Source organism: Centropristis striata, chromosome 16 (assembly GCF_030273125.1).
Source record: "Centropristis striata isolate RG_2023a ecotype Rhode Island chromosome 16, C.striata_1.0, whole genome shotgun sequence".
NCBI classification, from domain to species: Eukaryota; Metazoa; Chordata; class Actinopteri; order Perciformes; family Serranidae; genus Centropristis; species Centropristis striata.
The window spans coordinates 22,501,361-22,645,539 of NC_081532.1; the positions used below are offsets into that span (position 1 = coordinate 22,501,361).

A 144,179-nucleotide genomic window follows, 5' to 3' on the forward strand; every position below is an offset into this window, starting at 1 on the left:
AACCAGTAACTCTGCCGCTGAGACCATGTGAACCAGTAACTTTGTCGCTGAGACCATGTGAACCAGTAACTCTCCCGCTAACAACATGCGAACCGGCGACTGCCACTGAGACCATGCGAACCGGCGACTGCCACTGAGACCATGTAAACCGGCGACTGCCACCGAGACCATGCGAACCGGCGACTGTGTCGCTGAGAGACCATGTGAACCGGTGACTCTGTCGCTGAGACCATGTGAACCAGTAACTCTGCCGCTGAGACCATGTGAACCAGTAACTTTGTCGCTGAGACCATGTGAACCAGTAACTCTCCCGCTAACAACATGCGAACCGGCGACTGCCACTGAGACCATGCGAACCGGCGACTGCCACTGAGACCATGTAAACCGGCGACTGCCACCGAGACCATGCGAACCGGCGACTGTGTCGCTGAGAGACCATGTGAACCGGTGACTCTGTCGCTGAGACCATGTGAACCAGTAACTCTGCCGCTGAGACCATGTGAACCAGTAACTTTGTCGCTGAGACCATGTGAACCAGTAACTCTCCCGCTAACAACATGCGAACCGGCGACTGCCACTGAGACCATGCGAACCGGCGACTGCCACTGAGACCATGTAAACCGGCGACTGCCACCGAGACCATGCGAACCGGCGACTGTGTCGCTGAGAGACCATGTGAACCGGTGACTCTGTCGCTGAGACCATGTGAACCAGTAACTCTGCCGCTGAGACCATGTGAACCAGTAACTTTGTCGCTGAGACCATGTGAACCAGTAACTCTGCCTCTGAGACCATGCAAACCAGTAACTCTCCCGCTAAGAACATGCGAACCAACGACTGCCACTGAGACCATGCGAACCTGCGACTGCTACTGAGACCATGTGAACCGGCGACTGCCACCGAGACCATGCGAACCGGCGACTGTGTCGCTGAGAGACCATGTGAACCGGTGACTCTCTCGCTGAGACCATGTGAACCAGTAACTCTGCCGCTGAGACCATGTGAACCAGTAACTTTGTCGCTGAGACCATGTGAACCAGTAACTCTCCCGCTAACAACATGCGAACCGGCGACTGCCACTGAGACCATGCGAACCGGCGACTGCCACTGAGACCATGTAAACCGGCGACTGCCACCGAGACCATGCGAACCGGCGACTGTGTCGCTGAGAGACCATGTGAACCGGTGACTCTGTCGCTGAGACCATGTGAACCAGTAACTCTGCCGCTGAGACCATGTGAACCAGTAACTTTGTCGCTGAGACCATGTGAACCAGTAACTCTGCCTCTGAGACCATGCAAACCAGTAACTCTCCCGCTAAGAACATGCGAACCAACGACTGCCACTGAGACCATGCGAACCTGCGACTGCTACTGAGACCATGTGAACCGGCGACTGCCACCGAGACCATGCGAACCGGCGACTGTGTCGCTGAGAGACCATGTGAACCGGTGACTCTGTCGCTGAGACCATGTGAACCAGTAACCCTGCCGCTGAGACCATGTGAACCAGTAACTTTGTCGCTGAGACCATGTGAACCAGTAACTCTCCCGCTAACAACATGCGAACCGGCGACTGCCACTGAGACCATGCGAACCGGCGACTGCCACTGAGACCATGTAAACCGGCGACTGCCACCGAGACCATGCGAACCGGCGACTGTGTCGCTGAGAGACCATGTGAACCGGTGACTCTGTCGCTGAGACCATGTGAACCAGTAACTCTGCCGCTGAGACCATGTGAACCAGTAACTTTGTCGCTGAGACCATGTGAACCAGTAACTCTGCCTCTGAGACCATGCAAACCAGTAACTCTCCCGCTAAGAACATGCGAACCAACGACTGCCACTGAGACCATGCGAACCTGCGACTGCTACTGAGACCATGTGAACCGGCGACTGCCACCGAGACCATGCGAACCGGCGACTGTGTCGCTGAGAGACCATGTGAACCGGTGACTCTGTCGCTGAGACCATGTGAACCAGTAACTCTGCCGCTGAGACCATGTAAACCAGTAACTTTGTCGCTGAGACCATGTGAACCAGTAACTCTCCCGCTAACAACATGCGAACCGGCGACTGCCACTGAGACCATGCGAACCGGCGACTGCCACTGAGACCATGTAAACCGGCGACTGCCACCGAGACCATGCGAACCGGCGACTGTGTCGCTGAGAGACCATGTGAACCGGTGACTCTGTCGCTGAGACCATGTGAACCAGTAACTCTGCCGCTGAGACCATGTGAACCAGTAACTTTGTCGCTGAGACCATGTGAACCAGTAACTCTGCCTCTGAGACCATGCAAACCAGTAACTCTCCCGCTAAGAACATGCGAACCAACGACTGCCACTGAGACCGTGCGAACCTGCGACTGCTACTGAGACCATGTGAACCGGCGACTGCCACCGAGACCATGCGAACCGGCGACTGTGTCGCTGAGAGACCATGTGAACCGGTGACTCTGTCGCTGAGACCATGTGAACCAGTAACTCTGCCGCTGAGACCATGTGAACCAGTAACTTTGTCGCTGAGACCATGTGAACCAGTAACTCTCCCGCTAACAACATGCGAACCGGCGACTGCCACTGAGACCATGCGAACCGGCGACTGCCACTGAGACCATGTAAACCGGCGACTGCCACCGAGACCATGCGAACCGGCGACTGTGTCGCTGAGAGACCATGTGAACCGGTGACTCTGTCGCTGAGACCATGTGAACCAGTAACTCTGCCGCTGAGACCATGTGAACCAGTAACTTTGTCGCTGAGACCATGTGAACCAGTAACTCTGCCTCTGAGACCATGCAAACCAGTAACTCTCCCGCTAAGAACATGCGAACCAACGACTGCCACTGAGACCATGCGAACCTGCGACTGCTACTGAGACCATGTGAACCGGCGACTGCCACCGAGACCATGCGAACCGGCGACTGTGTCGCTGAGAGACCATGTGAACCGGTGACTCTGTCGCTGAGACCATGTGAACCAGTAACTCTGCCGCTGAGACCATGTGAACCAGTAACTCTCCCGCTAACAACATGCGAACCGGCGACTGCCACTGAGACCATGCGAACCGGCGACTGCCACTGAGACCATGTAAACCGGCGACTGCCACCGAGACCATGCGAACCGGCGACTGTGTCGCTGAGAGACCATGTGAACCGGTGACTCTGTCGCTGAGACCATGTGAACCAGTAACTCTGCCGCTGAGACCATGTGAACCAGTAACTTTGTCGCTGAGACCATGTGAACCAGTAACTCTGCCTCTGAGACCATGCAAACCAGTAACTCTCCCGCTAAGAACATGCGAACCAACGACTGCCACTGAGACCATGCGAACCTGCGACTGCTACTGAGACCATGTGAACCGGCGACTGCCACCGAGACCATGCGAACCGGCGACTGTGTCGCTGAGAGACCATGTGAACCGGTGACTCTGTCGCTGAGACCATGTGAACCAGTAACTCTGCCGCTGAGACCATGTGAACCAGTAACTTTGTCGCTGAGACCATGTGAACCAGTAACTCTCCCGCTAACAACATGCGAACCGGCGACTGCCACTGAGACCATGCGAACCGGCGACTGCCACTGAGACCATGTAAACCGGCGACTGCCACCGAGACCATGCGAACCGGCGACTGTGTCGCTGAGAGACCATGTGAACCGGTGACTCTGTCGCTGAGACCATGTGAACCAGTAACTCTGCCGCTGAGACCATGTGAACCAGTAACTTTGTCGCTGAGACCATGTGAACCAGTAACTCTCCCGCTAACAACATGCGAACCGGCGACTGCCACTGAGACCATGCGAACCGGCGACTGCCACTGAGACCATGTAAACCGGCGACTGCCACCGAGACCATGCGAACCGGCGACTGTGTCGCTGAGAGACCATGTGAACCGGTGACTCTGTCGCTGAGACCATGTGAACCAGTAACTCTGCCGCTGAGACCATGTGAACCAGTAACTTTGTCGCTGAGACCATGTGAACCAGTAACTCTGCCTCTGAGACCATGCAAACCAGTAACTCTCCCGCTAAGAACATGCGAACCAACGACTGCCACTGAGACCATGCGAACCTGCGACTGCTACTGAGACCATGTGAACCGGCGACTGCCACCGAGACCATGCGAACCGGCGACTGTGTCGCTGAGAGACCATGTGAACCGGTGACTCTGTCGCTGAGACCATGTGAACCAGTAACTCTGCCGCTGAGACCATGTGAACCAGTAACTTTGTCGCTGAGACCATGTGAACCAGTAACTCTCCCGCTAACAACATGCGAACCGGCGACTGCCACTGAGACCATGCGAACCGGCGACTGCCACTGAGACCATGTAAACCGGCGACTGCCACCGAGACCATGCGAACCGGCGACTGTGTCGCTGAGAGACCATGTGAACCGGTGACTCTGTCGCTGAGACCATGTGAACCAGTAACTCTGCCGCTGAGACCATGTGAACCAGTAACTTTGTCGCTGAGACCATGTGAACCAGTAACTCTCCCGCTAACAACATGCGAACCGGCGACTGCCACTGAGACCATGCGAACCGGCGACTGCCACTGAGACCATGTAAACCGGCGACTGCCACCGAGACCATGCGAACCGGCGACTGTGTCGCTGAGAGACCATGTGAACCAGTAACTTTGTCGCTGAGACCATGTGAACCAGTAACTCTGCCGCTGAGACCATGTGAACCAGTAACTTTGTCGCTGAGACCATGTGAACCAGTAACTCTGCCTCTGAGACCATGCAAACCAGTAACTCTCCCGCTAAGAACATGCGAACCAACGACTGCCACTGAGACCATGCGAACCTGCGACTGCTACTGAGACCATGTAAACCGGCGACTGCCACCGAGACCATGCGAACCGGCGACTGTGTCGCTGAGAGACCATGTGAACCGGTGACTCTGTCGCTGAGACCATGTGAACCAGTAACTCTGCCGCTGAGACCATGTGAACCAGTAACTTTGTCGCTGAGACCATGTGAACCAGTAACTCTCCCGCTAACAACATGCGAACCGGCGACTGCCACTGAGACCATGCGAACCGGCGACTGCCACTGAGACCATGTAAACCGGCGACTGCCACCGAGACCATGCGAACCGGCGACTGTGTCGCTGAGAGACCATGTGAACCGGTGACTCTGTCGCTGAGACCATGTGAACCAGTAACTCTGCCGCTGAGACCATGTGAACCAGTAACTTTGTCGCTGAGACCATGTGAACCAGTAACTCTGCCTCTGAGACCATGCAAACCAGTAACTCTCCCGCTAAGAACATGCGAACCAACGACTGCCACTGAGACCATGCGAACCTGCGACTGCTACTGAGACCATGTGAACCAGCGACTGCCACCGAGACCATGCGAACCGGCGACTGTGTCGCTGAGAGACCATGTGAACCGGTGACTCTGTCGCTGAGACCATGTGAACCAGTAACTCTGCCGCTGAGACCATGTGAACCAGTAACTTTGTCGCTGAGACCATGTGAACCAGTAACTCTCCCGCTAACAACATGCGAACCGGCGACTGCCACTGAGACCATGCGAACCGGCGACTGCCACTGAGACCATGTAAACCGGCGACTGCCACCGAGACCATGCGAACCGGCGACTGTGTCGCTGAGAGACCATGTGAACCGGTGACTCTGTCGCTGAGACCATGTGAACCAGTAACTCTGCCGCTGAGACCATGTGAACCAGTAACTTTGTCGCTGAGACCATGTGAACCAGTAACTCTGCCTCTGAGACCATGCAAACCAGTAACTCTCCCGCTAAGAACATGCGAACCAACGACTGCCACTGAGACCATGCGAACCTGCGACTGCTACTGAGACCATGTGAACCGGCGACTGCCACCGAGACCATGCGAACCGGCGACTGTGTCGCTGAGAGACCATGTGAACCGGTGACTCTGTCGCTGAGACCATGTGAACCAGTAACTCTGCCGCTGAGACCATGTGAACCAGTAACTTTGTCGCTGAGACCATGTGAACCAGTAACTCTCCCGCTAACAACATGCGAACCGGCGACTGCCACTGAGACCATGCGAACCGGCGACTGCCACTGAGACCATGTAAACCGGCGACTGCCACCGAGACCATGCGAACCGGCGACTGTGTCGCTGAGAGACCATGTGAACCGGTGACTCTGTCGCTGAGACCATGTGAACCAGTAACTCTGCCGCTGAGACCATGTGAACCAGTAACTTTGTCGCTGAGACCATGTGAACCAGTAACTCTCCCGCTAACAACATGCGAACCGGCGACTGCCACTGAGACCATGCGAACCGGCGACTGCCACTGAGACCATGTAAACCGGCGACTGCCACCGAGACCATGCGAACCGGCGACTGTGTCGCTGAGAGACCATGTGAACCGGTGACTCTGTCGCTGAGACCATGTGAACCAGTAACTCTGCCGCTGAGACCATGTGAACCAGTAACTTTGTCGCTGAGACCATGTGAACCAGTAACTCTGCCTCTGAGACCATGCAAACCAGTAACTCTCCCGCTAACAACATGCGAACCGGCGACTGCCACTGAGACCATGCGAACCGGCGACTGCCACTGAGACCATGCAAGACGAGGAAGACCACTTTTTAGTTTTAGACTTTTCTTTTCTCTTTGTTTTTACATAATTTCATATGAAAAATACTATGTATCAATTTCTTTCAATGAGATTTGAATTCAAAGTAAAAAATAAATATTTCACCTGAAATTAATATATTATTAATGTAGGCTTATTAAGGATGTTTAACCCATCATTTCAGGACTGTCAATCATTTTTTATTTTATCCAATGAGACTTGAAGCTTATTATTGTGTTTGTGGTAATCTACATTTGAATGTCATTATAGTTATGTTTTAGAAGATAAAACTAATGTTAATTGCAAAATGAATGTCATTGAAAATAATGTTAATGTCATTGAAAGGCCTTGAAAATCTACCATTGCTTTTTTTGTTTGTTTGATGTGCTTCTCTCTGGGTCAGGAATTGCAAAAACTATCGTAAAATTTTGAAGCAACCAAGTAGATTGATACTTGTGTATACAGATAGCTTTCCCCTCAGACACCGGTGTTGGTCTCTTGCATGCAATGTTTAGACTTACCCTCTCCGCCCCCTCCCCAGAAACAACAATTACAAATCTCACAAAAGTTTTGTTAATCTAAAAAGTTACCATCAAGATATAACCTCTCCTTGGATGGAAGTGTGTGCAATGGTTGGTTTAAAAAAAAGAAGATGATGTTTAGTATGATTGATTTGCATCAAGTTATGTATTTAAATATACATTTCATGTTTGTTGAAATGGAAGACATACAATGTTTTGTGTATCACTTTGTGCAGAATTAACAATTGAAGAATTTTTTAAAAAGCCTATCTTTTCAACTGGTGAACGGGGGCAAGTGGGTCCAGAGGTCATCCAGCTGTTCTTGGACTGGGGGGGTGTCTGTATTTTCAGAACCTGATGACACACAATATCAAATTTATTCATACATTATAAATACTCAATTGTGAATTAATATTTTATTATTCAAAGGAAGTAGTTAAGACAGCAGATTGTATTATCAGGCCATGTCTGTGTCCACTGTGATGGGGAAAAAAACAAACCCATACCTTGTAGACTGGAGAAGGAGTTGTGGGTGCGTTATCCATCATCCACAGCCGGCTGGTTGACGGAGGTCTTTGAGGTACCCCATGGTCGGAAGTGGTTGGGCTAAGTGGGGCAGGATCTGCAAGGTCGAGACTTGTCCAACGCACTTTCTGAGCGTGGCATCTTGGAAGCAGTGGTCTTCCTCGTCTCACTTGGTCCTGCAATATACAATAGCCTGTACAACAATAACTCACAAAATAACACAATTGTAACAATAATATGCAACTGCAAGTGATCTGAACTAAATTAATTTGCCAACTTAACTGTCCCTAGACCAGCATAAAAAGCTAAACTATACAAACTAAATACTCTACTATAAACCTAACCTACTCCTAACCTAACCTAAATATAAATGTGCAAAAAATATGAAAAGTTAGCTTAGTCTGTCTTGAAGATGCTGGACACAGGAAACCTGGAAAAGTCAGAAAATACAGTGATTTCTATACTATATATTGAGGACCACATGCTGAAAAATCTGCATCATGTGAAATACTTATTCTGATGTGAAACAACAACAACATGGTGATGGCTTCTCAGGTTTTAGCCTACAAAATAAATAAATACATTAATACATTAATGAGACAGCAATACTTAATTAGATGAGAGTTTGACCAAGCGTCAATTAATGAATGAACATTGTTACCAATTTTTTTTTTTACTAGTTACTAGTTTTTGTACTAATAATCTATTTTCCCCCATTCTCTGATTTAAAAATGAATAAATACATGAATAATACTAATAATATTGATTATCCCAAATACACCTTTCCTTCAGATATATTTGTATATCACTATACATGACATCACAGAACAGTGGTTGAAAGTTCTTTATGAGTAATAATTTCAGTGTTTCTCAACATTACAAAAGCATTTTTTTTTTAAATTGCTTACCTGAAAAGGTGAAGACAAACAACTGAATGCTGAAGGTCAACGAAGAACTGGATACTCAAGTCTCTTAGGTGAAGTAGTGTTTATCTAGAACAGGATGACAACCGTGAGCATTGCAGCAATGTAATAATAATGTGTAATTCATGTTTTAAATAACTGAATTAATGTATCACTTATTCATAAAAATCAGTATGAAGCTGAATATAATCATTAGAATTAAATACACACATAGCACCTCTAGAAACACAGCAAAATTTTCAGCATATGTGCCCCTCTGCATCCTTTATAGATAATATAAATTTTAACTTTCTTCATACATTTTTACGTGTTTTATAAATTTTTATAGCACCCATGGTCCTCAGGGGTCAAAAAGGACCTCATGACATTAGACTGGTTTTAGGAAATGTAGAAAAAAATTTTTACCAACTTTTTTTTCACCTTTTAAGGTAACTCATGACCAAAAAAATTTATATTTCATTTTCATATTTTTTTCATTATTATTGGTCAATTTTATTCAAATATACATATATCAAAACATAAGTTTCACTAAAAGTTGACATGACCTACTCTGTGCATTCCCATCAAGAATTATTTTTTTCCATTACTATTGAAAAAAGTATTCAGGGTTTTTTTTTTTAATTTTTCTCTCTTGAAATGAGGCCTAATTTAAGCCATTAATGGCTATGACTCTGGTATTACAAATACACCTTATTACATAATAACCTCTATTATCAAAATAGTACTGCAGTATTAATATCAGAAGAAAACAGGATTAAAGCCTACAATGAAAATGCTTCACAGCACCACTTGAGGACACACACACACACACACACACACACACACACACAAATTAATCCAAAGCTGTTTAAGCCTACATTTTCAACTTCCAATCAATCTCTCTCTCTCTCTCTCTCTCTCTCTCTCTCTCTCTCTCTCTCTCTCTCTCTCTCTCTCTCTCTCACACACACACACACACACTCACACACACACACAGAGTACATTAATATTAGTCACAGGAGCACATACTTCAGGTACCAGTTGACATGACAAATTGGAAAAAAGAAATGGTAATAGTTTGGGTAATAGTCTGCTAACAGTAGTGAGTAACATTGACATTGACACAATGTAAATCTTAAATAGTGAAGTAAACTACCAGTTCATCATTACAGTACATTTTTACAGCCCTGACTCCATGGTTAAATGTATATCCCCATGATTATCTTTTCTTTTTAACCTCTCATTACCAAGTGACACGAGTTTCAATTTAATATTATCCAAATACACCGAATGTTCAAATTTAGCCATTGATGAGTATGACATTGGTATTACTATTGCACCTTATTACATTAGAATACCAAAACATCCTCACAAAAAACAGGACTATTATCAAGAACCTACCATCAAAATCCACATACAACTAGCTACATATCACAGGTTTTTTTTTAAATTAGTCAGGCCAACATTGTACACAAACGCTACATTAAAAATGGCATTTAGACAACATTAATCAAGGAAGATAGCATAAGCTGGCAATTTTTTAGCATTATTATATTATTATTAGCATAACGACCCCTTCCCAGATAGACACAAGACAAAACACAGCAATTATAAACTGTTGTGGCCTAGATTATCAACTCACAATGCATTATAGGCTGTCTGTCAGTAGCATCAAATCAGTCAAACCATGCAATGCACTCTTAAAATCAATAGTGTTTGCTAACACCAGACACATCTACTGTTATAACAACTGTTAGCATCATGGTAACTGTAACATGGAGTAACTGTAAAGATATTCTGCCTCGACGGACCATTTATAAATTGCTTCGACATGATGCTAAAGCTAGCTCGCTAGAGAGCGCTAGCTCAGACCTAAAACCAGTAGCCGCGAATAAATTAGCAAAATAAAATGACAAACATCGTCCAAATGAAACTCAAATAACTTGCAACTACATTTCACAAAATTTTCCACAGTAGTTTAAAAGTTCAAATATGAAAATGATAACATTATAAGGCACAATTGTAACGGTAGTATGCTAGTAGTATGTCTTCTTACCTCAGACGAAAAGCCAGAGAGGCCGAGTCCCGCCAGCTTTGATGTAAATCCTGTCGGATTTACATCAAAGCCAAAACACAAGGAGCCAATCAGATTCGCCCCATAACTGTGCTCCAATCCTGTGATTCCCAACAGCTGTTCCGCGGCACACAAGTGTGCCGTAAGAAATCATCAGGTGTGCCGTGGAAGATTATCCAATCTCTAACTGAGCGGCGTGAAGTGAGAGGCAGAAGAATTAAATGCTCTTCCAACAGAGTGAATCAGTGTATCAGTGAATCTCGCGAATTCACGCGTAATCAAGTGATATAACCGGAAGAGAATCAACATCTCATTAATGACTGGAGACAAATCCAGGGACTCTGCTCTATGAAATCTTCCTCCAGAAAATGCTAACTACAGACGCTGGAGTGTTTTTAATTTAACCGCCGTTATAACCGGAGCTCTACTGAGAGCACAACACTCACTACAGTACAGCGGCATCAATCCACCGCAGTGACAGACAGGCAGTGAGACAGGTCAAGTGAAGTCAGCAGGTATTAAGTCATCAACTATGTCCATACTCCAAAACAAACCGTATACACAAACACAATAATTGAAACGCAGCTGTCCGACTCTGTCCCTCTGTGAGCCTCTTATTAAACACACCTTTCACCTCAAACAGCAGCCCTCATAAATACCCTCACCACTCTGAGCCTAAACATGAACATATCTGCAGCTCAGGATTGGTCTGAAATGACTGTCAAAAATGAAAAAGTAACCACAATTATATTAAAAAAACACCTGTCTTAAAACCCAAATAATTCCATATTTCCAATTCAATAATTACCGTGACTCCACGTTCTCCACGTCAGTCAGTCGGGTTATCCTAAATTCCGCGACCTCCCTCACCACATCTTGCAGGCTATATTCTTGTGATGTGTGCAGTTTAGCATGCGCTATTCCTTTACTTGGCCTAACTGCTTCAAATGCGTCTCCATGTGTAGTGGCAGATTTTTAAAATAAAAAAAAGCAGCTTCTGCTCAACAGAAGTATTGACAGTAGCTAGCTAAAAAAAAAATCATGTTGTCACCCAGACTTCTCAGACATGTTTTGCATCACACTCTTTCGTCCACAAGAAAACGTGTTCTTTCAACCTCGCCGGCCATTTGATGTCATTGTTAGCTAACGCTAACGTTAGCTAGTAATTAGCTATTACCGTTAGCATGGAGCGACATAAACTAAAACGTTTTCGTCTGATAACTATTGAAAATGGAAACATTGTTCGCATCTTCTCCATCATATTCCTGTCTCACGTTTAGCGTTTATTTATTATATTTTACGTTAAACCACCGGCGATTACTGACGTAAGTTAGCTTGACCTAGTTACCTGCTGTTGACAGGACGCTCCGGTGTCTCCGCTCGGACATCCTTCAGGGACAGCACGTCCTCTTCCCGGCACAGTACTCCAAATGTGCGAACATTTGTTACACATGCTTCACCACGCATGGTATGGTCCAGGTCAGCCTCCTGACAGCAGATAGACTCAGGACACACGACACCAGGTGCTGCCGAGCTCCGCCCCCCAGACGAGCTCCGGCTCCACATCCTCTTCCAATGTTTGTGGGCTGTCTGAGAAGACTGACATAAATTAAGACGACCGCCATCCTCTGCTTCAGAGAGACAGCCTGCACCGCTGGACTGCAGGTCTCTGCTCGGTGTCACGGCAAACCCATGGATCTAACACTTTAACTACTGTATGATCATTTAGAAACAAGAAACAGCATTTTTTTTAACCTTTTCATTATCAGTGATGAAGCGTAGAGTTGTGGTCGTGAACGTCATGAAACAACCGTTGTTGTTGTTTAATTGATGCCGCCGCTACCAGCTGTCAGCAGTAAACTGAAAAGGCACCCACGTGGAGGGCTGGAAAATGACCAATCATAAGAGGCCTGGGGTCAGCCTTGGCCCCGCCCCCAATGTGTAAAGAGTCCTCGCTCTGCGGGAGCAGAGCTTCACCGCTAGCGAGCACGGGGAGAATCTGCTTCACTCGGTTGCTGAATATGTGCGCGAAGATCAAACAATGACTCAAATATGACGCTATTGTCCACCTCTACCTGCTCACTGTGGCGGAACTGTCTCCACCAGCAGTTAAGTTCAGTTGATTGCTCTGCTCTGATTGGTCAACTCCACCTGGCCGCCTGGTTGCTTAGCTACCAAAGCCTCCCCCCTACCCCCCCTCTCTCCTCCAAGACAGACATTGGACATGGCGTTTTTTCATAAAGCATGAGACCTTATAACTTGACCATACATTGACCAATCTGCCTCAAACTTGTCATGCATGATGATGGTTCATCACTTACCAGTTCTACATAACAATATTTAATAAATTCCCGCCCTTTTTGATTAGCCACGCCCCCTTTCATAACTAATAAACTGTTTGTCCTAGAAACTTGTAGGCCTATAAAGTGTCAGATTACTCGGCATAGAGTTCCTGTTTAATTGGTGGTTGGTTACCCCGCCCCTTTTGATTAGCCACGCCCCCTTTTACTAACTAATGAACCGTTTGTCCTAGAAAATTGTATGAGGCATCTGTGAACTCAGGACAGAGTCCCTGTTTAACTGCTGATTTAATCAACGAGAATCAAGGGCCAGAGGCAAGCACACAATAAAAATTTCTTTAGAAATTTTCTAGTTGAAACTAATCGCCCCTTTAAAATGGATTATGTGCAAAACAAAAGTGGTACAAAAGTGTACTTCACATATTCTGATCATATTTAGGCTGAACATAATTTGTCTGTTATTGGTACAGCCAAAATAACACACAAATACAAACGCCCTTATTTGATAAGATTGATTGAATCTTTATTTCGAACATGTACTTAAAATAATATAAATAAATAGACTAATAAACAAACCAACAAAAAATTATGCATAATTACCATTTCCAATTACATGTTCATGGAAGAAGTGTCTTTTATCCATTTAGCTTAAGATAACTATTTTAAGATTATTTAATCATAATTTACAAATAAATAAATGTGGAAAAAATACAGTTAAAACAAACAAATATACATAATCCATAACCAAATATGTCAAATATGTCCTGCAAAATATAATTTAATTTCTCAACCATTTATCTTATAAATTATAACTTTTGCTTTCTTTTGTTTTCTATAAACATGTATTACTCCCAAAAATGAATTATATCTGTTATAATAATTTAAGTATGTATTCTCCAGCACCTACATACCCCTTACCATACATGTCTTTATATTAATAATATATTTAACTTTTAAATGTTTGCATTCTTAGATGTACCCCCCCCCCCCCCCCCCCCCCCCAAATGATAACCCCCCTCTATCAAAGAATATTTTCCGAATATTTTCAAGAAGTAGATTGTTTTTGCCCTGTACAGTATTTGTGCTGTTTGAGAAGATGACCCAGGTGTTGTTCTGTGTTCCCCAAGATCAGTAAAGTTACATTTTTTTTACTTTAAGAATAATGAGTTATCCAGCATTATGAACTAACCGTATGGCTCTTTTCTGGAGTACAGAGAGTGATTGAAGTGATTTTTTTATATGTGTTGCCCCAAACCTCCACACAATAACTTAAATAAGTTTGGGGTTTTTTAGAGGAAAAAAAGGGGGGAAAGTGGAATGTAGAGAATATGAGAGATTTGTGCTTCAAAACATGCTTGGCTGTTGTGGCACATTATGGCACCTACTCTTCACTGCCACTGATTTTAATGACTCTACCAACTCAGTCTCTCTATCTATATCAATACATATTGTTAAAAAAAAGAAAGAAATCGAACTCCAGATAACAAGGACAGAGACCAGAATTGTATTTGTTCAGCTTTTCAATAAAAGTAAATTTTCACTTGTGTCTTCAACCACTAGGTGGAAGCATTACCTTAAGCAAACTATTCTGCATAAAGGTGAGTGAGGCTGATGACATGCACATGATCTGTGGTGTATATAGCCTGTATAATGGCAGTACCATTCATGTGTGTTTGCATTGCTCTAAATAAGCACAGCACAGAAGATACTCTCACAAGGGCTTATCTTTATTACAATAGAACAGACACATATATATACAAGAGACAACGACATACAAATGCGTGGATGAAAGGAGGTTGGTTATGTGTTTAGAAGCATTTCCTGTGGACAATAGAGGGGCCGGCCTCATCGTATTCCTGCTTGCTGATCCACATCTGCTGGAAGGTGGACAGGGAAGCCAGGATGGAGCCACCGATCCAGACGGAGTACTTCCTCTCAGGTGGAGCAATGATCTAAGCAAGGAGTTAACACCATTTAAGTTTTAATTGAATGTGAAATTACTTCATAGATGAAATTGATTACTTGATCACAGTTCTCTCACCTTAATCTTCATGGTGCTTGGGGCCAGAGCTGTGATCTCCTTCTGCATACGGTCAGCAATACCAGGGTACATGGTGGTACCACCAGACAGCACATTGTTGGCGTACAGGTCTTTACGGATGTCAATGTCGCATTTCATGATACTGTTGTAGGCGGTCTCATGGATACCAGCAGACTCCATACCTGGAAGAGGAAAAGCAGGAAAGATGAGTTTTGTCTGAGGCAACATATTGCATTTCTTAGATCTTTAAAAACAACAAAAAAGTAACCAATTGCTCACCAATGAAAGAGGGCTGGAAGAGGGTCTCTGGGCAACGGAAACGCTCATTACCAATGGTGATGACCTGACCGTCGGGGAGCTCGTAGCTCTTCTCCAAGGAAGAGGAGGAGGCAGCAGTGGCCATCTCATTCTCAAAGTCCAGAGCCACGTAGCACAGCTTCTCCTTGATGTCACGCACAATCTCACGCTCAGCTAAGGAGCAGAAAGTTCACATGTTAGGAAACCATTGCACTCCTCTCATGAAAGAAATTAATCATGATGTAGGTATAGACCTACCAGTTGTGACGAAAGAATAACCACGCTCAGTCAGGATCTTCATCAGGTAGTCTGTCAGGTCACGACCAGCCAGATCCAGACGCATGATGGCGTGTGGCAGAGCATAACCCTCATAGATGGGGACATTGTGGGTCACACCATCACCAGAGTCCAGCACGATACCTTTAGCAAGCAGAAAAACATCAAAGTGAGTCAGCGATGCACATCTGTGAAGGACTGCCCTCTCTAAGTATGTCTCACAAATGGATGGATTACTGAACGGGCAGAAGCCCAAAGTGTCACCAAAGTGTCCCCCTCGGTCACTCACACAGACACGTGCCAACCAGGAGAATACTTGTAATGACCACAAAAAAACATAAAAGAGGCTGCAAAGAACTACAAAGTGACCGAAAAAAAATACTAAGAGATGCACAAAAGCTGCAAAGAGACAAAGAGACTAACAATTCCTATGTAAAAGGGGAAAAACATAAAGAAACAACTACAAAATCAAACAAAAAGACTACAAAGAGACAGAAAACAACTATAAAGCAACTAAATTGAGACTAAACTGACTACAAAGAGTCTCAACATTACTGCAAAGAGACACAAAACAACTACAAAGACAAAAAAAGACTATGAAGAAACAGAGACAACTACAAAGAGAGACAAAGCAACTCAATTGAAACTAAATGACTCGAGTCGAGTCTCGAAATGACTGCGAAGAGAGAAAAAAGAGGCTAAACAATTATTGAAATATCTGTGTCCTGCTTCTATGTGGGAGAGGTAGTGGGGTCTTTTCTGTGTCCAGAGGCCCATTGCCTCATAATCCGCCCATCTTCTCTGCTGCTGACATCACAGAGCACACACCCTGCTGGAGAGGGATTAACACCCCCCCTTGACACTGACAAAGGAATCTATCCAGATGATAGACACCCTCAGAGACTAAAAGTTCAGCTAAAGTTCTCTCTTGCAGCACATTTCCTCTAAATTGGAAATGACCAAAATTGGTGAAAAAGCTGCAGGGTACTGACCGGTGGTACGGCCAGAGGCGTACAGGGACAGGACAGCCTGGATGGCCACATACATGGCGGGAACGTTGAAGGTCTCAAACATGATCTGCAAGAAAAAAGAAGTCAAAATGTGAGAGGTTTATCTTAACAAATGCACAAATGTGTAAAAAAAAAAAAAAAAAAAGCGGCGAGTGGTGACTTTAAAGTACCTGGGTCATCTTCTCCCTGTTGGCTTTGGGGTTCAGGGGGGCCTCAGTGAGCAGGGTGGGGTGCTCCTCAGGGGCCACACGCAGCTCATTGTAAAAGGTGTGGTGCCAGATCTGACAGTGGGAGAGACAACAGCTGATGTAACTGAATAAACAACAATCAGGTCCTCTAAGAATAAGCAGCTGTTATGTCGGCAGCCAGGCTGTGAATTCTCGAGGATGCGGAAGGTCAGCTGCCATGAATGTTGTAAATTAATCTCACTGTCAACACACACCTTCTCCATATCATCCCAGTTGGTGATGATGCCATGCTCAATGGGGTACTTCAGGGTCAGGATACCCCTCTTGCTCTGTGCCTCATCACCTACGTAGCTGTCCTTCTGACCCATACCCACCATCACACCCTGAAGGAAGAAGAAGCATAGAAGGAACATAAGACATCGGAAGACTCTTACTCAGTGATTTTCTTTTAAAAAAGGAGAGTTTTCTTTTAGCGTACCTGGTGGCGGGGCCTTCCAACGATGGAAGGGAAGACAGCACGGGGAGCGTCATCTCCGGCAAACCCAGCCTTGACCAAGCCAGAGCCGTTGTCACACACAAGGGCGGTAGTCTCGTCGTCGTCGCACATGATTAAGCTTTACTGGGGTGGTCTGAAATTTGAGGCGTGGGGTAGAAACACAAGACCGGGTGTCAGGAACAGCTGTGTAAACTGCCCTGCATTGAATTCACAGCACCAAGGCCTGTTATAATTAAACAATCACACACACTTTATCGCTGGAGTGGCTGGTGATGTGATGAAGTGGCTAGACCATGGACTGGATATGATTAAAATATGTATTAGCTGTGATCCAGAGCACCTTTGAAGACCTGCCAACCATCTCTCATAAAGTTATCACTTTCAATACATGCTCACCTCAATGGGTGCTATTTATAGAGGGCTAATTAGACGTGCCTTTGGGTGCTATTTCAGTCCCAACTGTGTTGTACAACTACTGATACCATATCACCACAGTCCTGATTGTTCCTGGGACATCTCAGAGCTGCTGAGGCAGCACCAAAAAGGGGCATAACAGAGAGACCTGGGGATCTATTTTAAGCTCAGCACCCACACTGTGCTTAACAGGGTGAAACAAGTGACACATGGATCTCCTGCTATTTCAGGTCTGAGGGAGCTTGTCTCAGATCCAGGAAAGCACCCGTCCGTCTGCACACCGTGACACTTTTGTTTTACTACATGGCCGTGCCCCAGCTGGCTGTTAACTTCATTCATTGGAGCATGTGTGAGTGTGGCCAACCTCTCTCTAGCTTTAGTGCACTGAGTCAAGTAAATCTTACATAGGATATGTCTGAAATACTAAAGTTCTGTCTATGTTGCGCTTAGAATAGCATGGACTTTCTTAGTCACAGCAAATCACATCATCTAATTGTTCATTTCAATCTGGCATTAACAGTACCTCCAATAGTACTTAACATTAGTCATTACAATATGTAAGAAAACAAAACATTAGTTAGCTGAAGTCAGAGCATCCATTCATTCATTTAAATCTCTTCATTTCAACAAACCAACTTTGTATAATAATAATAATAATAATCATCACACAAATGACACAGATATCCACAGCAAGAGCAGAGCAACAAGCTGGAAGACGTACTCACCAAGGTGCACTGGTAGGCGGATGCTTCCACTGGGACAAAGGCTGAGGGTGAGAAGAGCCCCTTAAATAAGACCCAGACCGGGTCTAGGGACCAGGGGCGGGGCTGGGGGGGGGTTCACACAAGTCCAAATAAGAGCTGCCAGCAAAAATCAACAAGGCACAGGAAAGTGTGTTTAACATACATGGATGGGACTTCTCTGCTATGAAGTAACTCAGATGACACAGATTTAAAGAAATGTCGGAAGAGAATAAAAAAGTTCATTTGATAGTAGATGTATGATTATAACAAAAGAGGAGGTATGGAAGGGTCTCTGCTTCCATTCTGTTGTATAAATGTAATGTTTAATACAAAAGAACAATTATAACAATGCAGTTTACTTTCTGAAAGCAACTTTTTACAGTAATCTACATTTCTAGGATGAAAATGTAGGTGATGAACTTTATAAAATATGTCACTTCATGCATGTATTTTGCACTATATGTTCTGTATAGCCCTGCAAACATAAATCAAAATGAAGAAACTGAAAATATCGTGCAATAGAAGTTTTATAATACTGTATGCACAATGTGCCACTCTGCACATATCTCTTCAGAGGTTTTAATATACTCAGAAGGCCCACTTTGGTGACCCAGTCAGGCCAGCGTCACTGCTGTCTTGTTAAGGAGATGAAAACATTGCATATGTCTGTGAACCACGCTGCTGGTATGTGCACTGAGCCTCCTCAACGTGTGGAACAGCTGATGGCAACGCCAGCCGGGCTCTGTGTGGGATCTGGTCGTCTGAGTGGCCTGTGGGTGTCAGCGCTCCGAGCTGATTGGCCCAGCTGTCTCCTTATAGGGTTATGGGGAGCAATGGAGTCATTAAGCAGCCACTCGAGCCGTGAGTCTGCAAAGAGGAGGTCCATATTTGTGCCACCCACTTTTCCATATATTTTCCTTGATGTACAGTGTACCTTATGTGGTAAAACTCTCATGTATGCGGGAATTGTACACACATTTGAAAGATTATTTGTTGATATCCCCAGAGAAAATATCATATATGGTCAGATCTCAGGGAATACTGATATTTGTAATGGTAATAATTTACTGATTCAGGTCTTCAGGTGAGGAAGAATGACTCAGATGTAGGAGAGCAGTGTATAATATGTGAGGTCATATCAAAGCTGGAGGTATGTGAGAGCATTCCTCTGCTCCAGGCTGCCACACCAGCTACAGAGCCTCCTATATATAGTCGTGTTTCCTCTCTATCTCCACAGATAGGAGCTGGATGCAGCTGCAGCATCTTGTAGTTATTTGCATGCCAAAGAAGACTTTCATAGATTGGATTAATGCTGTTTTGATACACTAATTAAAGGGATATGATTCATGATCAGGCTTTTCTACTAAGCAACTGGAAGCTTTGTAAATCAAAACTGAATAGACAGGGAGTATTATTGCAAATGCTTCATGCATTATCATAGTCCGATTCCATTAAGGTTGGTTTACTAGCTTATTCATGAGAGGGCCTGTATTACAAACTGGAGGTGCTGGGTGCACCAAGACAGAACCAGATATGTAGAGAGCAGTGTTGGAAGTATAGCATCCAGTGACAGGTACTAAAGGTCAGGATATGTTTGACTATTTCTTGACATATGACTATTTCTTCTCCTCCTGTCCCCCAGCTTTAAGGAAGCATACTTAATCACAAACCCTCAGTTATAAATCAATTTTTGGAGCATAATTGCTACAAATCTTTTTCTAAATCTGCTATTATAATATTATTATCATCCGAACTCGGGTCAGGGGGGCCTGGAGCTGATCCCTCCCTGCACTGTGAAACCCAACTTATTGTTTCAACTTAAATATTTGAGTGTCAATGCTGCGAAATAATTGTATGTCAAGACAACAAGGGAAAATAAGTTACCTCAAATGATTCTTGCTATTTGACTCAATATTTTAGGTTAAAATGACTTTTTGCACAAATCTTGTTGTATTGAAAAGGAAAATTTTGTTATAATAACAAACAAGCAACAGGAAACGAGGACCTGGAGAAAGCCAATGCTGCCACGGGGAGAACATGCAAACTCCACACAGAAGAGCCAGAAACCAGATTCAAACCTGCGACCCTCTTGTTGTGAGGCTAAAGTGCTAACACCACCGTGTTGATCTACCTGTATAAAATGAGCTGCTGTGACCTTTAGGATAATCACAGCCTCATGAAACTTTACAACCACAAACTAGAGACCTAGAGCATTCAAAGGATGACAATTAGGGGATTTCTCAGCAGTTTAGAGAACAGAAGAGCTTGTCATCCAATCGCTGAAAATATAAAAATTACCAAAGTTTTTCATATCAAATCACAGCATGGATTTTTCTATGTTGTGCCAAAGATCTTGGTGTATTGACGTAATATTCTGGAAGGGGGTTTGACCATTTTTGAATCCATTCTTATAAGAAAAGATATGGCCTAATTCAGCACAAAGTGTGTGCCACAAATGGTACCAACCCAAAAATTGCTGCAGCAACTTATGGGACATAGTCGAGTTGGAAATGGACTTCAGGAGCTAAACATTGATGTTCTGAACCATTACACACCTTAATAGGTTTAATTAATTGATTATTTAATTCATCAAGTAATTTTCATGAGAAGAGATTTGAGACCAGAACAACTTGACACACAGTGCTGAGCTGCATCTCAAATTAATCTTCAGATCCCCAGCTCCCAGATGGTGTCAAACAAATATACTAAATATTAGCAATAGCAAAAAAAAAAAAGACATTAGAAAAAATATACGTAAGACAGGGGGGTTTAACCTATTGCAATATCAATGTATCTGTTGAGTTGTATTTTTCTTTTATTATTTCCAATCTGCAACATAACTAGTTACTAAAGCTGTCAAATACATACAGTGCTTAAGAAATTTATCAGACCACCTGTCATAAAAATGAGAAAACATAAATATTTTAGAAATCTTTCCAAAGCTTGTTTTAAACTAAAATGTTATTGTTATTTATTTGGCAAATAACAAACTGAATTGACTTTTTTATAGCCATATTTGAGCTGGCTCACTGGCCTTCTCTGAGAAGTCAGAAATTAATCAAACAGAACATTCAACCACTAAACTCATTATTATGTTCAGGAATGCAAGTAAATTGTAGTAACTATAACTTGGCATCTTAACCAATAAATAATAATATGCTTTACTATTTATTTATTTTTACAGTGTTTTTGTGTTAGTGTTTTTTTAAATAAAACAGTAAATGTGAAAATTCATGGATAAAAATAATAATTCGATTTTAGCAAAAAAATTAAAGTATTAACCATTACTAATAATAATTACTGATGGTGTTGATTTAGGTCACCGGGGTATGAACCGGGTAAGTAAAGTACAAGTTCATAAAAACTGATTTAAGTGCAGCAGGAGAAGAATATTGTAAAATGGGAAGAATGACTGTACACTGCGTCCCAGCATCAGCTCAGGACAATTACTGCCCCCTACAGGCCATTTGGGAAAAGACAACGTGATGACGTTTCACCTGCGACGCAGCTCTCAAACAGCCATGCGCCACTTGGCAGCGTTGTTGTGGTCGCCTGTAGCCTGTGAGATAAGTTAGCTGCTGCTGAGGAGTTTTTAATGATAGTGAGGTGTTTTTGTTGCTAAAGTTTGGAGCTAACGAAGTGGCTGAGGAGCGGAGGGTGGCAGTGAGAGCAGCTGAGCGGAGCCGCTTCCTCCTTCTGTCTGACGGCTGTGAGTGTGAAGTGGACAGGGGGACTGGCTGCCATGTAGCCGAGGCAGAAGAATGAGCAGTCAGCACACTCCAGCAGAGGGGACAGACGACTACGCGGTCCAGCAGGAAAATGAGCTAGAAGCTCTTGCATCTATCTTCGGGGATGATTTCCAGGATCTGCGGTGCAAGGATCCGTGGAAGGTAGCGAGATGTGCACTGCTAAAGAGCCCGTGATGGATCAGAAAAGTTGACACACTGTGACGTGTCGTATAACCTGTAGTGCACGGAGGTGGTCATCCCCCGCCCTGGCTAACTTTGGCTGTGTTTTCAGGTGAAAAGGCCTCCAGAGGTGCACCTCTGCCTGCGGCCCAACGGGCTGAGCCATGGAGAGGAATGCTACGTGACTGTGGACTTGCAGGTCAATTGCCCGCCCACATACCCAGATGCGTGAGTACCTAGCCCTGGGCCTGACCCCTGACCTTTGCATGAATTCACTATGGTAATTATTCTCATTGCACTGTAAGGTGTCAATATATAAAGCAGCTGCTAAAAACAGGTAGAGCTGGAACAATTAATCGATTAATCGAACAACAATCGATTATTACATTAATCGTCAAATATTTTGATAATCAAATTATTTCAGCCGTTTTTTGAAGACAATAAGTCCAAATTCTTTGTTCCTTTATGACAATAAACTGAATATCTCTTTGGTTTGTGGACAAAACAAGAGATTTGAGGACATCATCTTGTGGTTTAGGAAACACTGATTGATATTTTTTTAACATTTTATTGACCAAACAACTAATAGATTAATTGTTTAAATAATCAAAAGATTAATCGATAATGAAAATAATCGTTAGTTGCAGCCCTAAAAACAGTGAAGTAAGTCTCTTTAAACCATGCTACTACTACTATAAGTACTACTACTACTCCTGTAATAAAACTGTCTCCAAATCTTGTCTAAATATTCTGTAAAGTACTCTGGGAGAAAAAAAAAATCCAGAAAAATAACGTTATAAATAGAAAGGCAACTTTGTTTTCTTACAGTAACACTTTAAATTTTATGTAAAAAGAAATGCTTAAAAAAATGGAGTAAAAAGTCTGGCCAAAAACTTAACAGTTTCTTAAAAAAAATCTTGTAATTTACACTGATCACTTTATTTAAGGAATATTTATCTGTACAATAACTTAAGTTAAAAAAAACCCCATCAATATGATGATAAGTATTTGTCAACTTTTGCTGCGATACTTTTTACTGTTTTTATTTAAAAAATGTTTTTTTAAACATTTTTTTTTACATTAATTTTTTAGTGTTCCTGTCAATTTTACATCCAGCAATATGAATTGAATTGTTTGTATTCAAGACCATTAAGCATTTGAATAATACTGCAAAAAATCTATAATGCCCTATTATATTAATTTACAGGTAAAGAAAAATAAATAAATAAAATAATAGAAGCCATTTAATTTCCTAATTTAGGAAAGAAGGAAAGAAAGAAAGAAAGAAAGAAAGAAAAATCCTGTAAAATAATACAGTACTTTATGGAAAATTATCTGCTTTTGTTCTTGCGATAAGATAAGATAAGAGCAGGTTTCAAGCAAGTAAAAAGCAACATTGGCAAGTAGATTTATTTCAGAGTCTCATTTAGAGTGTCCTGTATTTTTAGATACTAAGAGAGTCTTGTTTTAAAACATGTGAACTAAAGTAGCATTCAGCCTTGGAAACATTTTTTTTCTTTGTGTGTGCAAAACAAACTTTTTTCTGATCTCTAAATCCAACATAATGTAACAGCCAGTAAACCCATTCAAACCATAAAAAAAGTCACCCAAGGAAAGACGAAAACATTACCAGAAAGTTATTAATACTACTAATAATACTTATTTTAAAGAATAATAACAGCAACAATAATAATAATAATAATAATAATACTATATTTATAATAATAGCAACAATATTAAATATTTAAAATATATTATTATTATTTTAAATATGTAATGATGTAACAAATTATTATTATTATTATCATCACCATTAATACTACTACTACTACTATTACTACTACTACTAATAATAATGATAATAATAACAATAATAATATTCCAGTCAAGTGCCCTGGGTATTGTACCTGAATATTTTTTTGATCTTGGACAAAATTTATCGTTCATTGTCAAATAACAAAAGCTGCCAACGAATGTCTTGTCAGATTCATAATCTTGTTAACTGTCTCTGTAATAAGAAAGTTCCAGATTTAAATCAGCATTTTTTGCCGGTTTTAGCCTGTTTTCTTTCAGGCAGAGCAGCCTGCTCGGCTCAACATCTGGGCTGGAATAACAGGCAGCTGCCCCCCTCCTCCATCCCCATCTTCATACAAGTTAGAAATTAACTTATATAAAACGCTTTAACATGCACGAACACATCATAAACGACAGTACAAGACCATAGACTGTATAAAATGTACAAGACCCAAAAGCACCATCAAAGCTAAAGGAATACTGAAATTTATTACTAAGTAAAACAGTTTTATCCACATGAGCCCACATGATTGGAAACAAATGAGAACATTTGCTGCTTAATTCTCTACAGGCCAAACTGTGTCTTTTTTTTTGTCTTTCCAGGAAAACTGCCCCATGTGCCCCATCAGAACAAAGATCCACTGTGGAGCTTTACATATTATCTAAGTGTTTGGTACACTTAAAAAAAACAACAAAAAAATTGTACTTTTTCAGAAATTATTTTACAGGGTGTTTTTTGTTTAATTTTGACATTAAGTACCAATGCAATAAGAACTTTTAAGAGATTTTTATTTAAAGAAACATTACTTTTATTACAAATTATTTTACAAAATGGATGTTGTAATCTGTGTCTTAATAACACTAATAACAATAATAATGGGATCTTTTTTAATTATTATATTTTTTACATTATTATTCAATTGCCTAATGGTCTTGAATGTCAAATTACAGTGGATTTTATGTTAAAAAAAAATACACATCACATAATGTAAAATTAAGGCATCTTTCTGTTTTTTTACAGTAAAATTTTAAATTTAAAATAAAAATAAATTGTAAGTAAAAAAAAGAGTCAATCTACATATATATATATATATATATATATATATATATATATATATATATATATATAAATTTTTTTTTTTATATACATTTTAAATTATCTGTTAAATAACTTAGGGTTGTTCACTGCTATTTGTGTTTTTTGCTGCCAGTCTTTTTACTCTTATTGTTTTTACAGAGTAGTGATCATTCTCTCATGGTAACTTCTGTCTTGCGGCACCTACAGGCCGCCGGAGCTGGAGCTGAGTAATGCCAAAGGTCTGTCGAACGAAAACCTCCAGAACCTTCAGAGTGAGGTCACCAAGCTGGCAGCAGCGCGATGTGGGGAGGTGAGGACTCGCACACAAACACACAAGATACAAGTTCACACACACACACACACACACACACACACGGACTACTTTTAACCCACCTGCTTGTCCTTTCAGGTGATGATTTACGAGCTGGCAGACTTCATCCAGGGCTTCCTGAGCGATCACAACAAGCCCCCGCCGAGCTCCTTCCACGAGGAGATGCTGAAGAACCAGCGGAGACAGCAGGAGAAACGAGACCAGGAGGAGCAGCAGAAGATGGACCAGCGACGCAAGCAGGAGGAGGATATGGTGAGGATGAGAGGGATTTGTCTATGGTTTTACTACTGAATGTCCTCTTGAGGGAGGCCTAATGTAAAGCTCATCTTTACTGTCTAATTAAGACTAAATCTCTCCACTAATACCGTGATTAAGAAGCAGAACACCCACCAGATAATCAATACATACATAATAAACTCTACACTTGTAGTGTAACTGATCCAAGAACACATAAAACACATATATTTCTACTTCACACTTTATTAGATTTGTTTTGATGAAAGTGTTTGGAAATTATAGAATTATATAGAGATTTTTATTGCCTGACATGCAAGTACTAAAAATATGACAAACTATTCACCTTAATGTGTCTAATGGTATTCTATCTGTGGTTTTACAATTATTTCAAATTAATTCAATTTTTCTCAAATTTCCTCTAGTGGGAGCCCTAATGTAAAGCTTATCTTTTCTATATAATTGAGACTAAATCTCTCTGCTAATACTGTGAATAAGAAGCAGAAAACCCACTAGATATTAATAAATGACAGAGTTATACAGAACCAAGTCACCATAAATTCTACACTTGTAGTGTCCCTGATCCAGTTATACATAAGATGTAGAAAAATATACTTCACACTTTATTTGATTGGTTTTGCTGGAAGTCCTCTTCCTTTTTTGGAAATTATAGGAGATTTTTGTTACTCGTCCGACCCTCAGCTACCAAATATATGACAAGCTATGCACCATATTTAACTGAATCTGCATTCAAAAATTGACATAAGTTTTATGGTGTTTTTTTCCTTTGTATAGGAAAAAGAGATCATGGCTGAAATCCAAAGAAGAGAGGAGGAGAAACGGGAGGAGAAGAGAAGAAAGGAGATAGCAAAACAGGTGCACTATTTCCACTGATCTTCAAAAAATAAAAATAAAGTTTATATTTTATCGCCTGCAGAAAAACTTTGTTGTTATTGAGCTTTTGTTTGGTGTTTCTTTTCTCAGGAGCGGCTTGAGAGTATGGAGCAGCCAGTCCTCGGTAGCGCCTCCCTGTTAGGAAAGAGCCCTCCCAGCCCCAGCGGTGCTTCCCCCGAACTGATAGAAGCCAAGAAAGCAGCCGGGAACCGTCGTCGGACTACCTCGAACACACGCCACAGACGTGACACGGTTAATGAAGACAGCCCTCGGTCACAAGAGCTGCTTCATTTCAACAGCAGTACTTTTGGAGAACTTGTTGTCCACAGAGGGAAGAACTTAGGTGAGAAAGGAGATGGAGCTGTGTCTGATGCAAAACCAGCTCAGTCCAGCCTGCAGCAGTAACCTGTTTGTGCTTCTGACAGGTGCGAGCGAGAGATTCCGCCGTAACGTTTATTATGGATTCGAGGCAAACTCAGGCGACTTTGCTGTGATCTACGAGTGGTCGCTGCTCTGGAACAAGAAGAGGAGCAAGTTCTTCACTAGCCAGGAGAAAGGAAGGATTGAGAACTGCAAAAAACAGGCAAGTAGAGAGATTATTATCATGAAGAATTTGGTGGCTATTTGACTGTTTTTAACCCTTTCAACATCAGCAGTTTCAGGGCATTTATTGCTCATGCCATGTTTTACTCAATTTGGCCTTATATTTCACCGTCATATAAAATATTTAAGTCCTGCACCTCTATGGAATCGGCAAAATCATGGCCTGAAGTAGGGACACTTCAAAAAAGTAATTAAATAACACAGTTATAATGACAAATAATCAATGTTGAATTCCTTGAATAATACATTTTACAGTAGTTGGAAAAAAATGTAATCTATATATACAACATTTTTCCAAGTGCTCACAAATGTGACCAATATTGGAAAAATATGGTTTCTTCACATTCTAAACATAATTGAATTTCCAGTTATATAACCTCTACTTTTTCTAATGGAAGAAAGACAAAAGTCAGATGATAATGCCTGTTTTTTTTTTTTTCCTATGATAAATGGTGTAATTTTTATTATTATTATTATTATTATTATTATTATTATTATTATTATTATCTATTCCATATTTTTAAATGTTTATTAATATACTTTTGTTTCATAAATAGAGTAATATAAGAGCCAATAAGGAGCCTACTGATAAATGATAATGATTTAATTAATTTTTTTTTCAACAGCTTGAATGATCATTTCATTGTAATTCATAGGGTTTAAAATGGTCTAAACCGCATTATTTAGTAATGTATAAATGATAAATCACTTCTATGCTCTGAATTCTATGTCATGACATCACTCAGATGTTTTAGCTGTGTTTGGATGTAGATATTGATGGAAGCGGCACAGTTTTCTGACTCTGCATTGGATGTGCAGTTTTATTTTAAATTTTTCACTCAGAAATTAATCTGAAATCAGAATCAGAAATACTTTATTGATCTGTGGGAGGGGGGGGATTGCTTTGTTACAGTTGCTGCTGTATAAGAATAGAAATATAGTAAGTCTGTAAATACAATAAAGATAAAAAAAAGTGTGCTATACTAAATATACAACAATATAAAATACAAATGCAACAAGTCCTAAGTGGAGATATGTACAAATTGAAAACTCTCCTGTCTTGTCAATTATGTTGCAAATACTGTTAGTTGAATCAGTAAAGTTTCAAAAGAGTTTTGGAGGTCGGAGGGTTAGAGCAGGAAACTACTTGTGAAATATCAAATCATATCTCTGAATTCCTGTGTAGATCCATGCGGCAGAAAATGAGTTCAACTCTCTCCTGCGACTGGATCACCCAAACCTTGTGCATTACATGGCGTTGAGCTCCACTGAGAAGGAGGACTCCCTCACGGTAAACCTGCTGGTGGAGCATGTGGCAGGCACCAGCCTGAACCAAAGCCTCCTCACCCACAGCCCAGTCCCGCTGGATAAACTGTGCCACTACACGGGCCAGCTGCTGGCTGCTCTCGACTACCTTCACTTCAACTCCGTGGTTCACAAGCAGCTGGGGGCCTCTAGCGCGCTGGTGGACTCGGAGGGCAACGTTCGACTGACTGACTACAGCTTATCCAAGAGGTTCTCTGACATCTGCAAAGAAGACATTTTTGAGCAGGGCCACGTGCGTTTCTCAGATGCCACGGCGATGCCGACAAAGACGGGCAAGAAAGGGGACGTGTGGAACCTGGGGCTGATGCTGCTGGCTCTGAGTCAGGGCAGAGAGGTGAAGGAGTACCCAGTTACAGTGCCGGCCAGCCTGTCTGCTGACTTCCAGGATTTCCTCAACAAGTGAGTGTGGATGGATACATCACCAGCTTCCCAGAGCTGTTTCAAACTTTTTACTATTAATCATGTGCTGTATATATTTATTCAGTGCTGGCCGTCTTCCAGAGCTTACTGCAGTGATTTAGATTCTGTTTTGTTTGTTTTTCTGGCAACTATAGCCCGAGCGATATGGGAGTTTCAGACTGTAAACAGAGGAAATATTAACTGGTTCACCATTTTTTAAAACTTGAATGAAAGTAGACATTTATATGTGGATTTGGCACCATTTTTCCACCAATATGACTGCAATTCTACTCAGAAGTCTGCTCTCCAAATCTTTCTGTCAGTATATTAGGCATTATTATACATGAACACCTTACTGCCTGTTTGCTGTTTTTCAGCAATTTATAGGTAATCAAGGAGAGAACTTTTTCTTCTGTCCAGTGCTCTGCGAGACAAACTAAGCCATGATGACATCATTATATTTTCTGGGAAAAAAAGTTCCATATTGGTGCATGTGGACACCAAAAAAAACACCAAAACCATTGTTTTTGTTGCAAATGCAAATGTATAAGCAGATTGATTTGGAAAAGTCGCAACATAATTAAAATAACAAAAGCAGATACAATGTTCATTGAAATAGAGCTGTAACTTACTTTTTTCATTATCAATGAAGCTTCCAGTTGTTTTCACAATTAACTGGCTGTTGTTTGATCTATAAGATAAGATAAGATACATTTTTATTAGTCCCAGCAGTTACAGCTGCAAATGGATAGCAAAAAGATGGACCAGTACAAACAAGGGTAGTGTAAAAATAGCATAAATATAAATGAAGCAAGGAGGAGAATTGATTTTGTCGGATATAAACAAGATGTAGTGAAGATTATTGCACAAGGTTGAAATGTACATTTTGCAAAATAGTATGAGATAATAATGAGTAATGAGTGTAGAAATATTAAACAAGAAAATTGCATATTGGTTACATTAATATCGCCGTCAGTCTGTTTCGTAAAACAGAAAAATATTTGGATAATTTGTTTTCGTCATTAGTCTGAAACCCCAAATAATGTTAATTTTTTCAATTAACTGACTACTCATTGCAGCTCTTCACTAAAATACATAATGCCAAAAATAGTTTAATGTCTCTGAGTTAATTTTACTGGAAGTCAATGACTGTCTGGAAGAAGGAAAAACATTGAGATGTTCAAAGCTGAGGGCCCTGCTATGGAAATGGTTGGCAGTTATGTGAATCATATGTGATTTGTTGTAAATAGGCGTTTGTTTCTTTTGGTCATGGTGTTTTATATTCCGTCTGTGTTTTTGCTGGCTGGTTTCCACATTAAGTTGTTCCTTTATCCAGAGCTTTTATTTGTTTTTGATAGGTCATCTTTGTGTAGTCAGCAGAGTAGCAGCACCATGAGGATTAGTACAGTAGACGAGAGAGTTCCTGCTCTATTATTCTCTGTGTGTCTTTGTCATAGGTGTGTGTGCCTGAATGACGCTGAACGCTGGACAACTCAGCAGCTGTTGGAGCACTCCTTCCTCAAGCCTCCGTCACCTAAAAACCTGCTGCAGCAGCGGGATTCCAGCCCAGAAGGTGATGTACACAACCATGTACAGTATGTAAATGGAGTGGACAAAAAAATGGCTCAAAGTGGGAACAACTCAGAAATGTATTTTGTGCAGAATAACACAAAAATCATAAATCATAAAAAAAGAAATAAAAGAAACAAGTTGAATTTCTCTGATAAATTATTTTTTTAATTGGAATAAAATGCAATTTATATATACAACACTTCAAGTGCCCAATACTGTCTCCACATGCTATACATTTGAACCATTTCCATTTTTTCGGCCTCTCCTGTCCTCTCCTCTCAGCTCTGTGTAAACTGATTTTCAGTGAATATTTGTCATGTGACCGTTCGTCTCAGCAGAATCAATCTCCTCGCTAAGGAGCAGAATTGAATGTTTTTAACAGGATGTAGTTATTCTTAATGCTTTATTTTCGGCGATATGTAGAATATAGTGATTTTGACAGAAATATCAACATTTTTAAGCTTCGTTTTGGTTACTTTTTTTCTAATGGAAACTTTTGTAATTGATGATCCATTCAAGAATAATGTGAATCACAATAAACATGATGACATTTTTTTTGTAATCTCAGATCCTGGTGTGGACTTTGCATCATCAGTCATCCCCCGGAGCCACATCCTCAACGCTCCGTTCAGCTCCGGGGTGCAGAGGCAGTTTTCTCGCTACTTCAATGAGTTTGAGGAACTCCAGCTTCTTGGAAAGGGAGCCTTCGGTGCTGTAATTAAGGTCGGCTCTTTAGCTTTAGTAGGACATGACGTTACACTAGTCACAGAGCTGGCCATGATTTCTTTTTTGTGATCAACTTTTTTTTAAATTAATTGCACATAAGATTTGTAGACATACAAGCAACCTTACAGAGATGAACATAAGCAACAAGGCAAAACATTATATGTACAGAGTGGTCCAAGGACAGTCCAAAGGGAAAGTGAAGAAAAATGTGTATATATACACATAAGGTTGCTGAAATAAGGAGATGGAGATGAGTGCAAATGCTGGAACTACATTGTCCAAACATACGTAATACATACCTTGAAACAAAATATAAATACTGAAAATAATAAAATAAGTAAGAACATATAGAAACTCACAAACACATCTGCATTTAACAACAATAAATTAATATAATATATTGGTGCTGGCATAAGTTGGATTGCCTCAATCTTTAAACAAAATCAGGCAGTACTATAGAGCTGAATGATGTCAACAAAATACAAAAACTCACATTGTCAAGCCCCAATTGGAAACCGAGAATCAGTAAAAATAAAAAGAGGAACGCAGTTGGATTAAGGAGTAAATTCTGGTTGTGATTTCTTTGTGTCTCCTCCTGCTTCTCCAGGTTCAGAACAACCTTGACGGTTGCTACTATGCTGTGAAGCGCATCCAGGTCAATCCAGCGAGTAAACAGTTCAGACGGATCAAAGGTGAGGTGACGCTGCTGTCACGTCTGAACCATGAAAACATCGTTCGCTACTACAACGCATGGATCGAGCGTCACGAGACGCCCTCGACAGGAGTGCTGAGCAACACGGACAGCTCTGAGCCTTGCAGCACTGTGGACAAGCCTCCTCTGCATAAAGAGCCTCTGCAGCGCATCAACGAACTCGGCCTCGCTGATAACGTGGAGGACGTCGCCCCGCCTCCGGCCCTGTCCAGCTCAGTGGAGTGGTCCACTTCTATCGAAAGATCTTCCAGTGCCAAATGTGGCGGACGCCAGTCGAGTGATGAAGAGGACGACGATGAGGATGAAGATGTGTTTGGTGCTTCTTTTTTGTAAGTATTCTTTTTTGTTTTGCAGCGAGACAATCTTCTGCACAAGCTCTTCATGCATGACTTTTTTATTTTGCTTTCAGGCCGTCAGACAGTGACTCAAGCAGTGACATTATCTTTGACAACGGTGATGAAAGCACAGATGAGATGTCACAGGTTTGAATATTTCCACTTATTTATTCATTAACTTGTTAGTGTCTGACACAGAGCAACAAACAAACTGGGAAACGGTGTTTCCTCTCACAGGTTGAGCCGAGCAAAAGGCCGGTAATGGACACCACAGAGAGCACAGACTCGGAGCGCCCCCTTCTTATAGCACATTACCTGTACATACAAGTAAGTTCACCTCCGTACTTTACCACTAGAGGTCTCTGCCGCACATCTAATGCATGTTTTCTGTCCCTGACAGATGGAATACTGTGAAAAGAGCACTTTAAGGGACACGATTGATCACGGCCTGCACCAGGACCAGAACCGGTTATGGAGACTCTTCAGGGAAATACTGGACGGCCTTGCTTACATCCATGAGCAGGTGTTTAATCTGTGTGTGTTTATGTGTTTACATTTTCCACTCTTGCTCACTCTCTGAACCCCACCATCCCACTGGTGGGATTGAAATGTATATTTTCTTTTGAAGATTGCCAATATAGAATAACTTGTCTTAGAAAGAAACAGTAAAAACAGGCCTTATCAGCAAAATTAAAATTTTCCGACAGTCCTAAAAATTGTGATATTTCTGTCAAAATCACTTTATTCTACATGTCCCATTTAAAATGTGTCCAAAAATAAACTGTTTGGAATAACTTTATTCTGTGAAGCCATGATTGATTCTGCTGAGACTAACAGTCACTGAATAGTCACTGAAAATCTGTTTACACAGATCAGAGAGGAGAGGACAAGAGAGGTTGGAAAAACACAAATAGTTTAATATGTCTAGCATGTGGAGACCAAACTTTTTTTTCCAATATTCATAACACATGTTGGCACTTGGAAAAGTATATATTATAGTACATATAAATTCCTTTATATTCCAGTCAACAACAAAAAAAGAATTAGTCAGAGAATTTCAACTTGGGTTTTTCTTTTTTAATTATTTATGTTCTTATAACCATGTTATACATTTTTGAGTTGTTCCCACTTCTGGCTACAGTTGTGCGGATTCTATAGAGCTGCTGGACTTATATATTTTATATATTGCAGTGAAATACAAGGCCACAGTGAGTAAAATGTAAAAAGAGCAAAAAACGCCCTGAAACAGCTTGTTGGGGTTCAGAGGGTTAAAGCTAATACATCTATTTGCCACAGAAGTGTCCAATAATTGCAATGATCACACTTAGAAATCCAAGCCATGTGTTTTTTATACTTCAATATCTGTCCCTTTGTATATGGTAATGGAAATAAGGAAGCCATGTGTTTTGATGACCCATAACTGAGCAGATCTCTCCACTCTTTCAGGGCATGATTCACAGGGACTTGAAGCCTGTCAACATCTTCCTTGACTCTCAGGACCATGTGAAGATCGGAGACTTTGGCCTGGCGACGGACCACCCTGCTAATGTGGTATGCATTACACTATAGCGGCTTCATTCTGCTGACATGCGACTCTGTGGAGTTAATACAAAGCGCTAATGCTGCATTCATGTGCTCCTCAGATGCTCCCATTTCTAGATTTGTGAAGCCGTTTTTGTGCCTTTCGTGTGTTACTGACCTTAAAGTCGAAATGTGGCAACAACATGAACACTACAAAGAAAATGTGTTGCATTTTATTACATTTAAACAACACATTCATTCACTAAAACCACTAAAACAGGTATCATTCTAATAAATATTTCAAAAGTTAACCAAATTGTTGCTTGAAAAAAAGGCATATGATGAAGTGAAAAATGTTAAACTGCAGAGATGAAGATGTTATGAACTTATAGTCATGCTGTTTATCTCTCTCAGGCTGCAGGAAAATTTGAAGTGGAGGAGAGCAGCTCAGCAGCGATGCCCAAACCAGATCCAACAGGTGCACAGAGTTTAAAGCATTCACATGGTTTAACTCTGTTTTGTTTGTTGGGCATGTTATCTCTGACATGTTGTTCTGTTTTGCATCAATATTCTGCAGGTAACATGACAGGCATGGTTGGAACTGCACTGTACGTCAGTCCAGAGGTCCAAGGAAACACCAAAGCTACCTACAACCAAGTAAAATTTCAAATTTCTATAAAAAAATTATATATATATATATATATGTCATGGCTAGTGTGTGAGCAACTCAAAATGTCTTTTGTTCAGAATAACACAGTTATAATTACATAAGTCATAAAAAAAAAGAAAAAATGCATGTTTAATTTCTCTGATTAATTATTTTTCTAAACTGTTTTCCAAGTGCCCATTAGTATCATGAACATTGGGGAAAACATCTGTGTCTCCAATTGCTATGCATATTGAACCATTGAACTATATCCTTTCTGCTCTGTGTAAACAGATTTTCAATGAATATTTGTGACGTGACCGTTCATCTCAGCAGAATCAATCATGGATTCACAGTGTCGCTGAGGAGCAGAATTTAATATTTTATCAGGTTCTTGTTATTCTAAACAGTTTATTTTTGGCGACATTTTAAATGAGACATGTAGAATAAAGTGTTTTGTTTTTTTAACTTATTGAACATTTTAGCAAACATTTTGCATACATCTGGTATACATAAATCGAACCCCTCCAATAATGCATCTTCAGATTACACTTGACATCTTTCCTCAATATTTCATCTTGGATCAGATATAAAATAACTAAAGCAAAAAATAGTGAGGATTAAATTAAATTGTGCAACTGAAATAGTAGTCATCCATTGTCGTCCAAAAATTATGACCAATTAAACAGCAATTTATTCCAGTGTAGCAAAATAGAGAAATAATAATTTTTAAAAAATCATGAAAGAAAAAAAATGACCAAAAAACAAAAAATTAAATTAGAAATAATCAACTTCTGTTGCTACGAACCAGGGTACTTTTCCTTCTAATGATGGACATCTCAGATAAAGTCAGACCTAATTGGTTTTATGTGCTCTACCCAATTTTTCCATATTCTTTTAAATTTGTCCTCCTCCAGTCTCACAGAGAAAGTTAACTTTTCCATTACACCTCAACCCAGTCCTCAATCCTTCTTCATCCACTTTCTGGTAATTGCTTTTTTGCTGGCAATCAACATTATTTTATACATGTGTTTGTCTCCTAATCTCGTAAAATCTATTTCTGATTTCCCCAAATATAAAACCTCAAAAGTAGGTAGAAGGTCTACCCTCAGTATTTTATCCATACATATCTTAATACATGTCCACATACATATCTGAATGGAGGGACAACTCCAGAACACATGAAAATTATCAGCTTTAACAGCTCCACATAATTTCCACACTTTATGTCATGATATTTTGTCTGCGCTGGTGTTCTAAAGAATCTTATGATGTTTTTCTACCCGTGTTCTCTCCACGATAAGGAGCATGTTGTTCTCCACTGCTGTTCATTTATCTCTTCCCATTCATCCACAGATATAACAATATTTACATACATTCACAAACATACATACAGACAAACATTAGGAACATGAGGACGGGAGAGGACAAAAACATAGAAACAATATATGCACATACCTATTGGTTCATATGCATATACATGCAATTACACGTAGCATGTGGTACAATTGCTTGAGTGGAATATTTGCAACTTTCGTTAATGGGCTAAAAAAAAGGTCAATTTTTCCCAATGTCTTTCCCCCAGTCTTTTGTAGCCTCAGGTTATAAGTAGTCTGTTCCATATGGTGTAACTGATTTACAATGTTTATAAAACTGTCCACTGATGGGCAATCCTTCTGAAGCCAGCATTTTGTGATGGCTTTTTTGGTGGCCGCCATGAAGATCCTTAGGAGGTACGAGTCACTTTTATTCAAGTCATTTGGGGGGAGTCTGAGGTAAAGAGTGGAAAAGGACATACTGACAGGAAAGCCCAGTGTTTTTGAGATAACGCCGGACACATCCACCCAAAATGGCTTAATGTGAGGGCAAGTCCAGAAAATATGTGCGTGGTCCACCACATCTCTAGCATGGTAGTGGGTTTCCCATGGATTTTTGTTTCGGGGTTAAAAAAAAGCGAATAATGTTATTCCAGCAAAAATCCCTCCAGGTTAAAGAGTTTGTGGAAGAAAGTTGTGTTTTCCATACCTTGGTCCATATTTCTTCAGTTATATTTATTTGCATTTCTTCCTCCCATTTTTGCTTTATGTACAATGTTGAGTGTTTGTTAAGAGATGAGATGCCAGAGTATATCTTGCTTACAATGCCTTTATTACTACCTGAATCATAAGCATTTTCAAATACTCTTATAAGTGCTGATGGTTCAGTTGGATTGATTCTTTTGATCTCTTTTGAGAAGTAACTGCGAATTTGAAGGTATCTATAAAAATCTACTCTTATCTAACTCATACTTCTGGCACAGAAGAAAACTGACCATCTCCCACTTATCAATCTAATCTCCCTCTGAATATGAAATCTCTTAACCACCTCCCTCCATATTGTAAGTGAGAAATTAATCCATGGATTTGAGTTCAATACCAGCTCATCCTCCCTTCTAGGGCAGCCAAGAAGAGACTGTATTGGTATATCAGTATGAGATATCTCAATACTTTTCCACTTAGCCACGTAGGTGGGGTTACACCAGTTTAGCAATGGTCTCAACTGGGCAGACAGGTGATAGTCCTTTAAACATGGAAGAGCGAAACCCCCCTTCTCTCTGTCTAATTGAAGTGTTGATAATCTAACCCTAGGTTTTTTGTTGCACCAGATCCCATCTCTCTTTTATATATACAGTATCATTTTCTTTAAGGTCTTCTATTTCTTTGTATGATTTTGAAATACATTTTCCCTCGGTTTTGATTCATATGCTGAAGTAAACATCTCAATGACTGCAAACCCCTTCCCCTCTATTGATCCCCTTAGTGTTTGCTCTAGATAATGCCTTAGTTGCAAATACCTGTATTGATCTTGATTTGTCAGATTAAATTGATCTTTTATCTCTTGAAACTTTTAATCTTCTTCTTTCTTAAAAGCTCCCAGAATATCGTAGGCCCCCTTTCCCACTTATAAAATCTCTTATCTGTTCTATTAGGCACGGATTCGGAATCATACCCAATCCATTTTAACAATCTACTTTGTGTTCTCAAATTATTTCTCATGATAAATTCAAACCAAAGCTTCAATGAAATCTCCAACCATGGGTTTATCCCTTCTTTAAAGGAACACTCCACCGTTTTTTCATATTAAAACATGTTATTCGGTCAAGTAAGACGAGTTGATACAGACCTCTTGCGTCTCAATGCGTGCACTCAATCACCCTGGCGCGCGGCGCCACTTGGCTAGCACTTAGCTTAGCCCAGTTCATTCATTAGGATCCAAACAGATGGACAGTTAGAAGCGACCAAACTCCTCCACGTTTTCCCTATTTAAATACAGCTACACGAGTAGTTAAACGACCAAGTATGGCGACACAAAATAAAACGTGGCGCTTTTCGAAGCGGATAAAAAGGAGAACTATAATGTATGGCGGAATAGCACTTGGGAGCACTTCGACTCGGCGCAGTAATATCATCACTCCTGAAAAATCTTCTCCCCTCGGGAGTGATGATATTACTGCGCCGAGTCGAAGTGCTCCCAAGTCGCTTGGTCGCTTCTAACTGTCCATCTGTTTGGATCCTAATGAATGAACTGGGCTAAGCTAAGTGCTAGCCAAGTGGCGCCGCGCGCCAGGGCGATTGAGTGCACGCATTGAGACGCAAGAGGTCTGTATCAACTCGTCTTACTTGACCGAATAACATGTTTTAATATGAAAAAAACGGTGGAGTGTTCCTTTAATGTGTTTTTTCAAGTTATTGTCCCCTATTATAGCCTTTATAGGAACCCCATCTGTCGCGCTGGCCTCAATTTCTTTTTATCTCGCTGAGTAAGAGGGATTGAATACATTTAGCAATATTTTTATTCGTGCAGCTTGGTAATAGCTCTTCAGGCATGGAAGTGCTAACCCTCCTTTGTTTTTAGGTAGAATAAAGTGATTTTGACAGAAATATCACAATTTTAAGCTTCATGTTGGTTACTTTTGATCCATTCAAGGATTTTTGGAAGTTCACACTCCCACGATAATGCTTGTTTTTACAGCTACTTTCTATGATAAACAGTGTATTTTTGGCGATCTTCTAAAGAAAACATAGGCGATGAATGGAGGGTTCAGAGGGTTGTGCAGTTGCTTCCATGTAACTTTTGTTTGTCCTTGTTCTACCACTCAGTTTGTGAGTCTTTCTGTCCTCAGAAAGTCGACCTTTTTAGTCTGGGCATCATCCTGTTTGAGATGGCCTACCGGCCCATGACCACAGGGGCTGAGCGGATCTCTGTCCTGAGCCAGCTACGCCTGGTATTTCCATGTTCAAATGTTCAAGAATAAGAGTAATCCATACAGGCTACATATAGGCTTGCTTGTTACTGACCTCATCTCTTTCCATGCTGCAGGAGCCCATGATCTTCCCTGAGGACTTTGCTGCATATGAGCAGGGAACACAGGTGAGGACATAGGAATATCTCATACAAATCTTTTTCTTCTGTGTTCTTAGCTAAACAGCAGAATGAGTCTGTGGGTTTCTTCTTCGTGTCTGTCAGAAGAAAGTGATGGAATGGCTGTTGAACCACGACCCGGCCCTGAGGCCCACTGCCCAGGAGCTCCTGAAGAGTGAACTGCTGCCTCCACCACAGATGGAGGAGTCGGAACTGCATGAGGTGCTGCAGCACACCATGGCCAATATCAACGGCAAAGCCTACCGCACCATGGTGGGCCAGCTGTTCGCCCAGAACACCTCTCCAGTCATGGATTACACCTACGACATAGACCTGCACAAGGTAATTTTATTAAATGTGACCGTGTTCTACCAGCTCTGTGCTGGAATAATAGGACTGTTGGCATTTCTATAAATCTGGTGTGTGGTATTAAAGGAATTTAAAGACTTAAAAAACAGATTAAATTATATAAATGAACTAAAACAATATAAAATAATATTTAGTTAAACAGATTAAAAAAATAGTAATATTAATAATAATTGAAAAAATAATCGTAATTAGTGTTATTATAATAATTATTATTATATAAATTACATAAATAAACTAACATACAAATTACCAAAACTAAAAATGAAATATAATATAAATGAAATAAAACAATAGAAAATAATACATAGTTAAACAGATAAAGATAATAAAATATTAATAATACAAATATAATCTATTTATTGTTGTTATTAATTATTAATACTACTATAAAACCTAATTAAACATTACACTAAAAAGTAAAATACAATAAATAACTACATAGATATACAAATAAATAAAGCTCTATTAAAAGCCAGACTAAAACAGTAAAAGATCATAAATAAATAGACAGATAAAACTCTGCATATTGTTCTGCTCTCGACCTGAAGATGTCACTGCAGACACATGAATGCCTGCACCAACCCCTCTGTGCTTCGTCTTTCATCTGCTCTGTATAAGTGAGCAGCAGAAGGCCTGTTAGTGAGTTAGTCAGAGGCTGTTTGTTTGGTCTCCCTCCAGGGCAGCTTCAGCTTCAACGGTGCCAAATTGCAGCAGCATGTGTACGAAACAATCACCAGGATCTTTAAGAAGCACGGTAAGTACACTACGTTTGTGTGTGAGTGCGTTGGTGTGCGGGTGAGTCTCTGTTGACTCTCCACTGTGAACCACTTGGACTCCTGACCCGCTGTAAGCCTGTTTTCGGGACCCCAACATCTGCTCTAGTGAGTGGCAGCTAAACAATAAGTGCACTGTTGGGCAGCACAGATTCTGTGCAGGTGCGAGTGTTATTTCTATGCTGATGATGTCCAGCTGTACTTATTTGTTTATGCTCAGTTTGTATCGGCTCACACGCATCATCTCTTTCAGGGTGAGGGTTATGTTATTGTATGCAGATGCTGCAGTAATACATGATGTTTGCTCTCAGGTGCGGTACGTCTCCAGACGCCGCTGCTCCTCCCCAGGAACAGGAAGTTGTATGATGGCAGCGAGCTGGCCTGCTTCATGGACCACAGTGGAATGCTGGTTACACTGCCCTATGACCTTCGCGTGAGCCTACCGCGCACGCACGCACACACACAACACAACAGGCGCTTGCACACTAATTATACAACTATTTGCATCAGCACATGCAATCACACACACAGTGTGAGACTGCAATCAGCAGCCGCCTTAAGATCCTGCTGCCTCAGGAAACCCTGAGGACTAAATGGTTGTTTCCACACTGTGATTGATTACAGCCTGGTATGCACTGACTTCACTGTCATTACACCAGTGTACCCAAACTCTCTTTTTACTTCAGATGGCGTTTTCAAGGTTCGTCGCTCGCAATAACATAACACATCTGAAAAGGTAAAGTTCAATGATGTAACACATTTATATGACAATCCTTTGTTATAATGGTAATAATGGTCATGTGAAGTTCTCTGCAAACAAGCTATAAATGTTACTAGCTTATTGCTAATTGCTTATAGCTCATATGCTATAAAATTGCAGCCATATTTCTGTTTGTATTCTTTTTTTTAAAACTCATTTACCTTTTGTGATGTCATGAAAATGGTGAGGATTTTGTGATAAGGGTATAGTCAATATTGTCTAAGAATATTATGGAACAAAAATACAATGATTTGTTTTTTTGTTAATGATGAGGGACAATATTAACATGAATCCCACAACATGCCGGCTGTTTAAAAGGCATGTGTTAGTTAAAACAAATCTCCAGAATTACTCCATTTGTCAGAGCATAGTGTGATCAAAGCTTATGTCAGGAAAAAGTCTTGGCTTAAATTTGTGATATTTCATCAAAATCACTTTATTCTTCATGTCTCATTTGAAAAATAAACTGTTTGCAAGAACCAGTGCCTGTGAAAAACTTTCAATGAAGTGCTTTTCTGCTTAATTTGGAGGTCGTGTGACAAAATTTTTTTAATGAACTTTGACTCAACTGCAGGCTGTTTACACAGATCAGAGAGGAGAGGACTAGAGAGGTTGCAAGTAGAGGTTGTAAACGTTAATAGTTCAAAATTTTTATTATGAGGAGCTCCCATTTTTGTTCCATTGTTTCCAGTTTTTGTTCAGATAAATTATTAAATATGGTCAACTTTTAATGATTTGTGAGACATTTTTGAGTTCTTCTTACTTTTAGAGGTGCCAGACCTGTAAATTGCAGCGAGAATAAAAAGTGTTCCTATATTTCTCTCGACCTTCCTCTAGGTACAGCATCGAGCGCGTCTTCCGCCCCAGGAAACTAGATCGCGCCCACCCAAGGGAGCTCCTGGAGTGCGCCTTTGACATCATCACCCCCGTCACTAACAGCCTGCTGCCTGATGCCGAGACCATTTACACCATCTCTGAGATTGTCCAGGAATTCCCCGCACTTCAGGTTACATACATGAACTCACACTCAAAGCAGTTTGTTGACGGGCTGCTCGCATTCTTTATTTTCCTACGGATGCCGTCATTGCAACCTGTCCCGTTGTTGTTTTTTCCCTTTTTCACTTCCCACTCACATTCTTAACATACCAAAGTATGTGTAAGCCTGACAGATTTACACTGTATTTATTATTTTGCATAGTAAATCTGTTACGCACAGCTCTGTCCACTTCCTTGCCTGCCTCCCAGTACAATCCATTTCCTGTCCACACATCCCAGTATTGCCTCCAGTCACAGCTCCCCTCGCATGTCTCATGAACCCAGTCAACCCAGGGTCTGGCCTTTCATTCATCCCTCACATATCCTTATTCTGATCCTGTCCGCCACCCTGCTCTTTGTGTGAAAGCTTTTAAGAATATGTGAGTCAGACAGAATAAGAGCCGGACACAACTGTCATTATTCACTGAGGGGCTCATTGTACAGTAGTGCTCTCGCTCTTGACTGTAATTGCAGCTGAGAGGGTTAAAGGTGTGTTTGCATGTGTTTTGTGACCACAGGAAAGGAACTATAACATTTACCTGAACCATACCAGCTTGTTGAAGGCCATCCTGCTCCACAGTGGAGTCCCTGAGGACAAACTGAGCCAGGCCTCCTCCATACTGTGTGACTCCATGGTCAGTGCAGGTCACACGTGCATCACAGATGTTATTCACATTGCGTGACTGTTGCTGATATGCTGCTATGAAAATATATAATAGTTTTCTCCCCAAATATAGCAGCAGAAACATTCCTATGTTCCTTTTTTTCTCCCCCCCCCCCTCCGTGTTTGTCCCAGAGCGAGAAGCTGACCAAACGTGAGGTGGAGGCAAAGTTCTGCAACTTTTCACTGTCGACCAACAGTGTGAGTGTCCGCTGGGTGCACGAACCTCCTGCAAAAATAATCAGCCCTGCTGCAGCGAGCTTGTTCTCACCCGTAAACATCTCTCCTCCTGTTCGTCCAGTTGCAGACGCTGTACAAGTACATAGAACAGAAGGGGAATCTGCAGGAACTGGCGCCACTGCTGACATCACTCACCAAACAGAAGACTGCCGTCACCCAGCTGGCCAAGCAGGGCCTCAAGGACCTGGAGGAGCTCACAGTGCTGCTGTGCAGACTGGGAGTCAAACTGCAGGTGATTTTGATTCTGAGTAAACGAACCCCACCATCCTGCTGGTGGGATTAAAACATATGTTTTCTTGAAAAAATCGCCAAAAATATGCAGTTTATTGTAGCAAGAAACTGTAAAAACAGACATTATCATCAACATTGAACTCTCTGACAGTCCTGGAACAGATCATAGATTAAAAAAGTTTCAGTTAGACAAGTAACCAAAACAAAACTTAAAGTTGTGATATTTCTTCAAAATCACTTTATTCTACATGGCTCATCTAAAACGTCGCCAAAAATAAACTGATGGTAATAATTAGATCCTGTTAAAACATTAAAGTCTACTCCTCAGTGACACTGTGAAGCCATGATTGATTCTGCTGAGACGAACGCTCACGTGACAAATATCCACTGAAAATCTGTTTACACATAGCAGAGAGGAGAGGTTGTAAAAATGCAAATAGTTCATTATATATAGCATGCTGAGACCCAACATTTTTTCTTATATTCACTTGTGGGGCCTTGGAAAAGTGTTGTACAATAAATACCATTTATTCACATTTAAAGAAAAAAATGTATCAGAAAAATTCAACTTGTGTTTTTTTGAGTTGTTCCCACTTCTAGCCATGGTTGTGCTGATTCCAAAGATCTACAGGACTAATATATTTTTTATAAATTTTATTCATTGCAATGAAATAAAAGGCCAACGTGAGTACAATGTAAAAAGACCAAAAAACAGCTTGTTGGGGTTCAGAGATAGAGGCAGAGCCACTGGTATGTTCTCTCCCCTGTAACACAGATGTATCCTCTCTATAGGTGGTGGTTAACTTGGGCTTGGTTTACAAGGTGCAGCATCACTCTGGGGTCATCTTCCAGTTTGTGGCTTTCATCAGGAAACGTAAGCGCACTGTGCCAGATATCGTGGCAGCTGGAGGTCGCTACGACCACTTGGTACGTTTCTACATTCCACATGTGACTTTTGTCCATATGTGGGAAAAAAAAAGCTGCAGCTTTTATTTTAAAAATACGTCCACACATGCATGTATGTTAGCCATATTTCTTTCATCTCAAATATAGCTCTTATGTCTGTATTCCATTATTTCTACATGATGAAGCAGTCTATGTGGTATGTTTTGTTCTCTCTTTTGTCAGATCCTGGAGTTTCGTGGGCCAGCTTCCACTGTGCCAGTGCCCTCTGCAGTTGGAGCCAGTGTGGCCCTGGACAAAGTCTGTGCTGCTATGGCCAACATGGAGGAGCCAGTGAGAGAGAGACACACACACACACACACACACACACACACACACACACACACACACAGCCAGACACACTGGGATCTGACATTCCTAATCATTGTAATGAAGGAGCAGCAGACAGCTACATATTTAATGATGCCTTATTACAGCAGTCGGCCGCCACACAGCCACTTTTAGAAACATGTTAATAACTATGATCACTGTGACTCTTGACACCATGAAGATATTTTTGGAGGTGCGTCATTTTCTATATTTTCTGTGTTCATGATGAGATATTATGTCCCCAGAAAACGGTTTTGTGTTAAGTGTGAAGACAGAAACACTGACATGTGTTGCAAACAAGTTTACTGCATCTTGGTTTTTTTTCCATTCTCCATTTTTTCTCAGCCATCGGTGAGCTCCTGCGATGTGCTCGTGGTGCCAGTGGGGCATTCTTCAATGTCCAGAGCCATCAATGTTGTCCAGAAGCTGTGGAGCACCGGCGTCTCTGCCGACATCGCCTACGATGTCTCACAGGTGAGCGGCTTGCCTGGTAGACCTGCAGAAAGGATCTGAATGGTTTCGGGGTGGAAATTTTTTTTTCATTTTTGGAGTTTTCTAATGGAAAATGGGTATCTTTGCATTCTGCGTTGTGTGTATCCTCAAAGTCTTGGGGTGAAAAACTTAACAGAAATCATGTTTCCATCAACAAATTTCTCTGTGCTTTTTGAATATTTGCATGAGAAAAGCTTGATAGAAACACCAAAAGTCAATAAAACTTCCAAAAATATCCATAAGTTTCTGAAGTTTTTTCAGTTGCTTGAGGTGGTTTTTGTCTGTTTTGAAAAATAGTTAATGCACTAACTGGTAGATGGAAACGCTTTTTCCATAAAAAGTTCTGACATAGAGAATGTTTAACTCACATGACTGATCAGCTGTTTCCTTTTGATATGATGTGTCTCTCTCCTTCTGCTCCTGTTTACTGATGGATTAGCCTATAGCACTACTGACTAAAGTGCGTTTATGCACCTTTGTTTATTCGCTCTTGACGGAAACGTCCCCGATTCGCATTTTCCTAAATGCAGCATTTCAAAATCTCGCTTCAACTTGAATGGAAACACAGCTCATGTGACATCCTGTAAGCAGTTTCATGTCAGACCTACAGTCAACTCTTGGCACAAAAACAATCTAGATTGATAAATAGAACTGCATGAGGAAAAATGTGTGTTTTGGATTTTGAGGTGAACTGGCCCTTTAAATGTTAGACTTAGTTTGCAGTGAAAATTATAAACATACACTTTTTCTGCATTCTTAAATTACTTTTTTGAACATAAATGAAGTCCATCATGAGAGCCAAGTCCGCTATAAAGGCGCATATGCTTTTAATGTATTTTCAATAACGTATTAAATTGAAAATATGAGAAAGTGCAGACAATCAGTCGCCATGTAAATAAGAAATAATGTAGTAAAAAAAAAAAAGGAAAAACAACTGCTAACAGCCTAGGCACGCCAAGCCTGAATATATCTGAACTGAAGGAAGCAGAGTCCACTTCTCAGTAAATCACTCCCTGACTGTTGCTTCCGGACCTGCGAAAGGAAGAATCTGCAGAGAGGACGCATCCGGAGCAGCACTGTGCATGAATTTGTGTTCATACACTAATAATTATACACCTCATGTTTGTTTAAGCTAAAAACTCAACTATGTTTCTGACTTTGTTGCTCCCTGTAAATAGGGAATTTCCTTCTCCTGTAGTGACTTCTACAGGGGGCAACACCTGACTTCCGTTCTTGAGGGAAAATGCCCCCTTATCTGTCAGCAGCAGAGTTATCGTGACAGCATCAGAAATAGTAAACATCCTAGAGAAAGAGCTGCACTTCGTAGTTGCGTTTGAAAGCAGTTTTTTGGGACATATTGGGACAATACATGGTGCAATAATCAACTCAGTCATCTGTTCAACAAGCATCCAATCAATATTTTTGATAAGCTGAGATCAGTCCCTTCAAAGAGAAGTTATTTATGTCCTGGTCCAAAACTCCTGATGCCATGCCTCCGTCACATTCTTCATGTTTCTGTGACAGACTGATCTCAGCCCTGTGTTTGTGTCAGTGTAAACACACTCCCTGGAATATTGTGCTGTGCCCACTTGTTTTTTCCCCTCCTTCACTCTTTATTTTTTACAACCTATTGTTTAGCTTTCCACTTCTGCAGTGGACAAGTGTTTGCTTTAACGGTCTTCATTGTCTTTTGTACTGGCACAGGACATAAGTGATTGGCCACCTTCATTTCCCCAGAAGTCCTTTTAGGGAAAGGTTGGCTGAAAGATCGTCAACAGTGTTTGTTTGTGTGTTTGTTGATTATGTATGCAGGCAGTTCCTTGACCAGTGGTGAGATGGTGGGAACACCTTGTTCGGACCTCCTCAGCCCCCCTCCTCAGCTAGACTTCTGTTAACACCTTTCACATGCTGGCCTCTTAACAGGCCCCAAATCTTCAGCTTTGATTCATCCTCAGGAGACGGTTCCACTCTTTTAGCTTTTATTAGCCAAATATGGCAAACTCCTTCCACACGCAGTCAGCTTAGGCACACGGCCCAGAGCTGCCCACCAGTCTCCAGGCGATGGCTTACCTTTGACTTAATTTGTTCTGTCGATGAGAAAGTTGTAAGAAAAGAGGTTTTTTAAAAGGAAGTTTTAGTGCTTACATGATGACGAGGCAAAGTGACACATGCACACACAGAAACACTTGGTGTACACAGAATTGTTTGTTACACAGAGCAGCCAGATGAAACTCTCGGGCTAAACTTTGTGGGAATTAATTGGGCTGACACAAACGTATACATACATACACGCCGTCATGGCTGAATGCATTTACTGAATACACATTGGTTTTGTTAGTGACTCCCAGCACAGTGTGCACTCACTCTTGTTCCAAGCAAAACTCCACTTCAACTTCTACCCCGGATTGAGCTCTCATTTTTAAAAAGATTTTCCAACCTTGAAGTCAAACTCATGATTCTTTTAGTAATTAATGGAAGAAACACTCTGTAAAACTAGTATGACGGCAGCAAGCTTTCAGCAGTCTGCAGGTTTGTGAGTTGGGTTCAGTAAACACCCTCTAAACTGAAAACACAGGCTGTCTCACAGGCATCCTGGAGCCCCAACACTGAAACATCATCTAATGACGAGCAGTGAATGATTCATATATGCAGTGTGTAGTGCAAATGCCATAAAAAAGTAAATACATTATTTTACAAATGTTTACCATAAAATGGTTAAAATCTGTAAAATAATATAATGGGACATTCTATGCAAAAACATTTTTAAAAAACACAAACACAAAAATGCTCAATGTAAAATTAAGGCAAATTTCTTTCTTTAATTAAAACTTTAAATTCAAATTTTAAATTTTGAAAAAGTTAAAAAACGCTAGTTATTATATATGTATATATATATATATATATATGTATATATACATATGTGTATAGATATATGTATATATACATATGTGTGTGTGTGTATATATATATATATATATATATATATATATATACATATGTGTGTGTGTATATATATATGTATGTGTGTATACATATGTGTATATATATATATATATATATATATACATATGTGTGTATATATATATGTATGTGTGTATATATATGTGTATATGTATGTGTATGTATATATATATATATATGTGTGTGTGTGTGTGGAAATACAGATATTTACTGTATATTAACATTTTTGCATTTTTGCAGTAGGACTATATGAAACACAGTCAGTAGTTTTAGTCTGGAGATGCAGGCAGGAGAACTGGAACGGAAGCTGAGAAATGTATCACTGAGGAAAAGTGGACAACAGTGCTACCTTAAAAAAAATTAATTTTTATGTGCGTGATTAATTCAGCATTCTGTCATTTGTGTGTTCAGTCTCAGGACACGTTGATGGAGCACTGCAGGCTGGCAGGCATCAGCTGCATGGCCCTCGTCTCTGACAAGGAGGGAAACTATGTGAAGGTGAATGAGCCTGCAAAGAATTGTGCTGTACTGATTTACTTTTGAGAGTAGCATTGCAGATCACAGTGTTTTGAAAAGAAAGAGTTATGGAGATGTTAAAGTCATCTTCTGTCTCCAGGTCAGGTCCTTTGAGAAGGACAGACAGTCTGAGAAACGGATTCCTGAGTCGGACCTGGTGGACCACATCATTCAGAAATGTCGGACCAAATTCTTTGAGGACAGAAACATCAGGTAAAGAGATTATGGTTTAATGTGCTGCTCAGATGTCTGCATGATGTAAAAGGGGGTTGTTCTTATATAATGTTGTCCTTGTGGCCCTGCAGAGAAATCTCTGAAAGCATGTCTCAGAACCCTAAAGGATCACTGCTCAACTCCACAGGTACAGTCAGCCTCTGCATACAGATTAAACTCTATGTTACTACAGAATGAAACAGTCATACCTCTGTTTTCATACAGTTGCCAGTCACTTCTGGCATTTTACTCATTTGTTACTCAGAGTGACGTACGACTAGTGCAATAGAAGAAGAAGTGTTACATTTCACACCAACTTGGCTTGTACACAGGTAGCCAAAAACTCAAATTGAGTAACAGTAAAACAAAAGCAGTTTTCACTGTCGTCTCATTGGAAAGTGTTAATGTGAGAGTAAGGTGTTATGCATAATGGAAATTTTTAAAAGTCTAATGATTGGATGAAATGTGGTAATGGTCCTTTTTTCTGTCTCCAGGCTCTTCAGAGCAGCATGGGAGCAGCAGCAACACGAATATGAATGTGAACGTCATCAGCCCAGAGAAAGTTTCTAACAGTGCGAGGCGACGCTACGAGACTCAGGTTTGTGATACACAGAAACACACTCATCACTCTGTACTTCTACACTTGTGAGGACATTCTGTGACATTATGCATTAACCATCACAACTAAGGGCCTAACCAAGACCACCTCTCTGCTCTGAACCCCAACAAGCTGTTTCAGGTCATTTTTTGCTCTTTTTACATTTTACTCACTGTGGCCTTGTATTTCACTGCAATATATAAAATATATAAGTCCTGCAGTTCTATGGAATCAGCACAATCATGGCTAGAAGTGGGAACAACTCAAAAACATGTGTGTGTTGTGCAGAATAACACGGCTTTAATGACATAAATCATATATATGAAATACATTCTGTGATATATATATTTTTTAAATTGGAATAAAATGGAATTTATATATACAAGTGTGATGAATATTGGTTAAAAAAAATGGGTCTCCACATATTCTACATATTGTAGTATTTGCATTTTTACATCCTGTCCTCTTCTCTCTGCTCTGTGTAAACAGATTTTCAGTGAATATTTGTCACGTGACAGAATCAGTCATGGCTTCACAGTTTCGCTGAGGAGTAGAATTTAATGTTTTTAACAGGATCTAGTTATTCCAGTTTATTTTTGGACACGTTTTAAATGAGACATGTAGAGTAAAGTGATTTTGACAGAAATATCACAATTTTAAGCTTTGTTTGGCAACTTTGATAACCCATGATCCATTCAAGGACTGTCAGAAAGTTCAAATGTCAACGATAATGCCTGTTTCTTTCTACAATAAACAGTGTATTTTTGCCTATCTTTTAAAGAAAGAGGGTAAACCTAACCTAAACCTCATCCTTCTCCTTTCCTGACTCAAGCACCAATCATGGCAGCAGCAGATGACAGTAAAATCAATCTTGTCATGCTTCAGTAAATCCCTTTGTTAATGCCTAATCAGGGTCCTGTTGGGATCTACTGGCGGCTTTGGATGTGCTTTAGGTGTGTGTTTTTTGCTCTTCTCCAGACTGGCTGTAGCATGGTTTCCGATCTTTTTTGTTGAATTAGCACATGATAGACTGATGTTTCATCACACCTCTGCACCTGCTCATCTAAACATTTTTACACAGCATCACAAGCAGGGAAATCCATTAGGAACCTTTTATTGATCGCAAGAGAAGTAAACACGGCAACACTGGGTTAAAAAAGGTTACTTTCTCTCAGGTTCAATGAGTTCTTGCTGGGGAATTATTAGCCCTCTGAAATGTAGCTGTTGTCTGAAGATCTAATTGAATCTGAAGTGGTGTATTTGTTTACAGTGGATGTGAAGATCTCCTCATACCTGCACTTTATTTGAAACCACATAAACAAAAGCTGTGGTGCAGAATGTACAGGACAGTGTTTTGGAGAAAAATATAGCCCTATATTAGCCAATATATTTTCATTTTCCTTATCTGAAGTGAATGTCAGAGGACAGCTGCTGTTATAAGATGGGCAGATTTAGATTTAGTGTGTGATTTTGGGCTTTGTAGTTCAAATTAAATTGATTTGAATCGCTGAATATTTGCACATTATTATTATTCCTGCACTTGGATCATTGACCAACAGTGTTGGAACTTAACAAAAACAAGTTTACTGTTGGTGTTACACCAACAGTAAACTTGTTTTTGTTAAGTTCCTACTATAAAAATGTGATTTATCATTTTTGTCACCATCTTCTTTGTGTCTTTGAACACTGTAGTGTTTGTTTTTATTCCAGCACAGTGTTTTACTTATTAAATGATTGCATTTGAAGATTTCCCCCTCTGCCATTCCATGTTGACCATGGGAACAACTATTCTTTACTCTTCCATGTCTTTCTTTCCCTCTTTGTATCTCTCTAACTCTCACTCTCACTCTCTTTCAGATCCAAACCAGATTACAGAATCTCAGCAGCAATTTGCAGAACAAGAGCAATGACATTGAGGTTCTGGCAGTAAGTCATTTGTTTGTTTACCCCCTTTTATCCTTCCCAATCCCAGCTCCCCTCTCCTGCTCTCCCACCTTATCTCTTGAATTCATGTGTGAAATCACAGTGAGAGGGGGAAAAGGGCCTTTTGATAGCTAAAAAAACCCCCGCAAACATCACCGGGAGCAACCCTTTTATAGTTATTCGCCTCATGCTAAAATCCCCTGCTGGAGGTTAAGACGGCTGTGAATCCATTCCAGTCGCTACAGAACAATGAACACTAAACAGAAGGCAGTCACCGTGTCATTTCGGGGGATGTAAATGGCTGCCATATTGAGTTTATTTGTGGTTGCGTTGTAGATTTATGGCCAGATATCCTCAAAGTAAATCATCCCCTGCTTGTCTTATTTACCTAGTCGCCGCATATTCCAAATACATTTATTGTCCCTGTTGGGGTCTGGATTGCATCAGCGACTCAGCAGTAAATAGAAGTTATTGAAACATAATCACCTTGAGTCCGGTAGGCAGTTGCACAAGACTTCATGTTGCATGTCAGCAGCCTGCTCCTCGATCAGTCACACTGGAACACAGCAGGGCCCATTTTCCAATCTTAACCCCAGGAGAGCCTTCATGTGAAAAGGGACACGGTGTGCTTTCAGGCATTGTGAAAGTGGAATTATGAGTAATTTACTGATCTGAGAGCAAACTGGATTATCTCGTGTTGAAAGAATTACACAAGCGGGTGCAATGGTTGATATTTTTAGCATGATTATGAGTTAGTTTGTGGAATTGTTGCACTGTGAGATAAAGGCTCCATTGTGTTTTTTTTTGTTTTGCAGGTGGACCTGCAGAAGGAAACGCTGATCAACTTTCTGTCTCTGGAGGTTGGTGCACTACTGGCTTCATCAAGAAAGTTTCAGAGTTAATAAAAGCCTGCATCCTTATTGCAGGGCGGGAAGTGGAAAGAACGGCCAATAAAGGTCAAGATCCCAGACAGGAAGAGGGGATCCCGTCTCCTTCCTTACAGTCCTGATGAGGGAACACCCCTGGCTTTTTCTACCGCCAGCCAGATCTGCTAACTCCTTTAAGCATATGTGACGGACAAGAAAAAAAATTTAAGAGGTGTTAATATCCACATTCCAAACTTGTGACCGATGCTGCACTCATAAAAATGGTTAAAAAAGAAAGGCTAAAATGATATTGTGCGAAGAAAACATGAAGCAAAGCTTAAAAATGCTCTTAACACCACTGTTATATAAGCAAAAGCCTCCACTCCATAAATGAACGGGCCACCTATACAGTCGGCCCCTCGCAGCACATGTGTCAAAGAAAACACGTTGAGTATATAAAATGCATGACAATACACAGTGGGCACAGCCAGGCGAGCAGGAAAGGCCTGTTTTAAATATGGCAAATTACTCCAAGTCACACACGGAGCCAAAGAAATCTATAAACCCGCCGGAGCTTTGTGACTTCACTGCCCCGCTACTCCTGACATGCAAAAATATACTGCAAGGCTGCAGATGGAAAAGCCCATTCACTGCTGCAGAACGCCGTCAAGTTTAATGTTAACAAACACAACAGAACTGACACCTTCTGAGGCGTTGTGTCGGAGTGTTTCTATAATTTTTCTGTAGCAGGCCTTTGATGCCTCACTCTTTCCCATGTTGTTGCATTAACCCCTGCTCTCTCTTTCTTTCTGGGTTTTTTTTTCCAGTTTGATTGCGAAGATCAGTTCAACAGCAGCGTGAAGACTCTGCTATCTCGTCTCCCCAAGCAGCGCTACCTGAAATCCATCTGCGAGGAGATCCACCATTTCAAAATTGCGAAAAAGTGAGTCTTGTGCTTTGGGTGCAGGTTTGCAGCGTTCTGTACTTTCATTAAAGGGATTCAAACTATTTTAAAGTAACTATCTTGAATATCTCCATTTTGTTCTCGTTGGTGGCATCTAGCAGTGGGCTTTTGGATCAGACTTTCAAATGTTTTTTCGAACCTTATACCGGCAACATTAGCATAGACATAAAAAAAACAGTACACTGCTTTATAAACAAGTGAGTCAGAACAAGTCTGCTGCCTTTCTGGTGACCAATCACTGGGTATGTGCCGCTGTAAATGCTTTCATCAGCAGACCATAGGCTCAATCAGTTTCCTAATTCAGTGATAGATAGTGACTGAAAAGGCATTTATTTTTGCCAAAAATCCGCCGTTTATCATAGAAAGAAACTGTAAAAACAGGAATTATTGTCGGAATTTGAACTTTCCGATGGTCCTTGAACGGATTATAGGTTACGAAAGTTTCTGTTGGGAAAAAGTAACCAAAATAGGGCTTAAAATTGTGATATCTCTGTCTAAATCACTTTATTTTACAAGTCTCATTTAATACATCGCCAAAAATAAAGCGTTTGGAATTACTAGAACCTGTTAAAAACATAATTCTGCTCCTCAGCGACACTGTGAAGCCATGATTGATTCTGCTGAGACGAACGGTCGTGATAAATATTCACTGAAAATCTATTTACACAGAGCTGAGAGGAGAGCACAGGGTGAAAAATGCAAATAGTTCAATAGGTATAATATGTGGAGACCCTATTTCATTTTACAATAGTCATGACACTTGTGGGCACTTGGAAAAGTGTTGTATGCATAAAATCAATTTTATTTCAATTTAAAAAAAATGATTTAGCAAAAAATTCAACTGGCGTTGATTGATTTATGTCTTTATAACTGTTATTCTGCACAAAAGACATGTTTTAGTTTTTACCACTTCTAGCCATGCTTGTGCTGATTCCATAGAGCTGCAGAACTTGTGTATTGTAGTCAAATACAAGACCACAGTGAGTAAAATGTAAAACGACCAAACAACACCCTGAAACAGCTTGTTGGGGTTCTGACAGTTAAAGATTTTTGACATTGTTATTGAAAGATTGCAGAAAATATGGGACAAGAATCTAATTAACTCCCTTTTTTTAAAACTCATACGCACAGCTTTAGTGTCAGAATGGTTTTATTTAACTCTCTCCCCCCCTAAAAGTAAAGAAACAGCAGGAACTTGACACTGTAAAGACGTCTGTCCTCAGCAGGAGTTCTGGTGGAAGATGAGCCAGAGACCCCACGGCCTCCCGCCACATGTTTCCATCCACTACTGACTTGTTATTTCTTGTTAAAATGAAACTCGATGAAAACATTAGAATACATTCAATACCACTTTAAAAAAAAAGGAGACTTCCTTTTACGAGCAGCTGCCACTCCAAAGCTCCCACACACTCCAGGTGTAACAGTGACAGTCGGCCCTTCAAAGGCAGCTGTAAGACGGATAACTACTGCCTTACAGAACATCAAATCCACAGCTGATCCCATTTCCTGAGGTGAAATCTGGAGAAGGATTTGCCTTGTTTGGTCTTCTGATGTCTGTCTCTTAACACCCAAGTTGATTGACACTAAGATTGCAGCACAAGGGGGGTAAGGCGGTTAACTTCATCCATCGCTGTGGTTGTGGATGGGGCGGTTAATATTCCCAAGCTTTTTTTTTTATCAAAGCCCGGGCTAAATCCTCAGTGTTTGAACTTCTAGTGTTGTGACGCTTGTGAATGCCCATAGAGAGCAACCCTGTGAGGGATTCAGAGGATTTTCTCTTTCATGAATGAGATGGCAAAAAAAAAAAAAAAAAAAAAGAAATCAAAGCTTCGCTTTCTGGCTTCCCGTTAGCCTCTCCAGAGCAGTTGGTTTTAATTTCCTGTCTGGAAAAAAGTCTTAACTGATAAATGAGCGTCACAGAGGCAACAATGAATATATTCAGTATGTGTTTGTTTAGTTGTTTTCATCCAATGTGGGGCACAGACAACAGACAACTGAGGCCAGATGAGTAGGCTAAAGGGCTCATGCAGTTACCTGGCTGCAGCAACACCTAAAAATAAACTTATCCCACAGGCTGAGCTTTGCTTTGAGCCAAAACTACTGAATGTACAATCTCTATCTCCAGTCTGGGTGTATGCATTATCCCAAATATCTTCTACAGTGTTCCAACTAACAGTCATTATATTCAAGGTAACGGTGCATTTAAATGGCGTCATATCCCCCTTTACCTCCTTTAATTTACTTTTTATTTACGGTGTTGAGTTTAAGAGAATGCCAAATTCATTACAATTCATCCTGAGGCAAACATTAACCCTCTGAACCCAAACAAGCCGTTTCACAGTGTTATTTTGCTGTTTCAGGTAATTTTGTGCTCTTTTTACATGTTAATCACTGTGGCCTTGTGTTTCATTGCATTATATATAAAATCTATAAGTCCTGCAGCTCTATGGAATCAGCACAATCATGGCAAGAAGGGTGAACAACTCAAACATGTCTTTTGTGCAGAATAACACAGTTATAATGACATAAATCCTAAAAAATGAAAAAATGCAAGTTTAATTTCTTTGATAAATTATTATTTTTTAAATTGGAATAAAATGGAATTTATGTATACAACTTTAAAGTGCCCACAAGTGTCATGAATATTGAAAAAAAAAAAATGTTTCTCCACATGCTATACATATTGAACTATTTGCATTTTCATCTCTCCTGTCCTCTCCTCTCCACTCTGTGTAAACACATTTTCAGTGAATATTTGTCACGTGACTGTTCATCTCAGCAGAATCAATCAATTAAGAATTTAATGTTTTAACAGGATCTAGTTATTCTATACGCTTTATTTTTTGTGAAATTTTAAAACATACAATAAAGTGATTTTGACAGAAATATAACATTTTGATTACTTATTTTATGGAAACGTCTGTTTTTTTCTACGATAAACGGTGTATTTTTAGTGATGGTGGGATTGCGAGGGTTAATGTCCCCTCAGGATTCCATTAGCATGGTTAACATCTGGAGAATACTAATATTTTAAGCGATAACTGAAATAAGTTGAGAAATTTTGACTTTTCTTCTGCTCATTTCCACACTGAGTTATGGGACATTGCTACCATGGACATGGACTCTTGGCAGGTTGAATGCTGTGTTATTTTAACTCGACTGACCTCTTTATCCAAGAAATCTAAGTTCTCGGAAACCCTCCCGGCTGACTTTCATTGTCTTGATTTTTGAGATGTCCCATTTGGAAGTTCTCCATAATATTTTTTTAATATTCTTTCTGGATCTTATAACTGGCAGATGTTGTTCTCTTGCAGGGTGGCTGTGGTGGTTTTGTATAGCTACAAGGATGACTACTACAAGATCCTCCTCTGAGAACCCGGGGGTTCCCCTGGTCTGGGAGGTGTTTGAGACTTTTTCATCCTTGGATGTACAAAACCTGCTTGAAGACTGACAGACTCAAAGCTTTTCTTTTTGGAAAGTGAGAGCCCCAAAGACGCAAATGATTTCTTTAATGTTGAATGTTAATTCAGCTATTTGACCCAAAACCTGTTACTTTTCCAAAACCTTCCAGTTTTTTGTGGTCGTACTTAAACAAACATGGACAACTTGACTTTATTGCCTTAATAGATCAATAAGGAGGAGAAAGAGAAACAGAAAGGGCTTTTTACTGAAGATAATGTGTCATGAAGGCAACAATTTTACATTTCTAATTAGCAGCGGGATGGATAGTAGGAATAAAGCATCTTTTCCCACGTGGAGCTGTGATTTTGTTTGTTTTTATTGAACCTGTGAATATAAAACATGATTAACAGTGGGTAGTATCACCGCTTTAACAAATTATTAAAGAAGCCCCAAAATGCAAGTGAGATTTTTTTTTAAAAAATTCAGATTTAAATAGTTTTCTTTTGTGTTTTCCCAATACAAAGTATTTTTTTTATGACAGAAAAACAATGTCTTTTCAGTTAAAAGTGCAGGGCTTGATGGCAAAGCCTTCAATGGAAAAAAATGAAATAAAAACAAAATATCGTGACCTTAAAGTTGAGAGTCACAGATTGGTATTGGTATGCTCCCTGGCAAAAGGGGGCATACCCCATGTTCTAATTTTTTTTCAAATTATATTGTGAAAAGCTGAGTAAAAATAAAGAATAAAGGAAGGATTGGTGTAACAAGCTGCACCTTTAATAGTCAACATACATTTCTAAATGTCATGTTTAAACAAATTGGGTAAAAACTGACTTTGTTGTTTTTACCTGTTTCATTGATCAAGTTATTTTTTAAGGAACATAAAAAATATTCTGACAAAACCTTTTTTTCACCTGTTATAAGTCATAAACACAGGAGAGAAAATAATTTAGATCGGAAATTAAAGATCCCCTGAATTTTACCTCACTTGTCTCTCAGGGCTTCTGTAGTTTTTATCCTTATTGTAACTGATACTTGTGATTCCAGTTGTTGCTCAGCTGAGACAGCTGTTGGGAATGTCAAATATCTCCACTTTGGAGCCGTATTTGACAGTTTCAAGGTCTGAGCCTCAACAAACCTGAGTGTTTACTTCCCTGATCCTTCCGGAGAAGCTTCCTCACCTTGAAGTTTATAAGCGAGCTTTGAGGGACGAGCCAGAACAACAGCAGGATTATCCAGGTTTCCAGGTCTTTGTATTTTATCAGCCGGTCAGATAGATGAGTGTGTTTCCCCCAGCGCCCAAATCTTCAAGGACCCCCCCCCCCCTCAGAAACAACCTAGCACCATCTGCAAGTGCTACTGAGATAAGAGAACAAGGGAAAACGATCAGATTTAAATCAGCTCAGAGTAGACAAAGTCCCATTTGGGGCAGGACTCCAGGACCAGATGTGGCTGAGCCCACAAGTTAGAAACCACTAACAGATTCCATCTTGAATGACATCACTGCAGTTTCAGGGAATTGTTTCTCCAGTCCAGTATCACCAGGATCACCAGTGTTGCTTCCTGAATTCTTATGTTGCAAATTCTGATTTTCTGACACTACAAAGTCATTTTGACAGTCGTGACCTCTTTCCAGTTTAAAGCTTGATATAGTAATGATGGTACAGCTGTTAGTGCTGACAAAAAAATATTTAAAATCAAAAATTGAATCAGATCATGACCTTAAAATCAACAATTGGGCCATGCTTATCAGATTCGCTGTTTTTATCAACAACAAAAAGGGAGGGGGGCATAGCCAATGTTCTTATTTTGTTCAAATTATATTGTAAAAAGCTGAATAAAAAAAATAAAAATATTTATTTTTTTAATTTTAAAAAGTCAACACTTTTGATTACTTTTTTATTTATAATTTTAAGTTCCTTAATTCTTTAAAAATGTATGTTGCAGATTCAGATTTTCTGACACTATAAAGCTAAAAAAAAAATGTTCATGAAAGAAAAATATTTTTTTTCAGTTAAAAATGCAGGGCTTGATAGTCCAATGATGGTATAGCTGTTAGTGCTGTAAAAAAAGTTAAAATCAAAAATTTAATGAGATAGTGACGGAAATCTTGACAACCCAGACACATCAGACTTGCTGTTATGTCTTATTTTAAGTTCCTTAATTCTTAAACATTTATGATGAGAATTTTTATTAATTTTATGACCGAAAAACATTTTTTTCAGTTAAAAGGGCAGGGCTTCATGGTCTAATGATGGCACAGCTATTAGTGCTGAAAAAAAAATCAAAAAAAGTAATCAGAATAAATCAGATTGTGACCAATTTTTATTTTAACCCATGTTCTAATTTTGATTAAATTCATATTGTAAAAAGCTGAATAAAAATAAAGAATTAAAACAAGAGCTGCACCTTTATAGTCAGCATAAACTTCTAAAGGCCATAATTTTTGATGACTTTTTAATGTATTATTTTTATTTTTAATCTGCATATTTTAGTTCCATAACATGAAAAAAAACTAAAATAAACTAAAAAAATTGTTCCAAAAAAGGGTAAAATTAACTGAGAAAATTTGGCCTGACGAAAACTTTTTTTCCCGTTGAGTCAAACACAGGAGAGAAAATAATTTAGATCGGACAAAAAGAAGGGGGCATACCCCATGTTCTAATTTTGTTCAAATTATATTGAAAAAGGCTGAATAAAAAAAGGAATAAAATAAAGGGGTTTGTGTAATGAGCTGCATAGCAGACAGGATACACTTGTGAAAGTCATCACTTTTGATTTTTTTAATTTATTACTTTAAATCTGCATGTTTTAGCTCCATAACTTGAAAACAACTGAAATAAACAAAAAGAAATGTAAAAAAAGAAAAGTAAGTCTAAGTAACTTGAAAATGTTTTTTCCATGTCCCACAGATCAAAAGCCTTTTAAGGAAAAAATGTCAAACAACAATTTAGATCAAACTTTAAAGAAAAACTGCTTTGGTTCACACATTTATTTTTCAAAATAAGTGTAAATGTTACAGTTCATCATCTAGGAAACATATTTACAAGTTTTGCAACAGTGAAATAAATAAGGTTGTATAGAATATAGCAGATAGAAATGGTAAATAGTCTACAATGTACAGCAGCTTTGGCTACCAAAAGTTCATTTTTTTCCAAAAAAAAAAGTCAAACTATAGTTTAGTATTAATAAATAAAGCTATGTGAAAAAATAAATAAGGTACTCTTCTGTCCTACTAATTTAAACTACTGTTTTTTCTTTTTTTTTTACACATAGAAGAACAAAGTAAGCTTTTACAGTCGCCTCTTCATTTTAAAGCACATGGTCATGAATCAAACAGACACAAATCTACTGAGCTACTAAAACACTTCAATATAAATTGGTCTCCAACCAATTTTGGCATCAGAAAAGGTCTTTGTGTTGAGAAATTGGCAAAGTATCGAGAGCTCTGATCCAAACACAGTTTGTTTCGTAATGCTTCTCAGATTCTGTCTGTTACCCCGTACTGATCATATTGCTACAGAGCCTCTAGCTGCAACAGCGTGTTCACTTTAGTGGTTTAACATCTCCGTGGGCTTAATATGCCTATTCAATTCCTGATTAGGGACTTTATCCCTACAAGAATCCTGCAGGGAGCTTTCTAAAACAAAAACAAAAAAAAAACACTGGTGCCAAAGAAAGTGCTACATCTCTTTTACATGCTCTTTAACATTTACCACCTCATTCACTCAGATATGAGGAGTTCAGTATCTGTTCATGTTAATAACGGGTGAATATATGACTGTTTTTCATATTTGGAGTGGAAGAAATATCAGTTACCCTTTCTATGATGTCTGCAATGAATTATAAACACTTGTATAGCTAATTACAGACATAAACACTCAAATATTCAATTTACTGACATTTCTTTTGCAGGCCCCTGTCTGTAATGCATTATAAACCAGTGGTGGAATATAACTAAGTACATTTACTCAAGAACTGTACTTAAGTACATCTTTAAGGTACTTGTTCTTTACTTGAGTATTTCTATTTTATGTAACATTATACTTCTATTTCACTCCATTTAGAGGCAAATATTGTACTTTTTACTCCACTACATTTAGCTGCCAACTTTAGTTACTTTTCAGGTTGAGATTTAACATGAAAAACATGATTGATTTAATGTAACTAGACATTTTCTAATGGTATATTCAATAAGCCCTTGAGAAAATGGAAATGCTGCTTACATAAATGCAGCAATAATATATTTAGATAAATATACAAATCTAAATTGGTCCATTCTGCATTACAAGTACTTCTCATTTTGATACTTTAAGTACATTTTGATGCTGAAACTTTTGCTTCAGTAAATTTTGAATGTAGGACTTTTACTTGTAGTGGAGTGCTATAAGGAAGTTATAACCCATTTTAAATATGTTTATAATGCAAATGAGCATCATAGAAAGTGTAACCAAAATATCAAATCACCTGAATATCACTATAGAACATTTTGTGATACCTTATTGATTTAAAAAATAATAGTTTAGATGCAAAAATTGGGAAAATGCCAAGGCAGATCTCACTGTTCTGACTAGAACTATACTGAACAAAATCCCAATAATTCCCCCGTTATTGCACTACATGGCAACATATTGAATCTCTGTATGGTGATATTGCCAGATTCTTTGCAGTACACAGCCCTGCTTGATGAGGGCTAACACGGTTGTTAAATGAAAACAGGATATGTATTAAGGCGAAAGAATTAAGGCTTTAAAATGAATTAAATTATCGGCAACATTCAGTGTGGGCAGTACCTCCACACACACACCACACACACACACACAGCTGTGGATGAAGGTGAGGCATCGTATCAAAGACATTCCTTGTAAATGAAGCGCCTGGCACTCTGCACACTAAAAATGACATTCTTCCTGGATGAACATCACTCCGTTTCAACTCTGCGATTGTTACAATGAGGTTCGACCGAGGTCGGGCTAGGCTGAGGGGAAAGATGAAGACTGCTGTACGGCGGACGAGTTCACAGATTTCATTTTTAGTTTTGTGAATGGAATGACTTGGGTCATTGGAAGGTAGAAACAAGGCTATTATTTGGGAAGTGTGTCCTTCCTGAAGTTGATCACGGTGGGAATGTTTAGACTGGCATTTTTTATTTTAAATGTTTCAATCTGGCCCCCACGGAGACGCCCATAATAAAAATGAGAGGTGGCCAAGAACAACACTACAACTAGTACAAATACTGTAGAAATATACAAAAACTAAGATGGAAACCACACATTCTAAAGCAGGGGGATGGATCTGGGGGTCTATATAAAGCCTTGATTTGGATGCTGAACCCAATTTAATCCAACTGGATTATCAGTTCCTTTGGCCTCCCTGCTGATGAAAATGATTACATCCATGCTGAATTCAAAGAGGGGGGCAGCATCCTCACCGACACCTCCCTTTTACCAGCCCAAGCCCCTGTCCTAAAGCTCTTTACGCTCCACTTACTGCCTCAGAGTTCCAGTTTCAAAAGGAGGCAATAATAAGCGATAATATTACAATGTTCACAGTCAAAGTGTGATGCTGACAGAGGAGCCTCTCTGGCTGCCTCCCTCTCTGTTTTAAAGCAGAGCGTGAAGTGGCTGTGTCCTCTTACACGTCGGTCCACCTCCGGGCATCTTACTCCACCACGAAGATCCAAAACAAAGAAGAAATATGGACACAAATGAAAAGAAACGGAGGTCACTTGCTTTGTCTCTTGTCCTCAGTTTCACACAGATGGGTGGGAACAAGGCAGCGGCGGCTGAAGGTGTGTGAGCGCACTGTTGCACTAATCACTGTGGATACGGCAGTAAAAGAGAGTGGGAGGTGCCGGACAGCTCTGATCTGAGGAGTTTGAGCGGTGTCTTGTTTGTGTTTTTTGTTCTCTAGCGCGGCGTCCAGTCGTTGCCCATGCTCAGCTTGGCCCGGGGGATGGTCATCTTGTCCAGGCCGGTGGAGCTCATCTCTGGAGAGAAGTGGATGATGCCGCAGTCATTCTTCACATTCTGAAACTTGTTCTCCTTGGAGGGCTCCATGTAGACCACAGAGTTTTTGTTTACGTGCTTCTTTAGGATCACCGTCTGAGCAGGAGAAGGAGACAGAACATAACCCCTTGTTTTTAGACCGAAGCCGTAGTTCAGGTCCTGACAGCTACAGTAGAAGGTCATGAAAACACACTAATTTATGTTGTAGATTTTATGATGTTTTGGTTACAAATGTCTTAAATGTCTTACAAATATCCTGACAGCTTTAGCACCATAGTTGCTGTAACGGAAGCTGGAAGATCAGCAAGTCCTGCGTTATACAAGGTAAAATATTACTATTTTTTTCACTGGAGTCTGGTAGCTTTGGCAAGAGCATCAACATACACTTAAACTGATATCGATTCTCTTTTGTGCCTGTGCTCCTGCCTTCTTCTCTGAATTGGAGGTGTGCTGACTGCCTTCTACTATAGGTAATATACTGGCTATGGATAAGTGCCTCATACAACCCCACTTCAAGAAATCCAAACTATCCCTATATGGTATTTATATGAGGGGACTCTTTGGGGGCACCATTTTAACCATCTAAACTGTATGTTTTCTTTAAAAGATTGCCAAAAACATACTGTTTATCATAGAAAGAAACTGAAAAATCTGGCATTATCTTTGAAACTTCCGACAGTCCTTGAATGGATCATAGGTTATAAAGCTTCAATTAAAAAAAGTAACTAAAACGAAGCTTAAAATTGTGATAATTCTGTCAAAATCACTTTATTCTACGTTTAAAATGTTGCCAAAAATAAAGCGTTAATAACTAGATCCTGTTAAAAACATTAGATTCTGCTACTCAATAGTAGTAGTATGTAAATAGAGAAAGCTATCATAAATTTAACTTGCATTTTTTTGTATTATTCTGCACAAAATATGATTTTGAGTTGTTTCCACTTCTAGTTGTGATTGTGCTGATTCCATAGAGCTGCAGGACTTGTAGATTTCAGTGAAGTACAAGGCCCCAATGAGTTAAACATAAAAAGAGCAAAAAGAAAAACACCCTGAACAGCTTGTGGTTTAGAGGGTTAAGCCTTAATAATAAATGAGCTAATTTATGTGATTTACAGATTAACTTCTCACCTTCTTTGGTGCACTGTAGCAGGACATCTGCACCCACTTCTTCTTCTTGTTTATGAGTAACGCTACAACGAGGAAGATGATGATGGCCAGGAGGAGACCTGCCAGGATCCAGGCTGCTGATTGGTAGATGACGGCCATCTCTGTTTGGCTGGGGTAATTCTCACCCAAACCTGGCTCATCTGTGGGAGACGCAGAAAAACATTGATATCTAGTTTCCGATAGCTTATTCATTACCCAAACTATTTACCATATCTTAATTGAAAACGTATGTCTTTGTCTTTGGCAGAAGTCCCGGCTCAGTACTAAACACTGAAAGATTAACTCGATGAGCGTCTCAGGAGAGATCATGTTTAGCCAGTGTCCATTCATCATTTATTAAAGCATCCCAAACACATTTATTAGTATCAACATCTGCAGTGATTGGCAGGGAGAGTACACACACTGACGCCAATAACTAGGATAGTTATTACTGCTACACACTGTTAAAGGGGACAGGGAGAGGGTCTGTGTGCGCCAGCTTTAGCTACTTTCAGGTCAAAGTTTAGTATGAAAAAATACTATCAATATAAAATAATTGGGCATGTTTATAAATTAAACCTAATTTGAACTACTTAAATTAAAGTAGTTAAAATTAGCCCTACACTGAGAAAATGAAACACTGGTTATTACATAAATGCATCAATAATAATAATAATAATCCAATTATATATTTTGAATAAACAGTGCTGTGCAAAAGTCTTGATGAATTGATGCTGAATTGATTTTGTTAATAGATAAAAATAAACTATTAATATTTAAATTTTTGAAAGCGTTCTTATTTTACAGCATTTTTTATTTTTTTCACTTTTGCACAGTACTGTACTTCTAGAATACTTTGCTTAGGCTGCTGCCCCCGCGACCTGATCCTGGATAAGCAGATGAATAAAATAAAAAAAACAATCTGAGTGGGGCCATTCTGGATAACAAGTACTTTTACTTTTGATACGAAGTAACTTTTACTTGTAGTGGAGTAATTTCACAGTGTGGTATTAGTGCTTTTCCTGCAGTAAGGTATCTCAATACTTGGTGTGGAGGTACCTGTGTCAGCAATGATGGGCGGTACGGTGACGGTGGTGATCCACACTGTACTCTCCACTGTAATGGCGGCCGTTGTCTTGGGTGCATTGGTGGACACCATCACCGGAACTGACGTTGTAATTTCTGGAATAAGATTTATGATCAATATTACTAATGCAATGCAAAACTTTCCAGACAAACATTTCCAACTGTGAGTTAGTCAGTACATAAAAGGAACTGTCCCCTTAACTGCCACTGTACCGCTTTGTAAAGGGCATTACGTAAAAAGCTCTTTTTTCCGCAGGGCAAATAACAAAAACAAAGGCCAGAAAATAACCTATCAGGGTGAACAATGGGAGCCTATGCTGAGGTTTTCCTCTATAGGAAAAGCTGACATGGAGCTTTGCCTTCCTGAGTGTTGCAGGCGGGGGACAGGAAACACGTGTGAATGTGCGGATGCTCGAGGAATGTTTTTTTGCTCCGTGTGTGTATGTCACATGGAATGTTGTTGCGAGTGATGGTGTTTGCCCTTGTAGCGCCAGAGTGGCTGTGTCTTAACGAACAAACACACACATGCACATTCAGTCTAGGAGCCGGCGTTCCCTCAGTGACGCCCTCTTTCTGACATGTATCACTATGAATTAGAACTTTCCCAACAACAGGCTGTGCCTTGTTCCAGTGGCACCGCTTATTATAACACTGGCTAGTTTTGCACGGCTTTGGCAACGCTTGTTCTAAGTTTGTGGAAGTGTTACATAAGGAGCATTTTATTATGCAACATACACCGTATTTAGAATGCATAAACTCAGAGTTGAGTATATTTAAGTGTAATAAAAAGTACTTAAAAGTGGCATGTATGGCACAAATACTCATAAAAGCAGCTTTCTCTTCAACTCCCTGAACCCCAAAAAAGGTTAAAAATGTTTTCTTTAAAAAACAATACAAATTTCCGGACAATCTCTTGGCCCAAGTATAAGTATCTATACGAAGTCCTTTTGGCTGAAAGTAAGAAATCCATTACACGGCAGTTGCTGCAGTTTAACCCACCATCAAGGGACGACTGGATTGCAATAGTTAATGAAATAAAGGAGGAAATGTACTATACAAAGTAATTGGAATTTTTCTCTCTACACTAATGAGACCCACCTAAATACTCACCTAGACAGTGTGGGCAGCACTGGCCCTTGCGTAAGACGGGCACCCTGCAGTTGGCAGCCGGACAGCGCTGAGAGAAACACTGAATGGTGCCGTTGTTGCAGGTGCAGCTGGTGCAGGCGTTGGCCTTCCAGGAGTCGCCAGCCAGCAGCACGTCTCCGTCGCTGGTGATGCAGTACTCCTGCTGGCTGTTGTTCACCGGTAGCAAGGGGCTCTGCGTCTCCTCTGAGGTTGCACACAGGTAGAAATAGGGTTAATCGCTGTGAGCTCTTAAGTCATGTTTTCTTGCTTAATAGGAGCTGGCAATGTAAGGTTAGCTTGTAGGGGGATGCCATTTTCAAAGGAAAACCCTAATTTTGTCAGAGTTATATATAACTACACAGAGAGTCCTGCTTTTACTCGACTCCTGCATTTATCCCAGTTGTATAACATCTAAATGCACTAAAGTTATTGGGCCTTAAGGGTTAAGATAAGATGCTTTACTGTATGTTAAACACAAACAAAAGTGACTCCATATGGCAGATGTTAGTTGAGCTGACAGCCTTATCTCTCTGTCTCATCAGCCCCCTGCAGGCCTGAGCTCTGCGGCCTCCTCATGACCAAAGACTTCAGTAAGCATGTACACTCCGCACCACCCTATTGTACAAATACATCATAGGGCCTGTCAGTGAGATGTGTATTATTCCCACATTCCTGGTGACCAGGCCCATACATATATCAAAGGCTGGCCTCTGACAATCTGCTTTTGTGAAGGGAGATGCAGCGATAAGACGCGCCGGCATTCTCAAGGAGCAGCTCTCAGGCGCAGTCATGCATTGCTGATTTGTGGGCCTCATGCTTGGGAGTGCTTGGGATATGTTGATTCTAAGTGTATGAGAAGAGGCTTGAGTGTTTGGGTACAGCTGTAAATAAAATATGTGTTTGGTTTTTAAGTTCGGCTAGACATTTGTGTCAAAGTTTATTCCCATAACTGGAGGAATGGAGCAGATTCAGTGACATTAGTTACATTCTTGGCATCGCAGCTATAAGAGAGTCGGCTGAACCTTCGGTGTGGGCTGCTGGGTGAAAGCGGTCCACATGTGCTGCCTGCCTGGAGGATCACTATGTAAATCCAACCGGTCTTGGCTGGTTTCTTTACGAGTCTGTGTGCCTGACATAAAACTGCCCGACAGAGTGCAACATGCAAGACCTTTCAAAACCACATGCTGATAGCACATACAAAACACATTTATACTTCCCTACCCACTACCCCGACTTGTGACGCCCTCTGGGTTTCATCTGAAATTACCCCTGCTTAGCCATTAGCTTTTTTCCCCCCTGTTACCTGGGCATACGTGGCAACAGGTGTCTTTGTTCCTGATTGGAGTCTGGCAGAGAGCTGGAGGACACACTTCAGTGTCGCACAGGACACGTCCCTTCCTGCAGGTGCACCGCGTACACTCGTCCAGGTTCCACGTCTCCCCCTCCACGTAAAACTCTCCCCCGGGCGCTCTGCACACCACCATGTCCATCCCCTCTGGCTGACCGCTGCCTGACTCATCTACAAACAGAAAGACGAGGGAGGAAAGAAAGGAAACAATCATGTGAGTGCTATCAAATTCACATTCTGGTCTGTGCCAAACAAACAACATCTGACACACAATGAAGTGAAGAAACCATCCTGAGAGAGTAAACATAGACGTTGGTAACGAGAACAGAGATGCGAGGGAGACCGCTAGGCATTAAAAAGAAGCCTCGGGCAGTTTAGGGTGGTGTCCAAGTTGTGTTTTGACACTAGTTAAGTTGAAAACATCTTCCCATCCAGCAGAGTAGCAGACATCTGCAAAGAGTTAGCCTGTTGTCCCCTGACTGCAAAGTGTGTGTAGCTTCTGAAAGTTGTAGACATTCTTTTACTCCTAAATATTTGAACAGCCAACTGAGTCACTCCTCCATAAATATCCCACATGAGTTGGAGGGTTGTGGATAAAAAATAAAAGAAGTTTGGGTGTGGATCAGTGTGCCTTCCATTTTTAGAGAAACAGACAGAGAGAGACTGTGTGTTTGAGAGTTTAAGTATAAGACCCCAAAGGCCAGATCATGACCCAGAGCTCCTGGTTGAATGAGCAGTTAGAAGACAAAGCAAATGTGTGTGGATTAGTTACAATTATGTTCTAGCAAGTGTCTAAGTGAGTCCAAAAATGTTGCTTCATTATTAACAAATGTTTATATATACAGTATAGATATCATCTGTTGACGTTGACCTTGATTCAGTTTATCGTGCATTTCTTTATGAAAATTTCCGAGAGGTAAAACAGCACAAGAGTTCACAAGTCAAACTGATCCTACACCACTGGTCAGTGTTGTGCATGAACATGCTAATTGAGTGTTCAGGTATGCTTACTGTAAAAGAGGTGAGTGTACCCTGTAAACCTGCATAAATCCTCAGCTACACACACTTAACATGCTCAGGTTCGTGGCTAGTGCAACTGGCAATTCAGACATTGCAGCTAGAGGTTCTGCTAAAACCAGATTATATTAATATGTTCATGAACAATCAGTGCAGAATCCAATGTAAAAAAAAATCACAAATTTTACACAAATTGTGCCCGCAGGGTCTGAAAACACCAGCCACATCTGCAAATGTGAAATGACACATTGAGTTGAAGCATTAAAAAAATTTTTGGGATTGTGAACTTCAATATAAAACTTTGAAATAATGAAAATAAACTAGTATAACAATGCCATTGGTAGAGTTTCTCTTTTTCAAATGATAACAAGATTTTCAAAGATTTTTCAAGTTGATTAAAACTTGGGTCTCAATTTACAAAATTTGTAATGGGAGTTTGTTTAAAGCCCTCTGACTACATTCCCAGATCTCAACAGTTAACTTGATGAGTACAATGTCCTTAGTACAACAGGAATAATGGCCACAACCACAACAATAGTTATAATATCCAGAAATTATTGCAAGTTACATGACATACCCTCACATGTCGGACAACACTGGTCTGGCCTCACAACGGGATTAGAGCAGCTGGGCACGGGGCACGATATGAGCACACACATCTCCCGTCCCGAGTGGCAGTAGCAGTCACGACAGCCATCGTGCCAGCCGTCACCTTCCTCGTAGCGGTGCCCATTAGAGGTGAGGCAATAGCTGGGTATCGGGGCCGGGCCCATGGTGCTCGGGACGTGGTCGCTTTCTGGAGTCACAAACATGAAAGGCACAGACATTACTGGGCAGGCTGAGGAGCTGTGGAATAACCGTGCAAAACTTCAAAAAGCAACATGCTGCTATGGCAAAGCATCCCATAAATCCACTGTGGAAATTTCATTAAGTACATTTATGATTTACAGTAAAAAGGCGCAGTATTATTGTCTTAGGTCCAGTTTCATTAGAGGCCAAAGTGAGAGCTAAGTGGTTATGGTTCCACACACTGGAACATTCACCAGTCAGAAGTATTTCATCTTCCATTATTGCGTATTTATGCCCCAAAAAACATTTTATAATCAGATAAAGTCATAAATTTGCCCCAATTTTTGTCAACTGACAGACAGATTGAAGCTGAGGAACAAAGATGTTATGAAGGGTCCAGGGTGCCAGTAACCGGGCCCCAGCATATGCTAAACTCAGCGTGGCTCTTAAAGTTTGTAGGGATCCACTGGGATCCAGAACAAACAGTGAACTGTACAAGTTCAGGCAGATGTTTCTTGTCTCTTCTCTTTTATTTAAATCGTTAAAACACACACAATAACATACCCCCCCCCCCCCCCCCCCCCCCCAAAAGAAGTTTCCCATCCCTAAATATTTCAACAGTCCATAGAGAGACTCATACACATTTGAAGGTAAACAGCAGTTTATAGGTAGTTAAAACCACAAGTATATTTGCAGCTGAAATATTTATAATGCTAAATAAACACACCACATAAAACGTGGCGCAGCATAAATATGACATCTGCATACTTGCTTGAAACTTCTGGGTTGAGGGAATCTAATTTGAGTTGCACACACATCCCCTGGATAAAGCTAAACACCAACAAGAACCAAAACAAGCACACATAAAAGCTTCCGCAGTGGAGCAGCAGAAGGTCAGAGGAAATCAAAACTGCAGCTTAGTGGCAGAAATTCACCTCTGCTAACAGACCTCTGCTATCTCCTTCCATCTGCTCCCCTTAACATTGCTCACAGTTTAGAGCTGTTATGTATCAGGAGCTACCTCTGGATGCAATATGAATATTAAGCTATGATCAATTAAAGTGTCTTATGTTGGAGAAAAGGGTTACAAAAAGGAATTTTTGGTAAATTTGTAGCAAAAATTGGGGCCTGAAACAGGAGGTCAAGATCTTGCCATAATCAGCACAATTCCAGCAAAACTACTGGCCTGATTTTCGTTAAAGTTGGTGAGAGAGAGAGAGAGAGAGAGAGTAATTCAATTATTGTAAATATTGCTTTCTTTTATTGTTATTAGTTTTTCTTTTCTTTTAAAATGAATGATAGAATTATAATAATTTATTGTAAATCTTTTTTTTTTTCTTCTCACGCTTGCTTTGGCAATATGTACAGTGTTACGTCATGCCAATAAAGCCAATTGAATTGAATTGAATTGAATTGAGAGAGAGAGAGAGAGAGAGAGAGAGAGAGAGAGAGAGAGAGAGAGAGAGAGAGAGAGAGAGACATGCTCTGTTTTTTTTATTTTATTACAATAACAGATTTGCTTTTTTGTGTGTATAACCTCTTGTGTAGATTTATGAATTTATTGTGCTTGTGTGCAGGTTGGAAAAGTGATGGATGCATATTTCATAGGGATCAGAAAAGGTTAAGTTGTTGGCTTTAAACTTGGCAGTATTAAGCTACAATTGGTACATGTACTGAGTCCGGAGCAAAAGTCAAGCTACACCTATGATTAGGAATCATCAATCACAATATCTTGTGAAAGCATCAGTTATAAGCTCCTAATTATCACATTATTGCCAGTGAGATGTTATATCGGCGGCTGTGGCTCAGTTGGTAGAGCGGTCGCCGGAAGGTTGATGGAGGTTCGATCCCTGACCATGGCAGCCTACATGTCGAAGTAACCTTGAGCAAGATACTGCACCCACAATGGCTCCTCATGCTGCATTCATCGGTGTGTGAATGAATTCCCAATGGTGGCAGGTGGCACTGCTTAGGATAGCCTCGGCCACCAGTATGAATGCGTGTGTGAACGGGTGAATGAGTGCAATCTGTAGTGTAAATCGCTTTGGATAAAAGCGCTATATAAGTGCAGTCCATATATTTATATTTTCCGTTACCTTTGCACATGCAGATGGAGCAGCCCTTCCTGTTTTGTCGGTAGCCGTCGCTGCAGTGCTTGTCACAGGTGAAGGGAGGACACTTGACACAGCGACACATCTCACAGCCGTGCTTGTTCCTCCTGCGGGGCAACAAACATGCACACGATGAAGCATGCTCATCAAAAACTAAACAACTCAAGAAAAAAGTCAGAAAGCTTGTCAGCGAGTTTGAAAATTGCTTCGTATTAGAAGGATAGCTCCGAGATGAACAGAGGTCTGTGGAGCAACATGGTGTTGGGATGGAGTGAAACCCAGATGTCTGGTATAATCAACATCTGGAGCTGCTTTCCCTCCGCTATATTAGCTGCCTTTGAAGAAGGCCAAATAAAAGGCCAACACGTGACATCCCTGTGGTTTGCACATCACAGCAGCACAAAGACTCTGGTAAGGAGCAATCTAAAGCCAATTCAGATGCTTTCAATTCACCCTGTTGCCATCCTTATTGCTCCAAAAGCCTCCGGCGGCACCGAAGAGCAGCAGTCAGATAAGAGCTGATGTGGGCATGCTGATTGGGGAGTACAGAAGAGAACGGAAAAGGGAGAAAAAGACAGATGGGGCCTGCTAAAGGTCAGGTATTAGCTGTTTAAAGGTATATCTTAACATTGAAATAGAGACAGGCAGAAGCTGCAAAGGCTAGAAATAGACCAGTTGGATCTAATTATCTGCCTGATAAAACAGATGAGCTGCAGGTTGATAAATTGTCAGAAACCCAGATGAAAGAATGACCTGTATCTGGACACCCTTTCCAGTGTCTCACCCTCGAGGTAAGTGATGGTACCCATTTTATGAAGCAGCGGCATCATTAGGCCTGCTTAATGACTCTATTAATCTTCATCTGCCAGGGCAGCATTAATAAAAGAAGCCCTGGAACTCGACGGACGGTGCTGTGTCCCATAAAGAGGACAGAGCATCTCGGGCTCAGCAAACACAGAACCCTATCTATGCTGAAACAGCAATAACAGCTATTGAAACAACTCAGTGAGGGCTCGGCCAGTGCCTCACTGTACAAATACAGTGCTGCGACCTTAGAGCAAGGCTTTGTTGAAAGATGGCGTGTGGAATGCCAAGCAGCGATTTGGGCTCCAGGGGGATAGAGGGGCTTGGGGAGGCACTGGGGGCCCCGGGGCCCTGGGACTGCTGGCTCGGCACAATTTCGAGTGTGCAGCAACTGTGATGGCCAGAAGAATGCCATTCATGACCTTGTGAGGTCACAGTGATGATTTTCAGCTATGGAGGATGGAAAACACAATTCCATTGGGAGTATATGGCTCATGGTTAACATCCGTCCTGCGCCTTTAGTTTTCTATATGTACAGTACAGTACTCACAGGATGTTATCAATACAAGCCGTGTAAACACAGAGATCCTTTGTGTCTTTTGTTTCTCTGTGGCGGCTGCATGCAGAGGTCCTGTGTGAGAAGACAGATCTGCATTGTAAGGCTGGCAAGCTCTCAGAGGATTTTAGACTTCTGAGGCTGGACCTAAACAGCTGCTTATGAAGAATAAAGCCAGGACTTCCTGCTCTTCTTTTCCCCACAGGGTCCCCCTCATCCTCTCCTCTCCTCTTCTCTCCTCTCCTCTCCTCTCCTCTCCTCTCCTCTCCTCTCCTCTCCTCTCCTCTCCTCTCCTCTCCTCTCCTCTCCTCGGAATCCCTCACGCAGAATCCCTGATTGTATACGTTTCATAAAGGGTGCTTTTGTCTTAATGTGTTTTTGATCGTTGTTTTGAGATGGAACGATGATTTATGAAATGAGAGTGGTGCCTGGGGACCGAGCGTCCCGGTAGAGAGCACTTCCAGATGTTTGATTGGGTTAAATGGGATTAGGGGAAGAGGACTTGCAGGGGGGCTGAGAGGCTGGCGAAGACCTCACAGTGAATTACTCACACACAAACACAGATTTAGTGACCTGGCTTTGGCCACCAAGGTAGGCCCTTTGATGTTGGATGCCAAACTACTGTTGCAATGGCTTGTTTTACTTCCTTCTGACCACGACCACTAGCCTCTGGGCCTCATTTGATAATATAAGCATCAAACTTCTCATTAAACCAATTTAACTAGAGGAGGTGGCCGAAGACAAACTGTTACATGAACATAATGTAATTTTATGTTTCTCAATGAAAACAATAACAAAAGACAGAGTTTGGTGACTTGAAGTAGCACAGGATCACCTCTCAATAGCCATGTTTTCATTAGTCTAATCGAAAATTTAAATGTTACATTAAAATGCGAATTCAAAACGTTTCTGTCAAATGGTTTCGACAACTTTGGCCACCAACGAGAGAAAATGGAGAGAAGTCTTCAGGAATTGGATTCAATTGTTCAACCTATAATTGTTCTTTTGTGTCAGAGAAGAAACAGCTGATCAGTCTTATGAGTTAAATGTTTGCTACGTAAGAACTTCAGAAAAAGCTTTTCCATCTCCCTAAAAAAAAGAAGACAAAAACTACCTCAAGCATGCGTAAAAACTTTTAACGAATTTTGGTGTTTCGAAATGCACAGAGAAATTTAGTGATGGAAACCGACTAAACAGAATCTCAAAATATTACCATCTACGTGATTTTTTCTGTCTTATAAACACACCACACATCTGTATGTCACTTCACTGACTTAACACTGAAAAAAAACAGATGACAAACGAGCGTAGCTGGAAACCCACGGGTCACTGAGTGTACTTACACGTATCCATAGGGGCAGGTCTTAGTGCAGGTCAAAGGTCGGCACTTGGGCACGGGTATGCTGCACTCGCACACCTCGCAGCCAAAGTCATCCCTTTTGTACCCCAGAGGGCATTGCAGGGAGCAGTATTTTCCCAGGTCAGGGCAGGAGTCATCTGAAAGAGGTGAGGGAGAGGTCATCGGATCATGGGCATGACAATCCATCAAATCATGAGCTGCTGTGGCTGCAAACTTGTGTGAGGGAGAAGCTTACAAAGGCTGCAGCCATTTACACAAATAATACCCAGCCTTATGACTTTTCAAGGGATTTGAATGTTGCAAAGTCAGAATAAAATCACAAGAGTTTTGCTGGAGTTTTCATGCACCCTGTGTAAGACTGGAAGAAAGGAAGAAAGGAAGAGAGTTGGTGGAGTTCTGGAGTGAACAAAACAGTCTTATGAGTCAGTTTGTATCTGGCTCACCAGGACTTTTTTTTTAGACTTTTTAAAATCATATCTTTTGAAACAGTCCACCTGTTGTTCCCAGTCAAAATAGTGCACCTTTCCAACAGAGACTAAAGGTGAGATGAGGCAACAAAATCCAAAATATAGAGTTTGTACATAAATGCATGCATGCTATTTTTTATGGATTATATTGATGCCAAATTGAAAAAAATACTGTTGACATATTACATCTTAAAACTTGTGTTTCTAGAGTTATGTATTACTACAGTGCAGACATGTAAGGAACTGTTAATATTCCCTGCTTCTTAAGGGGAGTTTGGTGCTATACTTTTCACCAGGAGGAATCGAGTCATAATCTGTTGCTAAAAACTCACACTGTCTTTAAATGTAAGCGTCTGTCAGACTGTAAGCTGTCATCAATACAGAACATCTCTTTGTTGCTGTCAAAACTAAGTGCTTTCCAAATTATTTTGACATCAACATGAGCGAACAGGTAAATACATGTCCACCATTTTAATGCAAGATGCAGCATGTCAGAAGAAAATGTATCGTGTTCATGCTTCTGCAAGTCAGTCCTTAAAAACTTTAACCCTTAAGGTTCAGCGAGTGAAATATACTCACTGTTGAGGCAGTGGCAGAGCAGACATCCATTCTTGTCCTGTTGGAAGCCGTAGGGGCACTCGTTCCCTGACAACGAGCAGTTTTCCAGGGGAGGGCATAGCATGGGGCTAACAGTTTCGTAAGAAGGCTCTGGGGAACAAAAGAAATGATGGAGGTTAAGAACTTTGCATGGGAGCAGCAGGATACAACAAAGAACTTTCTTTTTATGAATTTCTTTCAATTATTTGTTAAACATATATGTGTGTGTGTGTGTGTGTGTGTGTGTGCTAGGATCCCCCTCAGGTGTTCTACCTCATCGATGCTTTTTGTGCCAACTGTAATAGCCACCTATTTACACTGCTCTTATTTTGGAGTAAACAGTAATTACAGATAAATGTAGAGCAATTACACCAGGGTGGGTCGCACTGTAAGGGGGATTATACCTCTCTGTGTTATTGTGTGGAACTGTCTCCCATTAATAAGTTGAATGTGTCTAGCTCTAGGACTACCAGTGAAGACAATAAAATGTCCCCTGGACTGACGTTAGACAGTGCCAGCTTTAAATAAAAAAAAACCACACATACAATATACAATAAAGGATGAGCAGAGTCTGGAACACACAGGCCTTGCACCATAGCTATTCCCGTCAAACGTCTCTCGCCACGTTCGGTGGGAGGAGCGGCCCAACGAGCTGTAACTAATTACGCTCACAAAAAAAGGATCCACTTCAATTATGCAGCCTCCTGCGTTAAAAGCACAGCACAGCCTCACACACAGGTGGGTCTCATTTTGGCGGGCAGGGGTAATAAAGGAACACAAAGAACCCTGCAGCTTGAAGAATGCTCCGTGGCCTCCCCTTTAATGAGCCCATGCCGATGTGGCCTCATAGCAAAAGTGTGGGGCCACAGGAGCCTCCGAAATGTGGTATGTGGGCTAATGTGTACCTCTTTTCGATATGAGCTTCACAGTAGATATGATAAATAACTGCTCTCTGTACCTTCACAGAAGGGGCAGCACTCTCCAGGAATCTTGACGGGGTACTGGCAGCTCTGTTTGCAGGCCATGGCCGTGCAGTGCGGCTCTCCGTCCACACACTGGCAGAAGGTGCAGTCATCCTCTTTCCACTGCTCCTCATGGGCCCGCAGCTTATTGTTCACCCAGCAACTGGCCTTAGTGCTGTCCGTCGACAGTAACTCCACATCTGAGAGGATAGATAGATACATGATACTGAGAGATAAGATTTCATTTATATACAGTATACAACACTTTTCCAAGTGCCCACAAGTGTCATAAATATTGTGTCTCCACATGCTATACATATTGAACTATTTGCATTTTTACGACCTCTCCTGTCCTCTTCTCTCGGCTCTGTGTAAACCGATTTTCAGTGAATATTTGTCACGTGACAGCAGAATCAATCATGGCTTCACAGTGTCGCTGAGGAGCAGAATTTAATGTTTTTAACAGGACCTAGTTATTCCAAACACTTTATTTTTGGCAATCTTTTAAAGAAAATGTGTTCCAATTCAACAATGTTTTCTTATTTGGGATTTATTCTTAGGTAAGAACAGAATCTTAACCTTAAGAGCACACTTATGTGCATTTGAGTGTTGACATGGTTGTGCTTAATAACTGGTTATTTTGTTTTTTTCAATTGTGTTATTGTATAATATTATAAGACTAATTTACAAAAAAAAAATGTATCATAAACAGTACTGTGCAAAAGACTTAGGCAGGTGTGAAAAAATGCTTAGAAGAATTGATGCTGGTTTGAAGGCAAAGGGTGGTCACACCAAATACTGATTTAATTTTGGAATTTTCTTCTATTCCCTGACTTTGCATTTTGTTAATTGATTGATAAACAAACTATGTAAATAGTATTTAATTCTATTTGTGAAAACAATTATTTTTCAATAGTTATTTTTATTCTTTTACAAAGCAATATGGGCTTTTAAATTAAATAAACACAACACTAAGACTTCAATTGTGTTAACTGAGAACCATGCCATCCAATAATTAGTGATTGATTAAGCTGTTTTGGGGCCCAGAGTAGGTCTTTTTTAAGATGGGTTTTTTTGTGTGTATTTTTTTTTACTTTAGTTGACAGGACACCCAAAGTGGAAAGGGAGAAGAGGGAGAAAGAGAGAGTGGATGACATGTAGCCAATAGCTCCAGGTCGGGATCAAAACCGGGCTGCAACTCATGGGACGCACACTCAATTTTGTTATTGTTGCTGTTATTTTATATCCACTACTGATGCTACCAAATATGGGAGCTTGTTTGACTTTCGCTTTCTGCAGAAGAAGCTCCACTTCAGAACTTTTAACATTTTTAACGTTTTAACACTTCAATTCTTCACTGCATTCTCTCAACTACTCTTTATAATTTCCATGTATGTATGCAGCTCTGCAGAACACAGGCACGAACAACTCAGTGGTTTGAGAACACCTTCATGAATCTGACGTAGACTTTTCTTAAGAACAAATTTGTGAGGATGTTTCGTGAATGAGGTCCATTGTGTGTTGAAGGAATAAAGTGAGAGAAGAGGTGAATCTTTGATCTGACTCTCCACAAAGTCACATGTACAGTTTGGTTTGGCTACCATGAATGGAATTTAAATCCACAGCTAAAGTTCCATGTACGTTATACTACATCCTCTACTGTAATTTAATTAACATGAGACAGAGTGAGAGCAGAACTGAAGGAAGCAGGATACTCCACGAGGGAGCTAGCAAGATATGGAAACTGGCTTTTCACCAAGAGCTGTTTGAATTTAGATGACTTATCTACATTTATAAGTGGGGAGAGGCTCTCTGGCTTTGCGACAACATACATAAGGATCTAAGTTGAAATGAGACAGATGAGGTTTAGTTATCGCTGTGTCGTCCTGAGAGAGATTTCATCATTGGAAACAAAGCAAGGGTGATGACGTTCCTAACTGCTGGTCCCCACAGTGTCCACTCACCTTTTGACTGAAAGCTTGAACTCGTCCATGTAAGTTTCAGCTGTAACCCCAAAGTTCAAAGGCTAGGTCAGCGTTTAGTAAATTGCAGTCCAAAGCAAAGAAAGCACTTTGCGTTGAAAGCTGAATTTTAAATTTGCAGCCATTAGTCTTAAGTAGAACCCATAAAGTTTGGGACAGTTTAAAAGCCATTCTGCTCAGCTTGACGTGATGTATGAGGCCTGAGCGCAGCTCTGTAAGCCTTTTTTTTCCTTCACTTGACATAAACAGTTTTATTGTTTATTGGTAACAGAGGCAGGTTAGAAGGTGGTCCCTGAATTTTCTCTGTGAGTCAGCGTGAAAAACAAAAACGTGTTAATATTTCTGTGTGTTTGTGTGGTTTACTGGATGTGTGTCAGAGGTAGAAAGGGTCCTCTGTACTGTCCACATGCATCTTGTTTGCCCTATCTGATCCCAGCTGAGTTTTAGCTGCTGAGGTTCCGTCCATCTGGCTGTGATTAACCTGAACAGGATCTATTTTTCTCGTAGCTGCTGTACTATGACCTTTGTAATGAAAATTTAAAGGGTCGCTTCAGGATTTTATCATTTCACTTCCTTGAAGAAGGGGGACTCATAAGAGAAAGATGTTAAAAAGAGTGGTAGAAAAGTGATCTTCAGATATTTTGTCCCAAGACCTGAGCCTACACTTCCCATAATGCAATGCAATAGCATCTTTCCATTTACTTTATTGCAATTTACTTTATTTTGGCCATAGACTTTATTCAAAGATGGACAGCATCACAGCTCCTTCAAAGTGAAGCCAAAACAGCAATGGCTGGCTGCAGTATCGGTCATAAACCCTGCCCCCTTCATTTAGTGGATGGGACATGAGCTAAACCAAAGATGTGTCTTAATCTACTGAAAGTTTCATCCAGTAGACATAGAGTTGTGTTTTGGTCCAGTACTTTGTTTTTTAGCTCTGTTTTTGGTCCACACTAAATTTGTCCGTCTGATGTTTGTTTAGCTTTTTTTTGTTGCTAAAAACAGCTGCCTAACTAAAACAGTGAAGTCGTGGGCTGTAAAGCTAAAACAATAAACTTAAAGTATCCAGTAACAAACCTCTGGTTTTTCATCATGACTAAAGCATTTGACATCACAAATAGTCATTCGATCTACTGTAAGAATTATTGATTAGCACATCTTTAAGTACAATCACACCAGATAGCCGTAAATAAATCTCCTAATCCAGATTAAGAGCTTTACAGGCGATGTTCTCTGCAGTGAGCCATGCCGTAAGTAAGAGCAGCTTTCCATAAGTAAAAGATGAAAGCATTCCATACCATCTAAATGCCTGCATATTCCAGGTGTACCTCCGACACTGACCTAACATGATCTCCTCTGCAGTCTCGCTTTTTGTCTTCTTCCCTCGCTGTCATGCACCCGATCAACTTTAGCCAAGAGGGAAGAGGCTAAAATTGGCCGCCGTCTCCGTCCGTTGGCTCCTGGCGGAGTGTAATGTGGTTGCCATATGCGCTGCAAACCCTGTTTCTTAACAAGTGCACATATCAGAGCTGCCTACCTGGCTTTGAACACATGTGTTTTGCGATTGGGTCCCCCTTATTAAGCCAGAGCCAGATATTACAAAGAAAAGCCGTACACTCTGAAAGAAGGTTTTTATGGAGTGGAAATGAATCCCTGGCTGCCTCTTTAGTGTGTGTCTTGTATGCCAGGTATGTTTAACAACTGTGGAAACTAGTTATATGAGGAAGCTATTAAGGTAGGTTCACTAGAGGTACGTGTCGGGTATGGTGGGTTTTGATATCACCTCTACCTTTCCTGCATCAACGTCTCTCTCTGCCAGCTGGCCACACAGGCCTTCTCGACAATACTGGTGGTTTAGACCTCAAAAGCACAAGTTTAGAACATAATCTCCATACTCTAGTGCAAAATATGTAACTAAATTGCCATGTCTGAAGAAAATAATGAGGCAAAAGTGTGTACCTATGCAGACAGGGCAACACTCGCCCTCAGGAATGTAGAAGTTTTCACAGTCCAGCTCAGCGCACTCGGCCTTGGAGCAGAAGGAGATTCCTCCCCGGCACTGACACAGCCAGCAGGGGTCCATGCGGTACACCTCTCCTTCGGAAAACTCCTTCCCATTGTGGACACACTTAGGAGACACTGAAGAACAAGGAAAATGAGATTCAGACAGCTGCTGGCACACCATGTGGGGATCATAATGCCTAACACACACTGTGGTTGTCAGGTGTCCATCACATTTGGCACAGATTAACATAATGACTTTATGACAGAAATATGTTTTTTATTCACAGATGTCAAGCTTGATCAATGAGAGTCTATCACAACTGTATACAATCAATTACAAAGTCATAAACATCCATTCATGTTCTGCTATTGATAGATGTGGTAATGTGAACCAAATGGTCCCGAGGCAGACGCTGGTGTCTGAGCTTCAGCCTGCGTGGTGGGGAATGGCATTTATCAGACAATGAAGCCAAGTCCTTGAGGAGGAATTTCACAGGGATATATCAAGTCTTGAAAAGGCATAGAACTCTTGCAGTAGAGTAAAAGAAAACAGTAGTGGGTCTGAGGCTTTGGCAGAATCTGGGCACAGTGTGCTGGTGGCAGGTGGAGTGAATCAATGTCCTGGCCTGCCTTTCCCAAATGCATCCAAGCCATTAGAACATCTTTTAGCTGTGTTCCCTCTACTATAAAATAAAATGCGCTTAGTTACAGCACCATTGGAAAACCAAGGTCCGGCCCAATAAAGAGCAGATTACATCTGAGAAAACCTTGACCATAATTATTGGTTAAACCGGGCTTACATTTTTACTCTTTTCTTCAATCTTCATAATTCAAACAATGACTACAAAACATTTTCTTAGAGAATATAGTCCTAAATGACACACACAACCACAGAGTCCCCCCACATAACAAATCCCAATTTAACCACTGACTTTAATAACCTTGTAAGTTGTAATTTCCACAATATGAAACGAATATTATAAGTAATTCAAAATGAATAGTGGTGGCTTTGTAGCCGGCGAGAGGAGCAGGAAGATTACAGCTAGACATCTCAATGGCAACATTAGATTACACATTCAAAAGTTACCACAGGGGTTCGGTTGACTCAGCAATCTGAGATCTTAACAAACCGCACGGCAACTTTCTACCAAACAGATCCCAACATTAGGGGAGTGAGGCAATGTGGTTATGTAAGAGTCTCCAGGCTCGTAGAGAAGCAGCTACGCAAGTTAGACGAGTAAATGCATTACACAGATGCAAGCAGATGTGGGGCCAGCGGTTTCTGTAAATGAGAGGCGGCAGCTGTACGCCATACCTGCAGAGTGCAGACTTATAGCGTCTGCGCCGATGACCCCATGCCTGCTGACAACCAGCACTGCACTCTAATATAAAGCATCTGGGCCAACTGAGTTGAAAGTACAGTGGGGATTTGTTGATCTTTTATTCTCTTCTTTTCTGTTCTATTCTTTTGGCCTTTTCCTCTCTCACTCTCTCAGTATTCCTGCCGTCCTGCTGTGCGTGCAGCAAAACCAAGCAGAGAAAATGCAATAAGCACTTCAGCTGGCCGAAATCAAAAGGCACGGCAACGTTTTTTAACGCTCACAGAAGCAATAGGAAGTCACATGAGGGGATGCTCACATGTGATTTCCGCAGTGTTTGTTAATGCTAATCCCTAAAACAACTTGCGGCACAGAGTCTAAATTCCAGTCATGCTTTGTGATGTTCAGTCTTCTCTAAATTGAGGTGAGGATTGGATATGGAGATAGATGGGCCATAAAACATTGACCTTAAGCCTGTCTAAGTCATTCTAAATGGGCTGTCATACTGGCAATCCTTGTGGTTTGCAGGCGAATGAAGCAAAACCGCAAGTGGGAAACATGACTATTCCAAGAGAACAATAATGATAGGATTTATTAAAATCAGCTTTGCAGCGATAGTGTTGATCAGCACAGAATATCATAAGATATGTCAGAAAGTTATGTCTCCAAAGCAACCACTCATCAATGTCTGAGGACATGGTTTGTTGCGTGTTTATAACAAACTCAAGCTGAGCCCCCTGAGAACCATTAGTTTGGTGATCTCAGCTTTATTGCTTAACGGCAGCGTAAATCTCACTACGGGGGATATGTGCAGAATATGTTCCAGCTAAAGTGTTGATAAACAACAGATCTCGGTTAAATGGGACCAAACAGGATCATCTGTAGCATCAGATGACATCAGGTCAGGATGGCGCTGCCAGTTTCGGTCTGCCACCCAGATACAGCCACTCTCCAGCCAACAGTGGAAAGAGTCTATCGTCGACGGAGGCCAAAACACACAGGTGGGATTTATTGTCACTGCACACACTGACCCTGACTAAATATGAGACCTCAGCCAAGTGGGCAATGGAAACAAGTTAATCAGTCCAAGCCTGACACACAGACACAATGGGGGGCCGTGTTAACGTGTGTTCCATTCGAGAATAGGTATGGTATTTGAAGGCGACGTAGACTTTACATGTATACAGTATTAGCCATCAGTGCTTTGCGGGCCTATGCAGGACTACGGAGGAGACTAGGGGGCCCAGTGTCCTTGTCCGTGTCCCTGTCTGTGGAGCTTTCTGACACGGTGCGCAGTCATGCAGGCCTAACGGACGGTAGGGGCAGCACAAAAGGCATCAAGCCCCAGGCCCAAAGAGCAGCAGACACTTGTTATCAAAACACTGATCCCATGGCCCCCACGGCTGCCATTCAGCCCCCGCTGGCCTGCCGGACTCGATTACCCTCCCCACTGGCAGACTGGAGCACATAAAAAGCATTCCCATCAATGAACTGTTGAACCTTTTCCCTTTGGACGTGTGACCAGACAGGAACCCTTTGACACTGCACTTCTGTTGAGCAAATTCGTAGCCTAAGCACTTTTCTGGTCACTGGGCTCGTTAAGTCCATTAATTCCGGGACACGGCACTCATTTATGCATGTGGAGGGGCCAGAATGGGAATTTGTTCTGTTGGTAAAACAGCGAATATTTGTTGGGAGCGTAGAGTAAACAGACCAATACCACAGGTCCCCTCCCTGCCTTCCTGGCTCTCCTGGCTGCCTCTGGGCCACGTCAGAGAGCAGAGACCTCTCTCTATATGTGCTTCACATCTGCTCCCTCTCGCCTCTCTTTCTCTGCATTCCCTGCCTCTTTCTCACCAGGTGAATAGTCTACTTTAGACCAGCAATCTGCTTTAAAAGGCCTATTATATTTAATATCCCTTCAGGCAATAAAAACATTTGTGGATACACCCTTGAAAAAATGTCTTTGAACCATGGTCTTAACCCTGGGAGGCATCGACCCGGCCTGATAAACAGCCCAACAGTAATTATCCAATCAGCAACTTTCCTTTTCATCTGTGGACATTTGGTCAGCAGGGAGGAAAACCTTACTCTGAGGAAAATAATTGCTTCCTCAAAGGCGATGAATCTCACACCGACTGTGCCATTGCTACCCCCAGTGGGAGAACAGTCCAAACAGATTGTGTAGTGTGCATTTTAGAGCAATCACCTTTCTGGCACTCAAAGACATCACAGCAGTCTCCCGGCTGACCGCTGGCCTGGCTAAGCGGCACGGCGCGCTGTCCGCTCGGGCACTGCGGTTTGTGGCAGGCACGGAGGTCGCAAGTGCACTGGGGCGGTATGGAGGGGCAGCAGCCAGCAGGTGGCGTGTAACTCTTGGTCAGGACGGAACCCTTGGGGCAGGAGGGCACCTGCAGAGTGGGACATGTCACCCCGGCACACCTCAGCTCCTCTGAAACACACAGATATGGATGCATGTTAACATTCAGATGCAGATGGGAAAGCAGCATACAGTATAGTGTAGATCTTTTTCCTTTCCAAGACATTCTGTAACGCCATCTACTCCTGCTCTCGGCTCTGACAGTGCCCACTCTGTTCACCTGGAGGAAGGAGGGGTTTTTCTGTGTTTGCACATGTGTGTGCATGTGTGTGAGGGCTCCTCGTTGTGTCAGTGGAGCCACTTTAGAACAGCGCTACTCGTGTTACGCTCTGCAGTTCACACAGTCACCCAACACAAACTCTGTGCACAGTCATCAGATCCCCACTTCGGTCCATGACAGCTTCACAGCATCCTGTCAGAGAAGTGAGAGCGGCCGGCACTCGGCGCTCTAGACACGACAAGGCTCTCTGCATATCCTGTCTACGGGCCTCTGATCCCACCCACAATCCAAACAGCCCCTCACGCTCTAAAACCAGCCATTAATACCAGCCAACCTTCAACAGAGCTTTTCTTCTTGCCAGTTTAGAATCTCCCCTTCACTTAGCATACCAGGATGTGTTTGCCTTTTCATTTGCCAGAGCCAACATAATAGCTCTGATACCCCTTGTTAAAGGGAAAAGATGTGCGGGGGTACTGGAAATCTGGGCAAGGGGCTCAGGGGTGTATTTTGGAGCCTGTTCAGGAAAAGAAAAGTGGAGTGCCCCTCTGTACAGCCATTGTATGAGAACAGTAGCTACCTTACAAAGATTGGATTACTCAAACCAAAAGGACGTGTTTATTTTGGTTCTCAGTGTCACTGTAATGTATACAGTGCAGGCAGAAGAGAAGGATTGGGGAGACCAGATTCACGTCCTGTCCTATAATTGTCAATCACTGAGTCATTTCACAGATCCCCTGCTGAGAGCACCGTAAATACACACTTTGTAGCACTTTGACAGCTAAGAAGGAGAGTGGAAAGGCAGAGTTAACTAATGCCGAGATTATGGGAGAAAGAGCAAAATCTAGTTTAAATCATCACTGACATTTAAAGCAGAAAATGTGTCAACAAATCAGTTCCACATTAAATTAACTGGATTATGATTTAGTTATAAGGAATGCTTGACAATCCTTGCATGCACATGGTTTTTGAGGAGGCGGACCAATATAGGCTGAGGTTGCGTAACAGCATTTGGGGTTTTTGGTAGTGTTTCCAGAAGCTGAGTTTTCTTGATGGTCTTCCCAGACTGGTGCTGGCTCCACGGTGCAACACGAATCTCTCAGAGGATGTGCCTCATCCCTGACATTTGAACACTTGTAAACTGATCCCTCTGGGTTTTGCCACAAGATGGGGAAACTGAACCAGCAAGCAGTTCGGGGTCCAGACTTCTGATCCCCTGATAATGGTTCTATTCTGCCAGCCTTTCTGTAAATCTACTGTATATTCTTCCACACTAATACTTTTCTATTTTTAAAACACAGCTTTAAAACAATCAAGCCTTTTTTGCACTGTTTCCAAAATAATCCTATCCAATCAAACGTGACGATTCAGGACACATGACGTGGTAAGCAGATTATCTACTTTGTGAAAGTTGCATAATTGCTGAAAATACTACAGCGAAGGAACAGTAATGGCTAAAAGTAAGACCAGATATTTTGTGGCTTGGACCTCTACTGAAGACTTTAAAGTCAAAGTGGTAGAAAACATAGATTTGGAGTCATTGCAAAGGTACCAGAAGCCACAGCAATGGGAAAGAAACACCCACACAACAAGGATGAAATCACCTATTGTCTAGCTATAATGTTCTGGTTATATTAACCATTGTTGGTCAGGGCTGAGGTCATTTGATTTCTTCTGTAAAGGATCATGTGATAGGGGCGCGACGAATCAGTGACATGTTGTGACTGATAAAATCAAATCAGGAAGTGAACGAGGGTTTCTGTGTGGCAACTTCTCTGTTTCCACTCATCCAAACGAAAATTCAATCCCAAAGTTTTCAAAATAAAAAGGGGCCAGCAGGGGCAAAATTATCTATTTTAGGGGTTTGTATACATCTATTAGTCTAGATGTAATGACAATTTTAAACAAAAAGGTATTAGCGTGGATGTACCCTGATGACCTGATGGTTAAGTAGCTGTTTGATGTCTACCTGACCTAGAATAAACACAGAGGAGAGGAGCTGCATGAGTGTTACTTCTGTATTTTGCCGGGTGGGGGGAACAGCTCTGACAGATGAAATTGAGGATAAGGGAAACGTTGAATTTTTTCTGGCTCCAGATAAATAGAGCAGTAGTGTGAGGTATCTGTACTGTACTGTTTACTCAAGCAACCTGGGAACAGTGAGGGACGCCACAAAGCTCTCATTGATAAACTTTGTAGCTGAATAGTGTCATAGAAAATGAGGGTAAAACCCCTGAATTAAGGGACGCTACAACCCATTTAACGGTTTTTGGCCCGATTCCTAAGCTGGAGTTAAATAAACTTCAGTTGGACGTGCTGATTGGCGAATGTTTTACTTCCAATAAAGTCTAACGAAGTCTGCTGCTGCTCAGTTGAAGACTGGTTTTGCATATGAAAAACTAGCACTATTTAAAGCTATAGAGAATGCCCTGGGATGATCTTCTACAACGTTCTGCCCTGAAAAACACTTTCTGTGAATTGTATGTGTCCCAGAGAGGGCTGATTACTTCTTCAGTTGTGATAATGACTGGGGTTAAAGTGCGCTGGGAAAAGCAGCTGGCAGACATACCATTGTCATTTAAATGAATAAAATTGTATGCATCCGTGGAAATGGTCCAACCCTTGCAGGTCCAATTAATATAATTTTCTAGCTGGCACATTCATAAGCACAATGGACAGACAAGAGAGGATGGAAAGAGTCAGCAGCAAATGGATTTTATCCTGTGCTGTTTGTGTTCTATCTCTGAGCATAAGTGGCTGTAATTAGAGAGTCAGAAACCACACAACCAATCTTTGTATCACAATGGTGGCCATACTCCAGCTTGCACAAACACAAAAGGCCCGATTTGGTATGCTTGATAAATTCTCACTGCAGATTAGACAACATGTGCTTTTGTATACTGTAAGATAGCAAAGAATGGAAAACCTTTGGCCTTAATGCACAACCTGCACTAATATGCACAGTCACACACACACACACACACACACACACACCTGACGCTGGTCTGGAAGAGGTGGGATACGGAAATTGCTTCATTACCACAGAATGGTCTCTTTTGTTAACAATGCATATTTCTGGCATCTCAACAGCTCATTGAAGAAAGAAAAACACCTCGTATCTAAATGGGTTTTTCTTCTCTTCAAGCCCGGGTACAAGGAGCGCAGTCTTTCCCCGAACTAGAGCGGCCTGGCCAGGCAGAGGAGGCTGTGTTGACAGCCTGAGTTTACTCATGGAAAAAGCGCACAATGTGGGTTCTGTTCACCGACTGACTTTGGAAGCAAGTCAGCGGAGAACAAAGCCGTCTCAGTCCAGCTGCCCTCCGTGGGTTTCTGGTCTGTCCTCAGGTTTTATAAAGTTGCTCCGCGAAAGGGACACATCAGGGCCGTCTCTCACGTAAAGCTGTGGAGGCCTGGCCCGGTGCCCACCAGCAGTTACAGCTGAGAAAGTCAGCATTGTTCCCCTGTGTGTATCTGCGTGTGTGAGTATATGTGTGAGGAGCAGGTCTGGGAGGGGGTCCAGGCCAAAAGGCACAGACAGGGTCACCAGGAAGAAACACTTGATGGGAACTTCACACCATGGTCAGAAGCTTGAGGTAGACGGGCGTAGGCACACAGCAGCCGGCAGGCCTGCATCTGCTGCCTTGCTCTCTTGCTCTTTGGCTAAATATTTGCAGTTGAAAAACGTGATCTCAGTGTCCTGACTAACACCACTTGCAGCTGTCAATGAGCATGCTCGGGTGAGGTAATGAGTGTGTCAACATGTAGGTGCATGGATTTTTCATGTGTTTGTGCGTGTGCAAAGCAAGTGTACTTAGCATGTGTGCATTCCACTGAAACACACCCTTTCCTTGCCACCAGATGGCCAATAAGATTAGGCCGCTGACAGAGGGCATGAGGCACTTCTAGTCCCGCAGAGATCAACACCATGCATGGTCTATCGTTCCATCAGGCACAAAATGCATATGAAAAGGCTGAACATACTCTGCTCCAGGGTGATGAACACAAAGCACTGAGAAGCATAAGCATGAGCAGTTGTCACGTGTATTGTCACTCAGAGGACAGTATATCAAATGCATAGGCGGGCTTGTGTGTAGCTGTTGAATTGCAGAAGAGGCAGTTATGAATGGATTCTGGCCATAAGGATGTGTTTCTTTTCAGGGGAAAAAGGAAAAGAATGGCTGATGAAGGAGGAAGTGTGCCTGTGAACTAGAGGAGTTGGCTTAAGCTGCAGTTGGGGTGTCTTTGATTTGTTAATGGTTATGGTTGGGTCTGGGGTTTTGGGTCTACATTTAGTGAATGAGGGTTGGAGGTGGACATGCAGGAATGGTCTGAGACTTCATGTGTGTGTGTCTTGGCTTTCCCCCCCGGCCTAATGCGGGTGGGTTTGGTTTGCGGCTGACCATGAGTAGTGAGTGGGTTGACAGCAAATCCCAACATGCCTTAAAGGGAAGTTCTTTGTCTCAATCGCCACACAAGATTTTTGTTTCCTCTTTGAAACACACACACACACACACACACACAGGGAAACGAGCAGCTTGCAGGGTACAACAGGGGCCATAGCTTTCGCAGACGGCACACAAACACACGGCACTGAGACGTCTCGCGCCCCTGCCAGCCAGCGGCGGTCTGGCTCCGCCAGTAATAGCTCTGCCACAAAGAGGCTGCAGCCGAGCAGAACTAACAGTCCTTTCACAAGGGCAGAGAGGGGCAGGACAGAGGTGGCATAGGTGGACAACTGGATTTGTGAGAGCGAGTTCCAGCTGATGAACCCCTCATGAACTTCCACAAGCCTGTGAGGGACAAAGTTAAACTATTCTATCCACATTAGCAGTCCACAGGAGGACTTTCACACATGCAGTTTATCCCTGAAATGTTCAGGAATGTTTCCTGCAAGGAGTCGTGTGTGAATCGGAGTTAGGATCGATACTAAGAGAAGTCTGTACCGCCAATTTCCAAGGTAGAACAATGGACAGTGGCAGACTACTATATAAATTCTGCATCCACAGTAGGTTGCAGGTCGCTTTCACCTATAAAGTCTGGTGGACTCGGTGCGATTCAGTTATTCGATTCGATTTGCTTTGCTTTCACAGTATGCTTTATCAAGGGCACCAAGCATTGTAAATAAATGTCATGCTGTTGATGCTGTCCTTCATCTGTTGGACAGAATATGTGAGGTAAACCGCTGAAACTCTTTTGAAACTAATGTGTTGTTGGCAGAGTTTGCGATTGAATCCATTTTCCACCATTCCGTGGCTCAATAATTTGAAGACTTTGTTATTTTTGTGTTCTGTGAACGTCTGACTGTATTTTGAAGAGTGCCTTACTTCTTTATTATTTTGGCCCAAATTCAACCCACAATGCTTTGTGTTTTGGTTCGCTTCCTTCCTTTGGATCGGACTACGTTCTCAACTGCAGAGAACCAAATGGACTATCCGACGAAATGTACCAGAGTTTGTTTCAAGCGGGCCAAACAGCTCAGCTGTGAAAGCTGTGAAACTGTCCCTTTACGCATCAATTCCAGCATAGCCACTGCATGTGAGAACAGACACAAGACAGAAATGTTCTTAAATGCGGTGCATGTTTTGCCCAAACTGTTATCCCAGTAATCTGGTAAGAACTATGTGTAATAGAGGCTTAAGTAGACAGCCGGACTGCTTCTGCATTGCTTGAGTTTCACTATTTCTGAGCATGTTAGTATTAAGTGATGCCAGTTGTATGAATCACCTAAACACTTCCACAATGCACAGACTGCTGCTGCTTGTTCCCGTCAGTGAGCAACAGCAGGGGAATTCCTCTAAAATAACAGTTAGGGGCCTTATCATGAATGAAATATGTAAACCATCCTAGAGTGTAAAATTACCAAACACCACCCTACCAAGACCCTGAGGGCCTGTACTTGTACTTGACACAAATACCTCAACAAAATGGTCGGCCTCAGTTGTGATTTCCTATCTTCCTGCGTCTGCCTCCCCCCCTCCCTCGCTCTCTTACGCTTATCTCCCTCCCTGACATGTGGGTAAACGTCTTGTTGCTTCCGATAGAACGTTCGCAGCCAAATTACATCAGCGTCCCGAATACCAGAAGAGAACAGGAAACGACAACAAAGCAACATTAGGTGATTGAACACCAGCAGTGGTGGAGCAGAGAAGATGTCGAGCTTTAACAGATCACAGTGTGTCACAGGGGAGGGATGAACTAACAAGACCACTGAGTGAGTCAGAGAGAAAGTGAGAGGGCCAAACCATTACCATGTGTGAGCTTACACAAGAAGAGAATCTATGTTCTGAATGAGGGCCCGCTTTAATGTCCCTGTGCGTGTGAAGCGGAGCTTTCATGGCCCTGGGAGCAGGTTTACATGATGCATTAGTGGTCACACACTGGCAGGGCATGCTAACACTTCTTAATAACGGCTTGCGTCTAAAGACAACAAGGGGCTGATGGGCGCAGCCTCTATGGAGTCTAACAGGACTGAGCAAATTACCCCAGAGCAGAAAGGAAGTTCTTGCTGGTGACAGACGAAGGGAAATCTCCGCCAAACTAGATAATTATCACACACGGACACATGCACGTGTCTACATATACTCTATAGGCTCTTTGCACACACAAGTGATGACATATAAATGCATCTAACCCCATGCATACTTTCAGACATAACAAGACACACACATCCTGGTTTCTTACTTAATGAGGGGCCATCAGAAGGGTGGGTGTGTTGCAGGGAGAACTCATAAGCTGCTGAAAAATGTTGTTTACAGTTTTCGCTTGTGTGAGTTTAAACTGTCATCTGTAAGGGACTATCCTTCACAGCAATGTCAGACGTTTATGATGATACCGCTAAACAATATAGTGTTTGATGAACACACTTCCTGTGGGATTTTCTGATCAAGACATGCCTCCACACAGCTGGAAATGTTGTGTAATAACCTTGGAGTTATTTGCAGACTAAATAGTCTCAAATATATTTCCATGGCGCATTGCCAGCCAAGAGTTTAGTCTATCTTAAGAGCGTCGCTTCCACTGAAATGTCAGCAAATTGCAAAGACAGTAACATTTGGATAAAGACACATGCTTCAGACTCCGTTCACTACAGCACCGTAGCAGGTTTTTTCAGGTTTTTTAAGGAGCTTGTTCAGTAAGATGAGGTTTACCAAACACACAAGAGGTTCAGTGAGTTCACTCTGTGGCAGTGCCGTCCCATTTTGCAAGCGTCAGTCAGGAGGCAGCCACCACTTAGCGCCTGTCTATCTACCAGACACCTCACAATCCAAATGAGGAAGCTAAACTGTCTGTGCCAACAACATCTTTCACTTACAAATGTCAATCACAGAGACTGCTGAGAGTGGAGCTAAACACACAGTCTCTTCAAAGGATTCTCTTTCTTCAAATATTCATCTGTCATTCTATACATTTACCCCTTAAAGAGCTGTATCCTGGACCAGAGGGTCTCAGAAAAGGTCTCCATTACGAGAGGAGAGGCTGTTTCTGCTCTGTCAGTCAGATTCACACCTTCTCTCTTTCACTCTCAATCAGTCTTGCTTTCTCTCCTCCTCTACTTCTCCCACTCTACATGTTATCATGGGAAGTGCCGTGTCTTCCCCATTGACTCAATGGAAATATTCAACTAGATTTATTTGTAAAAAAAAACCACACAGTTTTAAAGGCTCCCTTTGCTTGAAATGAAAGTGCTTGATGGCAATACGCTTCCTTTCACACATAATGAGCTTGGACAAAAGGAATTCTGCAGGAATTCTACACTCAGAGGTGGTTTGTACAAGAGAGGAGCAAAAACTTGAGCTGCCACAGCTGTAGTGCACTTTATAACAATGTTTATACTAGCCATAGGCTATGAATGATACAATTCTGTTATGTAAAAGTAACTTTATAGTTTGCGTGCAACGATTAGTCAACAAAAATTGATGACAAAATTCGTTGCAGATTAATTTAATTGTTGATAATCAGTTGGTTACACTGTCGCACGTTTTTCATGCTGTGTGTAGACCTGACATTGTTTTCTTGAGGCCAAGTATCTTTCGAGGTGAGCCATCTTACATCATTACTCTCTTTGCTGTGAGTTGCGCGTGCTGAACATTGACTTGGAAGCAACAGGTAAGCGACATCGCTTCCAAGAACTTCAAAAGTATGGGAGTATTTGAACCTAAACCCTGCAAAGAAGAGGATTGGCTGCAAGATTTGTAAAGCAGATCTTGCATATCACAGGAGCATGTTGGTCATGCATGAACATTTGAAAAGAAGAAACGTTGGACTTGGATGATGCAGACTCAGCCAGACAGAGATTAATTGCTTCTCAGCTAGTTTACATCAGTTGTATCGGGACTTGCCATAAAGCTGCTCTGACCTCACCATAAAGTCATTATTCCTCCAAATCCGTTCGTATTTTTACTATTATTATTGTATTATAGTATTATATATAGTATATATAGTATATATATATATATATATATATATATATATATATATATATATACTATATATATATATATAGTATTATATTTTATCTTTGGTATTAGTAATAGCTAAATCAGCAGCAGTTTACTAAAAGACATATTTTTGAATGAAGGAGTCAAATATATTCTCTTTATTGTTAGTTGCTTAAAAAAAGCTAAATTTAAAAGGTTTACAGCTAAACATTAAGTAATTGTGCAATCAATTAGTGGATTTGTCGACTAATCGTTTCAATAATCAATGACTATTCAAATATCAAAATAGTCGTTAGTTGCAGCCCTTCTTTGTAGTAGATATTGGCTTATCACAGACATATCAGTATCTATTGGTACCGGCTTATATGTCGTCTGATATGCTCACCTTTCACAGCAGGTGGATTCTGGTGAGAATGATAAACACATGAAAATGACAATCCAGTTTTTCTATGTGGTCTATTTTCATCCTGGCTCAAGAATTCCCTACATCTGCCACCTTATCGGTTATCTGTGACCGTTTTTCCTTCTTAAAATCGGTATTGGTCTCAGGCTCCACTTTGTAGTTGCTAAATCTATTTTGGACTGCAGTACAAATCCTCACATCTTAACACTAAATGGCTTGAGCTGAGTAAAGCTACCGGTCGACTGCGGTGTTGTTTGTCAGTTCCAGTCGCGGGTCATTTGAAGGTTACCTGCGGCTTCCTGGCACTGGCTGCGGTTGATGTAGGCGAAGTGGTGGTGGCAGCTCTGAGACTCACACACGCAGCCTTCGGCGGTCAGGTTACACCCAGAAAACATGCAGGCCGGGTTGGAGGGTCCCACATACTTCTCTCTGTGCCTCTCCCTGTGCTCGTGCCTTCGACCTTCTGAAATCCAGCCATGGACACACACACACACACACACACAAACACCACAGGCATCAATGAGTCACAGACAATGGCACCACTCAAGGTCGAGTGGGGAACCACTACACAAAGTCTAAGCATGTGTGTCATCACTATGATATGTAAGTAGCATTAGTCACCTCAGAGCCACATCTGTTAAGGATTAGCTCCTCTCAATGGACAGCATTATTCCCTCTGACTCAAATTCTGTGATCGTGTGGGTGTGTTTCAACATAAGAGATGGAAGGAGAAGGGCTCACCTGACTTGCTGGCCTTCATGCAGCTTTCTTGGTCTGGGAAGGTGAAAGAGCCCAAGCAGGAGTGCCGGGCGTCGCACACACACTGACCTCCAGCTCTGTCGCAGCCTGTCATCAGGGGACAACGCTCGTCCTCCAGGCCTGCCTCTGGATGCTCGGGGAGGACTGTTAGTGAGAGGACAGAGGAGAGATCATCAACTTCTCACCCTGACTGTCGATGTCCACAGTGAAAGTCTTAAAACTGATCAAATGATATGGACACAAAACCCACGCCAGGGGCTGCATCCACAATCAAGAAGCATCATCATCTTATTAATTCTTAGACAAGAGATGAGTGCATTTGAATTAGGTTCAATTCATTCTCTTCTACTTCAGATCCGTTGATGTGACACTCCGAGTGTGCTTTTTCAGTTGCACTTGTGAAATCAGTCCGTGTACGATTAAATAAATCAGAATTGATACTTTCTAAGCACTTAATAAATGCCACTGCAAACACACGGCCAGGTGTAGGTGTGGATGGCTTTCAAATCATGATGCTGAGCTCAATGGTCGATGACTGTTAGCCACCGTGCTGGACGATGTCCATCAGCCTAACCCTACTGGTTCGTTTTACCCATTTAAAATGGTAATAAAGAGACATTGAGTTACAAGTAAATAAAACCTAATCATAAGTAAAAATGTGCCAGAAATTGAGATTTATTTCCCAAAAGTGCCGGAGGGTGAGCCAGCTTACAGCCTGGGTTGCAACACACTGCCATGGCACCACCGTTACTAAAGTGACCAGTGTATTTCTGGGCTGCCGTCCCTCCTCCCTCCTCGTCGCGCCACGCTACTTCAGCCATTGAGCCCATTTGTTTGCTTTTGTTCCACAGCATGGGGCCCTCCCAGGGTTTCCATCTCCTCCGGCTGCTGGAACGCCTCTTCTGTACCAAGGCCGCTTGCCCCATACCCACATATTGTTCCTTCGCCTAGTGAGATGGCACCTTGGGGCTTAACCCAACTTGGATGAAACTTTACCATAGGAAGGAATGTGTCCCAATGTACACATCAACTATAGTGTCCCTTTCACATGCATGAATAAACACACATTTACACACCCAAATTACCCTCCTTCACAGTTGTCCAACTGCACTAAGAGTGGCAGAGGAGTAAACAGGATGAGACAAACTGTAACCCTGAGTAACCCTTCCCAAGCATTCAGCTCCCTGGCCTCAATCAACAGTGTGGAAGTGTGATTGGAGCTTATCAAAATACTCTGGCTTTCTTCTCCAAACAGCTACACACCAACAACGCACCAGAGGAAGAAGGTGAAGAGGTTTAACCATCCAATATAAGCACGAGCACGTCATGGTATATTTAGCGGACTACTGCAGCGATCCTACCTGTAATAAAGCCTCTTAAAATGAAAATAATTTTCATCCTCAGTTAGGGGTCAGAGCAACAATAATGGGATGACTTAAAGTGGCTGGAAAGAAAAGGAATTCCATGGCTTTGTAAATCATAATAAAACACCATATTCATTTAAAACAGACATTCCACTATGGGGGAAAAAAATCAGTTTCTTACTGTGTTGAAGGCTGTTGAAGTGAGTCCATGCAAGTCAGTCCAAACACTGCAAACACTTCCTGAAGTTAAGGTTTGGTGGTGTGGATCTTTGAAAGTCTTCTAACCCAATATTGGTTATTTCATATCTCCCAGCCTTACATGGATGACTCGACGATGCTCACCAACACCACAGTAAACGCTGGCCAGTGGAACAGGTGAAGGTAATACCTTAAACCGGAGCCAGCCTGTGCTGTTAATAGCTCTCCCAGACGGCCAGCGAGACTGGCAATAGCACAAGCGTCCCTTTGAATAAACCACACCAAAACTTTCCCTGTGATTTTCTTTTCACCTTAAAATGATCCCCAGCTCCACATTTTTTCCATCTTGAGGCTTTCCTGTGCCTGGGAGGGTATTTTCATTTGAGGTAGTGGTGGCAGGGGTGCCTGTCTGTGTGGGGTACTAAATCTGGCATGTAGAAAAAAAGGTAGACGTCAAAACAATGAATGGAAGGCTGGACACTCAAGACATTGTCTCGTTACCTAATTTTCGCTCAGCCCCTGCTCTGCTTCAGCCTAGCCTCCTTTAGCCTGACCCTGGTCTGGTCTGGTCTGGCCTTGCTATCTACTATCTGGCCTGGCATGACTCGAGCCATGGCTTTATCCCAGGGGGATTCCTCTCTCAGCCACTGAGACTGCTTGTCTTGGCATCCAGAGCCAGGATGGGAAAGCTGACCTCTAGAGGCCCTCTGGCTGATAGCGAGCTAAAAAGGAAGTCTTTGAAACATTAGATAATACCAGAGGAAGGGAGAAGTAGAAGGCATGCGAAGGAGTGCAGTGGACATAGCGTCCCTGTAAGACAGACATTCTGTTACGTGGTATGTTAAGTGCCTCTGGAGCTTGGGGACACTTGCGTGGGAGGACAGACACTGGGACATCAAAACAAACCTTTCAGCTGAATGATTTCACCTGAGTGATGTGCTGAACGCTCGAGCAAATATGATAAGCTGAAAGGCCTGGATGACTTCTCCACAGAACAGGTGTCAGAGTCCTCAGGAGACACCTGACCGACTGAACTGAAGCTGAAACATTCACCTTTGGAGATTTTTGCCAGCTTTGTTGTTTAAATGACAGATTCCTTCAGGAGAATAACTGATTTTAATATCCCATGAATTGTTGTTGGAACCATTTATTGGGGCTTGTTTAATTATTTTTTAGTTATCATATCTTTGAAAGTACTGTGGTGAGATCTAATGAGGGTTAACATTTTATTTCCACATCTTTTTTTTACATACCAGTAGCTTACCTAATATTTCATAGTCTCTGAAGCCCTGAAACATTTATAATTGACAGCTTTTTTAACCATTTTTCCAGTCCTATCACCAATAACAGATAGAAAACTTGGCAATGACGCACTAACAATAGGACTGACTGAAACTTGATACCTTTTAAAGGTATTGACCAAAATAAAACTGAAGTACTGAAACTTCTCCAGTCAAACAATACCTGCATTCAATGCTTTTTGTCCCAAGATCTAAAAAAACAATCCTTTTTATAGTGTTGCTCGCTGCCACTTTTATTTAATGTGGCGTGTGATTTGCCCACCACTGCTGCAGCTACAATCCATGCAGTCTGTGGTTCGGAGAAGTCGGCGCTGTGTATTTGATGGAGCTGGTAGTTAATTGTGTAATGTATTAATGTAAAAATCATTTGGATGGGGAGGAGTGGTGGTCAATGCTTACATTCATAAGATGGGTATCAAAGTACTCTACCGGTGTCTGAGTCACTTTTAGGGTACTGGTATCGTAATTGTTGGGGTACACTTCTTATATCATGCAACATGTCACTTGTCACAGGTTTTGCATCTCCACACTCACAGACTTTGACCACCCAGAAAATCAAAACTTCGAGCAGAAAAGCAGGGGATCAGAAAGCGGAAACATTTATCCCCTACTCCTGATTGCGAGTCTAATCACTTTAAGACCCTTGCAGCTTGAGGAGGGAAATCTGGGATCAGCTTCCAGCAGCCTGCCTACTGTGGCCCCTGAAAACACACTAGGAGGTGTTGATTTACCCCCACCTAGCCCCTCTGGGATATTGAGCTTGTGTGTGTACGTGTGTCTGATTTAGGGGTCAGCAGCGTGCTCCGAGGCCCCTGGAGCCACAGGACCAGAGGCACGGCTCAATCAGAGGAGCCATTAGGTCTCCCACTTGCTCTAAAGCTGTTAATTTGCAGAGGAGATGTCCTCCAGGCGCCAGGCTATAACATGTGCATGAGGTACAATCAGCAGCAGTGTCTCCTGGGATGGCCTGGGGCTTGAGAACCCTGGAAAAACCCCTCCTGGAGCCCTGACTTGGACCACCCCACAGAGGGATGATGGCAGGGCAGGGTCAGGGGATCCAGACACCCACTGAGTGCTGCTTACTGTCTCCTACGGCCCTGTCAGTCCTTTTCAATCATCCCAAACACAGTGCAGGTAGAGAGGCTGGAGCGGTTATTTGTTCCTCAGGGGAAGGCCACTGCTACTTACTTCATTCTCCGTGAGGAACCTGACACCCTGCACAATTCTTTGAAGTTCACAAAGTTGCTTAAATTGTGCGTAAAATGAGCACATCCACTATATACAGCAGCAGCATCAGCCCAGCTCTGCTTGGCAGGAACAGAACAGTGCAGCACTGTGGATCCACAGGATTGCGAATGAAAAATCTGCAGGGGACTTTTGCAATCGTGCTGTCAAACCATTACAACTCTGACGCAGTTACTGAAACACATGGTGGTAAACAATACAGACAAGAAAGGGGTGGAAGATTAATATTAAATAACAGTCTTTAAAAACACACAATCATTTGTGTCCTCACGCTGTTCAAACAATCTCCTTTGTTATAAATGTCTCTTTGAGTTGTAAATTAAAGAGGAAAGAGCCTACTAAAGCTGAAATGCAACTTAGTGCCAAATCACTACTGCCAAACGTATTGTCATGCCCCTGAGCTAGGAGTGAATGAAGCTTTGAGGAGAAGAAAGAGCAGCTGAACATGACTCCTCTCCTGGCAGTCAAGAGCCCCTCAGACCTGGGGAGCTGCTCCAGGCACAAGGTAAACACTGACACAGTCCCTGCAGTCAGGACTTAACTGACATCTGAATAGCGATGCTCTCAAGCCACTTAAAGGGAAGGGGATGGTTTCCTCACAAATGAATTGACACCTACTGCTCTTTTATCAAACCGTTAGAAAGCTAAAAAGCAGCACGTCTAGTCACAAGTTACATGACTTGATAAATAACGACACTACCCACCTTTACATACTCCAGTTTCAGGGATTATGGCTGCTCCTGTTTTGTTAACAGAGGCGCAGGTCAGCCCCAGGGCGCAGTAGCCGTGCGCCCAGTCCTGCCCGCCGCAGGGCTCCCACTCCAGCCGGGCACACTGCTCACAGCATCCGCATGGATCCCTGGCTAAGGTCCGGCCACCTTCGCAGCCGTGCGGTGCTTTATTGACGGGACAAGTCCGCAGACTACATGGCGTGCACTCATGAGCCGCGAGCGCCCGCACCAGAAAAAGGACATTCAATAACACAACGGAGCACTTGCTGACCATGTTGTTTAAAAAAAAAAAAAAAAAAAAAAAAAAAACGAAATAAAAAGATTCCCAGACAAATAGTCCCGCTTCTGTCAGATGATAAGCCACATGAACTCACCGCGGTGCACACTACATGTAACTCCAAAGTTGCAAAGTCTTCTTTAAAGTTTTTGTACAACACACCGCGGCTGACTTTAAAAAAAAAAGACCACGAGACTGAAGTGTGCGGGTGCGTTTGAAGTGGCAGCAATATCCAAAGATTCACAGAAAGCAGGTAGACGCACGTCTCGAGCGACTCCTCTGATGAAGTAACATGTAGAAATCCCACACTGAAGCTGCGGACGTCCACTGAGGGCTGCTACTGCTACTGACAGCGACGCACGAGAAACGCAATCTGACTCTTAAATTTGACATACAGGCATATAGAAATTAGCTGTGCACCCTCCCCCTGACTGACACAGGCACCGACCAGTCACAGGGAGCGAAAGGAGGGAGGATTTGAACTGATGTCTCCCCGCTCGGCGAGTCCTCTCTGTGTTGCGCAATGATGCAACTTTGAAAGCCTGCAATGTAAGTTGCTTTTCTGCGTCACATTCTGTAAATCACTGCCTCTTTGTGAGTTTAAAAAGTCTAGACTAGACAGACAGACAGACAGACAGATAGATAGATAGATAGATAGATGGATAGATGGATGGATGGATGGATGGATGGATGGATAGATAGATAGATAGATAGATAGATAGATAGATAGATAGATAGATAGATAGATAGATAGATAGATAGATAGATAGATAGATTCTTTATTATTCCTTTACAGGAAATTACAGTGCCACAGCAGTTTAAAGATAGACATAACCCGTCACATTTCTCTAAATTATCTTCCATCATTACTTCATTAAAGTTAAAGTTCATAAAGAGTGGATGAATTTAAATAGAGTGGATGCATCCACCCTAAAATACAAAAAATAGTGCAGTTATTTTTGTGCATTGTAAAATAGTATAGCAGCTGGTATTCAATACCTTCTGTATCTCTCTGACTTATATGTTTACACAATTTTATGTAAATAAATAAATAAAACAAAAAACAAACATTACTTTTCTCAAACTGTCTGTCTGAAATGCTCTGTTTTGCTGCCTGTGAACCCCTCCTCTCGCCCAATGTCAGCTGGGATCTGATAAGCGGTTAAGGAGAATAAATGAATGTCTCACCACACTGTCTAGAGGCACAGGTGGTGTTATTGTGTAATAAAACGTTAGTTACTCTCTTGGTCATCTTTTGCCATTGTTAAGACAATGCCGCCATGAAGGTCTTATATCTTTAAAACTTTCCTTCTGTGAGATCATCACAGTGGCCTCAGAATGTGTTTCTATTCTGTTAGCCTTTACATTGGGCCATCACAAGCTGATAATGAGCAACCCCAAATTGTGTTTCAGGGGGCCACAAACCCCTTATTTTTGATGTTCACATGATTCAAACTGGACAAAAAAAAGGAATTTTCAGTAACTAACCTTCCAGAAGAGGGAAAAGTACTGTACTGTACAGTGCTACTACTGCTATTTGAAACAAAGAACATGAAACAGGATGTGTCATGCATTTAAATTTTATAAAAAAATTGTATGTCAAAAATACGCATGCAGTTTGTTCAATCTGAGTAGTGTACAGTCATAGTCTTATACAATCTAATTTTAAATCACATAGCCTTTACACACACCAATAGAGGGGGATAAACTATAATTAACCTTATTAAAGTATATAAAACCTTGCCAATAAAATCAGTCCATGCAGTCTTTCGCTCATTAAGATCATATATTTTATGCGACTGAATGTGTTTACAGCAGGGCTCTGCTCTCACCAACCCCATTATAGTTTTCTATCTCTGTTCAACAATATAGCCATAAAGTCTGTCAAGGCCCTAAATCAAACACTATTAGGGCTGTATATCATTCCACAGCTTTACCTTTTGTGTGTGGATGAGTGCGTGCCTACTTGTGTTTGTATGTATCCTATTGTGTATGCAGGTGGCTCTGGGAAGGCAAAAGGTCATCTGGTGTTTGTTGAAGCAGTGTTTGTGTGCTTACATTGGCAGATGGATGGTGTGTGTGGGCAGTGGGCACAGCTGGAGGCTGATTGTGTCAGTGCCACAGAAGCTGAAGACCTCGGGTAACCAATACAATGCGTTTTAAAAACACTGTTTGTCCTCCTTTTCTGCTGCACAAGTGAGTAAGAGCAAAGCGGACAGATTTTTTTTTTCCCACGGTGACAGATCATGTAGTTTTCAGGTCCAGTCAAGTGTGATGGTAACACTTAAGTCTGCTACATGCAGCCGGCTGCCAGCTCTGAACAACTAATAACAATTACTGGAAAGTAAATGATAGGTAATTATAATAGATATCACATATAAAAAAAAAGAGATTGAGAATAGTCCAATATTGGGGATTTTGGAAACATTTCCCCTTCAAACACCATCATCCGTGATGATTTTCCCCACAATGTCAACACACAACAGCACCTCCTTCATTTGCAACATCTGCCTGGAGCCACCGGCTCCAACACAAACACAACATCCAGGAAACAAGCCCCGCAGCACGCATAATCAGCCCTTGCAACACAACTCGGCTCTTGTCCTCCGGCTCGCCCTCCACCCTCCCTCGCTCCATCCCCTCCTTAAAGCTCTTGTCAAATGGGCCGACCCGCTGACCGCTGGCCGGACACCCACTGCTGGTTGACGACAGATCAGACCAGGACCTTGGAGAGCCTTGGTTTCCATTCACTTGCAGAGATTGTGGCCCAGCGGCACTGACCTATTTGCCTGGGCGATGGGCTTTCAAACGGGGCCAGCTGGCAACTCTCACTCTCATCCTGCTATCATGGACCAGAGGTTTGTTTTTGCCAACCGCAAAAAGGTCGCTATAGCACCTTGTGGTCTTCTTTCTGTCTATCTATACCAGTAATTAGATGTGTAAACTCGAGAGAATCATGAAGGGGGATTTTTCCTCTAAGAGGGGCAGCAATCAACAATACATTGACTGGGGCCAAACTAGAACACACCCTCATTAGACTCACTTTGAGCATATGCCCTGTGTCAAATGTTGCATGAATCTGGCATTTGGAAAACTTCCCTAAAGTCTGGCGTCAAACATCACAGTGATATTATCCATCAATTGTGCCTTGTTTTTTTTATTACAAATAAGTGCTGAATTAGGCCCAAACAAAGCTAATTAGATTTGTTGAACGCCCATGTTCACTAAAACCGGAGCACAACCTGGTGAATGTGAGTTTCTTGGGAGAAGTTGGGGAAAAGGAGTAGTAAAGGCACCAGGTTCCCATACACTGATATTCAGCCTAATCATCCTCGGCCCTGTAAGATGGTAAGGGATCTGAGATTGGATGACCTCTCTATGTCTTCCACCCCATTTGCTTCTCTTTTGTCCACTCCACAGGCAGCTGACTTCCACCAGCCCCCCATGGAGGCGTCAGACTGATGGCGAGGAGGTGTTTCTGGGATGTAGATGGGTGTGAATGATGGTTTGGAGGTGAGCTAACTGGCAACAGCAAAACGAAGCTGAGGGTGACACAGGGCTGAATGTGGAGTGTGATATGGAGTGTTGAGTGCATGCCGAGTGGACAGCGTGCGGCACACCTGATTACAAGTCCCCGTGATGTGCTCCGGGATTCTTCCCTGAGGATCTGTATACAGTGCTGGTTATCGGCCCCTTGCTTAGCTTATCTGTGAGCGCATGGAGTTGGACTGAACCGTACTTTGCAGATCCAGGCCAAGAGGTGGGGGTGGTGGTGAGGTAGAATGACAATACTGACGCTGCTGTGTAAGCAACACATAGACTAAAAAATGGTCTGTTTCAAAGTCAGAAGATCAGATCATCTGTTTTTTATACAAGCAGCCAAAAACAAGATAATAAAAAAACATGAACTATGTGATGAAACATGTTAACAAACCAAAACTTTACAGAAAATAAGCCAAAAAGATCTAAAACACAATGATTTTCCTTTTACACAGACGGATATACAACGTATTGAGGCAATACTTGTCAGAGATGATTACTTCTCTTTTCCATTACTGACATCTGGAGGGACTTTTGTTTCTCACTTTGCGCTCTACATTTGTTTGGACCTCTGTAGAGTTTGGAAACAGTCGCAGGAGTCCAACAGAAAGAGAAACTCATCTTGCGGGAGATCAGAGCTGATTCCCAGCTCTAGATTACATCATTTCTTTATCCATGCTGTCCTCCTCTCCTTTCCTCCGTCCTTGACTCGTTCTCTTTCACCCCTATGCTCCTTCAGTCTGTGTTTTTTTTCCCTCTCTGTGAGGTCTGGTCCAGTTGCTGTTTTCCAAGCAAGGACTCTAATAATGTGTTTTGACACTGTCGGGTCTCCTGCTGTCTTCTTCTTTCCGTCTCACAGAAACCCCCAGAGTCATCACAGCAGCAGTGATACAAAACTACAAGACTCCCTCCTCCCTTCTCGCTCTCGCTCTGAGTAGTTCTACTTGAACGTTAAAGGGTTCAGTGGGTTCAACCAGCCCTGAGGGTTAGCATTTCACTTTTGTCTTTGTAGTCAATGAATTGGCTGTTTTCTGTGAGGTAATGGGGCGAGGACGTAGAACTCAGCAGATGCCTGGTCATCTAGTGAGTGGTGTATCCTAAATATTGACATGTAAATCACTGCTGTGTGAGGTAATGGGAGTGTTTTCAGGATTGCACAGCAGATGAGATTTGATTGGTCAAGTGGTGGATCTGGCACTTCAAGCTTTTTGGCACTGTTTTTACTTATTTCTACAAAAAAGTAATGCATTAACCCACGTAAATGTGAGCCAGGATGTGCAGGGCTGCCCAGTCTTTGTGCTAAGCTAAGCTGATTCGCTTCCTGAATATGGAAGCCAATGCAAAAGTGCCTTAAACCTGCATTCTTTCTCGTGGCCAGCAGAGGGCTTAGTCTATATGAAAAGAGCCTTCTTCTCGCTTGATTTAGTCACTCAGTAAACTTTTTCTTAATACATTTATGGTGCCAATTGCTAGTTTCAAGTCTTCTTCAATGCAGCATTATGTTTATTTTGTTAATTACTGTCACTTTTAGATTAAAACAGATGTTAAAAAAGGGTGTGCTTTAGGGCAGGGCCCCTACCACAGTCAATCAAGTGATGTAGTATAGAGACTGACAAAGTCCGCCAAGGGAGGAGGTCAGGATCCACCGGCACCCTCCAGGTCTGAAAGGTGAAGTGGTAGTGCATTAAACCTGTATTCTTTCTTTTGGCAAGCAATGGGTAACTCCACTGGTTGCAAAAAGAAGTCCAACTGTATGTAAATCAATGAGAAAATAACCCTACTTCTCACTTTTCCTTCAGTGCCAACATGAGATTCACATTTCAGATTTAGTGTAAAATGTCTCAACAGCTATTGGATGGTTTACTATAGAATTTGATACATTATTGTTCCCCTGAGGTTGAACTGTAACAACTTTCAACAATCATCAGAGCAGATTTAAATTCATATTTAATCCACATAAACGTGAGCTGTAAGCCAGGATGTGCAGGGCTGCTTTCAATCAGGTGATGTATAGAGAGTGACAAAGTCTGCCAAGGGAGGAGGTCGAAGTGCAGTAAACCTGCATTCTTTCTTGTAGCCAGCAGGGGGCGACTCTACTGGCTGCAAAAAGAAGGCCGACTATATGAAAATCAATGACAAAATGATCCTTAATGACTTCTTACTTCTCCTTCTGTGCCAACATGAGATTCACATTTTGAGTGCCAAATGTCGCGACAGCTATTGGATGGTTCACCATAGAATATGTTATTGTTGTTCCCCTGAGGTTGAACTGTGTTTGGTGATTCTTATCTTTTAACATAGCTCCATCATCAGAGCAGATTTCGATGTGTCCAATACATTGGCTAATGATGAAATGCATGCAAAACTATCTGCTAACATGCTAAACTAAGACAGTAAAAATGGTATAAGCACAGCCTCAGAGGACTGCTAATATGGCTGTAAACACTGTTTTTGTAACGTCAGCCATGGATAAAGTAACAAAGTTGAAGCCAGCTTTCTGGTGCTAATACAACAACTCTAAACTCGACCCTACACAGTGTCTACTTACAGCATTTACTCTTACCATCTACATCAACACTTTCTAAAAGTGCTGTAATGACACACAAGGTTTCTGGGTTCGATTGGCATCGGGAGTCACTATGACTCAGCCCCAGACCCTTCCTCCAGTCATGGCTCAGATCCTCCTGCTGCACATCATGCCCAACTCTGGGCCTCTCACTCTCCTTCCATCCTCTTTCGTCTGTGAGATCCAGTGACCTTGTGGAGCGAACGGCCACCAGCTTGTTTGACAATTATAAGTGGCATACTTGCTCGCCCCGGTCGTGCTCTGGAGGAACGTTAAGTGGACCTCTCAGAAGTTTTAATCTGGAAATCTATGTGAAGATGATGAATTCCTCAGTGGATTGGAACCTAAAAGAGCCATTGTGTCCCATTCCCACAACACCTGCCCGGTGTAATCTTCCCTTTCATACACAGGATCATTGACATGATAGAACTAGTGAGCGTCAGGACGTCTATGGTTACAGTAAATGAATAGACTGCAGCTGTAACCCAGATTTCCTACCTGGTCTATTTTTGGTGGGTGTAGCTGAAAAATCATGTAAATGAACTGAAACTGTCTAGTGCTCATGTTTGCGTGTTTATACAAGTTTCACACCTGCATGTTCTTGCCTGGTAAAAGATTCATATTTACAAGCAGATTATTTGGTATTCCTTGTAGAATATGGTGTCAAACATGAACAAAAAAGTTTCATGTTAAAATATTGATTACTGGAGCTTTAAAACACATTACACTTGTTTCTATTCTGATGAGAAGCGATTTCTTTGACCTCTCTGAGTAGCTCCAATCGTCATCATGTGTCACACAGGTCTTAAAACCATCTAACCCCTTTTGGTCTTTCTCGTTGGTCGTTGTGTCCCTGTTTCTCTTCTCAGTTGTTGCCTTTCTGTCACACAAAGCTGCTCTCTTCTCTGGATTTCAACCTATTGGAAGAGTGATGAGGGGAACAAGGTGAAAATACTAATTTCTGAATGTTCCACATGTTCTAGTTTTCTGATCAGTCATGGAATTTACACATTTTTATTCAAGAAATATTCAGCAACAATGCTTCTGTTTCAGGTAAAACACATTTTACCCCGAGCAGCAGTATCTAGGGCTACATCTCAGATTTTACATGACAGTTCCCAGTTATTAGGGCCACGGGGCAATCGCACCGATCACTGGTCCCATACAGCAATAGCTGTAGGGCCCAGTGCTCGGGACTCAGGATTTTTTCTTCTTTCTCTTCCGGACGAAATTTCGTCCCGCTACTAGTCCTACAACTTGAAGAGTTGCAGGACAAATTATATATCAAAACGTGCGGTTTGATCGGGATCGGTGGGCTATTACTTTTCTCTACAGAATCCGAATTTTTCACAACGTAAGTCGTGAAAAACTGCCTAAAATTTTGCATTGAAATGAATGGGACGGCCGGAAAAAAATGAGCGAAGAAGAACAATAATTGGAGATTTTTAAACGTCTACTTCTCCTGCATAATTACACCTAGAGACTCCATTTAAACTTTAAACAGTAGACACAAGTCTTGTGTATCGGTGTATTAATCCATGTTTCGATAGGTCATATAGTTTTTTATCAATCCTTGTTCAATACCATGATAATTTTTGGAGAAATTCTGAGATTATAACGGGTGCGTATTGCACGGAATGTTCGTGTCACAGTGTGGGACATCATCGCCAGAGTGTAGAAGGAGAGAAAAAAATTGTCAAAAAATAAATTTGAAACTACAGAAATAATTTATACATAGAAATGTAGGAAAATTTGTCTTCTCACTCACAATCCTCTGGTGAAGCTGTCAGAGTTATAGTTTGGGCGTAGGACGCACAGATGCGCGCACCAACAGCCTCATTGGCTATTTTTTCATTTTTCTTAAAAACCCCATATGTAGACGTTCAGGAAGAACTCAGGACGCTCAAAGTGAAGTCGGATCAATGATTATGATTATGACCATGATTATGGTTTTGCCAAAAATGCTTTCTGTTCGAGGCCATAAATTCCAGTCTGTCCAGTCTGCTATCACTGTGGTGTCAGTTAATTCTGTTGATTGCTTTGATCTGATTGCCTTTGATCTTTGATGTGATTACAGTTACAGATACACACACACACACACACACACACACAAATGCGCGTAAGCACGCACACTCCTCACACATGCATACATATGCTTCACACACACGCGCACACCCCCACACACACACACACACACACACACACACACACACACACACACACACATTTTGAGGTTAAAGGGCATAGTTTGAAATCTCATCATAGTGTACACACGCCGGAAGTAGCCCCTGTGGCCCTTTCAGAATTTCCCCAGAGGAAATTTTCTAGTTTTAACATGCTATCCCCCCTCAATTTACCCATTTCAGATGTCATAACAATTGGATTATAAACTCTCACAAAACATAAACATTAGCAGACAAAAATAAGTAATCCTGTTCCACTTTCACACATCAAATGTCTGCTCATTATCTTCAATAATTTACGAGTCATCTTAATGAAAATTAATCAAGAAGCATTTTATTATGAATTATTCAAATACAATTATCTCTTTGTCCTTGCAGTCCATCCTCTTGATAAATCATATCAAATCCTGCTCTTACTCTGCAACATACACCTGTGAGTATGACTTTTTACACAGAAGGTTCTAGCTGTTTTTGTGGGCTTTTGAGGGGAGGATCTTCAGGTTAAGGTGCCAGATTTACAGGCAGATCTCCAGCTGGCAGAGGAATGTCACAACCTGTGTTTCAGCTGTAAATTCTGACATAATTACAGTGCCACTAACTCAAACATTGAGGTGAAACAACCACCTTGCGAGGGGAAAATGATCACTGCTTAATGTTATGTCTGGGACACAGATTTACTCCTGTCTTTGTGGGGGGAAGGAGAGGCGGCAGGAGCAAGAATGTGAGAAATGTGCGAGTTCTCTGACCTTTATGAAGGTGAAGCAACGAGTTGACATCATTACCGTAGCTGGCATGTGTGTGCTTGCAGTCACATGGGCCAAAGGAAAGTAGATACAGGTCAGATGAGGGGGAGAGTGTAAGTTATCTTTGTATGTGATATTAATACTTCTGTGAAACCATAAACTTGGACATATAAAACACACATCAGAGATGGAAATTGCTTGAACATGGCACTTCAGGGCAAACATGAGAGTGGAAAAGCCTTTTTCTTCTGAAGTCGTGATGTTTTAAAAAATAGGTCAACATTTTGCTTCCTTCATGAGAAGATTGATATTGCTCACATGTCTGTCTGTTCAATAAGAAGCTGGAACCATAGCCTGAAAAATCTTGGACATAGTCACCATGATGTCACCCATCAGTTTGGACTGTGGTGTTGAAGCCTGGAAAATGATTGTTGTTTGTTGTTGTTTTTTGGGTTGTTTTGCAACCAGAACTTTGGGAGCCAGAAGGAGGCAAAGTTATTGAACAGCTGACTCTTGAAAGTGTCTTTTAATCCAAACAAACACTTAATATGAAATTTAAGGCACCAAAATGTTACAGTTAACTTTCATGACTGGAAAACACACTATGAAAGGGTCAAACTTTAAGACTGTGGTAGCGACCTGTAGCCTCACCCTAAAGCACACCCTGCTTTATCGTCTTTTTTACTCTAAAAAGGGACATAATTATAATAATAAATGTCATGCTGTATTGAATAAGACTTGAAACGAGCAACTGGCACCATAAACTCATTAGGGAAATGTTTACGGAGGTAATAAATCAAGTGAGAAAAGGCTCATTTTCATATAGTTTGAGCCCCCTCCTGGCCATGAGAAAGAATGCAGGTTTAAGGCACTTCTGCATTGGCCTCAATTTTCTGGAAGCAAGTTAGCTTAGCTTAGCTTAGCACAAAGACTGTTATAAAGTAACTAAATCAGCCTAAAAGGCACCATTCAAGCTCTCTAATTAACATCTTATATTGTCAAACCAAAATATAGAAACAAAATGGTTTGACGTTTTGCCTGAGGGACCTTTGAACGTAGTCAGACAGGCAGTTTCCCTCATTTCTAGTCTTTATGCTAAGCTAAGCAAACTGGCCTATGGCATGAGCTGCATGTTTGACTTAACTTGATGTTTGCCATACAGATGGATGAAATATTGTCATCCAACTTATGTCAAGAAAAAAATCCCCCAAAATGTTGAATGAGGCGGGTACCTTTGTTGTACGTCATTTCCAATATCTCTTATCAAATCCTAAAAAAAAGGCGTTTTAGGCAAAATTATTATCCTCAAATTGTGACGCTTGTACATTTTGCTTTCATAATACTGTATAAATGAAGCAAACCTTAAAATTTTAATTGGAGAGGCAGGAAGAAGTTCAAAGCTTGGTCACCAAAGACAAAACTGGTTGAAATTACCTTTTTCCCTTTATGTAGGGCTGCCACCATGTGGTGGAATACAGCCAGTGCAGTTTAACTAAAGCTCCACCTCATCCCATAGTGTTCAGGCTCATTTTATCACACATAACATCAACGTGAAGATGATACTGCCTGCCTGCCAGTCAGCTCACGTGTAAGGAGGGGAAACATCTAAAGGCAGGAAGCCTCTATTCCTCCTGGGCCCAGGTTTTTTACTGGCTTAGTCACACACTCTTCCTGTTTTTCTCTCACCACAAACCACCAACAAACAATACTAGGAAGGGGTCTGCTCTTTGTCTAGACGGGGATCTGTCAGCTGCGTCTGATTCAGTGTGCAGCTCAACAACAGCTATGACAGCCGACCTGTCTGGTCGAGGTCAACGAGCCTGCAACAGCAAGAGTGCAGTCAGACAGGATCAAAAGAAAGGACTTCTTCCTACACTCTGTATAAATGTTAATGCAGAAAAAACACACAGTGACAGTGTCAAATCTTATTAAATCAAATGTTTATTTTTTTAGTTCTGCTGTTACCCACTGAAGAGGGACCTCAACAGAAAATAATCTTAATAAAACTAATATATTTTGTCCAAAAGCCATTTTTGGACATTTTGAATTGGCTGTGAGAGAAATATAAAAAAGGGAAAGAATTTTATATAATAAAAAGATCATTACAGATATTCTAACTGAAATCTGCCTGAAAATATTCTAATTAGTTACTGAACCAACTGAACAACTTTATGAGAATATTATATTGTATGGAAACAGTATTTTAAAGTTTAGACAGGGGAAAAACATCAATTTGAAACTTTGCATGCAGGATTATGAAACTAGGTTGATTGCTTGTAAAGGTATTTCTGGTCAACTTTTAAAATTAATGTGAGTTCTTATGCTTTTTGTGAATTGCATTGTCCCAATACTATCCTATGTTTCGAGAATCGTGTGGATTTATGTGCTTTCTTATTGACATGTACAAGTGATCGCTTCTATGCTTTAGGTGAAAGGTAAAAATGTCAAGTTAAGAAATATCTGAAATTGTCAAACAGCAGAAAAAAAAATAGTATTTTTTTCTTGCAATTGCACAGTTTTATCAATAGAGGGCAGAATGATACAACTATCCAATATTCAGGGATTCTTTAAGGTCACTGCAAAGAAGTAAAGACAAATTTAAAATTCCTGGCAAAGTGAGGTGATTATTGATCAGCCCAGGTCAAGTAAGAACACAAAATCATTTCAAGGTCCTTTATTAGTGACTTTCCTGCAGGGCAACAGAACAGTGTCTGCCTGCTGTGTGAAGGCTCAAAGGAGTACGTAAGAGCAGCTGAAATGTATCTCATTATTCAGAAAATCAATGATAAAGAAATTGCAATAAGACCACACTGCAAACTTTTCGTCTGACTATCAGTGCAGTCAGACTCAAAGAAGAGAAGACTGCTTTTTGCAATTTAGTGCACCCAAACTACCCTTTATATCATCAGAAAAGAAAAGGCATGAGAGAAAATGTAGAATCTGTAACTGTAGCACTGCTGCCTTTTAACTAATTTCATGTAGTGTGTGTGTGTGTGTGTGTGTGTGTGTGTGTGTGTGTGTGTGTGTGTGTGAGTGTGTGTGTGTGTGTGTGTGTGTGTGTGTGTGTGTGTGTGTGTGTGTGTGTGTGCGTGTGTGTGCGTGTGTGTGTGAGAGCAGGAAAAGAAAGAGAGGGAGAGCCAATGTTAAAGAAGTAGGTATAGGGGCAGACTTTCTGGAGCCGACTCCCACATGCCCTCTGACTACCTGTCATTGGTCAGACCAACCTTGTCTACTTTGTGAGCAGATGATGTGATAAGAGTGGCAGAGAGAGCAAGACAGACGAGGAAGAGAGAGAGAGTGAGGTGGGTGAAAAGCAAGACTGGGCAATACAGAGCAAAATAAGATGAGAGGTGCAACAGGCAAGAGGGTGCAAATGTGTGATATAAGGGTGCAAGAAAGAGACAAAGGAGAGGGAGATCAGCAAAAGGGAGAGATGGCTAAGAGCGAGAGAGCTAGAGAGAGAGAGACAGAGAGAGAGAGAGCAGAAAGTCTTGCCCTGAGGTGTCGTTTCTCTGTCTGTACTTGGTGCAGGGAGGCCCACAACAGTGTCATACACAGCTGAAGACATTCACTGGCAGCCAAGAAGCACATCTGGATTTCTCATAATGAAATGCAGTAGGCTGCAAAGTTTCCTGTGCAAATATACAGTAGAGAGGGCAGTCACTGTGACTGTCAGTTGTGAGGTTTTGCTTTTTAAAACACTTGGCAACACTGCTTGTTTTATGCGCATGTATATGCACAGTCGCATGAACATTAATTAACTTATTTTTTTATTACATATGGTAGACACTGACAGATGCATGATTTGCCATCGAACTGTCAGCAAGTGAAAGCGTGTGTGTGTTTAATCCTGCACTGACTGCACCATTGCCAGCCACAGGGAAAGGAATCTATCATTTCACGGCCTTATTATGTATTTACTGCTTCCAAAATACACTCGATTCACACACACACATATACACACCACGCTGTCCAATCCTCTGCCTATGCAACATATCCTCCACTTTTCCCCCCTCCTCCCTCCTCTTTTCAACATCCTTGCACAATACAGAAGAGTTGCACTCGGGTTACACGTTCAGGTTGGACTTCTTGATTGCTCCCCAGGGCTGTTGGGAAGAGAAGAGGTGGAGGAATGGGAGAAAAAAAGCAAAGTGGAGATGATGGAAGGAAGGCCCACAATAACAGTCTGTTTCCTCACATGTTGGGGCCTGCAGCCTAACCTACTGCACCTGTTGTGGAGGCTCACACTAACTGGAGAGCGATACGTTGGGGGTGCGGGGGTGTAGCAGAGGTCTGGGTGGTGATCTAGTGTGGCACCTGTATCATGGCCCAAAGCCAGCTGGGAAGAGGCCAGGCCTGGACGCAACTCAATGCACTTTGTCAGTATCCACTCACACTCTCTGTGCACTTGATGACCCCTGTAGCCTCCTGCTAACCCTCTGTGCCTATATGTGTGTGTGTGTGGCGTGCCCTCCCACCTGCCTAGTCTCACTAGGTAATTGTGTGAAACAAGGTTGGTCATGGGTATCTGCGACCAGGCTGGGGTAAATGTGACCCAGGCAGCAGCAGCACCACTTGATGAGGATCTGTTTATGATTTTGTGCGTGAGGAGCGGAGCTGCGGTAGCACTCACATTTAATTTTGGTTCAAGCTGCAGGATTGTAATATGAATCACTCACATGGCCCATTTTATTGGTTTCTGTGTTATCGCGCGTTGTTGCAGTGTGTTTAATTTAACAGCCTGAGCAGTATTTTACATGTTAAAGCTTGTTGTAATTGTTTTGAAAACCTTAAAATGAGACTGTGGGACTTTATGGGACACAGAAGCAGCATATCCCACTTCATAACCCATCACAGTTGTCTCACAGCAGCATCGTAGAGCCCCCTCGGCCAGACATGTGATCTTTTCAAGTTTCCGTCAAGAACAGGCTGTCTTGCCAATATTCCTCAGGGGACCGCCGCTTTTATATCTGATTGGCTTTCTTTTCCTCCACCACAACAGCGGTTCACTGTAGCCCTCACTTCAGACAAGAAGATGAGCAATCTCCTTTTGGTTGCATCACATTCTGTGGTCTTGATGACATGTTTTCAACACAGTCCTGCTGTGACGCTGCATATCACATCCATCATTACAGGGGGGAATTAGTGAAACAGCTTTCTGTGTTGCCCTTTCTCTCTAACTCTCCTCTGATTAGTGTATTAGTGAAATTGTGTGACCACATCATCAAGAGCAGTAAGCGTAGCGTAGAGCTTATTATCCCTCATTGCCTCCGCCAGGAACAGGAAATGAACTAAGCAGTGAGGCCAGGGGCTGTTCCAGGGCATGGATCCTCCAGGGGGTTCGCACTACAGTGATTACGCGACTTTTTATACCAACTAACCAAAACACAATTACCCAATTCCCTTAACTACATATTACATTTGTTTAATAGGTTGCAGTTGGTTTTGATATGTTGAGGTAAGTTTGTGGGGTACATTTAAAGGAGTGTGTTTTTTTATCTGCTTTTTTTTCTAGATCTGATTAAAATAGAAAAAATAGAAAACAAATGAGATTTGTTTTATATTTATATTTCAGATAATATGTACCATTGCAGGCTGTTCTTATATACTATTTCTATGAAAAGTGCAGACTGGTCTCCCCTTAAAAATACCTTAAAAAGGTTTTTTTTAAGGCAGCAATATGCGACCCATATTTACATTTGAGACTTTCCTCCGCCCCCCTCTAGTGGCACTAATAATAATGAATGGCAGCAATGCAGAGTTTAAATGTCAGAATTCCCACTAATCACGTAACCCTCGTAACTACTTCACTTCTGGCATTTATGTACATTTATTTACAGTTTAAACTGTCTTTTAACAGATTTTGTGCTCTAAACCTACATCAGTGCTTTTGTAGCGTAATTCATGGAAACTGCATCCTTATTTTTTACAACCGGAAACTACGAATCTGTATCCTTGCGCGTGTGCTATTTTAAGAATGCTTCGCTCAAATGACCTATTAGGTTGGAGATTGTGTTGGAGGAGGAGCTTATAAGGACCCACATTTGTTGTTATATATCGACCTCTAGTGGCTGTAGTAATTAAGCAGCACGCAGTATAGAGACAATTAAGTCACACACACACCAGAGCTCAAAACTCTTAGATCCTGACAATTATTTGAAACAAACATGTTGTCATTAAGTCAAATATCTAATTGTCAGTCGCAGGAGAACTATATTCGTACAAGTTAAGCTTAAAACATTTGAACAATTACAACTTGTGTTATAGTTGAATGTGGATAAATCAGAAGACTAACAAACAGTTAACTTCTTGTTTCTTGTAGACTCAGAGTGCCAAAATAATCCTTCAAATGACGCGACAAACATTTTTGTTAACGTTCCCTTGGTTGCATATTATGGCGTGTTTTTACTGGCTTTCAAAGTATAACAAATTTGGATATATGGGACAAAATGCTTCCTTCAAATGTAATGTTATGTCATATTGAGTGTCAGGATCTCAAAGTTTTCCGCTCTGGTGTGTGTGACTTAATTGTCTCTATACTGCGTTCAGTCATAATTACTACAGCCACTAGAGGGGGACATCTGACAACAAACGTTAAAATGGGTCGCTATAACGTCCCCCTCATGACTCAAACTGACTTGGGTGATCAATAAATGAAATATCTCATAAAATGTAACCAGATCTAGAAAATATGTTCATTGCATGTGGCGTGGAGGACACTGGTATCTGTGTCCTGTTTGGGAAAAAAAGTCAAGGTTGACTTATTGATTCGTCACCTACCCCAGCTAACTGGGGTAGGTGACGAACTGTATCCGATAGTTACAAGTTATTTTGACAGCCACTGATGCTGAGAACACACCAAGCAAGTGTTGCAAAGCTGCAGCCGTAATGTAGCCAAACTCAGTTTTTTGTTTTAAGATATTTTTTTGGCCTTTTTGTGGCTTAATTTGACAGTGAAAGGGGGAGACAAATCGGAAGGCATGCAAGAAAGGGCTCTGAGTCGGACTTGAACTCAGGGCTGCAGTGCCAAGGACTAAGCCTTGATGGTTAATATGTTCTACCGGTGATCCACTGGCCTGCCCCACCAAAATAAAAGTAGGGTATAGTCTAATCCTTTAACATTTCTTCCCACTTGAAACACATAAACTCACCTCCCAGTTGCAGCAATGGGTAATTATTGCCCCTCTTTGGTGTATTGTTTGACGTGACAGTAAGTAGGTGAAGTGTGTGAGGATCAAGCAGCCAGGTAAACCTGCCAAAACTCTACATGTAAACATGTCTTCATGCTGTCTGACACAGCTGTCAGGGGGCATTACTTCTTACTACAACCTCCTCTGACTTTACTTTTTCTTTATTTCCTCCATTCCGTGTTCACTCAGTTGCACCAGGGTAACCTCCACTGGCTTTCAAGTCCCTCCATCCAGCATGTCACTTTCTATTAAATGCCTTCTCCTTTACTCCATCTATTTACTTCATAGTATATGTCTCTACCTCTCTGTGTCCCTTTCAACTCATTTTCTCCACAGTTCCCTCCTCCTTCTTCTATTTGACCAAGTCTATAGTTGTTGTCAGACAAGGCGGTCTCTGTCTGAGCACTGCACTTGTGTGAATAAGTGCATCTGTGTGCACGTCTATGTGTGTGCTCGCAACTGTTGATATCTGCGTGCGTGATCATGCTCTGTGTGTGTGTTTAAACACGCCCGGGCTCAGCCTTGGGGGCAGTCCTCCTTTGTCCTCCCAACCATCTCCCAGAGATGGATGTGTCTCCAGGGAATTGGCCTCAGAAGAAAAGCACCTCCAGCTAGCTCATATTAAATTCTGCTGAGCAAATACAATCTACCAGCATGTTTTTTCCCCCCGCTTTCTTTTTGAAAAGCAGCTCATTTAATGTGTGTGTGTGTGTGTGTGTGTGTGTGTGTGTGTGTATTTGAGACAGAGGAAAGAGAAAACTAGTTCTAGAAAGTTGAAATAAACAGAATCTTCACACACTTTTTATGTTGGGATTTATTCCTGCTTCTCTCACGGAAAGCATTTATCTTACGCATATGTCACGGCTCGGATATCTTTAGAAAAATGCTTCAGTTCCTTTTGTTGACACATTCGGATGTCACGCAATCCCCTGTTAGCCTTCTCTGTCACAGGCCTTGGCGTGCTGTCGGCCTCCTTGTCCTGTTTGAGGATGCTGTTATAGAGTCGTAAAAATGTGTACTGGCCCTCATTTGCCCATCCTCACAGGACAATAACAGGCCAGGGGAGAGATTTGGAGCGTAGCTGCTGGCTTTCCTCCCCTCCCTCTCCTTTCCTCTCCTCTCCTCTTTGCATCCACTTGCACTCCCTGATTTTTTCTGCCTACCACTCCTCCCCCAGGCTTAAGGCTCAGCACCTGTGGGCCCCTCCCCCCCACCTAAACTTTTTCTCTCCCCCTCCCTTTGGCAGGACGCCCAATGTGCTGACACAATCTCGGCTCTTTGCGTGAGAGGCCTGTCTCTCCGTGCTTCACTGACTTGTGTGTGAGTAGCTACACATGCGTTTCTCTATGAGCATATTTAATTACACACATCCCTGTCTGTGTGTGTGTGTGTGTGTGTGTGTGTGTGTGCGTGCAGCTGAGGAGTCAGATAAAGAGGCAAACTTTAGCTGAGTTTAGCTAAGTTAGGGGTGATTCAACTCTTGCAGCACTAACCTCTAACCCATTACTCCTTCACTTGCTACTGCCCTGCTACAACTCCTTATTTGTCGTCACAAACTGGCTGTGCAAGTGCTGTGATTTTACTAGTAAAGGGAGATTTGAATAGCCTTGCACCTGCTCTCCAGTAAATGGCACTATAAAACAGCTGGGGATGTAAAACTTTATTTCCACATCCCCATGACCACAGCCTGCCAGGCCGTCCTCCACCTCCCCCCACACATCTCTGCTCTTAATTCTTTGTCACTTCTCTCCCTGATTGAAACCTCGAGCCAGCATGCAAGCTTGCGAAATCACTCTGCCATCTCTCCTTCCTGGCACCCACGGCTGCATGGCACTGCCCCAAACACATGGCTTTAATAGCCCTTCCTCTCTCACTTGTGCTTGTTTTGTATTCCTGCACACATGTGTACATTCACACGCAGTAACCTCATATCAAGAGATTTCTTAACAGAAACATAACTTTAAGACCATCTTGTCACGGAGATGTGATGGATTCCCACTCTGCATGCATTCGCTCCTTGCAGCATGTGGCATTGATTGCACTGTTCTGATCCCACTGTCAGCCAAGCAGTCCCTCAAGGTTAGGCAGTAATGTATCACTCATGGCCTCAGGCTCATCTACTGTTTCCACTGCACATCTTCCCCCTGGCTAGAAGTATTGTGCATGGTTTTCATTAGCAGAAATGCTGCCAAGGAGCAATCATTCTCTTAGGTTTCCTCAGTATTGACCAGTGCACTGTATGGACTAACTGCATCTGTTTCCCTGTAGGATCTGATGTTGCATACAGCGCAGCAGTTACAGCAGATAAACACATGGATGCATAGAAGCAATCCAAAGTTCAGAGTAGTCAGTAACAAGTTCCATCTTTTATATATTTTTCTTTCTTTTTTTAAATATTATCTTTCCTTTTTCCTTTCCTTTCCTGGTGTGGCCTTAAATGTAGAAAATATAATAAAGTGTTGTCTCGGGTTACCATTGAGTGGAGAACATTTATTGAACTGGTTTCTAGGGTGGCCTTGAATAACATTATTAGGTGCCCTCTAGAAAGCCCTTCTAGTGGAGAAAATGTGATAAAGTGTCCTCTAGGGTGCCATTCAAATGGAGAAAATTTAACAAACTGGTTTCTAGGATGGCTGTAAATGGAGATAATATGATGAAGTCTCCTGTAGGATGCCCTTCCAGTGGAGAAAATATGATGAACTTGTCATTATACACAATATTTGATGAAGTGCCCACTATGAGGGTCTTTAAATTAAGAAGACATGGTGCAATGCCATATAGGCTGAAACGTGTATCCCACTGCATGCAGCTGGTGCCCTTTATATATTTTTCTTGCCCCTGCCCCTCAGACAGCCTTTGTCTGCCACTGATCTCTGCACTGATTAACCAGCCTGGCATTCATTATTATGCACTTTCATAAATGGCACAAAGATGAGATAAGAAATTCAAATCTCGTACCCTTGATTCTTTAAAAGATATTGTGTTGCATCAGGCAGTATAATGCGTTGGTGCGATAAAGCCGACGAGGGAAAGTGTTTTGTTAGTTGGTGCGTTTGTGTGATCAGTGCTTCAGAAACTGTGTGATCTTCAAACAACCAACCGTGACCATGAGTAGCGGATAATCCCCATCATGTGACCATAGAGCAATTTAAGTGAAACATGAATGAATGAAGACCAGTAATTAAAGTAGCGGATCTCCCCCATCAAAAGAAGCCGGGATGAGATGGCTGCTCTTGAGTCATGCCGGCTGCTTTAATCTAACTCTCTAATTAGTCACCAGAAGAGCAAATGAAGAAAAAGAAGAAAAAAGGAAAAACCCAAAATGCTTTGTTTTCCGAAATGACTCAAACGTGGAGATCCATCTTCATCTGGCTGCAATAACTGCACATTGTAGTAGATTGTGTCTGACACGAACAACAATTACACAGTGTGTTTGGTTCTCTGGCTGAGGAAAGTTTTCACACAAAGACTCAACAGGCGCTGCCAAATGCTGTCAGCTGGCTGGCTTCCAATGAGAAACTCTGTGAGCCAGACACACACACACACACACACACACACACACAGCAAATAGCATCCACTGCCCTCCTGCAACGTATCACCTGGATGTTGGGCAGTGGCCAGCAAAAGCTCCCTGCTGGGGCAAAGGATTAGGGTTTTTAAAACAACCCCCTATGGCCAAAAGCCTCCTAATGGGACAGTGATTACTGACTGGTACAATAGGCGCTCAACTGTCTTTATGTATGTGCTGGTGTGCACATGTGAATATGAGTGAATACTCATGTGTGCATGCATGCAGTGTGATCTAACCCGCAGCTAAAATCCTCTTTGCACAGTTTCTATATCCCAGGCTTCAACAGCTTCCACTAGAATTCAAAGGGCAAAAAAAAAAAAGTAACAGAAATGCCATATTAGCCAGGAAGCAGTCATAAAATACCATGATGTAAGAAAATAGTGAGTTATGAGAAACTGTACTTGCTTTAAGGGATTGCCAAAGATACACTGCTTATCCTAGAAAGAAACGGTAAAAACAGGCATCATCAGCACAATTTGAACTTTCCTACAGTTCTTGTACTTATCATAAGTTGTGAAAGTTTTCATTAGAAAAAGTAATCTACATTAAGCTTTACATTATGATATTTCTTTCAAAATCTCTTGCATTTTTCATTTAAAAAAAAAAATATTTATGTCATAATAATATTCTGCACAAAAGACATTTATGAATTATTCACACTTCTAGCCATGATAGTGCTGATTGACCATAGAGGTGCAGGACTTATATATTTTATATATTTCAGTAAAGTACAAGGCCACAGTGAATAAAGTGTAAAAAGAGCAAAAAGTGGCCTAAAAAGTGCTGTGACAGGCTCACCTTTGACTACATCATCTTGTTGCACCTTCTTCATAATATTCCTTAATATCGGTTAAGTATTTGCATGTTCTTCTTAACAACATTTGGATGAAAACATACTGAACGTCCATGCTATAATCATTATCACTCGTCCCATGCTTGTTCAAAATGTGCCTGCTTGGAACAGGCTGATTGCTTGGCTGCCATTTTGCAGCTTTCTTGAGAACAATTCATCCAAAAAACTGCATCCCTGAGCAATGGCATAGTATTTGCATCATTTGCTAGTTGGTCATTTGGTAATGGTGGGACCAGACTATTTACAGGAACAACATGAGCTTTAATTTGAAGTCCTAAATTTGGTCACCTGATGAATAAAAGTATTTAATTCACATTCCTTTTTGCTCTTCTTTGGTCTCCACTAACTGGTAAGAAAATATCAGGACTTTAGTTTGCTAGATGTGACTTTCTTCAATTCTAGTTGGTTAACTTTATTATTTGATGCTCTGCAGGTAACGTTAGCGGTCTGTTTTTGTGTTTTGTGCAAAACTTGTGACCTTCTGAATGTGACCTGGTGAAAATCTTGCCATTATTCCCTGCCAGACATACTAATTGTTGGCTGTCCTGTTGGTGTGTGTGTGTGTGTGTGTGTGTGTGTGTGTGTGCAGCAGAGGTCCAACCCCTGGTGCCAGTAGTCCCTCATTAGCACTATTTTCATGTGACCAAGCTGTACCGCAAGGGACACACACTTTCAAACAGTTGCATACAAACTCACATGTAAACACACACACACACACACACACACACACACACACCACATGACCAGATGAAGAGGAACCATTGTTCGGCATCACAGGACCTCTTAACACAGACACACACAATTCTCCTTCTGCTCTGCCATTCGTGTGACCACCAGAGTCGCCCTTGTTTTAATATTCTGTGGCTTACATGCTTCCACATGCTTCCACTGACTATAAACACACAATCCCTCTGTGTCCACGTCTGTAACTATAGTGCCTGTGTTCATGTGTGTTTCTAGCATCACAGAAATCAGTGTTGTGTCACACTATTGCATATAGAGATCTGAAGCACACAGACCTGCCCCCCCTTTGGCCCGGCTCTCTAGTTTGCTCAGTGTGATTAGGGCTCATAGAGCTGTCAGACTGTGGCAGGCAGTGACAGTGGCAGGCCATTAGCCCACTGAGCTAAAAGCGGATGAGGTCAAACCCCTGACCTCCAAGTCTGAGGTCTGAAGGGGAGCCAGGGACCAGGGGTCAAGAGGTCACAGGGGTGGAGACGTTTGACCAGCTCTAACCCCCGCCCTCCTCTCTGTGGACACCAGTCATAAGACAAACATGTTCAATGATGATTTATGAGCTGATGGACTTTTGACCTTTTTTTTTAACACATGATGTCACTTTTGTTCTTGGACCGCTTTTTATCTGCCTGGACATTTATGACTTTTTACTTACTGATGCGCAGTAAAGTGTGCAAATCTCCAGCAAGGGTAACAAAGCTTTTAATAAAATGTTTAGGAGGATCTTTCACCATGTTGCTGGTGGTATGCACTGAATAGGCCATTGACTGACCACAAAGTGAGAACATCAACATATCAAATGCTACATAACGGGCCGATTTGCAGTGTTGTTGTTGTCATCAGGAGGTGTTTAATAACTGTAATGCTGCAGTTTATTTAAACTACTACTTTATGCCAACAGTACCTGCCCAGCATCTTGCCTTTGTCAACTTGCCTGTGAAGAAAGTCACATTTAGCAAACTAAAGTCCTGATTTGTTTGTTTGCTCAAAAGACTTGGTCATTAAGAACACATGCCGTTTGTGCTTTTTAAATCCTCAACAACACATCTGCAGAGTAGAGATATATGGGCAGTCATACATACATAAACAGACAGTTTTTATTGTAGTTACATGATGCTGATACAATGCCACCTGTTGATTAAATTGCACCAAATTTGTCCTAGTTACTCAGACATTATATCTACACATGTCCAGAATAATTGGTTGCGATAGCACAAAGGGTCAGCAGATATGACATTTTGTGTAATAGCCTAGCCTATAGCATTTCAGCAAACTTTAAGGGCCAAATATTAGGAAACAAGGAGCTTTTTTCAGGTTGGTCTGGAGATGTTCAGGGCCGAATTTGGTGACTCCAAATTTGTAGAAAGAGTAGTGAAAAAACTGATTTGCAGAAAATCGATGGAGACACAAAAGAGGCCTGGTTTATATGGCTACATTCATTTGGACCCACAGAATCCAGGGAAAAAAATAAATTACATTTTCTAGCACCCCCATCTGGCCCAAATACCTAAATCTGAGGGAAATTATCTCGCTGCATGGACAGATGATTTCACTTGACAAGATTTCTTGAATTGAGATTGTTGAATCTAAAAATAAGCATGTTGAACACTTAAAAAAAAAGAAATAAACTCTTAAAACAAGATAAATTATCTTACACTTCTAAATCTAAGTTTTATATTAATCTCGGTAAGAACCAAATAATTTGCAGTGCGTACACACACACACACACACACACACACACACACACAAACTGCTTTACAGTCAGATTAGATAAAGCATTCCAGTCCAATCAGCTGTTTTCTGCAGCTGTTTAAGCATGCAAATTTACTTTTGTTTATGTTGTATTTATTATAAATAGAAGTGTGTTAATCAAAGGACATTCTAAACTCTTAGATTTGCTGTGATGTATTGGTCCATAATAACAAACAAAGTACTGAAAATATAGAGATTAAAGCAAGTACTCCCAGGCAAAAATAGCAGCATGAATAGAAAATAAGAAATAAAATCCAAATGAGGGAAGGAGCTGTGCAACCTTTTAAGGAGTGTGCAAACACTTAAGAGCAAAAGTCAGTCCGTCATTTCCCCACAAACTCCACAAATCATTTGGTCACTATCGTCGCACTCTTCTCACTGAAACTCCGGCAGCTGGTGTGTCTTTGTTACAGAGTGAACGCAAACACTCACAGCTGTGTGACGCTCATGTAAAACCACAGATACTCGAGGGAAATGCACCTGTGACAGAGTGAGATTATCACCCCCCCTGTCTCAGCCTGACCTGAGAACCACATCCCCTCACCAAGCACATGCACCCAAAACCACTATATGACACTATGTCTACAATGTCCCTGCTCTCTGTTCTTCAGTGCACTTATATAATGAAAGAGTGAAGCCGGGGTGTCTACAGACAGAATACATTGTGCAAAGTTGAACAAAAAGCAGCTAAACTCAGCACTATGAGTGTATGCTGCAGAGAATATTACCACCCGCTGCAGTTCACAATCTTCGGGGACGTCATTACTGTTCCTGTTTTCGTTGAGGTGCACAGCCGTGTGTCACAATATCGCCTCATTCCCCATGAAAACAAGCAAGTGCCACACTGTCACTTCCCCTCTTGCACCATGACCCCTGCTGGCATCCTGTGTCAGAGTGATAAGCAATCCCCTGATACCTCCCGGCCCCTCTCAGAACAAAAGAACCACAGGAAGAGGTCAGGCACTTGCCACATAAGCCTGCCAAGAAATTATAGTGCTCCATATGTTTCAGGTTGAGGCTAACTCAAAACAAATCCCCTGGCTGCACTGTCAGATCCTATACAATTAGGAGAAGTACAACTCACTTATAGATGGGCTGGTGTTATTTGGCTTAGGTAATGAAGATATACTTGCACGCTGTCAAATATTGTCAGCGTGATCATCATTCATCAGGACTCTCACTGACCTGCTAATTTCAGTGTTTGTTGTGATGGTGCAGGTTGCACTATTGGAAGTCAAAATGGCTGTCTCACCTTCAAGAAAGCAACTCTCCATCACTGACAAGCTCTACTTTATGGGTTGTGAAGTTACAAAGAGGTTATTTAACAAGAGTCAGAGGGGACAGGTCTAACGCTCACCAGGATCAACCCGAGCCAAGCTGTTATTCACTCAAGTCTTAAAGCGTCCAGGCTCAGGTCCAGGGGTAAAACAAAAAACCTGGCTCTTAGAATAAAACATTGTCAACAGCGGTGGTGACACTGTGGTCATGTCATGAAAGGTCTCCTGTTCTAGAAAACAATCAAATGTGGCCATCAATCTGCTGCGGCCACATTTATTTATTTTGCCGCACTGGTTAAAAAGGATGTCACCAAAACCAAAAATAAACAGTGAGCGTTGTTGTTTTTTTCATCACCTGGCCTTCCCACACAACCTCATAAATGCAGTCAGCAGTGGTAGACTGTAAGAACATTTACTTTAGTACAATTTGAAGGCACATTTTTATGTACTTCTTCTCCTCTACATTTTAAGGTAAATATTGTACTTTTTACTCCACTACATTTAGCCGAAAGCTTTAGTTACTTTTGACAGGAAAATCATGATAAATTTAAAGTGATTAGATGTTGTTGTTGTTGTTGTTTTTAATAAAACCTCATAACAGTTTATTAAGTAGTTAAAATGAGCCCTATCTTGAGGAAAACACTATTAAAATGCTGCTTACATAAATGCATCAATACAAATAATCTAATAATATACTTAGAATATTTATAACAATCTGAGTGGCCTCATTCTGCATAACGAGTACTTTTACTTTTGATACTTTTAGTACATTTTGACGCTGATACTTTTGTAAGTTTTGAATGCAGGACTTTTGCTTGTAGTGGAGTAATTTCACAGTGTGGTATTAGTACTTTTACTGAAGTAAGGGATACTTTTTCCACCACTGGCAGTCAGAGAGAAGTGGGCAGAGCGGAGCTGATACAGAGTGGAGGTAAAGGTGGGGGTGGTGCCACATTTGAAAAGCAATCTTCACTTTAGTCAAACAACAGCCTGTTGAACATTAATCTGACTTGAAGGCAAACACCCCCAGCTGGGACTGCAGTCTACACGATGTTTTCCCTCCTTGTTCGGTCCAATGCAACACTGTAACTGTATCATAAATCACCAGGGTGAACCAAGAGCTGATTAATAAAACTCAGAGCAAATGGAGGGCAACCCAAAACAGCTGTATGGGCTCGCGTGAACCCATCAGCGATAGCTTATGAATCTAGAGAAGCCAGTTTCTTTTTTTGCTTGGGTATAAAATCTGAAACTGAACCCCATCCAATGTTAGAGAGTGCCAAGCTCTTTCCACAATAGAAAGAAGACAGATGTTGGATCTCGAGTTTGTACACTGGCAGATCTGCTGAGTTATGGTCCAAACAGAGGCGCTGGGGGAAAAAGAGCTGCACTTGTCAGAAGGGTGGAAGGGAAAGGGAGGGTTGCATTTTAACTTATTGGCTACCTCAAGGTCAACATGGTCAGTGAATAATATTGAAAGCAAAAAAAAGTTGCAGTCACATGATGCAGTGTTAAGAAGTAAATCCAGCTATAAAGCTACAGTGTAACATTTCAAAAATAACAGGAACTTAATTAAGGGGAAAAGTTCATTCCAATACTTGGAAACTGGAGTTGACAAAACATGGTTACCTCAATATCTATTTTTCATTAGTACGCAAAGTTTGTTCCAAATGACTTAACATGTGTTATATATTTATCAAACAATTTTCAAACACAGGGAAATCTGTAGTTTTAATTTAAGGTAACAGCCTGTTTCATTTTTCATATCTCCTCTGTAAATGTTTGTGTTTGGGCGGTTTGTGTGTTGTGGTCGTCTTTTTATCCACATTTATTGTTTTTAACTATATTTTAACCGGATAAAGGTATTTGGAGTTGTTTGTTTGGCTGCATGACTAATATGAAACTAATATTATATATATATATATATATATATATATATATATATATATATATATATATATATATATATATATATATATATATATTCATTTCTTATTAGCTCTGGTCCAATCTCCATCTGACCTGGCTAAATGCAACACCAGCTTCTCACAAACTTGGTATGTCAGCTGTTTTTAAAAGAGAGTTTAGTTAGAGTCAGTTATTTTAAAGTGATTTTTTGAAAAAATATCACAATTTTAAGCTTTCTTTTGGTGACTTTTACTGACTGAAACTTTCATAACTGATGAAGGACTGCCGTCGATAATCGTTTTTACAGTTTATTTTTTCCGATAAAGGGTGTATCTTTGATAATATCTTAAAGAAAACAAGTTTCTGGCGGGATGGTGGGGTTCAGTGCTCAGATTCAATTTGATAATACTATCAAAAGCTCCAGATCAGCCACTAAATGAACCTTGAGGTGAGATCACACTGTTTACACTGAGCAGTAACATAAGTTATTGAATAAACAATACATCATTAATGTCTGATGATGACTGACTCGGGGTTGTACATGCTCCACATCCTTCTGCTTATTGTTGCATCTTATTTTACGAAGCAAGTCCAATATTACTTCTGACTTGTGAAAATGTTGGTGACTTAACCAGAGTCTGGATGAATCACAGACAAAAGAAAAGGAAAGAGATGAAAGGCTAAATTGCGTTGGAGATCCCTCTTTAGAACATCAAACAGAGAGTGTTTCTCCCAGCAGGCAGCGGGGCTCCGGGGGGACGGAGTTGTAATTTCCTGGCAGAGAGGGGCTGGACATGTGGGCACTACTCGGCCGACATCAAAGACAGCAGACCTCGAGAACGCTGACTGTACACACACTCTTTCTGTCTCCTTATCTTTGTCTTTTCGCAACCCATTTCTTGCCTCTGCCCTACAAAGCCAAACTGCAGTAACTACACAAAGGATAAAAACTGCTTTAAAGTTTTCTTTTTAAAGTTTTTTAACTGACCAGCCAAATGTGTTACAGATAGGTCACTTATTTCCACATGTATTGATGATGTAATTCTAATGCTCAAAAATCATGATGATTTATTTGACCTTTGACCCCAAAAATGTAGTTACTGCACTCTGGTTTTGCATCGCTGTAAACAATTCTAATAGTAAAGCAAAAACAGAGTGCAGTAACTACAGTGTTGTTGTCTTTTTTCAGCTTTTATATTTTGTTTTCAGTGAATAACCATTTTCAAATTGATTTTGTTTTAAGTGTATTTAGAAGTGTTTAACAACTCTATCCAAAGATTTGTGTATTTTAGACTTATTATAAAGTAATGTTATATTTTAGTCTTAATATAATTGTATCTTACTTTTGTACTTAATCACTATCTAGAGAATAATTTCCCTATCAAAATAACTCACTATTCAACACAATGAAGAAATACAAGGCTACATGGTTTTATGTTTAAATTTGTATATATATATCCAAAGCAAAATGTGGTAAGTGCAATTACTGCGGTCTGCTTTGGTTTTGAGTTGGATTTTGTAGTATCATCATTTCTCTGAATTTAAGCAAAATTGAAATCTAAAACTTTGTCACAAGATAAAACAGACATCAAGGAGTACATTTTTAGGTATAACTCAATTTCGACCAAAAATGTAATTACTGCAGTTAGGCTTTGTAGGGCAGTGTACAGTGAAGTTAAATCACAGTACTTGGCCCTTATTGTAGTCACATTTTGAAAGTAGTACAGGAAATGTTTTTTAAAGAAAGTTTTCGGTTCTGGTTTCATCTTTCAGATTCACTTTTCATTCATCTAGATTTTTTTCTCTCCTTCAAAATGTATTGCATTCACATGTTTTTTTGTGTCTTTTTGTTTTGGATGAGGGTTTTAATGCAGAGGCTTCACTTCAAGATCGCTAAACCTATTGCAAATAAAAACAGCAAGCAATATAAGCAGTTTGAGTACTACACACACACACACACACACACACACACACACACACATTTGCTTCATAATGCTGCATTTCTGTGGTGTTGGAAAAAAAAAATCCAGACTGGTGAAGTTGACGTGAATATCAGGAAGTCTGCAAAAAATGTTTGTACATTTTGCTGAGTTGACTTCCGATTACATCAGAAATGTTGACTTGCTACATACTTAGTACAACTCAAAAATTGCAAAAATTAATCTTTGTAACCGTGGCTTTATTTTATGCAAGAAGTTTATTGAGCTGTTTCTGCACCCAGATCACCTGGATTTGCAGGTTTCAGACATTTATTAGTAAGAACGGATCATTTAGACCAGGGGTGGTCTAATAAATGTTCGCAAGGGCTGTAAACACATCATACATTCAAACCACAAAAGCAATATAGACCATGTATGTTATGCAGTAAAGCAGCAATTTATGCAAAAAGCAATACGTGTTTTTGACAAGGTAACAAGATAACTCAGTGTTTTTTGTGGAACCATTTCTGTGCATGTCGCCTTCAAAGTAAAACCACTGCGGGTGTATTGATTTCTAATTTCCGGACAGGGACAGCCAACGGGCCGCCTAATGTCCAGGTCTGACTTAGACTACTAATAGGGGTTGACTAAGTTATCAGGCCTGGGGAAAGATTTGTTTAGCTCTCACTGTCAAAAACTTCCAACCAAAACTTAGGATGGTCACACGACCCTCAGTTTGTAATGGATTGGTTTGGGCATTGTGAAAGTTGTGACTGTGAAATGAAAGTATGACATGCAAGATCATCAAGGGTTTTAAAAAAAAAAGTTTTATTATAGCAGTACAATGAAATATCCTAGGCCAGATAAGAGCCGTCTGTGAGAACAGCTTTGAAGTTATCATGTGCTCCACAGGCAGAGCAAAGTGTTGCTGAATGCACCAGGTGGCTGTTTAATGTTCTGAGGTGTGATGACCTGTAATAATTCACATGACAGCCATCGTTTGATTTTGTGTTGCTGCAAATTTGTTTCGCTCTTGAAATCAAATGAATATGAAACAAATTAGCACTACAATTGTTTTTGCACAGTAATTATCTCAAAGATTTATATTTAACCCTCTGAAACACATGTTTTCTTTAAATGACACCAAAAGTACTGTTTATTTTAGAAAGAAACTGTGAAAACAGACATTATAATCGAAATGTGAACTTTCCGACAGTCCTTGAAGGGATTATAGGTTACGAAAGTTTCCGTTAGGAAAAGTGACAAAAACGAAGCTCAAATTTGTGAGATAAAGATAAAGCGTTTGGAATAAGTAGATCCTGTTAAAAACATTAAATTCTGCTCCTCAGAGACACTGTGAAGCCATGATTGGTTCTGCTGAGACGAACGGTCATGTGACAAATATTCAATGAAAATCTGTTTACACAGAGCAGAGAGGAGAGGACAAGATCTATTGCTGAATGAGGTCACACACTAGTGACTGAGCCTTCAATCTGCTGCTGACTGTTCTTGCATTTGCACTTGTCAGTTACAAACTGAATGTCTGTGGCAACATTCCCAGGAAAATCACAATCACAGTGACATTTTGTCTGTGATTTGAAAGACTGTAATGAACCTTGTTCACATGCACACCAGTCAAAATGGATTTCCCGTACTTGAATGATGGATAAGTGTGGCCTAAAATGAACTTAACTGCAACACAGACAATTGCTCCTTAGCTTAATGGCAGTGACAAGAGATGATGCTGTGATATGAGAAGTGTGACAGCTTAATGACAGACTTCTTTCCAGCTGTCCCATGACCTGCCCAACTTTATTCACTGAATGAAGAACACGAATAAAATTAACTTAAAGATACAGATAATGCAGAGCATCATTGCACAAAGATGGTTTCACATTTTTTTCTCCTATATTTATATATGTTGTGAAAATGTAAGGTTTTACTGCCAATTACAAGTCACCTTAACACCTGTAGATAATATCTGATAAATGATGACCTGTTATGAATGTACACCTAACTGAGCAACTTATCTGAGAGCAAAAAGTGATTTAGGGAAAGACAACAAACATTTAATATTCTCAGTGGTAAGAATCCAACATTTGTGGGCAACAAACTAAAAATTTTTTATTACTGGGTCACATTCATGTTATTTGCAAGTGTGGCCCAGTGTAGGTGCTGAAATGTAGATATGGTCATATGTGTGAAGAATGCCTATATAGTCTATGCAGTTAAGCTTTTTTCCTTTTTTATTGACATTTTATTCCCTGTGGCCTTGTGTTTTACTGCAGTATACAAGTCCTGCAGCTCTATGGAATCAGCACATTCATGACTAGAAGTGTGAACAACTAAAATGTATTTTGTGTAGAATAACACAGTTAGAAAGACATAAATCATAAACAGCCCACAAGTGTCATGAATTTTGGGAGAAAAAAATGTGTCTCCACATGCTATACATATTGAACTATTTACATTTTTACAACTTCTCCTGTCCTCTCCTCTCTGCTCTGTGTAAACAGATTTTCAGTTAATATTTGTCATGTGACCGTTCATCTCAGCAGAATCAATCATGTCTTCACAGTGTCGCGGAGGAGCAGAACTTATTGTTTTTAACAGGATCTAGCTATTCCAAACGCTTTATTTTTATCACAGTTTTAAGCTTCGTTTTGGTTACTTTTTGTAAAAGAAACTTTTGTAACCTATGATCTGTTCAAGGACTGTCAGGAAGTTAAAATTCTGATGATAGAGCCTGTTTTCTTTTTACGATTAACGGTGGATTTTTGCCAATCTTTTAAAGAAAACATACATTTCAATCCTGTTATTGTATAAAGTTATTGTTGCTTCCATTGACTCCTGCCCACTGACTTCAGATGCAAATTAACTTCCAGCTGTTTCTGGTGCAATATATTTATTGTGCATTGCCAGTTAAAACAATACAGATAAAGATATAACAGGTCAAATATACTTCACGCTGTCACACTGTTGTAGTTGTCAGTGTGTGTGCAGGTTGTGGGAATGCCTAAGGCTTCTTTCTCGAGGAATATAAAATAGAGCATTTACTGCTAGCAGCCATACTACAGGATAATTACAGAATTCAGTTTTGTCTGGAGGAGAGGATGTCCAAGGCCGCTGGAGCTGCTCATCTGGAACATTCTGTACAAAGATAAGTGGACGAAATAGGGCCCCTGTCTCTCTTTCTGTGTGTGTCAGTGCCTGTACTTGTGTTTATGTGTGTATGTACACACACACACATGTCCTCAGGCGCTACAAACCAAGCAGGGCTATAATTTAGGATAGCAGGCTGGGAGGGAGACGGCCTCTTGGCCTGACTCGCCTCAGGTAACAGCTAAGCCCATAGATCTGAGTCAGGCAGCACTGACTGGAGCGGACGGCCAATTTACTCTGAGCGAAGGCTCTCTGGGAAGGCTTGAGCTGTGGGAGCAGCTGGGCTTGTCAACAGATTAATGCATCAACCTGAGTGACAGGTCAGGACCGACCTCCTGTCAGCCCACTCCACCGCTCACTGAAAGTCTTGTATCTTTCTCTTTTTCCCTCTTAAACTTTCCTTATCATTCCCCTGGGACTGCTCCTCCACCGCAGCCCCCGGTGCAGACGGCCAGCTGAGCCAGGTGGCAGTATTGTTGTGGCCTGGCTCCGGGGACTTGCTGTTTTGGGTTGAGGGTAGAATTTTCCATTGGCACACTTAGCATGTCTCCACACACTCCTTCTCGCCTATCAGAGCCATGCGTGTCAGCGGCGCTGCTAATGCTGCCCAGATGAGGCGAGGAGAGAAGGGGGGGGGGGGGGGGGGGGGGAGAAGACTACATGTCTAAATGAGACAGGAGTACAGGAACCTGAGGAGTGTAGAGGAAATTGCACCAATGCAGGTGTGTGAGAGCAGGGAAAATAAACCCTCTCTTCCCCTCAGGCTGTGGTGAGGCAGGTGACCTGCAGAGTCACAGCTTGTTTAAAGAAACTCGCTTCCATCGTGTCCCTGTGGTCAGTCCAGGTCACTCTCTCTTTGATGTGACCATCTTCAAGGAGATTTAGAAAACTGAAGTGTGTTGGCGTGTGTGTGTTGGAGGGTCAACTTTTCCCTTTGAAGATATGTTTGCATCAAAGGACAACATAAAAGAAGAGACAAATCAGATTGAATGAGCATGACTTTCAGTTTAGTTAGGTGTGCTTACAGTCATCTGAGTCATTTCTGCTTTTAAGCGTTGCCACCCATGCTCCTGCAAGCGCTAGAAGTATAAGTTATGACATGCAGAGTGACAAAAAGGCATTTTTATTGTATACATTGTACACACACAATATAATCTTCTTATTCATCTGGACGCAAACTTTTTTTTCCCCTCCTGGGAAATTCTTTTGTGATGTTTGCTCGAGGGTTGCACATCTGTGCAGGTTTATTCTAAGTTGTGATATTATGCATCACTGCAGTACCGCAAGCATTCAGTCCGTGCCAAACGGATAAGCATCATGTTGAATACAGTCTCTGTGACTGACACGCCGTGTGTAATGGCATTTGAGCACTAACACAGCAATCCAAATCAATGTCAGTCAAGGTAGAAACCAAACAAGGGTAAACAGCAACCTTATGAAACAGTATCTGCATGTTTTAATGCAGTGTGCCCTTCACACTATCTAGCACACACACACACAGGCTGCAGCCTAATGTTTCCAGCGGCTGCCGTGCTGTGGATGCTGTGCTTTGTTCTGAGCGCTCTGACAGTGAGTGGAGGTCTCACGAGGCGCATGTTGAAGTTGAAAGCTCAACAAGCTCTCTGAAGTGGCTGGCTTTTATGTTGCACATTGTGCTCGAGCTGGAGGAGAGGGCAACACAAGTCCAAGAGACAAACTTTTTTTTCAAAAGCAGCATATGTCAGTCAGTCGCACACACACATGCACACTCTGCAAGTCTGCTTCATTAGAAGTAGGATACTTTTGGAAATTGAGTCATCTTTATTTTCTAAATTCACATTATTGCCAGGAGGAGCAGATTGTAGTCAGAGTTATTAAAGTGTGGATTCATGCCTCGGGCTGCTTCTCTCTCTGTGCTGAGGTCAGGGTACATGTCAGGACATGAATCCAGCAGTGCGGCTGCTCACTGTACTGGGGTGGGAGATTTAATTACTGATGTGCGCGTACGTGTGTGTGTGTGTTACTCTATGTATGCTGAGTCACACTGTGGTTACCACCTCTGCTATTTAATAGTCCCCCTTGTAATGGCTCTCAATATTAGATGCTTATTATGTTAATTGTGCTCAGGCGGTGACGGGCTGTTTAAGCCAGTAAAACATCACAGCAGCAGGATAAGGGATGGAAAATAAGCCTCAACGCCCTTAATGCAACAATAGAGTCATGTACAACCTTTTTCATTTTCTATACCAATGCAAAGTTTGGGGGGGTCTGTCTGAAGGAGCTTAAATCTGATATCCAACTTCTCAGGTGACTTTCTGCTAACGAACAAACTATCAATAATAAATCTTGTGTTAATGTTGGATTCAGCAAAATTTATCAGTAAACGTATCAACGTATCACTGCTGGTAAAAATCCTTATATACCCATTTTCGACCAAAGCAGTTTCAGGGCCGGTTCGGAGCCGGAGCTAATGCTGGTTCCCAACTGTGAACCAGCTCTGAACCTGTTTGTTTTTCCACAGTCTCTAGAGCCACGTCATTACGTCACTGTACTGTTAACGTCTGTATGTCTCTGCCCTCTCGGCAAGTATAATAACAACGGCAAACTACATGTCTCTACACATATGTGCTGCTCATCTTGATTACTATGGACAATACATTCTTATTAACACTGAACGTAAGATGTTAATGTTGGACTTTGTTGTTAGCTAAGTTGATTGGTCGAAAAGCCCTAGTATAGTATTGGGGGCAGAGTTATGATCAGGAAGCTCCAGTGATTTTAGACATGCCCAAAAAATCCTGAACACAGAAATGGAGAAAAACTTTTATATAGTCTAACAAAATTCAGTTACTGCTTTTTAAGTTTTAAGTCTTTTTTCATGTTTTCAGCTCTAATTCTGATCTTGTGAAATGTATTTTCATACTGATGTCTGATTTTACTTTACCTGGACTTTAATGTGCCTTTGTCCTAAAGTGCTACAATAGATCTGTCTTATTGTCACAGGCACGTTTATAATCTTGGATCAGATTTTGCTGTTTTTTGCCAAGAGAAGTGGCCCATTTCTCCACCAAACTGCCTTCATGTCTCTTCTCTGCTTCACCTTTCACCTCCATGTTCCCCTGAAGCTCTTTGGTAGTGCAGTAGAAGGCAAACCATGGAAGAGGTTGAAGGGGGGAAAAATCAGAAGGAAAGAGGATTATCTTTATCGTAATCTTTTAACATTTCCTTGATATTGCGTGGTGGTATTGACTTTGGACTTTTGCCGTTGTTGAAATGTGGGAAGGAAAGACAGGAAGTGGTGCTTTAAAAAAAAAAAAAAAAAAAAAAAAAAAACATATATATAGATATATATATATATATATATATATATATATATATATATATATATATATATAAGCAGCTCATTAGGATCTAAAACAATCGTCGAACCTCCAGTGAGATCTGTCTGGATAACAGAGTCCTCTCCTGTGACTGTTCAGAGGGCCTGAGGCACTGGAGAGATACCAGCAGAGGGAGAAAGGCAGACTAGACAGAAGAAGAGTTATGTACTGTATATGAGGCTGCAGTGGCCTGGAGGCTAGATAAACAAATCTGAAGTGTCACTCCCCTCACTCCACAACTGCTGCTGTGGAAAGCACATCTGCCCCCAAACCCTGCAGAGGAGGAACTCAGTGGTCACTACAGAGGCCGCAGAGTCCTGATGGAAGTTTACATATCTGCATATCCCTCTCTTTAACCCTCTGAACCCCAAGCTGGTTCAGGGCGTTTGTTCATTTTACTCACCCTGGCCTTGTTTTTCCATTCGAGAAAGACATTCACCTATAAATCATTAAAAAAAAAGTTTTTCTCTGATAATAATACAACACATTTCCAACTACCCAAAAGCGTCATGAATATTGGAAAAAAAAAAATTGGGTCTACACATGCTATACATATTAAACTATATGCATTTTTACAACTTCTACCTGCAATCTCTCCTGTCTGCTCCTGTCTGCTCTGTGTAAACGCAGAATTTAATGTTTTTAACAGGATCTAGTTATTAATGGTTTATTTTTTCGGGACGTGTAGAATTAAGTGATTTTGACAGATATATTATAATAAAGGTGTATTTTTGGCAATCTTTGGCAAAACATATGTTTTAATCGCATGATAGTGGGGTTTGTAGGGTTAAACCTGCCTCTGAAAAAGGGGGTTAAATTAAATAATGCTCAAAAATTTTAGCAAGGGAAAACCAGATTTTTTCCCTCCTGACTTCGAGATATCTGAATAAAAAGGGATTCTATTAGTACCCATGAGTCTGGCAACAAATCTCCTCAGTACACACAGAAATTAACTAACTTTTAGGACAGATCAATGACTAGAACAACTCGACATACAGTGCTGAGCTGCATCTGAATTTTTTTTGTCTTCACTAACTCTTGTGGGAAATAAATGGATCTTGAACTGCTAATTGCCCCACTATTGCCACAATTTCACTGCATGATGTAGCACGGCTGAATAATTACATGATGACCAGGTACTTAACTTTCACTGCCTCTTCACATTCACACAGGGGACATGAACCATGGTCTCCTGGGGGAAATCAGGTGTCTGTTACACCTGTGTATCTAATCCAACCTCATCCATCTTCAAACTGCTCATTATACCAGGTCCCCTGACTGCTGAGGCACTTGCTGTGATGTAGATGGTTTTACTCTGGAGTTAGTTGAAGGTCAGATGTGTCTCATTCAGACAGTAAAGGATGCCAAATACATTTCATATCAGCATATCTGTGGTTGGCAGAAACGTAGAAAGCCAACTTTTTGTTCTGGCAGCTTGGTTGGAATCCCTGGATAGACAGCGAACCCTGCCAGTAATGTATCATTTTAAATTCCTGCCAGTGATGCTGCTTCACTCTTCTCCTCTTCAAGCCAGACGGGTCTAATGACAAACTAATGAGAATCTCATGATGAGATGGTCAGCAGTGTTGTGTGGCGCCAGCGTTGGATAATGACTTCTTATGTGATTCACAGAGATCTGTGTAATACTAACATTACACTTAAGTGGTGGCTCCTTAAATCATCCTGTGACTGATTGGATTTGAAAGCGAGAGGAGGGTAAACTGACTGATGTTTTCTGAAAGCCTGAAATAACTGTGACGCTATCAAAGCTAGAACTAACTCCTTGTTTTGTTGCCAGGCTAATGGAGAAGTAATACAACTGATTCATCATGTGTAATTTCATTTGGAGGAATGAGAGTTTGGTTGAACCAGACAAATAGCAGAAAGATTAAGAGGGCAAATCCCTCTGTGAAATACTCTTTTGATCCAGAGTTGTTATCTGGAGTATGGCAGGGATTTAGAATACAGTCAAAGAGTCTCTGTGGTGTTTTATTAGCAGCACAGTGCAGATAAGAGGAGCTTTATGGATGGTGTTTCCTCAGGACTGGAGACCTCAGGGCCAGCCAGGAGATATTAGATGACTCTGGAGCCTGCAGTCTTCAACCCAGCTGTTCACACAAAACCTCCACACACAACACACCCAGCGAGAGGGCACACAGGGGCAATAAAGTAGGGTCAGGTGCAGATGACATGCAAGCACTATGACTTCAGTGTGTGTGTAGTGCATGGATGTAAAGGGAGTTTTGTATGAGATGTTTACATTGACCTAAGCTGGTCTTCTCTTTGTGCAGTCACTCTTACTCTAGTGTTCCCGTGCAGACTGTGTCCTACACCTCTTTTGGCTTATTGCAAAATCTGATATCTGCTATGAATCACCATAACAGTGTGTGTGTGTCTGTTTTATTTTTTCCGACTGTGAGCTGACCACAGACACAAAGTGCAGCATGCAAAAACCACAAACGTTGAAGCACACGAAAACACTTGAGCTTTGTGTTGCATTCACTATTGAGACATATTAAACTGTTGCAATGCAGCCACAACATGGTCATTAGCTTTTTCCTGTGCAGGCGGCTGTCTGTTTCACATCATGGTTTCTCATCATAATAACAGTGTTTAACCTATAAAAGCCTCACTAACATTAAAAAATCTCCCTTTTAACCCCTGGACAGTCTGCCCCCCTTTTTTAGAGCGGGACAGGGGATGTTAACCCTCTGGGGTCACCAAAAGTGCCGGCGCATGAAGCAGTGTGTTTCCCTGCTGTCAGCCTGATGATAGGCCGAGTAAAAGGCAGGCAGAATTAAAAAAGTTTGAAAGACCGACAAAATAGCCCCAAACTCCCAAGTGTTAAGCGATAGATATCCGGCCAACAGTAGAGTAATGTGCAACACTAATTCCAAAAAGGTTGTCTGTAAAAGAGAGACTTTTGTAAACTGATTTCAATCAAATATCTGGTCAAATGACCCCTTTTGAAACTGTCCATGTCGGTTTTCTCTACACCCAAATTTTGATCTTCTAGTTTCATATGATACTCATGGGTGGATTATGAGACAATGGGCCCTAAGCACAAACAAGCATAAACGCCCCACCACCTCTCCAACATGCAGCAGGTGTCCTGAAGTACGTTTCTGTGTCGGCATTTTCTGTCTGGTCATGTTGTGTTTTTTTGGAACCATTTTGTGTCTTTGTTGGTTGTTTTTGGTATTTTAGTCATGGTCAATTTGTTTTGGTAGTTATTTTGTCGTTGTTTAAATTGTTTTGTGTCTCTTTGTAGTTTTTTATTTGTTTTTTGGTTCGTTTGTGCCTCATAGTTTTTGGTCATGTTTTGTTTTCTTTGTAGTAATTTTGTGTCTTTGTTGGTTGTTTTGTGTCAGATAGTTTTTTTGTGTCTGTAGCCTGCAGGCTGCCAGAATGCAAAGGGTTAAGAGTTTCTTCGGCAAGATGGGAATGAAAAAAGAAAAAAATATGAAAACTGTTTATTCAACTGTGGCTCTGTAGCGTAGAAAAGGCCTATAAATGTGATGTATGTGATGTGGGTAAGTGTGTCGAAGATGGGAGAGGAGACAGTCAGTGGAGATAAGAGGACAAGTTATGAGTAGGTTTCATAATTCTGTCTGTTCCTCCTCCATAGAGAGCTCATTCAGACACAAAGAGGGCATGGCAGGATATCCTGACCAGGCACACTGTCGTTGGCTCCACTTGTTGTGTTTTGCACAGGATCAACCATGTGATGTAGAACTGAAAAGCAGAGGCTGTGAGAAAACAGAAATCCAGCCAGCACAACCAGTGGAATTAGTGCACGGCCCCTTTAAGAAAGCGAGTGGATGAGCCTCCCTCGGGGTGCCAGAGCAGGGCTTTGTTTAAAAACTACACGCTTCAATCTGCTGCAAGACGCTGACATCAGCAGAAGCCGGGCTGGGGGTCAGGTGGGGTCGAGGCTGCTGCTCACCCGCTGCAGAATCAAAACAGCCTGGGCAGACCCTGCAGGCTCCGAGTGCAAAACAACCTGCAACAGATGCACTTTGCTCAATTTACAGACTTTTTAATTCAAACTCCAGAGCTGAAGTGGTGAAAGTCTTGCTGATGATGATGTTTCTGTACAAATTAAGCTGAGTCAACCAGGTTTCTAACAAAATGAATTATGTATCTTACTGTATCAATTATGCCTCTAAATACATACATTTAAAAAAATCTTTTTAATCCTTAAACAGACTGTTTTTATTGACAGGCACAGTAAAATGAAACTACACTGAGAGTCCTCAGTCAGCAGGATGTGTCCCTGCTGTGATGACAAATCCTCTCAGCAGTCATGGATCTAACTGGGACACTGTGACCTGACACTCATGACATAACCAGAAACAGACCACAGGTGTTGTACAGGAAAGTCAGACTCGTTCCAAATCTGAGCTAAGGTCCAAAAATGCCTCTAGAACCTCTGCTGTAGTCATTTTTTATACATTTGTTTAATTGGCAAATAGATAAACTGTAACTGTGATGTACCGTGTGGTGCAGGGTTTGAAGTCTGGCAGTGTGTGACTCTGTCTGAATCATGATCAACATAATGATTCTGCTGAGAAAACTTGTCATGATAAACGTCTGTAAAAAAGATAAAAGATAAAAGTCTGAAGCTCATAAGTCAACTTCAGGTCAGCTGAGGAGTAGGTTAGAGGCAGGGATAACCGCAGACTTTACCCCCTTTTCATAAACCTTGCAGATGCACACAGGAGATAAGAGTATTTCTGCTGCAGGAGGATGCATATTAACTGGGTCGCACTTGCCTCTGCAAAGGAGGTGCACATATTGGCACGTACACACATGGGTTACTTGGCCACAGAGGTTTTTCACAGCATCGCCCTGTTCTACCTCCATCTGTTTGACGGCTGAACTTTTAAACCCTGACATCCAAAAGTGGCACATGACACAACTTTCTTTTCTCAGTGTCAGGATTACCTTTACTCAACCACCCTGAAGCATTACATGTGGTATTTTACAGCGGTTTAAGAGCCATTAGGTGACACAAAGTGGAGTAAAATCCATTATTAGCTGTTCTTGAGTCACTGTAATTCACAGGGGAGAGAGGTTTATTGCTTTAAGAAAAGCAACCTCAAGACACTTTTATCAAAAGCAATGATGCCTAGATGTTTATTTAAAAATCCGACTGTGTTTTAAGTCTACTGCAAATCTCCCAGTGGCTATGCAGCAGGGAGAATGTGACTTAATTGCATGTACAGTGCCGGCAACAGTGGAGAGTGTTCAGGAAGGGTGCAGGAAGTATTTAGATCCTTTGCTGCAATCGTTGATTGAGGTGGATCACTTTTTTTTTTACTATTTTGTATAGGAAAAATATTTCCATTATGAATTAATGTGCACATTATTTTCTCGAATAACTGACTGATTGCTGCAAAAATAGTGAAAAATATGAGAAAACCCAGTTTCCCAGAGATCAAAGTGAAATCTTCTCAAAGCTCTTTTTGTCCAACAAACAACCTCAAAGTCATTAGAGTTCTCCTCCAGGCTTGTTTTAAAAATACTCTGCTATGGTAAATATTTGTTTACCCACATAATAAGTAAAAGAAAAAATTGAGAAGGGGCTGGAAGCACATCTGTGACAGTAGATGCTAGATCCTAACTGCCGAATGGTTGTGGGTTGGTTTGGTTTACTGTCAGTGCTGGAGAATGGCCTGGCTGCACCCGTTATCTTTCTGCCACAGGGGGAAAAACACTGGCTTGTCTTCTTTAACCTGTACCATGAGACTGACCTGCCGGCGTAACATCAGAATTCATTTGCCGTTCTTGTTCTTTCAGTAGTAGGCTCTGGATTTTACTATGTTGTTCCAAAGGTCTTGGTGTATTGACATAATATTCTGGAGAGTTTTTTGACCATTTCTATCCAGTCTTGGGTTTAAAAAGTTGCATCATTCAGCACCAAATGTGTGTAACAAATGGTATCAACCCAGAAATTGCTGTAACAACTTAAGGGACATAGTTGAGCTGGAAATTGACTTCAGAAAGCCAAACATCAATCTTTTGAACACCTTCATAGATTCCTTAAGTCATTTTTCATTAGAGCTTTATGACCAGAACAACTTGTCATACAGCACTGAGCTTCACATCCCCAGCTTTAAGATGATGTACACCACTTCTATGTGGCATTTATTGTTATTGTTTATTGAATTTTCAACAACATACAATGTAAAAGTAGTTACAGTAGTACAGTTCACTATCAATAAATAGCCAAGGTTTGCAAAAAAAGAGAAAAAACACACCATAGTACATAAATGAACACAAAAACAAAACAAAACAAACAACATAGACACGTCGGTCACCTAATAACAATCAAAATATAAATGCAAGATCCTCATAAAAGAAAAGATGTTCTTAACCCACTTAAAACGCTTTAAAACAGAATAAATACCAAATAAACACCAAAATAATACAGTGTGGTACTTATTGTTGTCCTGCTTTCTCCCCCTAAAAATCCACTGCACAAAACCTCCAACTCTCTACAAAAGGGGGTGGGGTGACAAGGGGTTTTAGACCAATCACAATCACCTTTGTGGCACTGGGCACAGGGTGGAGCAATGGTGGAGTGGGCAGAATGGGAGAAAAAAGTGCCTGAAAGACCAAAGGAAGGCTTATTGTAACAGTCTACACTTGGTGGATGGGATGTAGCAAGTTTCTCATACGTGTACTTGAGTAGATGTAGTAGTAGTAGTTCTGGATAATGAAGGCCTTTTAACAATGGTCTTCCAACAGTAGCTGAACACCAGTTTGCTAAATGACACATAAGCACCAGTGTTTGTGGTTGTTGTGCGGTCACAGGTGTGTGTTAATGGGGTGTTTTACAGCAGCTCTGAATGTGACTCAGCCAATCAGAAGTCAAAACCGCAGTGAAACTGTTTTATAATAAATGACACCAGCACCTGGGAGCCTGTGAGTGATACTCTGGGTGCAGCATGGTTGTCAGGCAGAAAGTAATGATAAGAGAGACATGCGGAAATCTGGGGAAAAGGGAAAAAGATGACAACAAAGCAATCAAGGAGGGAACAAAGTCCAATACGTATAAACACACACACACACACACACACACACACACACGCTGTGATTCATGCAGACAGAGTCAGTCTCCAGCAGAGATCTGGCCTCACCAGAAGGCCTCAGGGGAAACCAGACAGAATTTTTAAGGCAGGCATCCCTAATCAATCAAATCAATCAAATCAAATCAAATCAAATCAAAATGACTTTATTTATCCCTGAGGGGAAATTCAGTTAGTTTGGTAAATCTGGAAGAATGAGACAGCCTGATGGCTGTAGGAGCGAAGGATCTTTTGTATCTCTCCGTCCTGCAACAGAGAGAGAGGAGCCGCCCACTGCTGTTTTTTTGGCCCATAAAGGTTTTGTGTAGCGGATGATCCGGGTATTTCAAGATGGCCTTGAACATCTTGACAGTGCACCTCTCCACCACCTCCTCCATTGTGTCCAACCTCAGAGTTGTATTTGAAGTCCACTGTGTACAGTGTGAACAGGAATGGAGCCAAAACAGTCCCTTGTGGAGCCCTTGTGCTGCTCATTAATGTCCCAGAAACACAGTTCCCCAACCTAACATACTGTGGTCTTCCTGTCAGGTAATCTGTGATCCAGGAGATGAAGGAAAGATCCACTCCCATTTCTGTGAGCTTGTTAATGAGTATGTCAGGTTGGATGGTGTTGAATGCGCTTGAAAAATCAAAGGATATGATTCTCACATCAGCACCAGTTTCCTCCAATCCCTTTAGTTAGACTGAAACACAGAAACACAGACACACGCACGCACGCATGCACGCACGCACGCACGCACACACACACACACACACACACACAAACTATATTTAGTGGAGGACATTCAAAAGAAAACAGGATATCACTAAATTTGTTTGCTTGCTTACATCTGTGTTTGTTTTTCTGTGTGTGCATTGTTTTCCTTTCTGCATATTTCCACTTGAAAATTTCCCAAACAATTTTATATTTGGGTAACACACAAAGAGGGGGAGGGGTCAGGTTGTGTACCAGAAATATGCACAGTCACTACAACTATTTAGCACATCTAGATGTGTGCTCTGAGCTTTTTATGGCCTCCATGATGTGTTGCCCTCCTCATCATTTTTATGATCCTTACAGGCTTGTGATTAGAGCTGCACTGATAGGGGGAGAAGCTGTGTCCTTGATAAGAATTTTATTTGTGTGTGTGTGCGTGCTTGCGTGCGTGCCCGCGCACGTGTGTGTGTGTGTGCCTGCGTGTGTGTGTGTGTGAGGCTGGTGGCAGTGGCAGTGAGAGGTACCTCCTGTTGCTTCTTCTGCTGCTTGACAGTTTGTGTACGTGTGTTTGTGCATGTGACAGAACAAAAGGTCACAAGGCTGACTTTGCGGTCATACACAAGTCCCCCCCCCCCCACCAGCGTTCGATCCCACAAGAGAGGCATCGGCGAAAATCGCTCATAGCCACCTACACAACAAGAGATAAACACTTTTACTCCCCCTCGCTGCTCTCTCTCGCTCGCCTGCTTGATGAGAGAGTTGTTATTATTGGCGGGGGGCCGGCTCCTAACTCCCAGTAGAAGCCAGATGATTGTTTTTGCTGCCTAGGGTCCAGACCCTACCTCTCCAGATCCTGTTACTGGAACTGTGGACCTTGCACAGAGTTCCTGCCGAGAGTTGGACATAAAGAGCGGGAGTGAGATTTAAAAAAAAAACCTGCAACCCAAACACAGAGATTTTAACAGTTTACATCATTTTAAACATTGTCTTTAAGCTGCAGCACCACTGATGTGGATGCAAAAGAAATAGCAGCTGTAGAAAGTAATTTAACTACATTTACTCAAGTACTGTACTGAAGAACTAAGTTATTTTTATACTTTTATTCCACCACTAAATTTATTGTCAAGGCTCTCGGTATTTGTTGTTTTGCAGATTAAAGATGCCCTGTGGAGTTTTCTTGTAAACAAACATTAATTGTTTACATTCAGTGTTACTCACCAAAATGCAATGTGTGCATCCTTGCATAACAAACATATTGAATGCATTAAGCTTTATTTTTGCAGTATTTATTAATTAAAATATTTTTTTATTCAACTTTTTAAATAGGATTTTTAATCAAGCCTTTTTTTTTTGTGATAAACTTTTTTATTGAACAATTTAAACACTACAATACATAGTGCCATTGCCTTGCCAGTAAAAAAAAAGAAAGAAAAAGAAACCACATACATACAGTACACCAAAATAAGACATATACACAAGTACAGACATTTGCAGACCTACCAGTGGGACCTCATTACATTAGACGACAAAGAATCTTACAGTCAAACAATATTATAATTCATCTTAACACCTTATATACGAGCAAGCAATGCTATGTCAGAAAGAGAGCTGATAAGAGTGTCCCAGGCTTGCACAGTAGATGCTCGCGCTTTGTGTATGACAGCCAATGACCTTTCTAAGAGAGCAATGTCTCTAAAATGATTTAACCATTCTTTCGCCGATGGGATGTCCGTAGAAAACCATGAATGTATTATAGTCTTCTTAGCGGCAGTCAATCCTGCAAATATAATTTTCCTCTGTGCCAATCTGGTGTTGTCACTAAGAACAGAGTCATCATTGAATAAAAGTAGGGGGAGATGCATAGGAATGGGAAATCCTAAAATATTTCCAAGGCACCTATGCACCTTGGACCAAAGGCCAGACACAGAGGGACATTCCCAGAAAACATGAAGGTATGTGCCAACAATATTCTGATCACATTTTGTACAGTTGGGATCATCTATCAGTTTCATTGTGAAACGTCTGTATGGTGTGGCATAGAATTTGTGCACAAACTTATAATGAATAAGTTGATGTGCTGGATTCTTTGACGAGATGGGTATGTTGGTCCAAATATTGTCCCAGTCCAGATCATAACCCTGACTCTCAAGTTCACGGTTCCAAGAACAGATCACTCCCAAAAGTTTAACACCTTTAGAGAGCAGTTCATTGTAGATAACGGACACTAATCCAGTAGAGGGTGTTTGAGGAGAAATCCAAGTGTCCAACGGATGAGAGGGTAAAAGTGAGTCCCATGGGACTCCATGGGCACGGATTGCAGATCTCAACTGGAAATACAAGAACCAAGGAAACCCAGGAAGAGAATAACGTTCTTTAAGCTCTTGGAGTGAAATCAAGCCATTTCTGTCATACAGATCTTGGAGAATGTGAATTCCTCCAGAAGCCCAACTGTCATTAAAATAGGAACCAGAATGCTGTAATAAATTGTAATTATACCAAACAGGAGAGCGGTCACAGAGCTTTACATTACATCCCATATGTTTCTGAACAGCAATCCAAATTTTTAAGGAGTTGCCTATGATTGGCCCAAACTTTCTACACACAGTTCTTGGTTTCAACCCACAAAATAGAATTTCTGTCATCCTGTGTGGTTTTACCATCTCTTTCTCTATCTGACGCCAGGGTGTGACAACATTCTCATTGCACCACTTTGCCAATTGCTTTATTTGAAATGACCAGTAGTATACCTTAAAGTCAGGTACTGCCAAGCCTCCAGAGTGTTTTGGTCGTTGCAATGTGCGTAGGCGAATACGAGCTCTTTTATCATTCCATATGAATTTAGTGGTCAGGGACTGTAGTTCATCAAAGTAGTTAGGTGGTGGAGGCAAAGGGATCATAGAGAACAAGAAATTCAGTCGGCCGAGTATGTTCATTTTGAGTATCGCAATTCTGCCTTGCAGTGACATCTTGAGATCGGACCATCTCTGGATGTCCGATGCAATCTCCGTTTTAAGTTTATTGTAATTTGCATGTGATATATCTGAGAAATTGGTTACAGTTATACCTAGATATGTAAATGTGGAGTTATGCCATTGAATATGTTGGATGACAGGTAAAGTGAGGTGTTTTGCAGGGGCATTTAATGGAATGAGGAGGGATTTATCCCAATTAATTTTATAACCAGAAAATAGGCTGAACTGCGTGAAGATTTTGAGTATTTGAGGTAGAGACTTAAAAATGTTAGTAAAAAAAAGTAATACATCGTCCGCGTAAAGCGAAATTTTATGTTGTGTATCTTGTATTCTGATGGGTGAGATCTGCGGGTCCAACCTAATTGTCTGTGCTAGTGGTTCAAGTGACAAAGCAAAAAGGAGCGGGGACAGTGGGCAGCCTTGCCGAGTTCCACGCTGCAGAGAGAATGTTTTGGACAGGTTATTATTTGTTTGTACAGTTGCACTAGGATTGGTGTATAGTGTTTTTATCATTGATATAAATTTTT

General features: G+C 41.3%; 3 protein-coding genes and 1 long non-coding RNA gene across 10 annotated transcripts; 1 reads left to right on the forward strand and 3 right to left on the reverse strand.

The window, feature by feature from the left end:
- Positions 1-7,274: 7,274 nt before the first annotated feature.
- On the reverse strand, positions 7,275-12,105 carry LOC131988513 (uncharacterized). 3 transcript variants are annotated; one of them, XR_009395876.1, is made up of 3 exons: positions 11,959-12,105; positions 7,616-8,626; positions 7,275-7,463 (listed from the first exon to the last, which is right to left on the reverse strand). It is a non-coding gene; the product is annotated as an uncharacterized LOC131988513 (long non-coding RNA). The 3 variants fall into 3 exon arrangements; XR_009395877.1 differs by lacking the exon at positions 11,959-12,105 and adding an exon at positions 11,419-11,592; XR_009395878.1 differs by lacking the exon at positions 11,959-12,105 and adding an exon at positions 10,593-10,634.
- Positions 12,106-14,718: 2,613 nt separating this feature from the next.
- Positions 14,719-17,329, reverse strand: LOC131988784 (actin, alpha cardiac muscle-like). Of its 4 annotated transcripts, none has more exons than XM_059354037.1 (7): positions 17,201-17,329; positions 16,705-16,815; positions 16,517-16,601; positions 15,507-15,668; positions 15,231-15,422; positions 14,952-15,133; positions 14,719-14,862 (listed from the first exon to the last, which is right to left on the reverse strand). In XM_059354037.1, the coding sequence occupies exons 1-7, from the start codon at positions 17,327-17,329 to the stop codon at positions 14,719-14,721; spliced, it is 1,005 nt and encodes a 334-aa protein (XP_059210020.1). The 4 variants fall into 4 exon arrangements, with proteins under 4 accessions (XP_059210020.1, XP_059210018.1, XP_059210019.1 ...); XM_059354035.1 differs by lacking the exon at positions 17,201-17,329 and adding an exon at positions 16,977-17,105; XM_059354036.1 differs by lacking the exons at positions 16,705-16,815; positions 17,201-17,329 and adding an exon at positions 16,977-17,105.
- A 4,456-nt stretch (positions 17,330-21,785) lies between these two features.
- On the forward strand, positions 21,786-56,487 carry eif2ak4 (eukaryotic translation initiation factor 2 alpha kinase 4). Of its 2 annotated transcripts, none has more exons than XM_059353017.1 (38): positions 21,786-22,265; positions 22,396-22,511; positions 25,363-25,465; positions 25,565-25,738; positions 26,516-26,596; positions 26,705-26,957; positions 27,040-27,197; positions 28,404-28,942; positions 30,400-30,515; positions 31,083-31,237; positions 31,848-32,281; positions 32,362-32,434; positions 32,525-32,614; positions 32,688-32,810; positions 33,734-33,838; positions 34,223-34,286; positions 34,386-34,465; positions 38,617-38,718; positions 38,814-38,864; positions 38,961-39,197; positions 39,903-39,978; positions 40,309-40,430; positions 40,684-40,733; positions 41,595-41,763; positions 42,311-42,427; positions 42,589-42,654; positions 42,755-42,925; positions 43,717-43,851; positions 44,053-44,160; positions 44,542-44,670; positions 48,061-48,147; positions 48,266-48,378; positions 48,471-48,526; positions 48,873-48,976; positions 50,834-50,902; positions 51,715-51,759; positions 52,593-52,708; positions 56,044-56,487. In XM_059353017.1, the coding sequence occupies exons 1-38, from the start codon at positions 22,137-22,139 to the stop codon at positions 56,099-56,101; spliced, it is 4,974 nt and encodes a 1,657-aa protein (XP_059209000.1). In that variant the 5' UTR covers positions 21,786-22,136; the 3' UTR covers positions 56,102-56,487. The 2 variants fall into 2 exon arrangements, with proteins under 2 accessions (XP_059209000.1, XP_059209001.1); XM_059353018.1 differs by having other exon boundaries at positions 38,964-39,197.
- Positions 56,488-59,086: 2,599 nt separating this feature from the next.
- Positions 59,087-98,485, reverse strand: crim1 (cysteine rich transmembrane BMP regulator 1 (chordin-like)). The gene is made up of 15 exons (XM_059354018.1): positions 97,825-98,485; positions 92,995-93,156; positions 92,543-92,716; positions 83,025-83,267; positions 79,452-79,631; positions 75,507-75,710; positions 74,531-74,659; positions 73,468-73,621; positions 70,750-70,871; positions 68,442-68,660; positions 66,803-67,018; positions 65,482-65,703; positions 64,345-64,467; positions 63,268-63,446; positions 59,087-62,235 (listed from the first exon to the last, which is right to left on the reverse strand). Exons 1-15 carry the CDS (start codon positions 98,123-98,125, stop codon positions 62,041-62,043), a joined length of 2,823 nt encoding a protein of 940 aa, XP_059210001.1. The 5' UTR covers positions 98,126-98,485; the 3' UTR covers positions 59,087-62,040.
- Positions 98,486-144,179: the final 45,694 nt, after the last annotated feature.

Bases quoted from the DNA above. Each gene is read 5' to 3' on its own strand.
- LOC131988784 (XM_059354037.1), bottom strand. From the start codon at position 17,329: ATGTGCGACGACGACGAGACTACCGCCCTTGTGTGTGACAACGGCTCT. The intron at 16,816-17,200 runs GTACGCTAAAAG...TCCCACTGTCAG, and splicing joins TTGGAAGGCCCCGCCACCAG to ATCTGGCACCACACCTTTTA. The intron at 16,602-16,704 runs GTACTTTAAAGT...TTTTTCTTGCAG, and splicing joins ACAGGGAGAAGATGACCCAG to ATCATGTTTGAGACCTTCAA.
- eif2ak4 (XM_059353017.1), top strand. From the start codon at position 22,137: ATGAGCAGTCAGCACACTCCAGCAGAGGGGACAGACGACTACGCGGTC. The intron at 33,839-34,222 runs GTATGCATTACA...TATCTCTCTCAG, and splicing joins CGGACCACCCTGCTAATGTG to GCTGCAGGAAAATTTGAAGT. The intron at 34,466-38,616 runs GTAAAATTTCAA...TTCTGTCCTCAG, and splicing joins CCAAAGCTACCTACAACCAA to AAAGTCGACCTTTTTAGTCT.
- crim1 (XM_059354018.1), bottom strand. From the start codon at position 98,125: ATGGTCAGCAAGTGCTCCGTTGTGTTATTGAATGTCCTTTTTCTGGTG. The intron at 74,660-75,506 runs GTACAGAGAGCA...TTTGTTCCCCAG, and splicing joins GTGCTGCCCCTTCTGTGAAG to AGCCTTCTTACGAAACTGTT. The intron at 63,447-64,344 runs GTACCTCCACAC...CGTCTCCCACAG, and splicing joins GCCCATCATTGCTGACACAG to ATGAGCCAGGTTTGGGTGAG.